The 144,179-nt window shown below is 43.7% G+C and overlaps 4 protein-coding genes, 4 long non-coding RNA genes and 2 pseudogenes across 8 annotated transcripts; 3 read left to right on the top strand and 7 right to left on the bottom strand.

Moving 5' to 3' along the window:
- Positions 1–3,295: 3,295 nt before the first annotated feature.
- Positions 3,296–5,801, top strand: LOC139422038 (frizzled-9-like). Its single transcript, XM_071173175.1, has one exon. The coding sequence runs from the start codon at positions 3,497–3,499 to the stop codon at positions 5,249–5,251; it is 1,755 nt and encodes a 584-aa protein (XP_071029276.1). The 5' UTR covers positions 3,296–3,496; the 3' UTR covers positions 5,252–5,801.
- Positions 5,802–32,949: 27,148 nt separating this feature from the next.
- On the bottom strand, positions 32,950–39,661 carry LOC139423192 (MKS transition zone complex subunit 1). The gene is made up of 18 exons (XM_071174922.1): positions 39,312–39,661; positions 38,987–39,108; positions 38,802–38,857; positions 38,551–38,706; positions 38,282–38,379; positions 37,984–38,112; positions 37,751–37,855; positions 37,513–37,621; positions 37,223–37,279; positions 36,984–37,026; positions 36,817–36,879; positions 36,548–36,618; positions 36,389–36,458; positions 34,723–34,830; positions 34,483–34,616; positions 34,301–34,383; positions 33,980–34,077; positions 32,950–33,848 (listed from the first exon to the last, which is right to left on the bottom strand). Exons 1-18 carry the CDS (start codon positions 39,386–39,388, stop codon positions 33,745–33,747), a joined length of 1,683 nt encoding a protein of 560 aa, XP_071031023.1. The 5' UTR covers positions 39,389–39,661; the 3' UTR covers positions 32,950–33,744.
- Positions 39,662–39,858: 197 nt separating this feature from the next.
- LOC139423193 (uncharacterized) lies at positions 39,859–43,585 on the bottom strand. The gene is made up of 4 exons (XM_071174923.1): positions 43,321–43,585; positions 43,096–43,230; positions 42,607–42,894; positions 39,859–40,649 (listed from the first exon to the last, which is right to left on the bottom strand). The coding sequence occupies exons 1-4, from the start codon at positions 43,477–43,479 to the stop codon at positions 40,563–40,565; spliced, it is 669 nt and encodes a 222-aa protein (XP_071031024.1). The 5' UTR covers positions 43,480–43,585; the 3' UTR covers positions 39,859–40,562.
- Positions 43,586–45,226: 1,641 nt separating this feature from the next.
- On the top strand, positions 45,227–47,096 carry LOC139422383 (uncharacterized; annotated as a pseudogene).
- A 9,060-nt stretch (positions 47,097–56,156) lies between these two features.
- LOC139423195 (uncharacterized) lies at positions 56,157–69,361 on the bottom strand. The gene is made up of 3 exons (XR_011635813.1): positions 69,233–69,361; positions 56,766–56,889; positions 56,157–56,616 (listed from the first exon to the last, which is right to left on the bottom strand). It is a non-coding gene; the product is annotated as an uncharacterized lncRNA (long non-coding RNA).
- Positions 69,362–71,365: 2,004 nt separating this feature from the next.
- On the bottom strand, positions 71,366–75,475 carry LOC139422466 (uncharacterized). The gene is made up of 6 exons (XM_071173635.1): positions 75,449–75,475; positions 74,609–74,683; positions 73,866–73,970; positions 73,641–73,775; positions 73,170–73,457; positions 71,366–72,156 (listed from the first exon to the last, which is right to left on the bottom strand). Exons 1-6 carry the CDS (start codon positions 75,473–75,475, stop codon positions 72,061–72,063), a joined length of 726 nt encoding a protein of 241 aa, XP_071029736.1. The 3' UTR covers positions 71,366–72,060.
- A 276-nt stretch (positions 75,476–75,751) lies between these two features.
- On the top strand, positions 75,752–122,445 carry LOC139422465 (rhomboid domain-containing protein 2-like; annotated as a pseudogene).
- Positions 87,937–115,932, bottom strand: LOC139423194 (uncharacterized). Its single transcript, XR_011635812.1, has 10 exons — positions 115,700–115,932; positions 114,138–115,490; positions 113,857–114,009; positions 113,699–113,775; positions 113,409–113,463; positions 103,376–103,439; positions 103,054–103,246; positions 95,686–95,753; positions 95,047–95,170; positions 87,937–94,897 (listed from the first exon to the last, which is right to left on the bottom strand). It is a non-coding gene; the product is annotated as an uncharacterized lncRNA (long non-coding RNA).
- On the bottom strand, positions 116,613–118,519 carry LOC139422036 (uncharacterized). The gene is made up of 3 exons (XR_011635700.1): positions 118,429–118,519; positions 117,958–118,245; positions 116,613–116,939 (listed from the first exon to the last, which is right to left on the bottom strand). It is a non-coding gene; the product is annotated as an uncharacterized lncRNA (long non-coding RNA).
- A 1,952-nt stretch (positions 122,446–124,397) lies between the features above and the next one.
- On the bottom strand, positions 124,398–131,413 carry LOC139422035 (uncharacterized). Its single transcript, XR_011635699.1, has 3 exons — positions 131,230–131,413; positions 129,900–130,237; positions 124,398–124,693 (listed from the first exon to the last, which is right to left on the bottom strand). It is a non-coding gene; the product is annotated as an uncharacterized lncRNA (long non-coding RNA).
- Between the last annotated feature and the right edge of the window lie 12,766 nt (positions 131,414–144,179).

Here is a 144,179-nt window from a genome sequence, read left to right as displayed (position 1 = left end):
AACTATAGTTTTGGCAAGTGGGTTAGGACATCTACTTTGTGCATGACACAACCAATTTCTCCAACAATTGTTTACAGACAGATTATTTCTCTCATCATTCACTGTATCACAATTCCAGTGGGTCAGAAGTTTACATACACTACATTGACTGTGCCTTTAAACAGCTTGGAAAATTCCAGAAAATGATGTCATGGCTTTAGAAGCTTCTGATAGGCAAATTGACATAATTTGAGTCAATTGGAGGTGTACCTGTGGATGTAGTTCAAGGCCGACCTTCAAACTCAGTGCTTAACATCATGGGAAAATCAAAAGAAATCAGCCAAGACCTCAGACAAATAGTTGTAGACCTCCACAAGTCTGGTTCATCCTTGGGAGAAATTTCCTGACGGTACCACGTTCATCTGTACAAACAATTGTACGCAAGTATAAACACCATGGGACCATGCAGCCGTCATACCGCTCTCGCAGTATGTGCTGTCTCCTAGAGATGAACGTACTTTGGTGCGAAAAGTGCAAATTAACCTTGTGAAGATGCTGGAGGGAACGGTTACAAAAGTATCTATATCCACAGTAAAACGAGTCCTATATCGACAACCTGAAAGGCCGCTCAGCAGGATGAAGCCACTGCTCTAAAACCGCCATAAAAAATCCAGACTTCGGTTTGCAAGTCGAAAGCCTTGGCCAGGTCAATGAAGACGGCTGCACAGTACTGTCTTTTATCGATGGCGGTTATGATATCGTTTAGTACCTTGAGCGTGGCTGAGGTGCACCCGTGACCGGCTCGGAAACCGGATTGCACAGCGGAGAAGGTACGGTGGGATTCGAGATGGTCAGTGATCTGTTTGTTGACTTGGCTTTCGAAGACCTTAGATAGGCAGGGCAGGATGGATATAGGTCTGTAACAGTTTGGGTCCAGGGTGTCTCCCCCTTTGAAGAGGGGGATAACCGCGGCAGCTTTCCAATCCTTGGGGATCTCACATGGGGACAAAGATTGTACTTTTTGGAGAAATGTCCTCTGGTCTGATGAAACAAAAATAGAACTGTTTGGCCATAATGACCATTGTTATGTTTGGAGAAAGGGGAGGCTTGCAAGCTGAAGAACACCATCCCAACCGTGAAGCACGGGGGTGGCAGCATCATGTTGTGGGGGTGCTTTGCTGCAGGAGGGACTGGTGCACTTCACAAAATAAACGGAATCATGAGGAAGGACAATTATGTGGATATACTGAAGCTCTGTCAGGAGGAATGGCCCAAAATTCACCAAGCTTATTGTTGGAAGCTTGTGGAAAGCTACCCGAAACGTTTGACCCAAGTTAAACAATGTAAAGGCAATGCTACCAAATACTAATTGAGTGCATGTAAACTTCTGACCCACTGGGAATGTGATGAAAGAAATAAAAGCTGAAATAAATCATTCTCTCTACTATTAAAATAAAGTGGTGATCCTAACTGACCTAAGACAGGGAATTTTTACCAAGATTAAATGTCAGAAATTGTGAAAAACTGAGTTTAAATGTATTTGGCTAAGGTGTATGTAAACTTTCGACTTCAACTGTATGTATAAGCCAATGGTCATCTATAAGGCATTTATTCAGTGATTTTCTTCTTTGTCTAATATATATATATATATATATATATATATATATATATATATATATATATATATATATATATGTGTGTTCTTTCATTCACCACTAGGATGGGTAACAGCGCATGCGTGAGGTGATGTGGGCTGGTGTGGCTAAAATGCCAGGGACTCATTTTTATCCCAGTCCGCCCCTGCTGTAAGCCTCAGGGAGGAAAAGACATGAGGGAGTTCTGACTGACAACAACATTTGATTATATTTCAAGAAACAAAAAAAGCCATGGATTGTTCTCCATCCACCCTGATTCAGAATATACCATTTTCATTGTCATGGCATGCTTGGTACAATAGCTATTGAGCCGAAAGGAACTAATATCCGTCCGAATATCTAGTATAATACTAATTTTACATGGTGTGTAACTCAATTACTGAGCAGTGACAGTATTATGGAAGGCCTGATAGGCTATTGTTCCCATCTAGTGGCCACTATCCACACAGCATCTATCCATGGTGCATTGCAGACAGGCTGTATCACATCCGGCCGTGTTTGGGAGTCACATAGGGCAGCGCGCAATTTTCCCCAGCATCATCCGTGTTTGGCCGGGGTAGGCCGTCATTGTAAAAATAATTTGTTCTTAAATGACTTGCCTAGTTAAATAAAGGTTAAATAAATAAAAATAAGTAAAAGACCGAGAAGAGTCTGGCTTCCACTAGTCATTCCTTAATGGCTTTAGTTAACCTAACTGTAGCATAAGTGCTCTTTTGTATGAATATGTAAACATTTTGTGCTTTATTGCCATCTCATCTCTTACTTTCTCAAATGAAATGTGCAGCGGTCTAAGGCACTGCATCTTAGTGCAAGAGGCATCACTACAGTCCCTAGTTCGATTCCAGGCTGTATCACATCCGTCCGTGATTGTAAGTCCCATAGGGCGGCGCACAATTGGGCAAGTGTCGTCCGGGTTTGGCCCGAGTTAGGCCGTCATTGTAAATAATAATTTGTTCTTAAGTTAACTGACTTGCTTAGTTAAATAAAGGTTCAATTTTAAAAAAATCTAATACTATGTGACTTGACAAACAAAAGTGTGAATTGTTCTCCATCCTCCCCTGATTCAAAATATATCATCTTCACAGTCATGGTTGGCATGCTTGGTTTAATAGCTATTGACTAGAGAACAGAATATCCAATATAAATACATTTTACCTCTGTAAGAAAAATACATTTGAGAATGAGTTAAAGGCGGGGCGAAGCAAGTTCGTCATCCAACTCCCGCCCCTTTATTGAAGAGGCAGAGAGCAGAGCACAGAGAATGTTAATGCACTCAAGCGATGGAGGGAGAAGAAGACAGACAGAGCTGGACGGCTTGAGTATTTTTAAACGACCCAGTATCCCCGCGTGTGGTGCACTGGTGTGGTTACAAACAGGAGCCTACTAAAATGTGATTTTGAACAGCATATCAACTTCAAATAATTTCGGAAAATATGGACTTTATTACGGTTCAACGCAACTGCCTGGCTTGAGATTTTAATATGCGTGATATCGATGATATAGAGACTAATTGTTCACCATTCGAACGTTCACAGCATGTTTCCGTCACTTTGCTAAACATGTGAAGCGTATCGTGCTTTAACATATCCGACTGGATTTGGAACTAATTCAGATACTGTTTTCAGGGAAAACAAGACGTTTTGCGAAGGTGTGCAATTTTGACCATAGGAGAGCCATATGGTCGGGTATTAAATGAACTCACCTTGGAACTAACATATGCTTCATCAGAATTGACAGTGGGGAAATGGACACATTTTGGGCACCATCTCATGGAATTGTTACAATCACTGTTCCTTTCTATTTTACTTTTCTATTCTAAAACAATAAGTAGTTTGTGATATATTAACTTTCCTGATATCAACATGTATATTTTTCATTTGAGGATTGCCATTTTACTCTGGTGCCAACTTGTTATTGCTGCATCCAGTTTGGATATCGGAGCATATGATATAGAGAGGGGCAGACCTGCAAAATGTGAACCCATCACCATTCCCATGTGCCAGGGCATTGGCTACAATATGACAAGAATGCCCAACTTAATGAAATACGAAAGCCAAGCAGAGGCCAGCATCAAACTAAATGAGTTTGCCCCTCTAGTGGAATACGGCTGTGACGTGCACCTGCGCTTTTTCCTCTGCTCCCTCTACGTCCCCATGTGCACTGACAAAGTGTCCACCACCATCCCTGCCTGCCGACCAATGTGTGAGCAGGCCAGGCAGAAGTGCTCTCCCATCATGGAGAAATTCAGCTTCGGCTGGCCTGACTCACTGGACTGCTCCAAGCTGCCCACTAAAAACAACCCCAACTCGCTGTGCATGGAGGCACCTGAGAATGACACCAAGCAGGAGACCAAGAAGGGGGAGGGCATGCTACCGGTGCCCCCCAGACCCAGGCAGCCCGGCCCGGGTACCAGCGGGCGCTCAGGCAACAGCCTGGGCTCCTGCGAGAACCCAGAGAAGTTCCAGTATGTGGAGAAGAGCCAGTCGTGTGCCCCGCGCTGCTCCTCGGTGGTGGACGTGTTCTGGTCGCGGCAGGACAAGGACTTTGCCTTCATCTGGATGGCGGTGTGGTCCACACTCTGCTTCATCTCCACCGCCTTCACTGTCCTCACCTTCCTGCTGGACCCGCAGCGCTTTCAGTACCCGGAGCGGCCCATCATCTTCCTCTCCATGTGTTACAACGTCTACTCGGTGGCCTTCGTCATCCGCTCGGTGGCCGGGGCCGAGAACATAGCCTGCGACCGGGAGAATGGCGAGCTCTACATCATCCAGGAGGGGCTGGAGTCTACGGGCTGCACCATCGTCTTCCTCATCCTCTACTACTTTGGTATGGCTTCATCTATCTGGTGGGTCATCCTCACACTCACCTGGTTCCTGGCCGCTGGCAAGAAGTGGGGCCACGAGGCCATCGAGGCCCACAGCAGCTATTTCCACATGGCCGCCTGGGGCATCCCAGCCATGAAGACCATCGTCATCCTAACTATGAGGAAGGTGGCAGGGGACGAGCTGACGGGGCTGTGTTATGTGGGCAGCATGGACGTTAATGCACTGACCGGCTTCGTGCTTATCCCTCTGTCCTGCTACCTGGTCATTGGCACCTCTTTCATCCTCACGGGCTTCGTGGCGCTCTTCCACATCCGGAAGATAATGAAGACGGGCGGCACCAACACAGAGAAGCTGGAGAAACTAATGGTGAAGATCGGTGTGTTCTCCATCCTGTACACGGTGCCCGCCACCTGCGTCATCATCTGCTACTTCTACGAGAGGCTCAACATGGGTTACTGGAAGTTCCAGGCGCTGGAGAACAAGTGTGTGTCGTTCCCTGGGCGCCGGCATGAGGACTGCTCCCTGGAGGAGTCGGTGCCCACCGTGGCAGTGTTCATGCTGAAGATCTTCATGTCTCTGGTGGTGGGCATCACCAGCGGTGTGTGGGTTTGGAGTTCCAAGACCCTGCAGACCTGGCAGGGCCTGTGCAACAGGAAGCTGTCGGTGCGGACTAGCAGGAAGCCTTGTAGCAGCGTCAGCTGCAGCACCTCCCATTGTCACTACAAGTCCCCAGCCGTGGTGCTCCACATGGCCAAAACAGACTCTTACCTAGAGAGCCCCACACACGTCTAACATTTCAAGTGACACTTCTCACAGTGTCTTGTATTGACAATGCCAAAGGATGCTATTTTGTTATATGATCATTTGAAAAGCTCAGGTTGGTTTGCATCTAATGCTCGATTAGTAGCAATACCTGAACGTAACAGTGGTTGTGCTTTCGTTTTGGTAACAGATGATCCACATTGCTTTCAGTTAAACCACACAGTTCGATGCACATGCAGAATCAGATATGCTTCTAAAGGAAACAGTTCTTGTATTGTATGCCATAGAGTTAGTTGGCTGTTTCTGGTTAACCAACTGAACATGAATGCAAAATAGAACTTGCATGGATGTATCAACATTTGGTTTAGTGTTCTCTCCCTGTAAATGTATTTATTGTGTTGTGTATTTAATTGCAAGTTCTTCATGGTGTTTCCTAAGGTTTTGTATATTGTATATAAAAGCACATGTACTAAAGAGTTATGAGTTATGAATATAGGGCCTGTTGAGATGTATAAGTGCCTTTGCAAATGCATATTTTTCAAAACAATGGACATTAATAAAACATATTTATATATTTTCACTGATGACTTTACTCTATTGATTACTTTACAATGCATGTCAAATTAAGTGTAGTGGTTTTTAACATAAGCAAAGCAAAGACATCTTACTATTTTTTTGGTTTAAGAAAATATTCATTTGTATCTGAAACATTTTGCTACAGCGCCTCTTCAAATTGACAGTTGTCATTAACTTGATGCAAGAATATATTGTATAAATTAAATGGACATCATTAGTATCGGCGACATTTTTAAAAGTATTCATTTTAGTTTATTTTTCATTAGACTGATGACCTTGTGGACCCACCTACAGTATGAAGCTCTCACTGGCAAATCTAGTCATATTTTCCCAAGTGACATCAGCTGTTTGTGTATGCTCTTTCATGTATAACTCTGTCCTCGCATTGCATCAGGGTTCTGTCACATTTCAGGAATTCAAACTGCTTGAGTAAACTGTAAACAAAAAGCTGCTTGTTCCACGCAGTTGAGCCTCGCGCCAACTTTCTGGTTGGTTGACAAAAGTGTTAATATTTTTCTAAACTGCAGCCTCAGTTGAGGTGGAAAACGGTCAGGGCCTCCAGGCCTCTCTGACTGCCCATGTTTGTGAAGCTATGCTGAACTTTCTGTTTTCCATTGAAACATCAGCTCCAGCAATAATAACTTACATGGGGCGACAGCATTCCATGGTGAGAGAAAGAGACAGAGTTTTAATAATAAGTCATGACACTGCCTTTAAGAAAAAAATGGATCTGTGTTTCCCAAATATAACACAGGCAATCAAAATGTCAGGCTTTTCATAAGTTCAGTCTCTCCAAAGCTAAAGCCTACATGACTTTATCCCATTTGAATAGGTCTATCATATTTCTGCTACTGTGTTGTAGACCTATGTTATACCATTTCATATTAGACCTTTGACAATGCTGAGATTTTGGGCTGGTCCTGCCCACCAGCCTATCCTTCACTTTTTATATCCTCTCTTCCAAGTTGCTGGTGCCTGCATCCTGCCTGTGCAGACATTGTCCATAGCTTGGCAGCACATCTCCCCCTGGAGCTGAAACCACTGTTACATTTCTCCATAAAAAGCTGTGTTTGTCTTGGAGCTGCGCTCTGGGACCCCACTGTGGTGCGTAAACCACATGTACCAGTCACAATAAAGCACAATTAATGCGCGCCAGCTTTCAAGTTTATACATGGGCGACATGCATAAACACTTGGTTCTCATAACAATAACAGTCTGCTCTGCATCAGCCATTGCAACTGATAAATCCCCTTGCTAAAGCCCCCTGGTCCTGGTAAGATGGTCAACTGATAAATCCCCTTGCTAAAGCCCCCTGGTCCTGGTAAGATGGTCAACTGATAAATCCCCTTGCTAAAGCCCCCTGGTCCTGGTAAGATGGTCAACTGATAAATCCCCTTGCTAAAGCCCCCTGGTCCTGGTAAGATGGTCAACTGATAAATCCCCTTGCTAAAGCCCCCTGGTCCTGGTAAGATGGTCAACTGGTTTTTAAGTCTTTATTTGAATTGAAATGAAAGGGGAAAGCAAAAGATCTGAATTATGTAAGAATTCATGTGATTCAAATTCACTGCAAATTGACAACACGAAGTGACAATGACATTGTAATTCACATACTCTATGTGGAGTCTTTCAAATGTTCAATAAGACATTTGAGAAATAGCATTTGGTAATGTTTAAACTACCTCCCCTGACATGAAGTCAAATTCTCAGACCATGAATGTGGAATTGCTCTTTCCGAGGATTTGTCAAGTCAAATGTGGGTGGTTCTTAACAGCAGTCTTTATTCAACCAATCAAAAATACTGAAATGTGCCACATTCACTATGTTTTAGGCATATCTTAGCCAAATCATTCTCAAAGCCAGAAACCCTTTGGGAGACACCACTGTAATAGAGATTCCTAATGGCATTGTAGGAGAGCGGACAATATAGAGTATCTGTGTAATTGTGTGCACTCTGAAAGGAAAAGGCTATGTTAGCTCATACATTTGATTAAAGGAGATAATTAAAGCATCAGGGCTTCTCCCCCCTCTTAAAAAAAACACCAGAAGAATAGAGAAAGGGAGGTAAAAAGAGCTCTTCATTACCCCCCACCCCCAAGCAGTATCCCTTTCCTATGCTGGTTTTGATGTGGAAATGAGTCTATTGAAAAGCAGCAGCCCCTCCGAAAGGGTGTCCCCCCAAAATGTGTCCCCCTGAGCCTTCTGTGCCACTGGCTCGGCCATGTCCCACCTGCTGAGCTGAGCACCCCTTGTGTTACTTGTATATGCCAACACACAATGCACCAAGACTCAGGTTTTTGAATGCTGTAACATTGAACATCTCTTTAAACTTAGATTAGGTGAGTGGTGTAGTGAAGCATAGACTATAGTTCCTCTACGGAGTGATTAACCCACCTTTCAAACAAAACAGTTACCACCATCATTCATTTTGTTAGTGTATTAAGATCGTTGCTGTGGCTTCGACATTCTGATTTCCTATGCCACCCCTTATTGTTACTAGATATCACATTTGGGTTAGTCTCACGTTGCCATACGTCCAAAATCACATCATTGTCACGCCTTAGGGAAGCTTGATTCTCGTCGAGGCTCCATTCAGGCCAACAACTGTCTGTCTTTTATACTCTAATGCCACAGAGTATTTGATGTCAGACTTCTGCGTTAATTTCACTGGGGTATCTAATCCTCATTTACACTGACCAACAAAATAAACGCAACATGTAAAGTGTTGGTCCCATATTTCATGAGCTGAAATGAAAGATCCCAGAAATTATCCATACGCACAAAAAGCTTATTTCTCTCAAATGATGTGCACAAATTTGTTTAGATCCCTGATAGTAAGCATTTTTCCTTTGCCAAGATAATCCATCCACCTGACAGGTGTGGCTGATTATCCAGCATGATACTTTGTTTGGACGTTGTAAAGGACCATTGGCCGAAACTGATGAGCTATAGCTAGCTAACGCCCTCCTTTTTCATGTGAAAAAAAACGGTGGACAGAGACTTGCTAGCTACGTTAGCTAGCTGGGATTTTCTACAAGGAATCTGCCTCCCAAAAAAAGCTTCTCCCAAGTGGTTGTTCAACCTACTCCTGTGCCTGCTGCACTGCTGCTTGGATTCCACCTGGCGATCTGTTCACCGGCTGCCCTGGCCTGTCTCCCCTTGTCTGGTACAGGTACCCCCACCACACTCCCCCCTCTGTCCCGAGCTTTCGCTCGCCCCAGGACACATGCACTGTTGGGGCAGGTGACTCTGAACTTACAATGGCTAGCCCCAAGTCATTATATATTTTTCTTGTGCATTATGCTATTTGCCTCATAACTACCTCATGCTTTGTTGACTATGAACATGCTTGTTTACCCGACCGTGGGACAGACTGTTTGTTCCCACACCAGACTATGTTTGTTCCCACACTCTGGACTCTGACTCTCTAATGGTTACACAGACTTTCCCATCCTATTCTAACCACCTCTAGCCGGCTTTGTATTCATGTTACCTGATGAAATTGCTGCACAATATGATGTTGTTGCCATTTGATGCACATTCAAATGTCATAAAAAAATCAACACTGCAGAGCTCTCCCTGTCCTCTGCCCTGCCCTGATTGTATTACTGCTGATGATATCTGGACATGTGCCTGTACACCCTGGCCCATCTACTGTTGCTAGCCCCAATTCTGACTTGTACTCTGATATCTGCTTCACTGATTCCTGCTCTTGTAAAAGCCTGGGTTTTCTGCACGTTAACACTAAAGCTTATTTAATTGAAAGTGTGGGTTCACAGCTCCAATCCATATGTGTTGGTCATTACTGAGACGTGGTTAAGAAAGTGTTTTGAACACTGATGTTAACTTTACTGGTTATAACTTTTTTCGGCAAGACAGATCTTTCAAAGGTGGTGGAGTGGCAATCTTTACCAAGGAACACCTTCAGTGCTCGGTTACCTCCACCAAGTCTCTCCACCATCAGCACCAGCCTGTACCCTAACTACCCTAAGCTCTTCTCCTGGCCCCTTACACTAAGTCTGAATGTGTCCTGCTAGGTGACCTAAACTGGGACATGCTTAAACCACCTGAGCAAGTCCTAAAGCAATGGGACTCCCTAAATCTTTCTCAGATTATTACCAGTCCCACAAGGTATGACTCCAAACACCCAGAAAAGGCTACTTTGCTTGATGTTATCCTAACAAATAATCCTGATATGTATCAGTCTGGTGTTTTCTGTAATGGCCTTAATAATCACTGTGTTTGCAATGGCTGCTCAGTGAAGCGACCTGTACTGATTTGTCATAGACACTTGCTAAAAAGCTTTAATGAGCAATCCTTCCTTCATGACCTGGCCTCTGTAAATTGGTATAGAATCAGCTTGATCCCCTCTGTCAAAGACTCTTGGACCTCAATATTTTCAGTGGTATTGTTAACAAACACGCCCCATAAAGAAAATGAGAATTAAAAACAGGTTCAGCCCCTGGTTCGACTGTGATCTGGCAGAGTTACTCCACCTCAAGAATTCCATTTGGCGAAAGGCTTGGCACGTGCATACTCAGGCTGACTGGCTCTCGTTCATGCAAATTAGAAATAAGTGCACTCAGGCTATCTTGAAGGCCAAAGTTAGTTACTTTAAGGAGCAGTTCTCTCTCTGTAGGTCTAACCCCAAGAAGTTCTGGAATATGGTTAAAGACCTGGAGAATAAACCCTCCTCCTCACAGCTACCATTGTCCCTTAATGTTGATGTGGTTGTTACTGACAAGGAGCACATGGCTGAGTTCTTTAATCACCACTTCATTAAGTCAGGATTCCTATTTGACTCCGCCATGCCTCCTTGCCCATCCAACATTTCCTCATCTCCCACCCCTTCTAATGCGACTAGCCCCGATGCTCCTCCCTCTTTTTCCCCCTGACCCGCTACAAAGTTTCTCCCTGCGGGCAGTCAGTAAGTCCTAGGTGCTAAAGGAGCTCCTTAAACCTGACCCCCCAAAAACTATCTGGGTCAGATGGTTTAGACCCTTGCAGCCCCTATCATTGCCAAGCCTATCTCTGACTTTTTTAACCTGTCTCTCCTCTCTGGGGAGGTTCCCATTGCTTGGAAGGCAGCCACGGTGCGTCCTTCATTTAAAGGGGGAGATCAAGCTGATCCTAACTGTTATAGGACAATTTATAATTTGTCCTATTAATCAAAAGTGTTGGAAAAACCTGTCAATATTCAACTGCCTGGTTTTCTTGATGTCTATAGTATTCTCTCTGGTATGCAATCTGGTTTCCGCTCAGGTTATGTATGTGTCACTGCAACCTTAAAGGTCTGAAATTATGCCACCATTGCCCTTGATTCTAACCAATGTTGTGCTGCTATTTTTATTGACTTGGCCAAAGCGTTTGATACGGTAGACCATTCCAATCTTGTGGGCCGGCTAAGGAGTATAGGTGTCTCTGAGGGGTCTTTGGCCTGGTTTGCTTTCTACCTCTCTCAAAGAGTACAGTGTATAGTCAGAACATCTGCTGTCTCAGCCACTGCCTGTCACTAAGGGAGACCCCAAGGCTTGATCCTAGGCACCACACTCTTCTCAATTTACACCAACAACATAGCTCAGGCAATAGGAAGCGCTGTCATCCATTTATATGCAGATGATACGGTCTTATACTCAGCTTGCCCCTCCCCAGATTTTGTGTTAAACGCTCTACAACAAAGCTTTCTTATTGTCCAACAAGCTTTCTCTGCCCTTAGCCTTGTTCTGAACACGTCCAAAACAAAGGTCATGTGGTTTGGTAAGAAGAATGCCTTTTTCCCCACCAGTGTGATTACTACATCTGAGGGTTTAGAGCTTGAGGTAGTCACCTCATACAAGTACTTGGGAGTATAGCTAGATGGTACACTGTCCTTCTCTCAGCACATATCAAAGCTGCAGGCTAAGGTTAAATCTAGACTACCCTGATTCAGATAACCATCCTACCCATGCTAGATCACGGAGATGTAATTTATAGATCGGCAGGTAATGGTGTTCTTAAGCGGCTAGATGTTCTTTACCATTTGGCCATCAGATTTGCCACCAATGCTCCTTATAGGACACATCACTGCACTCTATACTCCTCTGTAAACTGGTCATCTCTGTATACCTGTCACAAGACCCACTGGTTGATGCTTATTTATAAAATCCTCTTAGGGCTCACTCCCCCTTATCTGAGATACCTACTGCAGCCCTCATCCTGGACAACAAACACAATTGCATTTTATCAATGGTAATTTGAATGCACAAAGATACCGTGATGAGATCCTGAGGTCCATTGTCCTGCCATTCATCCGCCAACATCGCCTCATGTTTCAGCATGATAATGCACGGCCTCAAGTCGCAAGGATCTGTAAATAATTCCTGGAAGCTGAAAATGTCCCAGTTTTCCCATGGCCTGCATATTCACCAGACATATCACCAATTGAGCATGTTTGGGATGCTCTGGATCGACGTGTACAACAGCATGTTCCTGTTCCTGCCAATATCCAGCAACTTCGCATAGACATTGAAGAGGAGTGGGACAACATTCCACAGGCCACATTAAACAGCCTGATCAACTCCATGCGAAGGTGTGTCGCGCTGCATGAGGCAAATGGTGGTCACACCAGACACAGACTGGTTTTCTGATCCACGCCCAACCTTTTTTTTAAGGTATCTGTGACCAACAGATGCATATCTGTATTCCCAGTCATGTGAAATCCATAGATTAGGGTCTAATGAATGTATTTCAATTGACTGATTTTCTTATATGAACTGTCATTGTTGCATGTTGCCTTCATATTTTTGTTCAGTGTACATTTTGCCTTTGTTTTATTTTTACCTGCTGTTTGAAGTGTTTTGTCTCCAGCAGAAGGTGGATCAGATTGACATTGATTGTATCACATACACCCACACACTCACACACACTACAGGTGGAGTCATTGGACCTGTACATGTACAGTTGAAGTCGGAAGTTTACATACACCTTAGCCAAATACATTTAAACTCAGTTCTTAAAATAAAGTGGTGATTCTAACTGACCTAAAACAGGGAATTTTTTACTTGGATTAAATGTCAGGAATTGTGAGAAACTTAGTTTAAATGTATTTGGCTAAGGTGTTTGTAAACTACCGACTTCAACTGTAATGGTAGATTTATTAAAAACATTGAACATCCCTTTGAGCACGGTAAAGTTATTAATTACAATTGGAGGTATATCAAAACACCCAGTCACTACAAAGATACAGACATCCTTTCTAACTCAGTTGCTGGAAAGGAAGGAAACCGCTCAAGGATTTCACCATGACGCCAATGGTGACTTTAAAACAGTTACAGAGTTTAATGGCTGTGAGGGGAGAAAACAGAGGATGATCAGCAACATTGAAGTTACTCCAAGATACTCATCTAATTAACTGAGTTAAAATAAGGAAGACTGTACAGAATCAAAATATTCCAAAACATGCATCCAGTTTGCAACAAGGCACTAAAGTAATACTGCAAAAAATGTGGCTAAGCATTTTACTTTTTGCCCTGAATACACAGTGTTATGTTTGGGGCAAATCTGTATATATCCTCATTATTGTTATGTACATTTCTTGTGTTAATTTTAGATTATAATTTGTATTTATTTGTTAAATGTAGTTTATTTAGTAAATATTTTCTTCACTCTATTTCTTGAACTGCCTTGTTGGTAAAGGGCTTGTAAGTAAGCATTTCACAGTAAGGCCTACACCTGTTGTGTTCGTCGCATGTGTCAAATACAATTGGATTTGATATCAATGTCTGCTTTTATGTATGGAGTTTTCTCTTCATGTAGTGTATCATTATCACTTTCTATGTTTAGCCTTTGAAATAGGCGACCCTGTGAGCAAACACTGTTGTCCTTCAACAGCCCTAGATAACACCCTCGTATCCATTTTTCTGTTTGTCCTCCCTGAAGTCGGACCAAATAAAACAAACAGAATTTATTCAGGCTAACCAAGGAGCACACATACAGTATTTAAGGAATCAACCAACTGAAACTTATTTGGGATAAAGACTGAATTCTCACTGAGTTTGTTTTGGGTCGGCCCCAAACAGTCTTTTTTGACTCACTTGCATTGCTGAGTTGGCCTAAGTATTAATAGACAGTTATTGTATTCGTGCCCCTCTTGGCATTCTCCCCTCTTGGTGTGCAAAATGACATTCTCATTGTAAGATATGTTTTAGATTTAGGGAGAGTTGGATTTCACCAACGAGCTGTGCAATGTATAGTACAGGAATACTGTACTATAGTACAGTGCTATGTACAATGGACACTGTGTAGGCATAGACCTAATGAGTGGACTGATCACTGACATGAAGTGATCAGTTGAGAGTCTGTTAGACAAGAAAGCCTGCTGCCACTGGCCCTCCAAGTCTAGGAATGATGGCTGTAGATCCATTAGATACCATACAAGTTAGGTCTGCACCTGTTGAGTGACGTAGGAGGATGTCATATATAATTGCCATAGAGTTCAGATATATCCAAGGTTGTGTCCAGTGGGCTTGCTCCTCTTAGAAAGGTACTTTGTGCTTGTGGCAGCTGCCACTGGGATGTTGTTTGTGCAAATTAAGACCAATTTCAGATCATGTAGGGGCCGAGACAAACATTGGGCTGCGCTGATAAGTTGACAGTGGTTGAGAGGCATGTATAATTTAGGCAACCCTCAAAACCCAGAGACATCGGCTGCCCTTAACAAAGGGCCATTGCTCTTGCCTGGCCTGAGATGGGTAGCACAGAGTGGGCTTTGTACTGAGAGGGAGAAAGAGGGAGAGTGAGAAAGAGGTCCACCCGGGGAGTGAAAACCTTGAAGCTGCCAGGTCCTGGCCCCTGCCCCCACTTCACTCTTTAATTACTGGGCACGTCAATGCAGGGGTGACATGTTCTAAAGGCCAGACAACAGGCCACTGATTATTACACGTACCAATCTGGCTCTGGTACACACAACACACCACACCCACAAATACATACACAACCTTTGTAAAAAAAAATAGGGTTACAATTTACAGGAGCTGTTGTCCATTTGGAGCTGAAGTATCAGAATACAGAAGAAGTTATCAGAAACCTATCAGCAGTTGATAACCTAACCGCGAGCCTCAGATGGGTCTTTCCCATCCACTTTAGACAGGAGCCAAATAAGGTCCTCTGTCAATATATTATTAGACCCTAACAACAGCATGGAAATCTCCAACCTCATTAGAGACCATATTATTGTGTGTGTTATGTCTGGGCCTGTGTACACAAAAACACAGAACCTCGTAAACACGACTTCCCATGGGGGGGTTGTGTCAGTGTTACTCTTATTAGTGAGTCCAGACCCACCGGTGTTGTAGTAAAAAAAAAAAACTCTGCTAGGCCATATGTAGCCCATTGTCCATATGTAGCCCATTAGCCCTGCTCAGGCAAAAGTGGGACCGGTTCCGTTGGCACCCAGCGTGGCATCCCCTCGAGCGCCAGGCCAGATGATGAGTCTGAGGTATGATTGTTTAAAGTGCTAACAATGTCCCGCGTGGTTTTAACTGCCCACCGCTTGGCCAGACAACTGGTTGGCTGGCATCGGTTCCAGGAAGAGGCACGTAAGGGAAATTATGGTGTCTGAACGTTAGAGCGGAAGCCATTTTGCGAGAGTTCGCCGCGGTGAGATTTTCCACAGTTAGAGAGTAATGGGGCAGGTGATTAAATTGTGGATGATGTTGAGGTGTAGTCATTATCTATATTTTGTAATGTAACAGTTTCAGGGTGCTGGCTGAAAAAATAGGTCCTTGAGTGTGAAAGTGGTCATAGTCAGTATAATGTTGAGTGAGGGTAAATTCCAGTGAGATGCCAGCTAACCTTTCTATAACTAGCGAGCTGATTGGTTTGTGGGAAAAATATCCCATTTTCCTTACAAAATTAAGCGAAACTATCAAGTACTATTTCTAAAACAGTTAATAATGTGCATTTAAGCTGGAATTGGTACTTGGTAAAACTGCCACGTCTGTTTGGGATATTACAACAACTTAGACTACAACTTACTACAATCAACTGCCAGACGCTCCTTTCATCCATTTCATCAACAAAACAAAAAACAATAACAAAGGCGCTGGGGCGAGCAGTGGTGCTGTTTCACAAAATCCTGTTACTACTGCCTATTTAAGTTCCCTGTACTTTATAGGGACCACAGTCAAAACTAAAGTAGTAGTATTTTCTCAGTCAATCATTTGTTGTACAAAGTTTAGAACACATTTTATGGCTGTTTAATTAGATCCAGACCTGTGTTTCTTGCTTCCTGCCCTTGTGATACTGTGGGAAAGGAGGGAGGTTACAGGGGGAATACATTGAATAGAGCCCTTAATAGAGTGTTCTATTAAACATTTCCAAATGCATAAAAAATTGGAACAGAATCAAGATGTCTGACGAACAGGCTTTTGCACATTCCAGTCAAGTATTTTACTTTAGTGCATAATCCGAAGTTAAACGTGCGTTTGTGTATTGTAACATACACCTCCGTTTTCTCTACAAACACGGTGTCAATATAAAACCAATAATGCTCAGGCAGAGAAAACACGGGATGAAAATGACGCCGCCTGGCTGAGACTGGGAGTGAGAAAGAGGTTTTTGTTTCCCCGCAGCGGAGGGTAGAGTCGTGGGCAGAAAACGAGAGCCCCGGGGCCTTAATATAAGGGGCCACACCAGAGATGCTGATGGTGTGAAAAACTCTCCCTTGTTTTTGTTTGCGTTTCTTTTCCTTCTAGCACTCGCTTCTCTCCATCTGGAGCACCTTGGGTGATAGAATGTGGCTATTGTTTTCCTTGCCCAACCCCTTGGCTCACCGCGGTCCACTCGTCACTATTACAACGCAGCTTGTGGAGACAGCAGCTCCGACACTGGCCAAACCCACATGACATCTGTGGTCTGTCATTCTGCTTCTCCAAGCCATTGAGAAACGTTCTATGGACAAGCTCAGCATCTTAACTTTGTGTGGATCTGAAACCCCTAAAATCAGTCTTTATGGTGCTGTGTTATCGACCTGGATTTGCTCAACCAGACCGTGTGACAGCGTACTGTAAATTAAAGACTTAACAATCAAAACAAAACTAAGTGACTTTTCTTTATTCAAATGTCGTTTTCAGTTCACATGAATCAGTATGGTCACAGACAGGTGTGCTATAATCAGCATCTGACTTTGGACAACTTCATGCCGTCTCACTTTTGTACTTATTTGTATAAAAAGTCTCATGGATTCGCACATTAAAGTATTAATATACTGTGTGCAAAGGAAACCAGTCCTCACAGGCACCAAAATGGCCCATCAGGAAGCATAAAGTTTAACTGGAAGAATTCAGTGCTGCTCTCATTCTCCCAGACCCAATATCAGTTCCCATAAATAGACGACCACCTCACCATGTCTGCACATCACGTACATCCATACCTGTCTGACATACAGCCTGTACAGCAGAAACAAACCGCAACCAGACCATATCAGACACGAGAGCCAATCACATTGTCTGGAACCCAAACAATCCCAAACCTGGGGTGTGCGCCAACATTTGTGGCTTCTCCTGCTCACTCTGGCTGGCCTGTGAAGGCCGTTCGCTCACCCCAGGAGCTAATCTTACAATGCCTCTCTCCCATCTGTGCTGCATTACCAGGCCTGACGCTCTGCCCGCCACTCAAAGGAGCCTATATGGATCTGTTTGACTGGGAGCTGCTCCCTCTCAGACTGTTTCCCATTAAGATTTCCATCGCCATCGAGGTTCTCTGTTGCATAGTTACAGACTCACACCTCCCCGAAAAACCTGCCTTCCATTTACCTCCACTGACATAGCATGTTTTCTTTTCTATAAACTGCAACAGTGAGTTGATTGAAGGCGGTGTTATGATGTGACTTTGGCGAGGGAACTTTTCCCCCTTCGTTTCCTGCTATCGAATCGTACTGAAAGCCCAACAGTCACCTCAATGTTATGAGAGAGACGTTGTTGGTTGGGATTAGTAGTTTGTCAGAGAAATCAATAGTCTCATTCTCTCTTTTGGCCTGAGGCACATTTGGTGTCCTGCCCTCTGAGGCTTGTTTTGTCTCAAATGAGAGGGTACGGTATGATGCGGCTTTTCCAATCCCATTACAACGGCAAACCCACTTCTAGTCTAGTTAATCATACATACTGTAAACGTGCACGTGTGTAAATTGACACAAGCTTTTGTATGAGTGTGCTCTAATCATTGAGTAAGTATGTCTGACTAAGACAGTGAATGTGTTCATGTGCCTACAAGGGTATGTGTGACCGTGTTTATGTGTGCATACTGTACAATATGTTTTACAGTAAATTAATACATTTACTGTTCTTTTGTATTTGCACAAATAGCAGAAGGGAAAAGTATGTAACCAGTCTAGTCCAAGCCTTGCTGGCAGCCGTGCGGGCCGGTGGAGGGACAAAGGGGGAGACTCCCTCCCAGGTGTTGGCTCCAGGAAGAGACCAGCCAAGAGGATGTGGTTTCCCCTCCAGTCCAGCCTGGCTCAACAAGAATGCTGAGTTATTGGGAAAAGTGAGACAAAGAAAAGATACAGCACGTTCCCGACTAGGGCAGCAATATTTAGTGTTTAACCAGCTTAATTAGGCATACATGGTCTCAGCATATTCTGCAAAGCTTCTTTCAGGCGCTTTATACTGTTCTGCAATCAGTTTATAACTAGTGTTTATCAGGACTTACCGGCTGTTAGTTATGGCTGACAATCCTGAATCATTTAAGCCTAAGCATTAGGAAAACTGAGGTGGTTAAATGTCAGCAAGAATCTTTGATAATGATAAACACCAGGGTTTAATATGAGCTGAGCTTGAATCTAAACTTGCCTGACGACTCAAACTGAATTCTCAAGGCTGCTCAATGTTCGCTACATACTTCAGTCTGAGACTGCCGTCGTTGAAGTTATTTGTGGCGACGTCAAGATGAGGGGTGTTGGGGCCTCCCGGGTGGCGCAGTGGTTAAGGGCCATCAGAGTCCTGGGTTCGCGCCCAGGCTCTGTCGTAACCGGCCGCGACCGGGAGGTCCGTGGGGCGACGCACAATTGGCCTAGCGTCGCCCGGGTTAGGGAGGGCTTGGTCGGTAGGGGTGTCCTTGTCTCATCGCGCACCAGCGACTCCTGTGGCGGGCTGGGCGCAGTGTACGCTAGCCAAGGTGGCCAGGTGCACGGTGTTTCCTCCGGCGCATTGGTGCGGCTGGCTTCCGGGTTGGATGTGCGCTGTGTTAAAGAAGCAGCGGCTTGGTTGGTTGTGTATCGGAGGACGCATGACTTTCAACCTTCGTCTCTCCCGAGCCCGTACGGGAGTTGTAGCGATGAGACAAGATACTACAACAATTGGATACTACGAAATTGGGGAGAAAAAGGGGTAAAATTAAAAAAATAAAAAAAATAAAAAAATAAAAAAGATGAGGGGTGTTGTACAAAATAAGCTATCGTACACAACGGATCCAATCTTTACTTTTCGTACTCTAAAATGAGTTCTTTGGCCAAACTGCTTGTAACTTTGCAGTCAATGTAGCGTTCCCTGCTCACAAGTTTTACAATTGACCGGATGACCTCATTAAGTCAGGTATCAGTTTGTTGATGCCGTCGGTGACCATAGACCAGACTCAGTTAATACGAGATGTCCCTCTCCGCTGCGATTTGACCTTCAACCTGCATGCTTGCACTCTTTCCAGCCTAGGATCCAACTGCAGTAGGCCCCCTAGACCCCTAAGCATCCCCGCTTGCATTTCTACACAAAACAACCATCTCAATGTCAATACACACACCACCTCTCCACCCTCACCCTCTGCCCCCCACCCTGTATCAGTTCCACACAACAACTTCAGCTTTACAATGTGGGAGAGAGTACAATGTTTCCACTTGAGCCCCCTCTGCTTTATTGCATTACCCATAATCCCGCTCGCACGCTACTGTGGCGAGGGCTACTAAGAGTTGAGTTTCCCCAGAGTTGGCACACAAGGCGGGCCCTCGCAGAGGTCCCCTCTGTCCTACAGTGAGGATGGGAGCAAATGGCACGTCTCTTGGCAGCGGAACACAGAGCCTTGGAGGGCAGCAGTCTCGCCTCTGGCATTCTGCTCATTTAGCACCACTGCGGATGGTGGCGGCTGAGGGAAGAGGGGGACATTGCTCTAGGCTGGGAGGTGGACATCTCACATCTCTTGTCTGATTTTGGTTTCTGTGCTAATGAAGTTGGCTCAAGAAGAAAATATGTCTAGAACGGGAATTTTGCGAAAGACTTGCACCAGAAACTATCACATCCCCTTCTCATTGGAAGTGCCATGCAGTGTAAGTTTAGAACATATGCTAATGCTAATGCGAGTTCCTCACTGTTTATTACGTGTGAGCATGTGTTGGGCCCCAGCAGGCGCGGCCCTGGGGCCTTTGGGGAGCAGTCAAGAGGTTTGTGGTGGTAGCCCGACCCCCGGCCGCTTGCCTCAACACACACTCCCCGCCACCGACCCCAAGGAGATTACAAGCACACCCAGCGGGCAATAAAACGGGTTGGCGCCAGAGCCGGGGCCTGCAGTTTCACGTTATCGCATCTGTCAGCGGGAAACAGAGCTGGATTAAGGGGACGGGGCTGGGGGGGTTAAGGCGGCCATGTCTTTTTTGTTTCTCTGTCATGAACCCCCCCGTCAGCTGTCACTGTTAAAGCAACTATTAATCCCCAAGTCGAGGCAGAGGAGGCCCTGAGGTCTTAATATCACCTCTTTATGAAGCCTTGATTGATATGTTAGGTTGATACTCTGAGGTGCTGTTGGCCCACAGTTGTGTGAGCCATATACATTTTAGTGGCAACTTATAGCTTGGAGGAAACTGTTTTAATACCCCCTCTAAAACTTGGCCATCCCAAATTTGTTATGTGGTCCTCGAAGTTGATAACATGGAACTCAGGTTTTGGGTACTGCACTTTCGGCATGGTTTAAAATCATGTTAACCTGCTACATCATCACATATCATCAATATGACAACAGAACAGAATTCATGTTTGCTTAGAGAGCAGTCATTCAAGCTGCACTCCCTTTCTCAGTGGACGTTCTTTTGCCTCCTACAGTCACTGTGGGAGCTTTTTCGCTCTTCATCCGCCTCAATGGATGGCGTGTATGTGTGTGAGAGAGAGAGAGCAGAGGCCTGCTTTGCGTGGGGTGTTCAGTGAACTCTGCACACACATAATGGGACCAGCCTCCTGTTTGACCTTTGAAGTACATGTCAAAAAACATTTGAGATGCACTGCCTCTTTACTATCCCATTTATAACACTTATGCATGATGTTAGATAAGATAAGAGCAACTATCATTGTTGTAACCTTCAAGATTTTCAGCAAAACACACACACAAACAGACCTACAAATCTGTCCATGGTGGGGGGGCCCCAATATCAGTGTGCATGCATGGAAGTAGTGCCAGTAGTAGACTGTGACGATTGCCAGTCCCATGGTGATAAAGCAATCTGGAATCAGGAGGCTGATGCTGTTCTCTCCAGAGTCAGGAAGCAACTAGTGCACGAAGTGGCGGTGGTGAGATAGGCCACAACACTGTCCCAGCCAGCTGAGGGGTGCTGAGTAAGAAGCCCCAGCAGCCCATGGCTCTACCTCAGCAACAGATTCTAGGCATCCCCGGGGAATAGCCGGGAATGCTCGGACCAGCTGTTTGGGACTAGAGCGTGGGGAGCTAAGGGGGTTGGAATGGGTTCAGCACATCCCAGGGGACCCCAAAACCAGTTTAACATTTAATCAGCTGGCCATATCGTAGTAGGTAGACTGTTCCCTGCCAGTCGCTGTAGGACATTGCCTGGAGGGGGGTTGGGGGCCAGGGTGGGTGGGTGGCATTTCTGGCAGTGCCATCTCTCACAGAGCAGCCTTGTTCAGCAGACAGGCCCAGTTGTCACCAGGAAGGGAAAGCTCTGTCTGTCTCACTCTGCCTTCTTCCTCACCACATGGCCCCTCACTCAGACAGCTGCTCTACTATCTGCTATTACCGAGACCCCAAGAGGGCGTAGTTAGTCCGGATGTCTTAATGCCTTTAGGTGTCGACGCAGTCAGCCCAGCCGGTAATACACTCCCGTCTCCCATGGTCGTCTCGTACATAAAACATCTTCCATTCAGGCTGTGTTGACGACAACGGGACACAAGTGTATTGTCGACTGGCCACATTAAATCCGGACGTAAGATGGCGAACAACGTCAAATTAATAATAGCGTCACCTTGTGGCCGTTTGGCCATTCCCCAGCCCACAGGACAGGAGAAACGGCTTTTGAAGTCAAGTAAATCAGAACAGGAGACAAATAGAGGGTATGTGATCCACCCCCCACATTTTTTTTTAACCAGCACTTACACTTGATCCCCCCCCCCCCCCCCTTCTAGCTCTGACTCTACTAATAGCTACGTTATTGAGGAAAATGTTACTTTCTATGCCTGTGATATGTGGTTGACCCACCTAGCTATCTAAGATGAATGTACTAACTGTAAGTTGTTCTGGATAAGAGCATCTGCTAAATGACTAAAATGTTAAATGTGATGTGGGCTGCCATATTGCCAGTACTGTTTATATGATATGTTATGTCATATCAAGTTCACTTATGAACAGTTCATCTTGTATGACAAACTCTTATGTATGAAACTGTGAAACATTAAATCAAAGTTCGTATGGTTACCTATAGCAAATGTAACAACAGTTATGCACAAATAAAGACAATGGTCATTTTTTGTCCATTTGATTTGAATATCTTATTTTGCAGCAGGGGAGAAACAGATGTTTCCGTTTATAGACATCAGTTTCTACCTTTAGCGACATGCATCCTTTTTGGCTTGCTGATTTGTTTTGATTTGATCTGCAGATTAGGTTTGTTATACGGGCTACATCGTTAGAATATCAAACTCCTTTCCACACAGTTGCCCACATACAGCACACACACACACACACACACACACACACACACACACACACACACACACACACACACACACACACACACACACACACACACACACACACACACACACACACACACACACACACACACACACACACACACACACACACACACACACACACACACACACACACACACAAAATGTGATTGACTGACAACTCCTCTATCTCTATTTTCATGTGACAAGTTGACCTGGGAGATGTCTGGAGTGGGCTGTTGGCATGTGGACAACATAGGTGACCTAAGAGACAAATAGCGAAGATACACACTGGGGAGGAAGGGATGATGTTTCAGGCATGGCAACCAGTTAGCGCCCTCTCAGACAGAGCCATAGAGCGGGATGTGTCGGGGGGGGGGGGGGGGGGGGGGGGGGGGTCGATGTCAGGCAATGGGATGAGGGCATTACCTGGCAGTGGGCCACCACTAATCTAATCCCCCCATGTTGGCAGACATACAGCCCCGCTCACACCATCACACACATTAGTAGGCTTGTAGGCCTCTGGGACTCAATAGTGTGTGTGTGTGTTGTCAAAAATAGCATTAAGTCCCTCTCAGGGTCGCATGGAGTGAGCCACTGTTTTACAAAGCATGGATCAAGGCTGGCCTTGGGGCCCCAGATAAAGGCAGGGGCCCTGAGGTGTCACTGAGAGAGAGGAGGTAGGCACCAGCCCTAACACTAATGTAACACACATGCACAGATACCTGATGGACACACACAGAATGTGAGAGGAGTGAGGCACCAGCACTGACACTAATGTAACACACACACACACTTACATGCCTGACGCCAAGCCCCCGAAACACTCTCAGCCCCCAAGAACTCTTGCCAGAAAAAGCTGTCGTTATCTCTCCCAACATAGCCCCACTATCACCCCCACATCAATAATAAAGCCATACATATTTACACACTCGTCATTCCCAGTAAGAAAATATTGCAACAGAACGTTATACATACTGAACACATAACACATGCATAACCGCTCTGTCTTTGTCAGCCTGTGCCTGTCTATTCGTGTGAATGTTCCAGGGCCAGCTCCACTGTTATTTAGCTATAGCACCGGCTCTCTGGGGGTGATGAGGCCTGGTTGAAGTCATTCGATGACCGCAAGTTCCACTGATAAGCAGAGGGGGATGTTTGGGATGCCGACACTTCTAACGGCTGGGGGAGAAGGGGCACTAGAACTGTGGAAGTAGACATACAGACAGGAAGACTGGGGCTACTGATAGGGAGGGTGGCAAAACAGGGGACTAATGCACTACCTGATTGTATGTGATATAGATACTGTAGGTGCGTTTTGGCATGGAGAGGTACAATTGTAACTTTCATATGATAAGAATGTGGTCACCATGATCAATAAAAAAATACTGAAGTGTTCTTTATTGAACCCAAATAATTGCATGCCATTTTTGCTAATTGAGTTGAATTTCAATAAATCTCCGGATGTGACTATAAGCAGCCTTTCTCAGTGTCAGATTGAAAGTTTTGTGCTTTTGAAAGAGACTTCTTTGGATGTTTTCAAGTGGCTGTGTTAACAATACCTCTTCTACTGTAAAGCCATAATCAGAATGATCCAAAAATTAGAAAATTGTGAAAATGTGTTATCCATGAAGATAACCATAGAATACTTTCTGCAGTGGATCGGGGGAGGGGGCCCCACATGGCAGCTGGCGAGAGAGGACTGTGTGTGTGCGTGTCTATGTGTGTGTGTGTGTGTGTGTGTGTGTGTGCGTGCATGGAAGTGGTGCCAGCTGGCTCTTTGCAGAGAGGGGACTAATTAAGTGGAGGTTGTGTTCTAGCTGACCTTGACCTCTGGGTCGTTAAACACTGGGCAGGTGTCCAGGACGTAGACGGGGTGATTACACACACACCTCTGCTTACACTGCTCATTGAGGCCCATTTACGTAGAAAGTCACATTTGACTGAGAAGTTTCACTTTCACCAAACATTAATTGCAAACACAGGGCTTATCTTTCTATGATTGTGAGTTGGTGACATACTTTTTGACTATTGTTTTGGCCATTTGATTATCTAAATAGTCCGAAAATATCCTTTGTAGTCATAATTACATTTTTGGGTTGATTTTTGAAATGAATTGTTTTTTCTAATAAACCATGCAATAATGATTTTTAATCAATGGATAATTCGCTTGGATATAGATTATTTTAAAAGGCAGTCTATGCCCATAAATCCATACACAACCTACGTTCTACAGTATAAATTCCTCCAAACCAAGAGTGACATCTACTGGTAGGCGAGAATTGATCAGCATATCTACAGAGAGGAGATTAATCATTGACCATCTTCATGCATGTATTACACCTGGCTGTAAAGAGCAGCACAGCTGAATTGTAGAGACATTAAAAGCTGATCATTAATGGCTTGTTGAAAAAGTTTGTTGAGTTAGAATAATGCTCTGGCAATTGTATTCTCATGGTTTTCCATGCTCTTGATCTGCAGTTCCACAAATGATTAATGAAATCTACTTCTATTCATTTTCCCTGGTTAGTGTTTTCCGTCATGAATCTTGTTCTGGAGGAAGCTCTGCAGTTGTCATTTGATCTCATTTGAAACCTAACCTGCTACCCATAACCTTCAATTAAGACCAAAAAGAACATTTATGTTCTCATTAATTTTTACAATTTTGAAATGTTTGACTTTGCAGCTGGCCCGTCTAGCGGAAATCGCACAGTTCTGCCTCCAGGGCAAAATACATGACAAACGTCAACGTGCTTCATTTTCATGCCACTCAAATTAAGAACAAGAGAGGATTGACGTATGCGTCAGTCTTGTCACATTCTCGAAAGACAGCAGTAGCCACAGCTCGGTTGACTGGGCAGAGCTCCAGTGAGTTGCTGTAAAATAAAGTCTTCCCACAATCCCATCTGTCATTGCTGGGAAATGTCTCCTCTGGGGACTCCCTGAACACCACTTCGATACAAGTTGACGGTAGGTGCACCCGATTGGGGCTCCCGAGTGGCGCAGCGGTTTAAGGCACTGCATCTCAGTGCTAGAGGCGTCACTACAGACCCTGGTTCGATTCCAGGCTGTATCACAACCGGTCGTGATTGGGAGTCCCATAGGGTGGCGCACAATTGGCCCAGCGTCGTCCAGGTTAGGATTTGGCCTGGGTAGGCCGTCATTGTAAATAAGAATTTGTTCTTACCTGATTTGCCTAGTTAAATAAATGCTAAATAAATAAAAAAATAAAACACATCAGTGGCTCCTAAGGCACTGCATCTCAATGACAGAGGTGTCACTACAGACTATGGTTCAATTCCAGGCTGTATCCCAACCGGCTGTGATTGCGAGTCCCACAGGGTTTGGCCGAGCTAGGCCAACATTGTGAATACGAATTTGTTCTCAACTGATCTAAATAATGGTTAAATCGAATACAAATTCAGCGGTAGGTGAACTATTGCCATTTTGAACCATTTTATGTTTCTGAAGGTAAAAAGTCTGTCTTCCCGGCGGGCCCATAGAGCAAATCAATTAAATTCTTGAATATGGAAATGACAATCTGAATATTGAGTAGGCATGATTTATTGCTTATGACCAAGTTTCCACCTCTCTTCCTGGTAGGTGTTACTTTTGTGCCTACCAGCTATATAGTGTTTTGCAGAACATATAAAAACATGATATTGATTTCTGTGTTCAGTCAGTGACCCTCAGCCAGAGGAGCCAGGGCTGGGTCGTCTTTTCCCCGTGGGCCCACGGGTCAGCCAGTAATCAGGAGACAAAGTTCAGCAGAGACTCTAATGAAGATGCCTGGCACATCTGACAGGCTGACCCCAGAGATGGAGTGTGTTTGTGTGTGCATGCGTGTTGAGAGGTGGTGGGGGGGGGGGGGGGGGGGATCTGTCAACGAGAGGGTCTGCGTGAGAGTCCATGGACTGATAAAAGCGCCTCCACACCTGTTGAAAAAGAGGGAGACAGGCAGGCACTGTCTGGCTTCTTTTGCTTTTGGACTACATACCTCCAATAGGGTAAGTTTTTATTTAGCACTCTCCAAGCCACAACCATTAAATCCATGCCAAATATCATGACACAAGCACTACATTGTCTCTGATGGGATGGTAAATAGTTTTTGTGCCACTTTTAGTACCCTCGGATATTAATTTGTCCCGGGAACTACGATCGGTTTACACCTGGCTCCCGCTGTGGCTTTAGGAGAACAACAAAGCGACACCAATTTACAGAATGTAGCTGCTGTAGCAAACTGTTCTCAGTGTTACAACTGATGCAAGCATATGGCAAGTACCAGGCATTTCAGAGGCAGAGTGGGCACCAGTACACCATTCAATGCTGTTAAATGATATATGAAAGAAAAAAAACGACAGAACATGACATCATGATACTGTTCATCTTCTGATAGCATGCTTGTCTGAGAATGAAGTGTGACATTCATCTCAAGTCCTTGAGTACACTATATATATATACACAAAAGTATGTGGACACCCCTGCACATTTGTGGATTCGGCTATTTCAGCCATACCCATTGCTGACAGGTGTGTAAAATCAAGCACACCGCCATGCAATCTCCATAGACAAACATTGGCAGTAGAATGGCATTACTTAAGAGCTCAATGACTTTCAACATGGCACCGTCATAGGATGCCACGTTTCCAACAAGTCAGTTCGTCAAATTTCTGCCCTGCTAGAGGTTCCCCGGTCAACTGTAAGTGCTGTTATTGTGATGTGGAAATGTCTAGGAGCAACAACGGCTCAGCCGTGAAGTGGTAGGGCACAAAAGCTCACATAACAGGACCACTGAGTGAAGAAGTGTCCTTGGTTGCAACACTCACTGCTGAATTCCAAACTGCCTCTAGAAGCAACGTCAGGACAATAACTATTCTTTGGGATCTCTCAAGTGGTGCAGCGGTCTAAGGCACTATATCGCAGTGCTTGAGGTGTCACTAGAGACCTGGGTTTGATCCCTGGCTATGTCGAAGCTAACAGCAAGACCCATGCACAATTGGCCCAGCATCGTCCGGGTTAGGGGAGGGTTTGGCCGGCCAGGATGTCCTTGTCCCATTGCACTCTAGCGACTCTTGGCGGGCCAGGCACATGCACGCTGACTTTGGTTGCCAGTTGTACGGTATTTTCTCTGACACATTGGTGCGGCTGGCTTCCGGGTTAAGCGTGCAGTGTGTCAAGAAGCAGTGCGGCTTGGCAGGGTCATTTTTCGGGGGGATGCATGGCTCTCGACCTTTGCCTCTCCCAAGTCCGTATGGGAGTTGCAGCGATGGGAGAAGACTAACTACCAATTAGATATCATGAAATTGGGGAGAAAAAGGGGTAAAAAGTAAAACACGTTCTCTGGAGTGATGAATCACGCCTCACCATCTGGCAGTCCGACAGGCAAATCTGGGTCTGGCGGATGCCAGGAAACGCTACCTGCACGAATGCATAGTGCCAACTGTAAAGTTTGGTGGAATAGGAATAATGGTTTGGGGGTGTTCTTAAAATGGTTCGGACTAGGCCCCTTATTCCAGTGAAGGGAAATCTTAACGCTACAGCATGCAATGACATTCTAGACGATTCTGTGCTTCCAACTTTGTGGCAACAGTTTGGGGAAGGCGCTTTCCTGTTTCAGCATGACACTGCCCCCGTGAATAAAGTGAGGTCCATACAGAATTTATTTGAAATTAATAGTTCCAATGGTTTAGCAAAGCGGAGTTTTATTGCAAAAGATATTCTCCAAAACCCAGACTTTTCACATGACTGGTCAGGAAATAAAATAATACTGCTGGAGGTAGCAGTGAACTTAGTGAGCAGCAGTGTTGTAAAAACTACCCAATTGTCATACTTGAGTAAAAGTAAAGATACCTTAATAGAAAATGACTCAAGTAAAAGTGAAAGTCATCCAGTAAAATACTAGAGTGAAAGTCTAAAAGTATTTGGTTTTAAATATACTTAAGTATCAAAAGTAAAAGTATGAAACTTTTGAAAGTCCTTATATTAAGCAAACCAGACGGCACAATGTTATTTTTTTATTTACGGATAGCCAGGGGCACACACAAACACAATTTACAAATGAACATTTGTGTTTAGTGAGTCTGCCAGATCAGAGGCAGTAGGGATGACCAGGGATGTTCTTTAAAAAGTGTGAATTGGACCATTTTCTGTCCTGTTAAAAAAATGTAACGAGCACTTTTGAGTGTCAGGGAAAATGTATGGAGTAAAAATAATATTTTTTGTTTAGGAATGTAGTGAAGTAAAAAATAGAAATAGTAAAATACAGGATACCCAACAAAACTACTTAAGTAAAAATACTTTAAAGTACTTTACACCACTGGTGAGCAGTAAATCTATTGTTAGTCTGAACATACACTGAGTGAACAAAACATTAAGAACACATGCTCTTTCCATGACATAGACTGACCAGGTGAATCCAGGTGAAAGCTATGATCCCTTATTGAAGTCACTTGTTAAATCCACTTCAAATCAGTGTTGATGAAGGGGAGGAGACAGGTTAAAAAAGGATGTTTAATCCTGGAGACAATTGAGACATGGATTGTGAATGTGTGCCATTCAGAAGGTGAATTGGCAAGACAAAATATTTAACGTAACAGGGTATGGTAGTAGGTGCCAGGTGCACCGGTTTGTGTCAAGAACTGCAACGCAGCTGGGTTAACACTCAACAGTTTTCTGTGTGTATCAAGAATGGTCCACCACCCAAAGGACATCCAGCCATCTAGACACACCTTTGGTAGCATTGGAGTCAACCTCGGCCCAGACGGATTGAGGTTGTTCTTTGGGAAAAGGGGGGGGGGGGGGGATTTAGATTATTCTAAATAATCACCCCACCCCTCAATGTTTTTGAGAGCCAATCCAAGCTTTACATGACTAAGAGGCCAATACTGTTACATGAACTGGACTATTGTGAGGGAGCGTTGGTGCAGTAGTAGGACTTGTGTGAAAAGGGTCAGATTGGTGTCAGTAAGTAGCCTAGCAGTACACCTGGATAGCGGACAAAGTGGATTGGTCTACATCAGTCTGCCTGTCAGCTCTCTAGAGTCCCCACCGACCCCCACACACCCTCTTGTTACATTAGCGCCGTAGAAAACAAACACACATATACACATCGCTTAGCTGAGAACATAGGTGCAGGAAAGTAATACTCCCCTCACCCCCGTTGGTAGTCACTTTATCATCTCTGCTCATTGGTTACATCAGTCACACAAGACACCCCAGAGGCCTCAACAGAATATTGTTATGGAGAAGTCTAGCAGGGAAAGAGAGAGGTTCAACTTCATAACTATAGTAGTTGCCATTCAATATTTACACTGAACAAAACCAAAAACCATAAGCACAGACTATTATCAAAGCCATTATCAAAGCCAGATATACTCACAAATAAACCTTGATGAAGCCCAAGTTCACCATACAACAGATACAGAAGATCGAACAACCAGAGTGACATAGGCTATTAACAAACAATTTTCACCAAATGTAGATACCAATGTAGCCAAGAAACACGAGCAATAGCCTCTGATGGCGGGATATTTCACATCATCCGACAAAATGACACACTGCTCAGCTCAGCCATAGAACGATGTCGCATCCACAGTTACAACTGATAGGTGGCACTGATTTTGACCTCTGGGTCGTTAAACACTGGGCAGGTGTCCAGGGCATAACCGGGGTGATTACTCACTCACACACACACATTATTATGTGAAATATTATTGCACACATATAATAAATAAGGTTCTTACGAAATTTGCCTGATAACGCAGTTCAAAACGTAAAAAGTGGCCCATCAAAAATGAATTATATCTTGATAAGTCAAATGCATTCAAAGGGATGTTGTCTATCCTCCTCATGATTCAACAAAAGCTTAACCTGCAGATTGTAAAGAAAAATGCATTTAGGCCTACCTTGTAAATTAAGTCCATTCGTCTGCTGAACCTCTGTGTGAGTGTTGTAGAAGACAGGGCAGGACCCCCATGTCCATTATTTTATTCTGCATGCACACAGCAGGGCAGCCACGCACATACAATGGTTATAGTGTACTGTAGTTAGTTGCAACTATCTTGTTGAAGCCAAGGTTCAGGCCCGCACTGAGTGGCAGGAGAAGCTCCATTCTCCATAGGCCACAAAGCAAAGGTAAAATTACCAAGATGTGTAAAAGTCAGGGTAAGTATTAATTGTTAATGATGGTTTCAGACAAGTGGACAGTCCAGTACTCACTGTTCGCATGCCCTACAGCTAGCAGTGAGGGAGATGTTGGTTGCCTTGCCTGTCATGAATAAAGTCACATCTTGTATGCTGCCTCAGTCTCGTCATAAATGTAATTACATTTGAGGAGCCACTCTTCAAACCCTCCAAATGGCACGTTCGTTTCATTATTACAACTTGGAAAATTTTAGAGGTGCAGTATAGTAGTGTCTATTTGTCAGGTTATTTTTACTAGCTAGCTTTGTTCAGTTGAAGGGATGCGAGTGACAAATTATGTAGACTCGCCCAAATGTGCCCAGACATTTAGGCAATACGCATACGCATAATATGAAATCGGCTCAATGCATCAAAAGCTTAGCAAAGCAGCGACACCTATGCTGACCCTGTTCATTAACAGTGACTGGATTCAGAAAAGGCCATGCGTCAATGAGTTTAGATTTTTTTTAATGGATTTGAATCGATGGAAAGAAATGCATGAATACCCTGTCGCCTTTCCTGAGGTTTTGATGCAGTTTTAAGCAAATTCTGAGCATTAAAAAAACCAGAATGAGAAAAAAGCTCCCCCACACAATCACACCTCCTCCTCCATGCTTCACGGTGGGAACTACACATGCGGAGAGCCTGCGTTCACCTACTCTGCGTCTCACAAAGACACAGCGGTTAGAACCAAAAATCTCTTTGGACTCATCAGACCAAGGACAGATTTCTACCGGTCGAATGTCCATTGTTCATGTTTCTTGGCCCAAGCAAGTCTTCTTATTGGTGTCCTTTAGTATCGGTTTATTTGTAGCAATTCAACCATGAAGGTCTTAATCATGCAATCTCCTCTGAACAGTTGATGTTGAGATGCGTCTGTTACTTGAACTCAGTGAAGCATTTATTTGGGCTGCAATTTCTGAGGCTGGTAACTCTAATGAACTTATCCTCAGCAGCAGAAGTAACTATGGTTCTTCCTTTCCTGTGGTGGTCCTCATGAGACAGTTTCCTCACAGTGATTGATCGTTTTTGCGACTGCACTTGTGAAGAAACTTTAAAAGTTCTTAACATTTTCTGGATTGACTGACCTTCATGTCTTAAAGTAATGATGGTCTGTCGTTTGTCTTTGGTTATTTGAGCTGTTCTTGCCATAATATGGACTTGGTCTTTTACCAAATAGGGCTATCTTCTGTATACCACTCCTACCTTGTCACAACAACTGATTGGCTTAAACGCCAACACCTGTTAATTGAAATGCATTCCAGGTGACTACCTCATGTAGCTGGTTGGGAGAATGCCAAGAGTGTGCAAAGCTGTCATCAAGGCAAAGGGTGGCTACTTTGAAGAATCTCACATCTCAAATACATTTTGATTTGTTTAACACTGTTTTGGTTACTACATGATTCCATATGTGTTATTTCATAGTTTTGATGTCTTCACTATTATTCTACAATGTAGAAAATAGTAAAAAAAAATAAGAAAAACCCTTAAATAAGTAGGTGAGTCCAAACTTTTGACTGGTAATATATACATATATACACTTCACTGCCTGCATTATATTGCTAGCAAGTATCCATCAGGACAACCAACTATAGATGTTTGTAATGTATAAAGTTTACTTAGGAGAGGGAGACAGACCATGTTCACACCATGGCCAGCGCCAGGCCACTCTGTGGCGGTGCCAGCAGGGCTAGTGACTGAGACAGGTGCAGCAGATGTCCAGACGGGCAGAGGGGAGCGCCAGCACTGACAGTTTCCTGGCACCCTCACTCCTCTCGGACACTTTGCTACACATGGGATTGAGGCACGCTCAGCAGTGAGCTGCACACACCATAGGGTGAAAAGAGGAGAGAGGAGAAGAGTGACGAGTCTCATCTTATGCCAGTACAGGCTTGATACAACCTGGACTTTACTAGGTAGACCTGTGCTCATCTCATTTCTCCCAAAGGTAAACATGTATTTGACTAAATGATAGCAGAGTAATGTTTCATATAAAACATGGGAAAAGAAGGTATAGAAAGCCTCAAAGACATTTTACTTTTTAAAGATGTGAATCTAAAATAGGTATATCTCAGTTTTATTATAAAATCAATTGACAAACTATGATAACAAGACATGGAAAATACTTTATCATCTGACACCGCGCTATAAAGTCGCTCTTAAAATACTGTATCAGAAGCACATAGAAAATTAGTATACAAAACATTAAGAACACCTACTCTTTCCATGACATAGACTGACCAGGTGAATGAAGGTGAACGCTAGGATCCCTTATTGATGTTACTTTTAAATCCACTTCAAATCTGTGTAGATGAAGGGGAGGGGACAGGTTAAAGAAGAAGTTTTAAGCCTGGAGATAATTGAGACATGGATCGTATTTGTGTACCGTTCAGATTGTGAATGGGCAAGACAAAAACATTTAAGTGCCTTTGAACGGTGTATGGTAGTGTCAGGTGCACTGGTTTGTGTCAAGAACTGCAACGCTGCTGGGTTTTTCACGCTTAACAGTTTCCAGTGTGTATCAAGAATGGTCCACCACCCAAATGAAATCCAGCCATCTTGACACAACTGTGGAAAGCATTGGAGTCAACATGGGCCAGCATCCCTGTGAAATGCTTTCAACACCTTATAGAGTCCATGCCCCGACGAATTTAGACTGTCTCGGTAAAAAAGGGGGGTGGTCCAAGGTGTTCCTAATGTTTGATATATTCAGTCTATACAAGTGTACATGCATAGTAATAATTACAAAATTACAGAACAAAAACAGACGGCTGTTGAACAGGGAGATGGAATTTCCTCAGCATTTTCTTACAGGTGAATACTGTGCTGCCTACTGTATGTAAACCATGTACGTGTCTATGCAGTGGACTCAGAGTTTTGTTGGGCTGTAGTGTTTATGAGGTCTCTGGGAAGACTCTCTCTGGCCTCCTGCATCCGTCTCCTGGCCCTCTGGAATGCCTCTGCCAATTAGAGCACAAATCGATTGTTTACCAGACTACTTATTTTCTTTCACTCAGCATATTGTGTACCAGCATCTTGACATTTTGTTATTCTTTCTCAATGATTTGTATTTGGACATTACATTCCTTACCCAGGACATTATAGACAGAACCTTGCTGACTGAAGCCTCCCAGCTGGTCTAGAACACTCTGCCTCCTCTTCTTCAGGGTGCTGGCATCAACAAATGCCCTTCACAAAAGACAAGCAGAGTGATGTCAAACAAACAACAGAAAATATGGCCCAAATGGAAAGAATCCAGATCTCTAGAAGTCTGAACCTTTTTCATTCTGCTGCTTTACCCCATACCAAAAGAACATAATACTGTAGACCCCTCATAAATAATCTGTAAATATTCAATGTGGTATTTTCATCTGTGCAACCAACAGAAAGTCTTGACTTAAACCAGACTCACCTGGCGTGCTGGATACAATGGAGGTTGAAGGTGACGCTGCCTGTGGTCTGTGTGCGGAAGCCAAAGCGACTCAGCCGCTCTCCCTACACAGACAGTGTTAGCTAGACTTGTATTTAAATACTTATCTTCGAAGTCGGTGTTTTCAGGACTTTATTCAGAGAATTGCAGTATTTTCATTGTACCTTGAAGGTTCCTGGGACTCTGACGTAACTGTAGTCCTCCAGCTCAGGGGATCCACCAATGAAGAAGCGTCTCAGTTCTGACACTGTTCCCGTCTGGAGCGGTCTCCACGTATGACATGTTATTGTATGCTTGCCTATGGGATACAGACACACACAGCCAGAGTAGATCATCATTTAAGCTACTTTCAGAAAACAATTCCGACTGTCATTGAACAGCACCATGCTCTATACACATCTTACCAGGGGTGGAAGGAATGACCAGGTAGCCATAGCCTTCATTTCTGTAGCGCTGCCAGAAGTCCAGGGAGAGGACTTTGAAGTACAGAACTGGCCATTGGGGGAGGGATTCTATGACAAAATAATTAGCAGGAAAATGAAAGAAATGCCATATGAAGAAATGTTGTGATAAAATGCATGGAGCCCTGAAAACGCCTGGCACAAATACAATAATTATGTTTAGGAATACAATATAAACAAAATATTTATTTTGATACAAATACAATATAATAGTGCATTTGTAAAGTATTCAGACCCCTTCACCTTTTCCACATTTTGTTATGTTACAGCCTTATTCTAAAATGGATAAAATCGTTTTCCCCCCTCATCAATCTACACATAATACCCCATAATGAAAAAGTAAAAACAGGGCTTTAGAAATGTTTCTAAATAAAAAAAATAAAAAAATAAATATCACATTTACATAACTATTTACTCAGTACTTTGTTTAAACACCTTTGGCAGCAATTACAGCCAAGTCTTTTTGGGTATGACGCCACAAGCTTGGCATACCTGCATTTGGGGAATTTCTCTCATTCTTCTCTGCAGATCCTCTCAAGCTCTGTCAGGTTGGATGGAGAGCGTTGCTGCACAGCTAATTTCAGGTCTCTCCAGAGATGTTCAATCAGGTTCAAGTCCGGGCTTTGGCTAAGCCACTCCTGCGTTGTCTTGGCTGTGTGCTTAGGGTCGTTGTCCTGTTGGAAGGTTAACCTTTGCCCAGTCTGAGCCACGCTTGGCCAGGTGATGAGCGGTGCCTGGTGTTCTCCAGGCGTGACGCTTGGCATTCAGGCCAAAGAGTTGAATCTTGGTTTCAACGCTTGGCATTCAGGCCAAAGAGTTGAATCTTGGTTTCATCAGACCAGAGGATCTTGTCTCTCATGCTCTTAGAGTCCTTTAGGTGCAAACTCCAAGCGGGCTGTCATGTGCCTTTTATTGATGAGTGGCTTCCATCTGGCCTCTCTACCATAAAGGCCCGATTGGGGGAGTGCTGCAGAGATGGTTGTCTTTCTGGAAGTTTCTCCCATCTCTACAGAGGAACTCTGGAGCTCTGTCAGAGTGACCATAGGGTTCTTGGTCACCTCCCTGACCAAGGCTCTTCGTCCCCGATTGCTCAGTTTGGCCAGGCGGCCGGCTCTTGGAAGAGTTTTGGGGGTTACAAACTTTTTCCATTTAACAATGATGGATGCCACTGTGTTTTTGGGGACCTTCAATGCTGCAGAAATGTTTTGGTACCCTCCCCAGATCTGTGCCTCGACACAATCCTGTCTCGGCGCTCTACGGACAATTCCTTCCACCTTATGGCTTGGTTTTTGCTCTGACATGCACTGTCAACTGTGGGACCTTATATAGACAGGTGTGTGTCTTTCCAAATCAAGTCCAATCAATTCAATATACGACAGGAGGACTCAAATCAAGTTGTAGAAGCATCTCAAGGACGATCAATGGAAACAGGATGCAACTGAGCTCAATTTCGAGTCTCATAGCAAAGGATATGCATAGGATCGGTTTTCACTTTGTCATTATGGGGTATTGTGTGTAGATCGATTAGGGGAAAAAATATTTCATCCATTTTAGATTAAGGCTGAAACGTAACAAAATGTGGAAAGAGGGAATTACAATGCAAATTCACCCTCTGTCTCATCCTCTCTCCTGAAGAATGCCTCAAAGCTGAATGGGTAGCTGAAGAAAGCCACGTCGTCCTGCAAGCATAATAAAAGCATGTTCAGATATTTGCCTATGTCTCTAATAAGAACATAGATTAATGTGAAGACCTGAAGTATGTCCCCACCTTTCCTATGGTCTTTGTGCGACATGTCTGAGTCACGCCAGAGAGAGAGTGGAATGGCAGAGTGGACCAATCTAGGCAGAACAGGGAAGGTAGGGTTAGTTGAAAACAACTTATTAAAAACAACCAGCTATATTCTCTAAAGAGACAGGAATTTAGTTGTATATAGAGCTTACAAAGTTAAATGATGTAAAAGAAATACAGTATATTGACAATATGTGTAAGAAGTGGGATATTTTTCTCTATAAAGTTGAACGTTTATTTTGACTCACTGTGGGGCAGCTCCAGGAAAAAGTGGACGTATAAGTTGTCATATTCAAAGCCTTTGGCTGAGTCTGGAGAGCAGAGAAATTGTCACTACAGGAGACCTAAGGAAGTGCCTATTTTAAAATACAGTATATTGAAAAGTCATATTATAACTGTCTCTCCCATTACTGACCTATTTCTCCATTCACCAACAGACGCAGAATTCCAGGGGGTGGCTGAAGGACACAAACACAGACTTAATCCATCACATAATTTCATACATTGACTTGGCGTTTCACCAAAACACCTGAAATGTATGGGTTTCTGAGCATTAGTGCGTATTTGAATGACCAAATACTGAGCTAATACCGCAGGTGACCTTTGCTGATTAAACAACTTATGTTAAGGATCTGTCACAGACTACATACATACCATTTCAAAGTCCTGGCCAACCAAGCTGTTGAGGTAGTCTTTATGACGTACATAAAGCTGAAAGGAGAAAAAGAGAGGAGGTCATCGTCATAGAAAAGACTCTAACCTGCCTGAAAGGCTATAATAATATTTCATCAGTGTACTGTATGTACATGCATAAGGACAAATCTGACATGAGGCCACTTTGGGATACAAAAACATCTTCCAAGTTTTGATTTTGGGATGAACTATAATACAAGTATTGTTACAGTGCACCAACAGTGAATAACACTACACACTCAGTCACTCACATCTTTATACATGCGCTGTTCCCGTTCCTTCTCCTCTGGTCTGATGCCTTCTGACACGTTCTCCAGGGTTAGACGCCACACCTCCCTCTTCTCCCCCTCCGTCTCAACTCTGGGCACAAACACACAGCATCATAACACAGTCCATGACTTGTACTGTATGTATTCTGCTACCAAGTCAGTGACCCTTACTTGAGCTAGGGGTAAAACATTTTGACTTCAGCGGGTGCGGGTCACTTGCCTGTAGGGCTCCTTGGCTTGGTTGAAGTCTGGTTTGATGGTAACCACTCCATTTCCATCTGCTCTTATTGTGCACAACAAGCATTCCTTCTCCTTTTGGCCAAGTCTGAGAAATACAAGAATAAAATGCCACTTTTCAATGCCTGAATTGGAATCTACTTCAAAGTTATTACATATAAAGCAGTGTAATAAGTGTATAGGCTACATAGTGGTTTTTCCCCTTGTTCTACTCACTTCCCCGGTGGTCCCAGGTCCCCCATGATGTGCATGGTCTGTACAGGTGTGTTGACCATGTGGCTGGTCTTCACAAAGTCCTCCGAGGGCTCCCAGGTAATCAGCCTGGACTTGGGGATGGTGCTGTCACTGCAGACCAACAGAATACCACAAACACATTTTGCATACAAGGGTATGGTGTAATGTGAACATACCGGTACACTGTTTGTCTTCAAAACAGCACATCATGCTTCAATGTTGGTTCAATTTCATTCACTTTAATAATAATAATTCACTTTGGTGAGTAACAGGGACCTACACTGGGCGTCTGTCCTGTCGTCTGTGTCTGACATTGGCCATCCTTTCTGCCAGGAAAGTAGGGTTGGACTTGAACTGCGTCACCATACTCTGGGAATGCTGTAGTGAGTACATCAAAAACAGCTTTAAAACAATTACGTTTCTTTGGGACAGAAATTAAGTAAATGCTACTACAATACTGGACAACCCACTCCTCTTGAGGAATTACATCTGTCCAGGATGGATTGTTTTGAAAAACATTAATGAAATGGAGAATCAGTAGAAACTCACCCCTTCCCAATTGGTGAAGCGGTCAAAATCGGTGTAGGTAAAAATCCTGCGGTTCCGTCTGCCCCTGGTCCGCTCCTGAGCCATGATCTCTGTGTGGTATTGTCTCTCCAGTGGAGTCTGGCATACTGACTCACTCTGGAACAAATCCACTTCATACTGCACACACACACACACGCACCTTACCATGCAACATCAAACTATCCTAAACAGTAAAGTCTTATCTGTTATAAGGACACTGGTAGAGGACCTACCTGACTGAACAGCTTCTCCTGCCAGCCTACCACTAACTCCTCATCATCATCTCCAGCTGAAAACAAAACCAAGATGTTGTGGTCCATATCTAGCCACCACGAAAATAACATCTACTCAACTAAGAAGCATCTAACATCATCTTTATTTTTCACATCATCTTTCTGTTTCAAAACAGTGTTAATACCTGATTGAGACTGTGAGTTGAGGGTGTCCAGCTCAATGCCTCCCCTCTCCTGTTGAGTCCAAACCTGCTGCTGAAGGTGTTGGGAGAGGGCTGCTGTGGAGGTGACTCTCTGAATACGGATCCTGTAAACACCATTGTAAATATAAACAAAGTAAACAGGATTCTAGCTAGCTAAATGCCATGTTTTCATGGCAAACTCAGGGATCAGGTCAAGCAATATACTGGGTGTTTATCATCATCTGCTTTGAGAGCTAACGTTAGCTAACGACAGTGTCTTGCTTGTATGGCAATGCAAGGACTAAAAGCCAAACAAACGCCAACTTACTTTATTTTAAGGTTTTTGACAGCATCCCGGGAACGATAGACAGCTTCTCCCGTGTCAGTGCTCCAGCCGTCTGCCATGTTGTTACGTTGGGAACTTATGTATTGATGCTTGCTAGCTAGGTTAGCTAGCTATGCTGCAGTTGGTGGCTTAATAAATATTATTCTTAGCTAAATAGGAAGCTAACGTTAGCTTAACTAGCAACATACACACGCGCGCTATGTATCTAGAAGAAAGATGGTTTGCAGCAGGCAATTTACTAGCTAGCCAATTTTGTAGCTAGTACTTTTCACAAGCGTCTGCTCGTTGCATGGTAACAACTGTCTGCCAGCCTGGTTGGGTTTCTGGCGAGCAATACAACTATTTATTGGTTCACTACCGCCACCTACCGTGGGATACAGTCCAGAGCAGCAGAATAAACCCCCCCCCCCCCCCCCCCCCCAGTGATAACAGGTAAGATAATATCAGTACAATAATATTCCCTTGATGTAAAAAGTTTAACAACCCCTGATGTAATTAATTTAGACAAAAATCTGTCTGACACAAATAATTGGAATTTAAAAAGCTTTATTGGAAATTAACGTTTCAAACAGCACAATTCAAGTACAGATGAGTGTAGCTACATCAGATACATGCTAATTTAGTTTAAATGTGATGTATTCCTCCAGTCCCAGTTCATTTCTACTCTTTTGACATGCTTCAGACCAGATGCATGCTTCATTCAGTGTACAATGGTCCTGAATTTGCATATCAATGTGTTTGAACCTTTTACGTTCTGCATCTCTGCTGTCTTTCATCTGAAGCCATATCCTCCAGGGTCTAAACAGGTGTAGATTTCCATTTCTGTGTGGGAGACCAGATATTTCAAGGAGACCAGTAAAGGGCCTCTTCTCTTCCCTTTGTCCAAATGAGACCTAAGACCCCAATACCAGTGACACTGCCCTAAGGTTGGTGCTGTCCTTTGGATGAGACTGTGGAGACAGAGGTCTTATCTCTCTCTCTGTGGTTACTAAAGATGTCATGGCACTTATGACATGAGTAGAGGTGTTGACCCTGCTTCTCCTGGCTATATTTTCAGGCCTAAGCATGTCAATCCAACTCATTATCATAGGCTGTATGGGGATCAATATTTTTTAAATAATGCTGCATGTCTCAAAATATAAGAATGAAACCAATATATGTATTTTGCTAATCATAGTTCCTGTCTCTGAAATTACGTTTGTGTGTGTTGTAGGAATAACCAATACTCAAATTCTATGTGTGTGTGTGTGTGTGGTAGAAGTAATAGTTGGCCATTATTTCTTTGAACATCTCAGTTTGGGCAGCAGCCACTGAAGAAACCTGTCAATCAAAAACCACAGGAAAATAAATAGTATTATAAACTGGGTGGTTCGATCCCTGAAAGCTGATTGGCTGAAAGACGTGGTATATTTAAGCAAAAAGGCACGAGGGGGTGTGGTATATGGCCAATATACCACAGCTAAGGACTGTTCTTACTCACAACACAACACGGAGTGCCTGGATACAGCCCTTAGCCGTGGTATATTGACCATATACCACAAACCCCCAAGGTTTCTTATTGCTATTATGAACTGGTTTACAACGTAATTAGAGCAGTAAAATTAAATACTTTGTCATACCTGTGGTATACGGTCTGATATTTTTTATTTTTTTTATTTCACCTTTATTTAACCAGGTAGGCTAGTTGAGAACAAGTTCTCATTTGCAACTGCGACCTGGCCAAGATAAAGCATAGCAGTATGAGCAGACAACACAGAGTTACACATGGAGTAAACAATTAACAAGTCAATAACACAGTAGAAAACAAAGGGGGAGTCTATATACAATGTGTGCAAAAGGCATGAGGAGGTAGGCGAATAATTACAATTTTGCAGATTAACACTGGAGTGATAAATGATCAGATGGTCATGTACAGGTAGAGATATTGGTGTGCAAAAGAGCAGAAAAGTAAATAAATAAAAACAGTATGGGGATGAGGTAGGTGAAAATGGGTGGGCTATTTACCAATAGACTATGTACAGCTGCAGCGATCGGTTAGCTGCTCAGATAGCTGATGTTTGAAGTTGGTGAGGGAGATAAAAGTCTCCAACTTCAGCGATTTTTGCAATTCGTTCCAGTCACAGGCAGCAGAGTACTGGAACGAAAGGCGGCCAAATGAGGTGTTGGCTTTAGGGATGATCAGTGAGATACACCTGCTGGAGCGCGTGCTACGGATGGGTGTTGCCATCGTGACCAGTGAGCTGAGATAAGGCGGAGCTTTACCTAGCATGGACTTGTAGATGACCTGGAGCCAGTGGGTCTGGCGACGAATATGTAGCGAGGGCCAGCCGACTAGAGCATACAAGTCGCAGTGGTGGGTGGTATAAGGTGCTTTAGTGACAAAACGGATGGCACTGTGATAGACTGCATCCAGTTTGCTGAGTAGAGTGTTGGAAGCCATTTTGTAGATGACATCGCCGAAGTCGAGGATCGGTAGGATAGTCAGTTTTACTAGGGTAAGCTTGGCGGCGTGAGTGAAGGAGGCTTTGTTGCGGAATAGAAAGCCGACTCTTGATTTGATTTTCGATTGGAGATGTTTGATATGAGTCTGGAAGGAGAGTTTGCAGTCAGCCAATCAGCATTCAGGGCTCGAACCACCCAGTTTATAACAGACCGTATACCACGGGTATGACAAAACATGTATTTTTACTGCTCTAATTAAGTTGGTAACCAGTTAATAATAGCAATAAGGCACCTCGGGGGTTTGTGGTATATGGCCAATATACCATGGCTAAGGGCTGTATCCAGGCACTCCGTGTTGCGTCGTGCTTAAGAACAGCCCTTAGCCGTGATATATTGGCCATATATCACACCTCCTCGTGCCTTATTGCTTAAGTTTGCACTTACACATCAGATAGCTGCTCTTTCTCTGCTACCTCATTCTATTGCTATAATTCTCTAGTCTAGTATTCCCTGGTTATGTTCCACTTCTCCCTCCTCTATTTCCTCACCTCTTCCTCAGACTCTTCTTTTCCTCTTTCTTGTCCTCCTCCTTACTTCCTCCAACATTTCCCATCTGTTGCATCTTACTGGCCTTCTCTTGCTTCAATTCCTTTTTGGCCTTGCCCTTCTTTTTCTTATTGACCTTCCCTTCCTGAATATTTTGGACAAGGAGATAAAGTAATGTAAGTTTATGGGTTTTCTCTTCTCTTGAGCTACTATACCTAGAGCTATACTATACTATACTATACTATAGAAGGACTTACGGCCAATATTCCCTTCTTGTATTTCCTCTCACCTGTGGGGCCACTCCAGCCATTTCCTGGAGCAGCTTCCTGCCGGTCTCACTCAGGTTGGTGATGGGAGCCAGGCGAGGGCTGTGGCGGTATGGGAAGTTCTCTGTTCGGGGCAGAGCGATAATGACAGGGTTGAGAGGAGTCCGAGGCCTTGGAACATTTACTGGGTAGGGAGAGCCTACAGCAGAGGGCAGGGCCCGTAGGGCTTCAGCCAGTGTCCGGTGTGCTGAGGTCATAAGAGGAGAGAGGCCATTCTTGACAGATACAGGACCTGAGACCTTCCCTGGGCTCTGTAGGACCAGAAAGTAAAGTAACATATCAGGAAGTAACATATCAGAAAGTAACATATCATATCAAGTGCTATGTTCAACACAATCTGTAGAAATACTTTATAACTACTCTATACACATTGCAGATACATGACTACACTCAATAAGTAATTGTCTGCATCATTTCCAATCCCCCAAAAATATTTAATATGCAGAACTTACCAGGAAGTCTGACTCATCGAAGGAGTGGAGAGACAGATCATCATCCTGGTCCATATCCCTCACATCAAGCTTTGTCACCTTTCCATTCTCAACTTTCAGCTTTGGTGTCCTCCTTTCATGATCCTCATCATCACACTGTGTATCAGAGTCAACTAGTCAGAGACCATCCTCCTCCCAGTGATGTCACTCAACAAAGACATGGACCGTAGGGTACAACTCTTTTACCTCAGATTCACAGTCAGTGAAGGAGTAGATGGAAAAGTCATCAGAACTGGAGGATGAGATCACGTCATCACATTTTCTCTCTATCAGCCGAGTCACCCTTCCAGACTGAGGAGACAGAGAAAGGCATGTACTCATGGCAGCCATAGAATACACTGGCATTGACCCTCAAGGAAATGTAGAATATGTAGGCAATCCAACATGGTTGTGCAAGTAGTGAGTAATACATGGGTAACTGAAAATGCAATAAATGCAACTCCCATAACATTAGGGGTGGGGCTAAAGATCTCGAATGGATAATTGTCAATTCAACCAAGCCAACCAAAATGGCCATATGAATCAACAGATTGATCTAACTGTTGTGTCTCTATGGGAACAGCAGAGATGACCTGGCTGAGAGGCTCTGGATTGATGCTCCATCCATCCCCAGATGTCTGGTCCTGCCCATAGCTCACAATGATTGGCTGTTAACAGTAAAGAATGAATTCAACACTGCTTTGCTCATTTTGGCCTTGAATTGTGTATCAATAAATAATATAAGGACTGTTATGTGGTTGAATTTGAATGTGACTTACAGGCCTTTTGTGGATCTGAGGGGTCTGCACTGAAGTAGACTGTCAAGACAGCATTCAATGAGGTTAGATAGGGATATCTGCATTTGCTTTAATTCTGAGAACTGCAGTTTGTACATGCAGAATGCATAACTAATGTGTATGTGTTTTTGTTTCAGGTCAGATATGACTTACAGGCTGTGGCCTTCTGTGCACCTTGCCGGTTGGCCACAACAAGGAATCAGGGGTGTTCACCCTCACTGGTTTCAACTGTCAACACAACACTCAATTTAAAATGTGATAATATAACAAAAACAGGACAAAACAAAGAAATATTTGATATTTACCACATAAGGACGGCGTCTTAAAGCTCTTTTGATTCTCTCATCATTACGATCCATCTTTCTCTCTGGGGGAAAAATTTCCATCAATTATTTGACTCAAAACACATCCTAACACACAGACACACACACAAAGTTGGCATCCCAAATGGCACCCTATTCCCTATATATGTATATATAATATATATATGTTGGGAAGGAGGTGCACCAAAAGGCCAAAGATTACCTGCAACAACCTGAGTGAAGAAAACTATTGTACAGATTAAATCAAATCTGAACACCGTTTATGTAGTGAATTAATGCATGGTTACGTCATTTTGGGTCACAGCTTTATGACTGCGCTTAATACGTCACAAGAAAAACGCTTGTTTGGAGCCGGACTGGTGGGATCATCTTTTAACTGGTTCTAGCTCAATAACGAACGTGATGTGCTTATTATATCTTACTAACTGAGTAATGGTTGTATCGATGGTTGGTTGGACGTTTTACATAGATAGGCCAACATGATATCAATAGGAAGAAACCATTCCTTGCCAAATATTTTGTTGTATTATTGTTTTACTTTGAGTAACATTAAGGGACCATAATGGAAGCCGTTTACTTTATTGTGTTGTCCCTGGCCTGACACGTTTTATTTAATTAAACGGGTTTTATTATTTTATTAAACTGTCCAATCAAATATATATATCTCACTTTCTATCTAACTCACATGAGCTGTTGAGGACTCCTTGGTCATCACATTTTAGGCACAAGCCAGCAGGTGGAAGGAAGTGTCTTTAAATGCAGCACTGCCTTTAACGCACTTCATGATCTGCGCAACAGTATCTTTGTAGTTGTGAAAGTGATTAATCCAAATGCGGAAGTTCAGTACATTTGTTTTGGTTTAGCAAGCTAGCTTCTCAAGTCTTGGCTAAAGTGTTGTGCAATATTGGAGGAAAGGTGTCGTTACTGACATTTTGTATTGTGCTTGATTATCCTCTAGTAGTTTGACAAGTATGCACTGTACTGAGCATCAACATGATCACCCGAATAGTTTAGAAAGATGTGGTTCAGAGGTTCAAGAGTTTTACTCCTGAGTTCAGGCTACCAAGTGACATTGTTGCTGTCGTTATAGTATCATCAGTTTTGTTTGCAGTCACTACATATTTCGGTTTATCAGAGGATGTCTAAAGTCTTGGAACTACAGTTTTTGCCAATGGTGCATGGTACGTTAGCAAGGAGGGGTTGAGTAACTCAAGAATCATGCTCGGTAGCTAGCTACTTTGAATGGGACTGTTGTAACGTTATCTAGCTTTCTACAACGTGTAGCTAACGTTAATGACGTAACAGATGGTGCCAGTAGGCTACAGCAGCAAGCTAGAGCACAACACATCAATGCCGCTGATGTCTGTCAACCCGATAATTTCCGTTTAATCTACTTCTCTTCCTTTGCTTTACACAAGCTCATCACATACTCCTTCCACCACCAGACAGAGACCCATATACTCCTCAGCATTGGGGTTCTGGTGCTCCTCTGTGGTGGGATTGAGAAGAGTGTGGGCACTGTTTGGTTCCTCCTCGTGTTTCAGCTGCTCTCTATCAACACAGGGGTGTTGCACACAATCGTGTGGCTGGTACTGTTTGGTGCATCTGCCCAGAATCAAGTGGAGGGGTTAGTTCCTGTATCCCCCTCCCTTATGGGTATGGCCACAGTGTACTCACTTATGGTTAAGGGCTTTCTCATAATCACCCATGTTAGCCCTGGCCTGGCTGTTTCTGGTTATAGTAACACTTTTGGTCCCACACTCTCTTCCTCTGCAACCCCATCATAGCAGGGGGGATCTCTATCCTTACTCCAACCTTATTGTGGTTGAAAATAACTGTGATACACTGCAGTATGTCACAGCTTTAAGTGGGCTTTATAGTGTAGTTAAGTGGTAATATGTTTATGTGTGGCGCTGTGGTCTAAGGCACTGCATCTCAGTCTACAGTCCCTGGTTCGAATCCAGGCTGTATCACATCTGGCCGTTATTGGGAATCCCATAGGGCCGTGCACAATTGGCCCAGCTCTGTCCGGGTTTGGCCAGAGTAGGCCGTCATTGTAAATAAGAATTTGTTCTTAACTGACTTGCCTAGTTAAATAAAGGTCAAATAAAAATAAATAATATTGTAACGGCCGTCGTCGGTGGAAGAAGGTGAGGACCAAGGTGCAGCGTGGTAAGTGTTCATGATATTTAATATAATCAAAACTGAACACTAAACAAAATAACAACTAGGAAGAACGAACAAACGAAACAGTCTTGTCTAGTGATGACACACAAAACAGAAAATAAACACCCACGAAACACAGGTGGAAAAAGGCTACCTAAGTATGATTCTCAATCAGAGACAACTAACTGCCTCTGATTGAGAACTATACCAGTCCAAACTCAAAAACCAACATAGAAAAACAAACATAGTCTACCCACCCCAACTCATGCCCTGACCATACTAAAACGAAGACAAAAACAAAGGAACTAAGGTCAGAACGTGACAAATATGCTTTAAATGTGTGTTGAGTCCTCATGCTGAACATAACGGGATGTTTGGTTAGGAAAATCTACCATCACTGTGTCACACATTCTCCTTATCTTGCTCGGGTGAAACATACGGAAGGGGCTGGCACCCACTTCTAGACATGTCTGATGCTAGAGCATCAGTCCTGGATAAGAACAAGGGACAACTTTGGTTTTAGAAGTGGGTTTTTCCCCATCCGGTCAGATAAATAGTCCAAACAGCCAACCCAACTGCGTCCTCATGGCCCTCATGGGGGTATGTCTCCCTGTCCCAATGAAAGTTGTGCCCCTGAACATTGATGTCCTGTATGACCCTACATCAATAGAGAAGGAAGACGGTCCACCCACCCTGAGTACTGAGAAAGCACTAGACGCATCATTTATCCTCCAAGACGAGAGGTCATTAAAATTAACATGATTGCTGGGTGCAAGCCAGAGTACATGATGGACGAGTTCACCTCATCATATTCTCTTTATCAGCCGAGTCACCCTTCCAGACTGAGGAGACAGAAATACACTGGCATTTACTCTCAAGGACCTTCCATAGTATATGATTCTTTAGCATCTTGAATGGATGATTGTCAATTCAACCAAGCCAACCAAAATGGTCATATGAATCAACAGATTGATCTATCTGTTGTGTCTCTATGGGAATAGCAGAGATGACCTGGCTGAGAGGCTCTGGATTGATGCTCCATCCCCAGATGTTTGGTCCTGCCCACAGCTCACAATGATTGGCTGTAAACAGTAAAGAACGAATTAAACACTGCTTTTCTCATTGCAGAATGCATAACTAATGTTTATGATTATTGTTTTTAGATCAGATACAGTGGGGCAAAAAGGTATTTAGTCAGCCACCAATTGTGCAAGTTCTCCCACTTAAAAAGATGAGAGGCCATTACTGATAATGAATAACGTGTTCCATCATGACCTGTTACATTACTTTTACCACTTGATCAAGTTGTTTATGCAAAATAGCTATTTGTAAATAAACAGTATAACTTGAAGACATGCAATTGTAAATAAATCATAATAATTGATTTGCTATACTTAGACTATGTAGTAATTTATGGCTTCTCTTTACTGTGCACAATGACCAATTAATTATACAAATGTTTTGGTGCTTTTAAATTTTTTTTTGTGACATCCAATTGGTAGTTACAGTTTGTCCCATCGCTGCAACTCCTCTACGGACTTGGGAAAGGCAAAGGTCGAGAGCCATGCGTCCTCCGAAACACGACCCTGCCAAGCCACACTGCTTCTTCACACAGAAGCCAGCCGTAGCAATGTGTTGGGAGGAAACTGGCGACTGCAGAGTGCATCAGTTATTTGGAGTAAGGATACAGATCCTGCCCTGTGATGATGACGTTACAGAGTAAGACAGTGTGTGGGACCAAAAATGTTATGAGCAGAAACAGCCAGGGCAGGGCTAACATGGGTACGCTGACCCCAAAAAGAAAGCTCTTAACCATAAGTGAGTACACTGTGGCCATACCCATAAGGGAGGGGGATACAGGAACTAACCCCTCCACTTGATTCTGGGCAGATGCACCAAACACTACCAGCCCCAGAATTGTGTACAACACCCCTGTGCTGATAGAGAGCAGCTGAAACATGAGGAGGAACCAAACAGTGCCCACACTCTTCTCAATCCCCCCACAGAGGAGCACCAGAAGCCCGATGCTGAGGAGTATCTGGGTCACTGTCTTGTGGTGGAAGGGGTATGTGATGAGCTTGTGTCACTCAGCCCCTCCTTGCTAACTTACCATGCCCATCGCCAAAAACTGTAGTTCCAAGACTGAAGGCATCCTTTGATAACCTGAGACATGTATTGACAATAAACAAAACAAATTACATGATAATAACAGGATCAATGCCACTCGTTAGCCTCAACTCAGGAGTAAAACTCTTGAACCTCTGAACCACAGTTGTGGAAAATTCTATTCAAAGATTAAGGCAGGGTTTACTTACTGACTTTATTGTCCCCATGGGGAAATTTTGATGCAGTGTCCTGTACACGTTTAAAGTGGCATTTAAATACAAAACAAAATTTACAATACAACTTTCATAAGTTACATACCAATAAAACATTTAAAAAATGACTAGCCTGCTGGCCTTACTGATTCGATAGGAACATCAGCCCGAGCTATTTAGGAGGGATATCACACCTGGCACAAATGTTTGTCTAGTTCTGTTTTTCTTGCTGAGGGGTGCCCTATACCTGTGCCCAGTGGGGAGTAGTTCAAAGTCCGGGTACAAGGGGTGGCTTGGGTCTAAAATGATTTTGTGAGACTTGCGGAGGGCCCTGACCTTTAAGTACTTTGCTTGCTGTGGTGATAATCCTATATTTAACAATGTAATAAACATATTTAATACAAGCAGCTGCAGAGGAGAGCCACCTCTAATTTCACAGCAAGGATGAAATGGTTACATGTCCCTTATATAGTGGGAGGTGATAATACAAATCATATTGTATTCACACAACAGTGTTTTCTATAAATCAATAGTTCCGGAACACAATGGCCTTGTGTTAGGACGCAGACATACCAGTAGTCTATGAAACGCATAACATCACAGTCCAACACAGAACATATCCCTTGAGAAGTTACAACAGCTCACCCTAAATTCTTCCACCACATCTTTCAAAACTGATTTTTGATGCTCAGTACATATGTCAAACTAATACCAGTGGATAATCAAGCACAATACAAAAATGTCAGTTACGACACCTGTCCTCCAATATTGCACAACACTTTAACTAAGACAGGGTAGATAGATTGGTAAACCAAAGCAAATGTAATGGACTTTTTATTAATCACGTTCACAACCAAAGTTATTTGATGTGCAGATCATGAAGTGCACTAAGGCAGTGCTGCATTTAAAGACACTGCCACCTGCTGGCTTGTGCCTGAAATGTGATGATCAGAGTTCTCAACAGCCCATTTGAGTTAGATAGAAAGTGAGATAGATATATTTGACAGTTTAGTAAAAAAATAAAACAGTTTAATAAAATAAAACGTGTCAGGGACAACGCAATAAAATCAACGAATTCCATTGTGGTCCCTTAGTGCTTGTTACTCAAAGTGCAAAATTATTTTGGGGGGGGCAAGGAATGGTTCCTTTCTATTGATATCCTGTTAGCCTATCTATGTAAAAAAAAAAAATCCAACCAACCATCGATACAACCATTACTCAGTCAGTAGGAAATATGCACATCACTTTCATTAATCAGCTAGCTACAACCAGTGAAGAAGACAATACCACTAGTTAGGCTCCAAACAAGCCTTTCTCTTGCGATGTATTATGACGTAACCAAGCATTAATTCCCTACATACACTGTGTTCAGATTTGATTTAATCTGTATAATCTTTCTTCACTCAGGTTGTTGCAGGTAACCTTTGGCCTTTTGGTGCACAGCCTTCCCAACCTGTATACAGGGTACCACATACACTCATAGAGCTCTGGAAAGAATTAACAAATGTTTCTGTAATCAGCATCTCTACATGTATGGCAGAAATTCCATTCCAGTGTCTGTTGATTTCCAACACAGGCACACCTCATTCTACTGAATGGGGTACTGATTAGGTGATCACCTGAACCAAATCTTATTTAACGAGGAAAAGTATAAAAACCACTGCTGTGGTCATCACTATCCTCTTGCAATAGGACCAGCTGGATGTTTAAATCAGTGCTAGTTGTACCTCAAAAGTAATTGGAATCAAAAAATAACTATTAACCATGCCAGAAGAGTTGAAAAGGAACATTTTGAGTGAGGAAAATAAGGGCTTTACTGGCAGAGGGATACAGGATGCTTCCATCCTTAACATTTCAAAGACAGCGGTTCATTGGGGTGGCAGGTAGCCTAGTGGTTAGAGCGTTGGACTAGTAACCAAAAGGTTTCAAGATCGAATCCCAGAGTTGACAAGGTAAAAATCTGTCGTTCTGCCCCTGAACAAAGCAGTTAACCTACAAAAAGAATGGCAAATGCAGCTGAGGTGAAGTGCACGGTGAGGATGGTTTGAAACAGGCTCCTAGGGGCAGGGCTGAAGTTGTGCAAAGCTAGAAAAAAGCCCTTCATCAATGAGAAGCAAAGAAGTGCCTGGCTGAGGTTTTCAAAAGACCATAGTAGAGGACTGGAGTAAGGTCATCTTCTCCGATGAGTACAATTTTCAGCTTTGCCCAACACCTGGTCGTCTAATGGTTAGACGGAGACCTGGAAAGGCCTACAAGCCAGTGTCTCGCACCCACTGTGAAATTTGGTGGAGGATGGAATCGGGCAGATTTATCTTTGTGAAGGACTCATGAATCAAGCCACGTACAGGGTTGTCCTGGACGAAAACTTGCTTCCTTCTACTCTGACAATGTTCACCAACTCTGAGGATTGGTTTTTCCAGTAGGACAATGCTCCATGCCACACAGTCAAGTCAATCAAGGTGTGGATGGAGGACCACCAGATCAAGACCCTGTCATGTCCAGCCCAGTCTCCAGACCTGAACCCCATTAAACTTCTGAAATGTGATCAAGAGGAAGATGGATGGTCACAAGCCATCAAATAAAGCCAAGCTGCTTGAATTTGAGCCAGGATGGCATAAAGTCACCCAACACCAACGTAAAAGACTGGTGGCCAAGACGCATGAAAGCTGTGATTGAAAATCAGGGTTATTCCACCAAATAATGATTTCAGAACTCTTCCTAAGTTAAAATATTAGTATTATTCGAGGTCTGACAACACCGCATCTGTTTTTGTTATTTTGATCAGTTGTAATTTTCTGCAAATAAATGCTCTAAATGACAATATTTGAATTTGGAATTTGGGAGAAATGTCAGTAGTTTATAGAATAAAACAAAAATGTACATTTTACCCAAACACATACCTATAAATAGTAAACCCAGAGAAACTGATCATTTTGCAGTGGTCTCTTAATGTTATCCAAATCTGTGTATATACACACTCACACACATATATATATATTATATATATACATACAATATTGATGGAAATGTTTCCCCCAGAAAGCAATGGATCGTAATAATGATAGAATCAAAAGAGCTTTAAGACGCAGCCCTTATGTGGTAAATATACAATACATGTCTGTTTTGTCCTGTTTTTGTTATATTATCACCTTTTAAATTGAGTGATGTGTTGACGGATGAATCCAATGAGGGTAAACACCCCTGATTCTGTGATGTGGTCAACCGGCAAGGTGCATAGAAGAATAAAGCCTATAAGTCATTTTGAACTGAAATCAGTAACATATGCACATTAGTTATACATTCTGCAATGAGCAAAGCAGTGTATAATTAATTCTTTACTGTTTATAGCCAATCATTGTGAGCTGTGGGCAGGACCAGACATCTAGGGACGGATAGAACATCAATCCAGAGCCTCTCAGCCAGGTCATCTCTGCTGTTCCATTAGACACAACAGATTGATCTATGGCCATTTTGGTTGGCTTGGTTGAATTGACAATTATCCATTCGAGATGCTAAAGAATCCTATACTATGGAAGGTCTTTAGCCCCACCTCTAATGTTATGCGAGTTTTCAGTTACCCATGTAACTGCATTTTCAGTTACACTTGTATTACTCACTACTTGTACAACCATGTTGGATTGCCTACATATTCTACATTTCCTTGAGGGTCAATGCCAGTGTATTCTATGGCTGCCATGAGCACATGCCTTTCTCTGTCTCCTCAGTCTGGAAGGGTGACTCGGCTGATAGAGAGAAAATATAATGACGTGATCTCATCCTCCAGTTCTGATGACTTTTCCATCTACTCCTTCACTGACTGTGAATCTGAGGTAAAAGAGTTGTACCCTACCGTCCATGTCTTTGTTGAGTGACATCACTGTTAGGAGGATGGTCTCTGTCTGACATGTTGACTCTGATACACAGTGTGATGATGAGGATCATGAAAAGAGGACACCACCGCTGAAAGTTGAGGATGGAAAAGTGACAAGTTTGAAGTGGGGGAAATGGAAGAGGATGATGACCTGTCTATCTCCTCTTCTCTACTTACACACGCACACACACACACACATTTTTGAGTAACTCTTTCACTGAATGTGGAGAATGGACTATGACCAGCTAGCTCTCTGACACACAGCTTGATGATGGCAATGACGCCTCTACTGAGGACAGCCCAGAGCCTCCAAAGGAACCACAAGGACCACTGAAAGACCATCGACTGGTATGCATCTTTTAAATTTGTGTGTGTGCGTGTCACATCTCAGTGGTTTGACCCTATATCTGTTGAGATTATTGTGGCCAAGCCCAACATCCTCCTCCCTGTCTCTGTGAGTGCCCTGAAGAAGGTGTCACACCAGATGGAGGTGGTCCCCACTGTCCGGCCCTGCAGGCAGCAGCTGGACAAGAAGACACAGTGGACCAACACCAACGAGGAGAGTCTGAGGAGGATCAAAGAGAACCTGACCTCAATAGAACTCAACCTGGAGGAAGGTCTGAAGACGCACAATGACGGTCAGCACATCAACCAAGAGGCAGAAGAAGAATGAGGGATGCTGTAGAGGATGGATTGCGAAGTAAATGGGGAGGAGGAAGGAGAGACTGAGGGATGAAGACGTGGCTAGGGAGGTCAAGAGGATGGGCGAGCAGGTGAGGGCACTGATCCAAGTGATGAAGAGAAACTGCAGTGAAGGTGATCTTAAGGCAGTAGACCTGGACAGTTGGCTGAATGACTTGGAGGTTGAAAGTGGCATTCAAGAAATGCACTGGAGAGATGGCTGAAATTATAGACAGCATGGCAGAAATGCAGACCAGTATAGCCGAGAACAGGCTCCTCAAGTCATAAAAAAAGAACAATGTCCAGAGCTTTGGAAGTTACTCCAACTTATTGAGTGTAGTCATGTATCTGCAATGTGTAGAGTAGTTATAAAGTATATCTACAGATTGTTTTTAACATAGCCTTTTCCTGATATTTTCCTTTACTTTCTGGTCCTACAAAGCCCAGGGAAGGTCTCTGGTCCTGTGTCTGGCAAGACTAGCCTCTCTGCTCTTGTGACCTCAGCACCCTGGACCCTGGCTGAAGCCCTACAGGCCCTGCCCTCTGCTATGGCCCCTCCCTCCCCAGAGAATGTCCCAAGGCCTCGGACTCCTCTCAGCTCTGTCATTATCACTCCGTCCGCTACAGAGAACTTCCAATAACGCCTCACCTGGCCCCCATCACCAACCTGAGCCAGACCGGCAGGAAGCGGCTCCAGGAAATGGCAGTAGTGGCCCCACAGGTGGGAGGAAATACAAGAAGGGTATATTGGCCACATGTCCTTCTACAGTATCACATAGCTCTAGATTTTGCAGATCAAGAGAAGAGAACCCATAAACTTACATTACTTTATCTCCTTGTCCAAAGAATTCAGGAAGGGAAGGTCAAAAAGACAAAGGGAAAAGCCAAAAAAGTAGTGAAGCAAGAGAAGGCCAGTAAGATACAACAGATGGAAAATGTTGGAGAAAGTAAGGAGGAGGAAAAGAAAGAGGAAAAGAAGTCTGAGGAAGATGTGAGGAAATAGAGGAGGGAGAATTTAAACATAACCAGGGAATACTAGACCAGAGAATTAGAATGAGGTAGCAGAGAAAGAGCATCTATCTGATGTGTACATGGATATATTGTACTTTTCATAATAAAAAGTATGTTAATTGTCAAAACTATTTAGTTATCGATTTTACATTCCCTCTCCCAGTCGCAGCTTGACGTCAAGATATGGCAGATGCAAAGCAAAAATTGGCTATATTGTAAATATTTGTGGAAAATAATTGTGTTTTATGGACTTAATTTAAGGTAAGGATTAGCAGTGTGGTTAGGGTTAAGGTTAGGTTTAAAATCATATATTACTTTATGCCTGTGCCAGCTTGTGACCACTTTGCAGAACTGTCGCCAGGGCAAGATTCATGACAATAAATGCCAAACTGCATCCCAGTCATCCTCTCCCTATCTTTAAAAGGCTGCAGAACATGCAAGCTAGTGATGCGGGGATTGTCTCATAACCCACAGTCCCCAGGCGGGTGGGTTGCAGGCAGGTTCATTAAAGTGACAACAATAGGCTACATAACAAAATCCATAAATGTATAATTATTTTGCAATTTACACTAAGTGTACAAAACATTAAGGACACCTGCTATTTCCATGACAGACTGACCAGGTGAATCCAAGTGAAAGCTATGATCCCTTATTAATGTCACTTGTAGATGAAGGGGACAGGACAGGTTAAAGAATGATTTTTAATCCTGGAGACAATTGAGACATGGATAGTGTATGTGTGCCATTCAGAGGGTGAACAGGCAAGACAAAAGATTTAAGTGTCTTTGAACGGAGTATGGTAGTAGGTGCCAGGCACACCGGTTTGTGTCAAGAACTGCAACACTGATGGGTTTTTCACGCTCATGTTCCGTTCCACCAACCAAAGGACATCCAGCCAACTTGGCAACTGTGGGAAGCATTGGCTTCAACATGGGCCTGCATCCCTGTGGAACGCATTCAACACCGTGTAGAATCCATACCCCGATAAATTGAGGCTGTTCTGAGGACAAAAGGGGGTGGGGGGATAACTAGATATTAGGAAGGTGTCCTTATTATTTTGTACACTCAGTGTATAACATATAGGCTACACTGCGCAGTTAGTACCTTTACAGACGGTCCCTATCTTTACCAGCATCATAAAAGCTGATATTATTTAATGGGCCTATTGCAACGAAGATTGGCCACTACAATATTGGCAGTTTATATTCATAACTAAAAGTTCACCTAATTGTATCTTCTAAAGACCATATTCAAATGAATAAAAACGAAAATAGGGTTTTCCCATAACAAGAGATTAAATGAAAAAATGACTACAATAAGTGCCTATTAAGTAAAGGCTGACATAACATATTATATTTTTTTGTTAATTTTTTTCTTTTAACCCCTTTATCTCCCCAATTTTCGTGGTATTCAATTGGTAGTTACAGTCTTGTCTCATTGCTGCAACTCCCTACGGACTCGGGAGAGGCGAAGGTAGAGAGCCATGCGTCCTCCACGAAACACCCTGACAAGCTGCACTGCTTCCTGACACAATGCCCGCTTAACCCGGTAGCCAGCCACACCAATGTGTCGGAGGAAACACCATACACCTGGCGACCGTGTCAGCATGCATGCGCCCGGCCTGCCACAGGAGTTGCTAGAGCGCAATGGGACATCCCTGCCAGACAAACCCTCCCCTAACCAGGACAACGCTGGGACAACTGTGCGCCAACCGATGGGTCTCCGGGTCGCAGCCGGCTGTGACAGAGCCTGGACTTGAACCAGGATCTATAGCGGCACAGCTAGCAACTGCGATGCAGTGCCTAAGACCACTGCGCCACTCTGGAGGCAGGGTTTTGTATTAAATCATGCAGAAATCCCTTGTGACAAGGGGAATGGAAGCTTTTGAATTGGACGTTTCAGACAAAAAATGAAATTGCAAAAAAAATTCTAGCCCCTTTATCTATTGGTAACAGGGTTGACATATTATGCTCGACACACTAAGTTTTCCACCACAAAACAGAACTAGCTCACGAGCTCAACTAGCACCTGCATTTTGGAGCTATGTCTAAAAAGCTTTTTGTCTTTTACAACTCTCCCATTCACCTGTGTGAACTTCATCTTCGTGGCATGCTAGCCTTTTACCAGCTGCGGAGAGCCTTTTCTGTTTGCATTTTGTTGTGCACCAGGTTTTCATGTCTTTCCATGTTCTGTTTGTGAGAGCTGGCTCTGACCCATAACAGTCAATCCTCTTTGCCAGGAACCTTCTTTAGCACTTTACATTTTCCCAAATGCTTCCAAACTGATGCTTTCTCACAGCTGCTCTTAGTCTTGGGTTGAGAAGTCATTCTCCAAACCTAATCGCAAACAAAGAAAAGATTAAAACACATGACGGTCCAACACAATAGGGGAGGGGGGCATAGGGAAGGTAAGGGAGAGGAGATAAAAAGAAAAGACTTCCTCCGTGTCAGGTAAGCAGTCTCGAAGTGTACCCTCACCAACTTACCGGACTGAGTGAGTTCTGAACATCCCTCGCTGTCCTCTGTTCCTGCGTCCAAGTATTCTTGGGCCTCTTTCTGGTGTCTGTCTTGACTTTTTAGTACGTTTTCTCAGTTCTTTCCCAGGCTTGCCTGAAAAACACAAAAGGATGGAACATACATAAGAGTAACAACAAATCAACATATTAGCAAGCAACGACATTACATTTTTGTTCAGAACTCACTCAGCCTGGTAAGTTTGACGGTAGACTGCGGATGTTCCCTTGCTTACGAAAGCAGCCGGTGTCTACCGTCACAGAATTACCAGGCTGTGTGAGTTCTGAACACCTGTCACTCGAGCTTTCGCTGTCAGGTTCATACTCACTGATGCAGCCGGTGTCACTCAGCTGGTGTTTTGTATCATATTTGTACAACAGCTGATGAAACTATGAATAAATGTTATCAGTGTAACTTCCTGATAGTTGCTGATTGAAAATACAATCTACATAAGACATTCTAAATCAGCAGGTTTTGCATTGGTGGAGTTTTGGCTTGCTTGGTGACATCACCAGGTGGTCTAAGTTAATAGACCAATAACAAAGAGTTCGAAATCTCTCTGCCAATAACAGCTCATTTTGAGGCTACATTTCCCTCCCATTAGTGGATTGATCCATGTTTAACCATGTTTTGAGGCTATAGAGTGTTTGTTTACATTTACTTTGTTTACCCACATTGAAGTAAAACAAGCTTATATGATGAGTTCTGATGGGGTACAACTGTTGAACTAAGCTCATGAGGCATTTATAAGTTATATTCTTCAAGAATCAATGGGTATATATCATTCAATTGCAGGTTCAAAAATGGATTTAGCAAATTTAAAATGCAGGAAATGAGGGGGTGGTTGACGGTTGGCTACATACCTTGGCACGAGAGATTCCTGCTTTTAGATTACAATTTTAAAATAATTAATTAATAAACGTATAGTATGACAGATTACCTATGACAGTGTTAGTGTTCAAATACTGGAGAGTTGAGACCAAATCACGGACGCTGGACAGAGTGGATTTCAGTTGTAACAAAAGACAGTTTTAATGAGTCAGAGATATCTTGTCCCGCAGTTTTACGTGCACGGACCTAGTTCACATAACTCGGCAAGGAGCCAGGTGAAAAAAAGGCCTATACAATGGTTACACACATTTTTATACATAGAATAAAGTAGGTGGAGTCTTGTCGTTTCGGTCTTCTTGACTGGTCGGAGGGTTGGAGGCGGGCCTTGCTCTAGCCAGAGCGGGCCCCATTGGTGCACAGCAAAAGTTCTTTGCTCTTGGGACCGGCCAGTTAGAGGGAGATGAGATGTGTGTTTATATAAGGAAGAGGGGGTCAGTCTTCTGGCTGGGTGTAAGTGTTCTTACGACGGAATGTCTTTGTTTATATGAGCTATGTGTATGAATATTTATATAACAAATCCCCCTCTTCACGTCTATTAGACGTGAAAACTATAGCAGAAAGGTGGCGGTTGCAATCGTGGGTATACATAAGGTGGTGCTCCTAACCTTGTCTGATTTGCATGGTGGGTCTGTAGGTGTAGTGCTACGTTTGGGACGGGAGTGATTGGAGGGAGTGATATCAGGAAAGGAGTTAGGGACATGTGTAGGGGTTGGTGTATGTGATGTGGCAGGGTGAAATAGTTGTTCAATTAACCATGTGAAAGTCCTAGGGTTACTCCAAATATCAGTATGAATATCACAAATAAGGGACCAGATATCCCCAGCCTCACCCAGAGAGGGAGAAATTTCCCTCTAACTGGGCGAGGTTCCCTTCTCAGGGGAGGCGGAGTTTGATGCCGCATCACCTGAGGAAGGAGTGTCTTCATTTGGAATCGAATTTAGGCCGCTCAAATCAGCTCTGACTTCAGTCAGTGTTCTAGAAGGAATTGGGGCTGGGGTGCAATGTGTAAGGCGGTGTCAAGGTGTGCCTGATTTACCTTTGACCTGGACTGAGTGTGAAGTAACCTCCTTCCTTCCGAGAAACGGCCACAGGGGGAGCCGTGGGCAAGTTCTCAGGCGGAGCTTTAACATCCCCCGACGCCACAATAGCCACGCCCATCATGTCTGGTGTGTTTTTGGGCAGCACCCTCCTACTCTCCTGTATGGCCCATGTACCTATCTTGAGCTCCCCCTCTGCTCTCTCTCTCTCTCTTGTACCTACTTTTTTGAACCTGTGTATGTTGTTTCTCTCCGCCTCACTCGCTTTTGCATGCTCTACTGCGTCCTCTAATTCTGTCTGCATATCTTGGAGTTTCCCCCCTGTAGGTGGTCCTCCGCTAAAATAACCTGCTTGTGTCCATCTTATCCGTAATCCTTTCCACACTTTCTCCACTTTCCCATACTGTTTTTTACCTCCCGCTCTATCAATCATACTCTGATCTAAATAATCATTGAATTTTAGTTTGGGCGTGGTAGCTGCAGACATTTTATCTAGTTCGTCTGATAATGTGTATAATGCGTTATTTAGGTATATTCAATTCTTACTATGTGGTGTTTATTTCTATCGTTGTATGCTTAGCCTGTCCCTGGTCGAGACAAAGGGGGTTATCAGTATGTGACGCCCGCCACGTGTGTATTTCACCGGTATTTTATTTGAATTTGTTCAGCGATTCGTTTAGGTATTTTCTATAAATGATTCTGCGATTTCCTTTTGGAACAATATATCAGTGAATATATGCGGTTCTATAACAATTTTCAGAGTAATTCTAGCTCTTTAGGAAATATAGATAGAATTTCTAGACAACTAAAAGTTGTTCAGTGAATTATTTAAATACTTTCTGTAAACAATTCAGTAAATTCCTTTATGAACTTATATCAGTAAATTCGAGCGATTCTATAGCAATTGTCAGAATAATTCTATATATTTAGGAAATATGGATAGAATAGAAAAACCCCAAAATCAGTGTGTAGCTTTTAGCGTCTGTAAAACAAAGTCTGTACTAAGCTCGGCGGCTTATTTAAATACTTTCTAGAAACAATTCAGTAAGTTCCTTTATGAACTTATATCAGTAAATTCCAGCGATTCTATAGCAATTGTCAGAATAATTTTAAACTTTAGGCAATATCAACAGGAATGAAAAAAAAAACGAAAATCAGTATTCCAGCCCGGCTGCTGTCAAAGTTGCACGGCCATTCGATACTAAGGTGGCTTTGTCTTTCAGCACGTGTGCCTAATAGCCCAGTTACGTATCCCAACCTACTCCGCGACAAACGTTTCTTTCAATTTAATTTCCCCCATCTCCAAATCATGGAATGTCAACTCTGGTTCATCTTATGTTTATTGTTTGATGTGCAATAGCCACATCATTCCCGATCTCTGTCTAGTGGAAGGCCAAACTTACATATCCTGTATCTACTCGACTACACCTCTTACAAAACCTATTAAATAATACACAGCTTTTTTAATAGGGCATTTTTCATGCAGATTCATTCAATCCAACCACACCTCCACAAGACCTATTCGATGTTATATGTATCAACAGGAGATTTTACTTGCAGATCCGGTTCATCTATCATTCAACTATAACCACACCTCCACAAGACCTTATTCGATAGTACAGAACGTATCAAAATAGGAAATTTTTACTTGCAGATTCGGTTCATCTATCATTAAACTATAACCACACCTCCACAAGACCTTACTTGCAGATTCGGTTCATCTATAACCACACCTCCACAAGACCTTACTTGCAGATTCGGTTCATCTATAACCACACCTCCACAAGACCTTACTTGCAGATTCGGTTCATCTATAACCACACCTCCACAAGACCTAACTTGCAGATTCGGTTCATCTATAATTCATTCATTCGTATGAAATTCTCATTGAATTTCCAACATCCATAATTGTGTCCATTACGTGTTAAAACACAGCCACTATTTAACGTCACCTCTATACACAACCCAATACATATATAATTAGGACAGTTTTCTATGCAGATTTCAGAACAAATAGGGTCCCTGGAGGAATTTAACACATTGGTCAATCACAATTCACACATTCCTATTAAAATAACTGAGTATATGCCCATTAATAAGAATATATATATATATTTTTTTTTTACAAAACAAGATATCTTTAATCAATGTCTTAGGTTCTTATGTAAAAAATTTGGGCACCGATTCATACTCACGCCCAGTACTTTCTGATCAAAATTTGGTTTAGACTATAATACAATATGCAGATTTCGATATAACGGGCTCTGCTCACCTTTATATAGAGCGCTCCGATCAGATTTCCTGAGGCAAGATGAATGGCTGGGGAAGTCACTCTTCCGTCTGATTTTTTAGCCGTGATCAGTCTCGTCCTCTCACACTAACTTATAATAGATCGAATTCAAGAACAACCAAACTCTGCTACCAATTCTGTTAGTGTTCAAATACTGGAGAGTTGAGACCAAATCACGGACGCTGGACAGAGTGGATTTCAGTTGTAACAAAAGACAGTTTTAATGAGTCAGAGATATCTTGTCCCGCAGTTTTACGTGCACGGACCTAGTTCACATAACTCGGCAAGGAGCCAGGTGAAAAAAAGGCCTATACAATGGTTACACACATTTTTATACATAGAATAAAGTAGGTGGAGTCTTGTCGTTTCGGTCTTCTTGACTGGTCGGAGGGTTGGAGGCGGGCCTTGCTCTAGCCAGAGCGGGCCCCATTGGTGCACAGCAAAAGTTCTTTGCTCTTGGGACCGGCCAGTTAGAGGGAGATGAGATGTGTGTTTATATAAGGAAGAGGGGGTCAGTCTTCTGGCTGGGTGTAAGTGTTCTTACGACGGAATGTCTTTGTTTATATGAGCTATGTGTATGAATATTTATATAACAACAGCAACAACTGTCACTCCCAATCAAACCTTCCCTTCTAGCACCGCACTGTCTCTGCCAGTCCTGCAGCAAATAAAACATGTTTTCACAAAAAAAAGAAATGTAATTGGACCATCCGGATATCCATATTTGAATAGTGAAATATTCCAAATGCCTTTCCTTAGCTGCCATTTCAAAATACAATCACCTCTAAACAAAATGTCTCACATTGTGAGTTGTGCAAATAACTCGGCATGCCACAGGAAAGCAACCGAGCTAGGACCACATTTGCATTACAATGTAGCTAGCTACCAGTAGCTAGTTTAACATTACTCCTATGGAGTTATTTAACATTATGCACAACACAACATTCTTCCATATGAGAACATCTAAGACATCATAGCAAAGATAAGCAATGCAATAATAATCCATTCCGAAATGTCTACTCCAGCTACCTTTAGCAGCTAGCTGGCTAATTAACCTATCAGTATAGCCAGGAAAAATGGCTCGCTAGCTAACAAAATGCTACAACAGAGCTAATACTTTTCCATGCATCGACGAAATGTAGCCCGCTACAGCTACATTGGCCGAGTTATTGTTGAATAATAACGAAGCTATGTAAATTCATTTAAAATAATGTCGCTAGTAACTTCAAAGTACTTACAGCTGAAATACACTGCTGTTTTTTTTATGAGCATGGTGAACTGAGGAAGCCGCATCCACCTGTCGTGTTGTGCGGGAGGGGACAAGTTCCCCAAATAGACCCTGGCTTTGGATCAGGGTTGAATTCCCCCCGCGAATGGTCCTTGTTAGGTTTGGGGAAGCTGATCCTAGATCTGTATCTAGGGGAAACTTCGCCCCAACACATGCAAAGAAAGAGAGTTGGGGAGAAGGGGAGGAGAGAGAGCGTCGATCTCAGGATTGACAGATCATGTTCAAAATATACCAGTAAGAAATTGGTTTCAGAATATAATATATTACCTTTAGCAGTTCTAATGTCTTCATTTGCCCCATTTCATTAGTCTTGTTGATTGATTGCTGATATCTAGTTTCACAGAAAATATGGTGTTGATGAAGAGCATCCATCCATGTATACACATATAGTTCATACTGGTAGTCCTACCCATTACCCACTTCACTCCATTAACCCTAAACTTGCTGCTCACATGGTGGTTTGTCTAAATGTATTTGACTTTAGGTTAGTTAAGGTTAAGAAGGTAAAGATTGTGTTTTGCTGTGTTGGGAGCACCAGTGGCAATGCTGCCTCACCCAGATCACACATTACCCTATATACGTATATATTGTAGCCAGCTTAACTGAACACTTACCACCTTCTGATCTCTTGGTGTAATGAATAAGGTGTTGGCTTGCTAGTCGCTGGACCGGGGTTCGAGTCCCAGTTGGAGCTACCCCCACGTTTGTTACATTGGTATCAGAAGTGGGATAGTGCCTGTGAAGCCATCAAAGATGTGTGTACACATGAGAGACTTGCTATAAAGAAGTGTGGCGGCATGCTCTCCCCAAGGAAGGAGGTCTCAGCTGACTCACGTTCTGTAGCAACTTTAATCCAACACCGAGTGAACACATCGAGAGGTTTGGATATATTGGAGTAGCACTTAAGGTGTTGGCTTGACAGTTGATGGACCCAGGTCCAAAACCTGTTTTGGGGCGACCGCCTGAATTTACAAAAATATATTTGTTTGCCTACGGCAGTCCTTCTCAAATAGTGGGGCGCGCCCCCCTGGGGGGGCTCGGAGAGATGCCAGGGGGGGGCGCGTGTGATCCCGGGGAACATGCTTTTTTTTGCCGCAGGGAGTAGGTTTTATTTGCACCGAACAAGAGCACACAGTACAGAGCAGGAGATATGAAGTGCAGATAACAAACCCTTAAGAGACACCATGGAAAAATATTTAACAGGGATGAAAAGAAAGGCGGAGAGAGACGGAGATAATGAGACAAACGTAAGTCTCCCGAAAGCTTGTAGAACTTGGCTTCACTGTGACTACGGTGGGAGACGAGGAAAGACCGGTATGTTTACTGTGTATAAAAATGTTGGCAGCGGACAGCATGAAGCCAAATAAATGAAGGCGTCACTTAAACACATTACACCCCAATCAAACCGCTTGAGATATTTCAGCGAAAACGTGCCGAATATTGCCAAAAATCGTCCCGCTTTGTGAATGCTACTTCAGTAAACCAGCGAGCACTGTTGGCATAATATAAGGAGGCATACCAAATTGCTCAGTGCAACAACCTCCATAGCAGAGGAGCTGATACTGCCTGCAGCATTAGTTAGACATGGTCTCTGTCATGCTGAATGACGCAAGTACTGCAAAAATAAAAACTATCCCTCTGTCCAATGACACTGTCGCCAGACGTATAAATGACATTGCTAACGATCTTAAAGAACAGCTGGTAGATAAACTCAAAGACAAACGTTTTGCCTTACAGTTCGATGAAGCAACTGACAGCAACAAAGACTGTTTGTTTATCGCTTATGTACGTTTTGACATGACAAACTCCCTGTGAGAGGATCTACTTTTTTGTAAATATGTCAGAGACAGAGCCACAGCTGAAGAGCTATTCAAAATGCTGAACTGCTTCCTGACTGAGAATGGGCTAAAGTGGGAGAACTGCATTGGTGTTTGCAGTGATGGTGCACAGACCATGGCAGGGATGAGAAAAGGACTTTGGGCACTCATCAAGAAGGCCTCACCTAATGCTGAGTGGACACACTGTGTTATACACAGAGAAGCACTGGCATCAAGGCACCTTTCCTCTGAATTAAGTGAGGTTATGACTGACATTGTAGGTGTAGTCAATTTTATAAAGACCAGACCACTAAAAACAAGAGTCTGCTATCTGTGAGGAGATGGGAGCTGAATATCAAGCTGTGCTGTTTCACAGTGAAGCAAGGTGGCTGTCACGAGGAAAAGTCTTGTCCCGAGTTTTTGAGCTCAGAGAGCAGATAAGAATGTTTTCGGAGCAGGAGCACAAGTATGACCTCGCAGAAAAATTTTGTGATGAGAACTTCCTGGAAAAACTGGCCTACCTGAGTGACATATTTGGAAAGCTAAATGAACTAAATCTACAGCTTCAAGGGAAAGATACACACCTCCCTCAGGTCACAGACAAGATCAGCTCTTTCACTCGAAAGCTTGCAATGTGGGGCAGGCGACTTGATGAAGGAAATGCTGATTCATTCGAGAACCTGCATGAATTTGTTGACACTACTGACTACTATGCCACTATGATGCTGCACTGAAGACCAAGTACAGGTCCCAGCTAAACATTGAGCAGGAGCTGAGAGTTGCAGTATCATGCTTCAAACCCCGCTTCGAAAAGCTGTGCTCTGCAAAACGTGCTCATTGTAGCCATTAATCCTGACTTCCTCATTTTGATAAAACAAAATCTGCACAAATTGTTTTATTCATTTTTGTTTTATAGGCCAAAGTGTGCAGGACTACCTCATTACCAGATCATGAGACAGACTCATGTTTGCTACGCACATGGGATAGTGTAAAGGGAACTTTGCCTAGGAAGCCCATGCTAGAAGTGTTAGAAGGCGGAAGATAGAGAATTAGTCCAGTAACTGAAAGGTCACTGTTTTGAGTCCTGAGTCAGGCAACAAAACGTGTGATTTGATCTGAACTGGCAGATCTGTGACCAACCCCTTCAGAAAAACAAATTCCCTTTCTTCCCCGTAACATGGACTAATAAAGTTGTACTGGCGCCAGAGAGGATGGCTGCCGTTTTATTGGCTCTTAACTAACCATGCTATTTTGTTAGATTTTTCGCTTTGATTGAAACTTATTTTGTACATAATGTTGCTGCTACCGTCTCTTATGACCGAAAAGAGCTTCTGGACATCAGAACAGCGATTACCCACCTTGAATTGGACAAAGAATTTTTGTTTAATGAGTCAGACGAGAGGGATTTACTCCAGACACCTGAACAGGCCCTCATCCCCGTCATTTGTAGGAAAAAATATGTAGATTTCGAAGAAGGAGATCGGGGTGGCATGTGAGGATTTATCGACAAGTGGCTAATCTGCCTTGCCATCCGTACTGTTGGCCAACGTACAATAGCTGGAAAAAAAATGGGACAAACTAAAAGCATGTATATCCTACCAACGGGACATTAAGAACTGTAATATCTTATGTTTCACAGAGTCGTGGCTGAACGACATCATAACATACAGCTGGCGGGTTTTACACTATCGTCAGGGTAGAAAAGCATCCTCTGGTAAGACAAGGGGTGGCGGTCTATGTATATTTGTAAACAACAGCTGGTGCCCGATATCTAAGGAAGTCTCAAGGTTTTGCTCGCCTGAGCTAGAGTATCTCATGATAAGCTGCAGACCACACTATCTACCTAGAGAGTTTTCATCTGTATTTTAGGTAGCTGTCTACACATCACCACAGACCGATGCTGGCACTAAGATCGCACTCAATGAGCTGTATACCGCCATAAGCAAACAGGAAAACGCTCATCCAGAGGCGGCACTCCTAGTGGCCGGGGACATTAATGGAAGGAAACTTAAATCAGTTTGACCTCATTTCTACCAGCATGTTAAATGTCCATCCAGAGGGGGAAAAAACTTTAGAACAACTTTACTCCACACACAGAGATGCGTACAAAGCTCTCCCTCGCCCTCCATTTGGCAAATCTGACCATAATTTTAACCTCCTGATTCCTGCTTACAAGCAAAAATTAAAGCAGGAAGCATTGGTGACTCGGTCAATAAAAAAGTGCTCAGATGAAGCAGATGCTAAACTACAGGACTGTTTTGCTTGCACAGACTGGAATATGTTCCTGGGATTCTTCCGATGGCACCACATTAGTCACCGGCCTCATCAATAAGTGCATCGATGACGTCGTCCCCACAATGACTGTACGTACATACCCCAACCAGAAGCCATGAATTACAGGCAATATCTGCACTGAGCTAAAGGGTAGAGCTGCCTCTTTCAAGGAGCGGGACTCTAACCCGGAAGTGTTGTGTATTGATATTCTAGTCTTGTCCCTTTAGGGCACCTGTAAACCCCCCTTGCTTACCTACGTTGAAATGCTTGGAATGTTCTCCCTGTGAAATGCATTAAACAATGCCCACGTTAATTTCTACTCCCGTCTCATGTCCTGTCCTTATATTAGTTGTATAAGTAATACAGTGTGCTATACAACAGGAAGCTTATAAGAAATCCCACTATGCCCTCCGACGAACCATCAAACAGGCAAAATGTCAATACATGACTAAGATCGAATCGTACTACACCGGCTCTGACGCTCGTCAGATGTGGCAGGGCTTGTAAACTATTACAGACTACAAAGGGAAGCACAGCTGAGAGCTGCCCAGTGACACGAGCCTACCAGACGAGCTAAATAACTAATATGCTCGCTTTGAGGCAAGTAACAATGAAACATGCATGAGAGCATCAGCTGTTCCAGACGACTGTGTGATCACGCTCTCCGCAGCCGATGTGAAACCTTTAAACAGGTCAACATTCACAAGGCCGCAGGGCCAGAAGGATTACCAGGCCGTATACTCCGAGCATGCGCTGACCAACTGGCAAGTGTCTTCACTGACATTTTCAACCTTTCCCTGTCTGAGTCTGTACTACCAACATCTTTCAAGCAGACAACCATAGTCCCTGTGCCCAAGAACACTAAGGTAACCTGCCTAAATGACTACCAACCCGTAGCACTCACGTCTGTAGCCATGAAGTGCTTTGAAAGGCTGGTCATGGCTCACATCAACACCATTATCCCAGAAACCCTAGATCCAATCCAACAGATCCACAGATGATGCAATCTCTATTGCACTCCACACTGCCATTCACACATGGACAAAAGGAGCACCTATGTGAGAATGCTATTCATTGACTACATCTCAGCGTTTAACACCATAGTGCCCTCAAAGCTCATCACTAAGCTAAGGACCCTGGGACTAAACCCCTCCCTCTACAACTGGATCCTGGACTTCTTGACGGGCCGCCCCCAGGTGGTAAGGGTAGGTAACAACACATCCGCCACGCTGATCCTCAACACGGGGGCACCTCTAGGGTGCATGCTCAGTTCCGTCCTGTACTCCCTGTTCAATCATGACTGCATGGCCAGGCACGACTCCAACACCATCATTAAGTTTGCCGGTGACAACAGTGGTAGGCCTGATCACCGACAACGACGAGAAAGACTATAAGGAGGTCAGAGACATGACAATGTGGTGCAAGGACAACAACCTCTTCCTCAATGTGATCAAGACAAAGGAGATGATTGTGGAATACAGGAAAAGGAGGACTAACCACGCCCCTGTTCTCATCGACGGGGCTGTAGTGGAGCAGGTTGAGAGCTTCAAGTTCCTTGGTGTCCACATCACCAAACTATCTTGGTCCAAACACACCAAGAGTCGTGAAGAGGGCACAACAAAGCCTATTTCCCCACAAGAGACTGAAAAGATTTGTCATGGGTCCTCAGATCCTAAAAAAAATCTACAGCTGCACCATCGAGAGCATTCTGACTGGTTGAATCACTGCCTGGTATGGCAACTGGTCGGACTTTGACCGCAAGGCACTACAGAGGGTAGTGCGTACAGCCCAGTACATCACTGGAGCCAAGCTTTCTGCCATCCAGGACCTCTATACCAGGCGGTGTCAGAAGAAGGCCCTAAAAACTATCAAAGACTCCAGCCACCCTAGTCATAAAATGTTCTCTCTGCTACCATATGGCAAGCGGTACCGGAACGCCAAGTCTAGGTCCAAAAGACTTCTTAACAGCTTCTACCCCCAAGCCATAAGACTCCTGAACAGCTAATCAAATGGCTACCCAGACGTTTTGCACCCCCCCCCACTGTTTTAAGCTGCTGCTACTCTCTGCATAGTGACTTTACCTCTACCTACATGTACATATTACCTCGACTAACTGGTGCCCCCGCACATTGACTCTGTACCGGTACACCCTGTATATAGCCTCGCAATTTTAATTTTACTGCTGCTCTCTAATTATTTGTTACTTTTATTTAAATGATCTATTTTTTACTTAACACTTATTTTTCTTAAACTGCATTGTTGGTTAAGGGCTTGTAAATAAGCATTTCACTGTAAGGTTGTATTCGGCGCATGTGACAAATAAAATTGGATTTGAGATGACCTTTGCTGACGAAACAACTTGTGTTAAAGATCTGTCACAAACTAGATGCATACCATTTCAGTCCTGGCCAACCAAGCTGTTGAGGTAGTCTTTATGACGTACATAACGCTGAAAGGAGGAAAAGAGAGGAGAGGTCATCATCATAGGAAATACTCTAACCTGCCTGAAAGGCTATAATAATATTTCATCAGTGTACTGTATGTACATGCATAAGGACAAATCTGACATGAGGCCACTTTGGGATACAAAAACATCTTCCAAGTTTTGATTTTGGGATGAACTATAATACAAGTATTATTACAGTGCACCAACAGTGAATAACACTACACACTCAGTCACTCACGTCTATATATGCACTGTTGCTGTTCCGTCTCCTCTGGTCTGACGCCACACCTCCCTCTTCTCCCCCTCCGTCTCAACCTTGGGTGCAAACACACAGCATCATAACACAGTAAATGGCTGAGGATGTATGAATTCTGCTACCAAGTAAGTGACCCTTACTTGAGCTAGGGGTAAAACATTTTGACTTCAGCGGGTGCGGGTCACTGGCCTGTAGGGCTCCTTGCCTTTGTTGAAGTCTGGTTTGATGGTAACCACTCCATTTCCATCTGCTCTTATCGTGCAGACAAGCATTCCTTCTCCTTTTAGCCAAGTCTGAGAAATACAATAATAAAATGCCACTTTTCAATGCCTGAATTGGAATCTACTTCAAAGTTATTACATACAAAGTAGTGTAATAAGTGTATAGGCTACATAGTGGTTTTTCCCTTGTGCTACTCACTTGCCCGCTGGTCCCAGGTTCCCCATGATGTGCATGGTCTGTACAGGTGTGTTGACCATGTGGCTGGTCTTTAAAGTCCTCCGAGGGGTCTCGGACTTGGGGATGGTGCGGTCACTGCAGACCAACAGAATACCACAAACACATTTTGCATACAAGGGTATGGTGTAATGTGAACATACTGGTACACTGTTTGTCTTCAAAACAGCACGACGCATCAATGCTGCTTCAATTACATTCACTTTAATAATAATTCACTTTGGTGAGTAACAGGGACCTACACTGGGCGTCTGTCCTGTCGTCTGTGTCTGACATTGGCCATCCTATGTGCCAGTAAGGTAGGATTGGACTTGACCTGCGTCACCATACTCTGGGAATGCTGTAGTGAGTATATCAAAAACAGCTTTAAAAACACTAACGTTTCTTTTGGACAGAAAATAGGTAAATGCTTTGTTTTGAATAATGAAATTGTCACGTCTGCTCCAGCTCCCTCTCTCTGGCGCTCGAGGTCGCCAGGCTGCTCATCATTACTCACACCTGTCACCATTTTTACACGCACCAGCGCTTCATCGGACTCACCTGGACTCCATCACGTCATTGATTACCTCCCCTATATCTGTCACTTCCTCAGTTTCATTCCCATGTCTGCATCGATGTTGTTTTGTTTCTCTTGTCCAGACTCTGTTCGTCTTTAGTTTCATGTCTATTTATTAATAAATCCTCCCCCTATACTTGCTTCCCGTCTCCCAGAGTCTTTGGTTACAGAACCGTTACAGAAATGGAGATTCTGTTGAAAACCACCCCTTCCCAATTGGTGTAGCAGTCAGAATCGGTGTAGGTGAAAGTCCTGCAGTTCCATCTGCCCCTGGTCCGCTCCTGAGCCATGATCTCTGTGTGGTATTGTCTCTCCAGCGGAGTCTGGCATACTGACTCACTCTGGAACAAAACCACTTCATATTGTGCACAAACACACACACACACACACACACACACCTTACTATGCAACATCAAACTATCCTAAACAGTAAATGCTTATTTGTTATAAGGACACTGACTGAACAGCTTCTCCTGCCAGCCTACCACTAACTCCTCATATTAATTTCTGGCTGAAAACAAAACCAAGATGTTGTGGTCCATATCTAGTCACCACGAAAATGACATCTACTCAACTAAGAAGCATCTGACATCTTTGTTTCAAAACATCTAACATCATCTTGCTGTTTCAAAACAGTGTTAACACCTGATTGAAGTAAACAGGATTCTAGCTCGCTAAATGCCATGTTTTCATGGCAAACTAAGGGATCAGGTCAAGCAATATACTGGGTGTTTATCATCATCTGTTTTGAGAGCTAACGTTAGCCAACGACAGTGTCTTGCTTGTATGGCAATGCAAGGACTAAAAGCCACACAAACGCCAACTGCAACTTACTTAATTGTAAGGTTTTTGACAGCATCCCGGGAACGATAGGCAGCCTCTCCGGTGTCGGTGCACCAGCCGTCTGCCATGTTGTAACATTAGGAACTTTATTGATGGCTAGCTAACTAGCTAGGTTAGCAGCATACACACACACGCGCTATGTATACAGTAGCAGGCAATTTTGCCAATTTTGTAGCTAGTACTTTTCACAAGCGTCTGCAAGCCTGGTTGGGTTTCTGGCGAGCAATACAACTATTTATTGGTTCACTACCGCCACCTACCGTGGCATACAGTCCATAGCAGCCGAATAAACCCCCCACCACCACCACCACTGATAACAGGTAAGATAATATCAGTATAATAATATTCCCTTGATGTAAAAAGTTTAAGAACCCCTGATGTAATTAATTAAGACAAAAATCTGTCTGACACAAATAACTGCAATTTAAAAAGCTTTATTGGAAATGCACTTTTCAAACAGCACAATTCAAGTACAGATGAGTGTAGATAAATCAGATACATGCTAATTTAGTTTAAATGTGATGTATTCCTCCAGTCCCAGTTCATTTCTACTCTTTTGACATGCTTCAGACCAGATGCATGCTTCATTCAGTGTACAATGGTCCTAAATTCGCATATCACAGTGTTTGAAGCTTTTACGTTCTGCATCTCTCTGCTGTCTTTCATCTGAAGCCATATCCTCCAAGGTCTAAACAGGTGTAGATTTCCATCTCTGTGTGGGAGACCAGATATTGCAAGGAGACCAGTAAGGGGCCCTCAATTCTTCTCTTTGGCCAAATGAAACCTAAGACCCCAATACCAGTGACACTGCCCTAAGGTTGGTGCTGTCCTTTGGATGAGACTGTGGAGACAGAGGTCTTATCTCTCTGTGGTTACTAAAGATGTCATGGCACTTATGACATGAGTAGAGGTGTTGACCCTGCTTCTCCTGGCTATATTTCTAAGCCTAAGCATGTCAATCCAACTCATTATCATAGGCTGTATGGGGATCAATATTTTTTAAATAATGCTGCATGTCTCAAAATATAAGAATGAAACCAATATATGTATTTTGCTAATCATAGTTCCTGTCTCTGAAATTACGTTTGTGTGTGTTGTAGGAATAACCAATACTCAAAATCTATGTGTGTGTGTGTGTGTGTGGTAGAAGTAATAGTTGGCCATTATTTCTTTGAACATCTCAGTTTGGGCAGCAGCCACTGAAGAAACCTGTCAATCAAAAACCACAGGAGAATAAATAGTATTATAAACTGGGTGGTTCGATCCCTGAATGCTGATTGGCTGAAAGACGTGGTATATTTAAGCAATAAGGCACGAGAGGGTGTGGTATATGGCCAATATACCACAGCTAAGGACTGTTCTTACGCACAACACAACACGGAGTGCCTGGATACAGCCCTTAGCCGTGGTATATTGACCATATACCACAAACCCCCAAGGTTTCTTATTGCTATTATGAATTGGTTAACAACGTAATTAGAGCAGTAAAATTAAATAATTTGTCATACCTGTGGTATACGGTCTGATATACCACGGCTGTCAGCCAAACAGCATTCGGGGCTCGAACCACCCAGTTTATAACAGACCGTATACCACGGGTATGACAAAATATTTATTTTTACTGCTCTAATTAAGTTGGTAACCAGTTAATAATAGCAATAAGGCACCTTGGGGGTATGTGGTATATGGCCAATATACCACGGCTAAGGGCTGTATCCAGGCACTCCGTGTTGCGTCGTGCTTAAGAACAGCCCTTAGCCGTGATATATTGGCCATATATCACACCACCTCGTGCCTTATTGCTTAAGTTTGCACTTACACATCAGATAGCTGCTCTTTCTCTGCTACCTCATTCTATTTCTATAATTCTCTAGTCTAGTATTCCCTGGTTATGTTCCACTTCTCCCTCCTCTATTTCCTCACCTCTTCCTCAGACTCTTCTTTTCCTCTTTCTTGTCCTCCTCCTTACTTTCTCCAACATTTCCCATCTGTTGCGTCTTACTGGCCTTCTCTTGCTTCAATTCTTTTTTGGCCTTGCCCTTCTTTTTCTTATTGACCTTCCCTTCCTGAATATTTTGGACAAGCAGATAAATTAATGTAAGTTTATGGGTTTTCTCTTCTCTTGAGCTACTATACCTAGAGCTATACTATACTAGAGAAGGACTTATGCTATACTATAGAAGGACTTACGGCCAATATTCCCTTCTTGTATTTCCTCTCACCTGTGGGGCCACTCCAGCCATTTCCTGGAGCAGCTTCCTGCCGGTCTCACTCAGGTTGGTGATGGGAGCCAGGCGAGGGCTGTGGCGGTATGGGAAGTTCTCTGTTCGGGGCAGAGCGATAATGACAGGGTTGAGAGGAGTCCGAGGCCTTGGAACATTTACTGGGTAGGGAGAGCCTACAGCAGAGGGCAGGGCCCGTAGGGCTTCAGCCAGTGTCCGGTGTGCTGAGGTCATAAGAGGAGAGAGGCCATTCTTGACAGATACAGGACCTGAGACCTTCCCTGGGCTCTGTAGGACCAGAAAGTAAAGTAACATATCAGGAAAGTGCTATGTTCAACACAATCTGTAGAAATACTTTATAACTATTCTATACACATTGCAGATACATGACTACACTCAATAAGTAATTGTCTGCATCATTTCCAATCCCCCATGTATATATATAAAAAATATTTAATATGCAGAACTTACCAGGAAGTCTGACTCATCGAAGGAGTGGAGAGACAGATCATCATCCTGGTCCATATCCCTCACATCAAGCTTTGTCACCTTTCCATTCTCAACTTTCAGCTTTGGTGTCCTCCTTTCATGATCCTCATCATCACACTGTGTATCAGAGTCAACTAGTCAGAGACCATCCTCCTCCCAGTGATGTCACTCAACAAAGACATGGACCGTAGGGTACAACTCTTTTACCTCAGATTCACAGTCAGTGAAGGAGTAGATGGAAAAGTCATCAGAACTGGAGGATGAGATCTCGTCATCACATTTTCTCTCTATCAGCCGAGTCACCCTTCCAGACTGAGGAGACAGAGAAAGGCATGTACTCATGGCAGCCACAGAATACACTGGCATTGACCCTCAAGGAAATGTAGAATATGTAGGCAATCCAACATGGTTGTGCAAGTAGTGAGTAATACATGGGAAACTGAAAATGCAATAAATGCAACTCCCATAACATTAGGGGTGGGGCTAAAGATCTCGAATGGATAATTGTCAATTCAACCAAGCCAACCAAAATGGCCATATGAATCAACAGATTGATCTAACTGTTGTGTCTCTATGGGAACAGCAGAGATGACCTGGCTGAGAGGCTCTGGATTGATGCTCCATCCATCCCCAGATGTCTGGTCCTGCCCATAGCTCACAATGATTGGCTGTTAACAGTAAAGAATTAATTCAACACTGCTTTGCTCATTTTGGCCTTGAATTATGCATCAATAAATAATATAAGGACTGTTATGTGGTTGAATTTGAATGTGACTTACAGGCCTTTTGTGGATCTGAGGGGTCTGCACTGAAGTAGACTGTCAAGACAGCATTCAATGAGGTTAGATAGGGATATCTGCATTTGCTTTAATTCTGAGAACTGCAGTTTGCACATGCAGATCGCATAACTAATGTGTATGTGTTTTTGTTTCAGGTCAGATATGACTTACAGGCTTTGGCCTTCTGTGCACCTTGCCGGTTGGCCACAACACGGATTCAGGGGTGTTCACCCTCACTGGTTTCAACTGTCAACACAACACTCAATTTAAAATGTGATAATATAACAAAAACAGGACAAAACAAAGAAATATTTGATATTTACCACATAAGGACGGCGTCTTAAAGCTCTTTTGATTCTCTCATCATTACGATCCATCTTTCTCTCTGGGGGAAAAATTTCCATCAATTATTTGACTATTAAAACATCCTAACACACAGACACACACAAAGATGGCATCCCAAATGGCACCCTATTCCCTATATATGTATATATATGTTGGAAAGGAGGTGCACCAAAAGGCCAAAGATTACCTGCAACAACCTGAGTGAAGAAAACTATTGTACAGATTAAATCAAATCTGAACACCGTTTATGTAGTGAATTAATGCATGGTTACGTCATTTTGGGTCACAGCTTTATGACTGCGCTTAATACGTCACAAGAAAAACGCTTGTTTGGAGCCGGACTGTTGGAATCATCTTTTAACTGGTTGTAGCTCAATAACGAACGTGATGTGCTTATTATATCTTACTAACTGAGTAATGGTTGTATCGATGGTTGGTTGGACGTTTTACATAGATAGGCCAACATGATATCAATAGGAAGAAACCATTCCTTGTCAAATATTTTGTTGTATTATTGTTTTACTTTGAGTCACATTAAGGGACCACAATGGAAGCCGTTTACTTTATTGTGTTGTCCCTGGCCTGACACGTTTTATTTAATTAAACGGGTTTTATTATTTTATTAAACTGTCCAATCAAATATATCTAACTTTCTATCTAACTCACATGAGCTGTTGAGGACGCCTTGGTCATCACATTTCAGGCACAAGCCAGCAGGTGGAAGGAAGTGTCTTTAAATGCAGCACTGCCTTTAACGCACTTCATGATCTGCGCAACAGTATCTTTGTAGTTGTGAAAGTGATTAATCCAAATGCAGAAGTTCAGTACATTTGTTTTGGTTTAGCAAGCTAGCTTCTCAAGTCTTGGCTAAAGTGTTGTGCAATATTGGAGGAAAGGTGTCGTTACTGACATTTTGTATTGTGCTTGATTATCCTCTAGTAGTTTGACAAGTATGCACTGAGCATCAACATGATCACCCGAATAGTTTAGAAAGATGTGGTTCAGAGGTTCAAGAGTTTTACTCCTGAGTTCAGGCTAACAAGTGGCATTGTTGCTGTCATTATAGTATTGTAATGAAACAGACAGGGAGCAGGTCTCGAACCCTCGGATCTTCTAGCCCGAGGTCCGGCGCGCTATCGACTGTGCAGCAAAAGCATGTTCGTGCGGCAGAGTCAATTTCCGTGCTTATAAACCCAGGGTCGTTACAGTATCATAAGTTTTGTTTACAGTCACTACATATTTCGGTTTATCAGAAGATGTCTAAAGTCTTGGAACTACAGTTTTTGCCAATGGGCATGGTACCTTAGCAAGGAGGGGTTGAGTGACTCAAGAATCATGCTCGGTAGCTAGCTAGCCACTTTGAATGGGTCTGTTGTAACGTTATCTAGTTTGCTACAACGTGTAGCTAACGTTAATGACGTAACAGATTGTGCCATTAGGTTTCAGCAGCAAGCTAGAGCACAACACATCAATGCCGCTGATGTCTGTCAACCCGATAATATCCGTTTAATCCTCTCCTCTTCCTTTGCGGTACACAAGCTCATCACATACTCCTTCCACCACCAGACAGAGATCCAGATACTCCTCAGCATTGGGGTTCTGGTGCTCCTCTGTGGTGGGATTGAGAAGAGTGTGGGCACTGTTTGGTTCCTCCTCATGTTTCAGCTGCTCTCTATCAACACAGGGGTGTTGTACACAATCGTGGGGCTGGTACTGTTTGGTGCATCTGCCCAGAATCAAGTGGAGGGGTTAGTTCCTGTATCCCCCTCCCTTATGGGTATGGCCACAGTGTACTCACTTATGGTTAAGGGCTTTCTTTTTGGGGTCAGTGTACCCATGTTAGCCCTGGCCTGGCTGTTTCTGGTCATAGTAACACTTTTGGTCCCACACTCTCTTCCTCTGCAACCCCATTAAAGCAGGGGGATCTCTATCCTTACTCCAACCTTATTGTGGTTGAAAATAACTGTGATACACTGCAGTATGTCACAGCTTTAAGTGGGCTTAATAGTGTAGTTAAGTGGTAATATGTTTATGTGCGGCGCTGTGGTCTAAGGCACTGCTTCTCAGTCTACAGTCCCTGGTTCGACTCCAGGCTGTATCACATCTGGCCGTTATTGGGAATCCCATAGGGCGGTGCACAATTGGCCCAGCTCTGTCCTGGTTTGGCCAGGGTAGGCCGTCATTGTAAATAAGAATTTGTTCTTAACTGACTTGCCTAGTCAAATAAAGGTTAAATAAAAATAAATAATATGCTTGAAATGTGTGTTGAGTTCTCATGCTGAACATAACGGGATGTTTGGTTAGGAAAATCTACCATCACTGTGTCACACATTCTCCTTATCTTGCCAGGGGCACCGGTGTCTTCATTGACAGATTGATAACATAGAAAATTCATTGAATGACAGAGCTCTCTCATTTGTTATACGTTGAAATGTAATATACTTGGACATGGGGTTTGAGGTAGTACTTAAAAGGTACACGGTTTCTTCACTGATGATTTTGGTTTGAAGAGTCAATCAAACTCTGAATGTTCAGGGTCAAATCAATGCAAGAAGTTTTTGATTGTCAGTTGAATGTAAGACAACTCCTTTTGGCTTGTACTTTGTGTTGTTCTACACATACGGTAGACAAATCTCTTGGCACTCTTGATTTATACAATCTTTATAAATCAGGCAATTTATATTACACTGATGTATTCCGTTTTTCAGCAATGAAATGAAATAGCATCCACTCACCAGTAAATTAGATCCATTACATGCAGTTTGTTGGGCAATGCATCAGTCAACATTATTGTAAATTCTGGAGCAGGGAGCAGTGGTTGAGGTTATCAAGAGTGTGGGCTACAAGGGCAGATTATGATGTCATCTTTAGAAAATAAGGTAGTTGGGCCTCCCAAGTGGCGCAGCGGTGTAAGGCACTGCACCGCAGTGCTTGAGGTGTCACTACAGACCTGGGTTCGATCTCAGGCTGTGTTACAGCCGGCCGTGACCGGGAGTCCCATGAGGCGACGTACAAATGGCCCCGCTGGACGGTGTTTCCTCCAACACGTTGGTGCGGCTTCTGGGTTAAGCCGGCAGTGTGTCAAGAAGCAGTGCAGCTTAGCAGGGTCCTGTTTCGGAGGATGCATGGCTCTTGACCTTCGCTTCTCCCGAGTCCATAGCGGAGTTGCAGCAATGGGACAAGACTGCAACTACCAATTGGGAGATAAAAAAAATATATATAATAATTGGTCGTTGTGCACAGTAAAGAGAAGCCATACATTACAACCAAGACTAAGTATAGAAAATCAATGATTATTATTTCTTTACAAATGCATTGTCACGATCCGGCAGGGAATGGATGTCAGGTCAGAGCTTTTGAAGGGGAGAGGTGATGATCAGGACAGGTGTGCAGATTACTGATGGGATACAGGTGCGGGTGAACATCGATCTCTCAACAAGCTAATTCGCCCGGCAACCAGACAGGGTGCGTTCCAGGACACCGGAAACACACTCCAGGACAGAAACACAGGCAAACACAGACTCAGGAAGCGGGATTCGTGACAGTACCCCCCCTCCGACGAACGCCACCGGGCGGACTACCTGGAGCGCCAGGGTGCAGGCGGTAGAAGTCACGAAGCAGGTCGTCATCAAGGATCTGACGCCGAGGAATCCAACTCCTCTCCTCTGGACCATATCCTTCCCAATCCACGAGATATTGGAACCCTCGACCCCGCCGTCTGGAGTCCATGATGCGGCGCACCGTGTAGACAGGACCACCTCCGATCATCCGAGGAGGAGGTGGCAACAGAGGACTGAGGTGAACCGGCTTGAGGCAGGAGACATGAAAGGTGGGGTGTACCCGAAGCGTTGCCGGCAATTTGAGTCGGACCACAGCAGGGTTATGATTCTCTCCACCACGAACGGAAAGATCCCTCTCCTGAGAAGGAAACAAGGGGAGGTTGGTAACCGTACAGGCATTGGAAGGGAGACATCCCAGTGGCAGATGAAGGAAGGGTATTATGGGCATACTCGACCCAGGGTAATTGAGATGACCAAGAGGTGGGATCAGAGGAGACAAGACAATGCAGCGTGGACTCCATCTTCTGGTTGGCTCTCTCCGCCTGACCATTAGATTGGGGGTGAAATCCAGATGTGAGACTGACTGTAGCTCCAATGGCCAAACAGAAGGATTTCCAGACAGCAGAGGTAAACTGAGGACCACGGTCAGAAACAATGTCACAGGGCAACCCGTGGAACTAACCAGGATCTCGGACATCTCAGTGGCAGAAGGCAGCTTGGAGAGGGGAACAAAGTGGGCAAACTTGCTGAATCTATCCACAATGGTCAGAATAACCGTGTTACCAACAGAAGAGGGCAACCCCGTGACAAAATCCAGGGCCAGATGCGACCAAGGTCGTCGGGGAATAGGTAGGGGGTGAAGAAGCCCAGAGCTGGCCCGATTGGTACTCTTATTCTGCGCACAAACAGGACAAGCGGCAACAAACCTCCGGGTATCTTCTCCCATGGCAGGCCACCAAAATCGTCTGCGCAGTAGCGCCATAGTCCGAGCAACACCAGGGTGACAAGCTATCTTGCTGGCGTGGGACCACTGAAGGACCGCAGAACGAACCGACTCAGGCACGAACAACCGACCGGGTGGACCGTTACCGGGCCCGGGCTGTGTCCGAAGAGCCGCCATCACCTCCTCCTCAATCCTCCATGTAACGGCTCCCACGACAACGTTCTGGGGAAGAATCGTCTCAGTCTTGGCCTCACTCTCCTCCGTCTTGGAGAACATCCGGGACAGGGCGTCCGCCTTCCCGTTCTTCGACCCAGGTCGGAACGTCAGGGAAAAAATTGAAGCGTCCAAAAAACAAAGCCCACCGGGCCTGACGAGAGTTGAGACGTTTAGCCGATTGCACGTAAGCCAGATTCTTGTGGTCAGTCCAGACCACAAACGGTTGCTCCGCTCCCTCCAACCAGTGACGCCACTCCTCCAAGGCAAGCTTCACAGCGAGAAGCTCCCGGTTACCCACATCGTAGTTTCTTTCAGCTGGAGAAAGACGACAAGAGTAGAAGGCGCAGGGATGGAGTTTACCGTCAGTGGAGCTACGCTGGGACAGGATGGCGCCCACCCCCACATCAGACGCATCCACCTCCACAACGAACTGACGGGAAGTGTCAGGTTGAGAGAGAATCGGGGCGTTGGTGAATCGGCTCTTCAAATCTAGAAATGCTCGGTCTGCCTCAGGAGACCAACAGAACTTTCTGGTGCAAGACGTCAGTACAGTTAAAGGGGCGGCCACCCGGCTGTAATCACGGATAAACCTCCGATAAAAATGTGCAAACCCCAGGAATCTCTGGAGCTGCAATCCCGAACCGCCCGAACCTTCTCTTGGTCCATCTTGATCTCTCCCCTGGAGATGATGTAACCGAGGAAGGACGTCGTGTGGGCGTGAAAATCACACTTCTCAGCCTTCACGAACAGACGGTTCTCCAATAACCGCTGCAGGACCTGCTTGACATGTTGAACGTGGCTAGAAAGCTCCTTCGAGAAGATGAGGATATCATCCAGGTAAACGAACACAAAAATACCAATCATATCTCTCAGAACGTCATTCACCATACTTTGGAACACAGCAGGAGCGTTGGTCAGTCCAAACGGCATCACCTGGTACTCGAAATGTCCCATCGGAGTATTGAACCCAGTCAACCACTCGTCCCCCTCTTTGATCCGAACCAAATGATAAGCATTACGTAAATCAAGCTTCGTAAAAACCGTAGCACCCTGTAAAGAATCGAAAGCCGAGCTCATCAAGGGCAGGGGATACTTGTTCTTGACCGTAATATCATTCAAACCCCGATAATCAATACACGGTCGAAGAGTGCCATCCTTCTTGCTCACAAAAAAAAATCCTGCTCCCAGAGGTGATGACGAGGGCTGAATGAGACTTGCAGCTAGAGACTCCTTGATGTAGGTCTCCAAGGCCTCACGTTCAGGTCGAGAGATACTGTATAACCATCCTTTGGGAAAGGCGGCTCCAGGAAACAGATTAATCGCACAGTCATAAGGTCGGTGGGGAGGAAGGGACTGAGCCTTCTGTTTACTGAATACTTCACCCAACTCGTGATATGTTTCTGGAACCAGGGACAAATCAGGAGGAGCAGAGTCACTGACCTGACTGGAAATGGCAGGAGAACAGGCAGTCCTAAGACAGTTAGCATGACAATCAATGCTCCAACTAGTTACCTTACCCGTCACCCAATCAAACGAGGGATTGTGTTCCTTCAGCCAGGGGTAACCAAGAACCAGAGGAACATGGGGCGAGGACAGAATGAAGAAGGAGATAAACTCTGAATGATTACCCGACAACAACATCTTAACCGGTTCAGTCCTCATAGTGATCCGTGCCAGACTACTGCCATTCAGAGTGGTTGCTTCAATGGCTTCCGGCAATTCCTCCTTGGAAAGCCCCAGCTGTTCCACCAAGTCAGCATCAATAAAGCTGCCATCGGCACCTGAATCGATAAAAGCGTTCATCTCTAAGCTCTGATCCTTATTCATAAGGGTCGCAGGAAAACGGGGTCTGACAGGATTCTTGAGAGGTTGAATCTGGCTCGCTAAAATTCCTCCCAAAACTAGCGAGCCGGGCAGTTTAACGAGCGCTGTGGACAAGAGGAGATGTAATGTCCTGAGCTACCACAGTAGAGACAGCTGTTGGTCTCACGTCTACGTTGGCGCTCCTCCTTAGTTAGCGCATGTCGCCCCACTTGCATTGATTCAGGCTCTGGTGGCAAGACCCCTCCACTAATCCCATGTGGGGAATAACGATCAATACGTTCTGGTTCACTTCCTGAACCGAATGGTAACCGAGTTGCTGATTGATTGGATGGGCCCCACTGCTTCTCCCTCCTTCTCTCTCGGACTCTATTATCTACCCGAATAGATAAAGTGACCAAGCTGTCTAGGTCACTAGGCTCTGGATAGGATATCAGCTCGTCCTTGAGTTGCTCCGACAACCCCTGGTAAAAAGCCGCTTGTAGTGACTCCTCATTCCAACCACTCTCCACAGACAATGTCCTGAACTCGATCATAAAGTCTGCCACACTGCGAGCTCCTTGGCGAAGAGTGAACAAACGTTTAGCTGCGTCCTTACCTCGGACTGGATGGTCAAAAAGCCTTCTCATCTCTCCCGTGAATTCCTGGTATGAAGCCATGCAGGTCCCCTGTCGTTCCCAAACGGCTGAAGCCCAATCCAGAGCTCTTCCACGCAGCAGTTCAATAACAAAGGCTATCCTAGCCTTGTCAGTGGCGTAAGAATGGGGCTGCAGATCAAACACTAACCCACACTGCATAAGAAACGAACGGCATCTTCCCAAATCCCCTTCATATTTATCAGGCGTCGGTACCTTGGGTTCACGGAAGGAAACCGCATCAGGCACGGCAGGTGAGATGGAAAGCAAACTGAGCTGATCCTGGATCTGTGTCAAACTAGCAGATAATTTCTGGATTGTAACCGCTATCTCCTGTAGCGCCGTCTTGTGTTGTCCCACTGTCTTCCCCTGCTGGGTAATGGCATGGCAAACGGAATCCAGGTCCGCTGGGTTCATTCTTGGCCGGATCGTTCTGTCACGATTCTTCAAAATCGAACCCAGAAGCAGACCAGGACAAGGAGAGTAGGAAGAAGGTGAGTATTTATTTACAAGTGAATGTGAATGGGTAGATATATCCAGGTGGTGTAGCGGGTAGCGGTGGTGAGTTGATGGGAGTAAATAGGTGGATCCAATGGGGAAGCGGAATCCTCTGACGACCAGGCGGGGATGGGGTAAATGATCCGGGTGAGTAACTGAAGACAGAACAAACAGAGGTAAGTTCAAGGCAAGCCATACGTAACAAACAACAAAACAAATTCTATCCAACTTGAGGCTGATACTCTGGCACAACATACTGTTCGTGGCTAACGATCCGGCAGGGAATGGATGTCAGGTCAGAGCTTTTGAAGGGGAGAGGTGATGATCAGGACAGGTGTGCAGATTACTGATGGGATACAGGTGCGGGTGAACATCGATCTCTCAACAAGCTAATTCGCCCGGCAACCAGACAGGGTGCGTTCCAGGACACCGGAAACACACTCCAGGACAGAAACACAGGCAAACACAGACTCAGGAAGCGGGATTCGTGACATGCATGTTTACAAGTTATACTGTTTATATACAAATAGCTATTTTGCATAAACAACTGGATCAAGTGGTAAGTGTCATGTAACAGGTCATGATGGAACACGTTATTCAATATCAGTAATGCAAGAGAAAAAGTTCAAAGGAACACAATTTTTACACTTTATCACGACTTAATCAAAGACCTATTCTTTAATGAACCGATGAAAAACAAAGCACAATGACTGAATAGTTACTGCAATTTAAATGTACGAATTGAACAATACATGGTACAATATGAATGTGCTACAAGTATGGATATTTTACTCTAATTTAACTCTTCTCTCTGTATTTACACAACCTTCCTAGAGCATCTGAATAGGCAGCCATGTTGAATTTTGTAAATACATTTACAGACAGTAAAAATAGAATGCTTTCAATACCTTACATTTGAAATGAGTTCATATACAAGAAGGATCTTCACAGCATGATAGATGTCCTGACGCAATATTTCATATCATAATCACCTCGGTCACACCCTGACCATAGTTTGCTTTGTATGTTTCCATGTTTTGTTTGGTCAGGGTGTGATCTGAGTGGGCATTCTATGTTATATGTCTAGTTTGTCTATTTCTATGTTTGGCCTGATATGGTTCTCAATCAGAGGCAGGTGTTAGTCATTGTCTCTGATTGGGAACCATATTTAGGTAGCCTGGTTTGTGTTGGGTTTTGTGGGTGGTTGTCTCCTGTGTCAGTGTTTGTACCACACGGGACTGGTTCGGGTTTTCACGTTTCTTGTTTTTGTAGTTTATTCATGTATGGTTTCATTATTAAAGTTATAACCACGCTGCATTTTGGTCCGCCTCTCCTTCACCAGAAGAAAACCGTTACAACTACCCTCTGTAGTGCCTTGCGGTTTGAGGCCGAGCAGTTGACGTACCAGGCAGTGATGCAACGCTCTCGATGTTGCAGCTGTAGAACCTTTTGAGGATCTGAGGACCCATGCCAAATCTTTTTAGTTTCCTGAGGGGGAATAGGCTTTGTCATGCCCTCTTCACGACTGTCTTGGTGTGTTTGGACTATTCTAGTTTGTTGGTGATGTGGATACCAAGGAAGTTGAAGCTCTCAACCTGCTCCACTACAGCCACATTGATGAGAATGGGAGCGTGCTCGATCCTCCTTCTCCTGTAGTCCACAATCATCTCCTTAGTCTTGGTTACGTTGAGGGATAGGTTGATATTCTTGCACCACCCGTCCAGGTCTGACCTCCTCCCTATGGCCTGTCTCGTCGTTGTCGGTGATTTGGCCTACCACTGTTGCATCGTCTGCAATCTTAATGATGGTGTTGGAGTCGTGCATGGCCAAGCAGTCGTGGGTGAACAGGGAGTACAGGAGGGGACTGAGCACACACCCCTGAGGGGCTCCAGTGTTGAGGATCAGCGTGTTGTGCAGGTGGGAGAGGGCAGTGTGGAGTGCAATAGAGATTGCATCACCTGTGGATCTGTTTGGGCGGTGTGCAAATTGGAGTGGGTCTACAAAAACAATGTGTAACATTTAATCTATATTATCTCCAACTTTTCTAATCTGATGGGAAACAACAAAGGTCTGGCTGCACTCTTAATTTTATTTAAAAAATCTATTGGTTTATTCCAAAATAGAGAATCATTTTTTCCCCATAACCTTAAAGGAGAAGGTGGACCAAATCTCACCCTCCTCCACCCCTCACCCAAATGAAATAGGTTAACATCTAGGGCAGTGGTTCCCAAACTTTTTATAGTCCCGTACCCCTTTAAATATTCAACCTCCAGCTACGTACCCCCTCTAGCATAAGGGACAGCGCACTCTCAAATGTTGTTTTTTGCCATCACTGTGAGCCTGCCAGACACACACTATACAATACATGTATTGAACATAAGAACAAGTGTGAGTTTTTGTCACAACTCGGCTCGTGGAACGTGACAATGAGCTCTAATAGGACCAGGGCACAAGTAAGAATATATTAATTATCAATAATGTTGCTCTTTATTTAGCTATCTTACATATAAAACTTTATTTGTTCATCGAAAATTGTGAATAACTCACCACAGGTTAATGAGAAGGGTGTGCTAGAAAGGATGCACATATCTCTGCAATGTTGGGTTGTATTGGAGAGAGTCTCAGTCTTAAGTCATTTTCCACACACAGTCTGTGCCTGTATTTAGTTTTCATGCTAGTGAGGGACGAGAATCCACTCTCACATAGGTACGTGGTTGCAAAGTGCATCAGTCTTAACAGGCAATTTGCCAAGGCAGGATACTCTGAGCACAGCCCTCTGATTAAATTACATTTTCACAGAACCGGTTGTTGCAATTTCTCTTGTTCAGATATCAGTAAGTGGACTGGAGGCAGGGCATGAAAGGGATAATTAATCCAGTTGTTTGTGTCATTCGTTTCAGGGAAGTACCTGCTTAATTGCTCACCCAACTCACTCAGTTGCTTCGCTATATCACATTTGACATTGTCCGTAAGCTTGAGTTCATTTGCACACAAAAAAATCATACAATGATGGCAAGAGCTCCAACTTCTTAATCATAGCCTAAATTTTGTCCTGCACCCTGAAAATAGTTACAGAGTCCCTGTAATCTTAGATTCAGATCATTCAGGAGAGAAAAAAAATCACCCAGATAAGCCAGTCGTGTGAGAAACTCATCATCATGCAAGCGGTCAGACAAGTGAAAATGGTCAGTAAAGAAAACTTTAAGCTCGTCTCTCAATTCTAAAAAATGTGTCAATACTTTGCCCCTTGATAACCAGCGCACTTCTGTTTGTTGTACAAACGTTACATGGTCGCTGCCCATATCATTGCATAGTGCAGAATATACACGAGAGCTTTAACAAAGTAAACCATTTGCCCTGTAGTGTCCAAAATGTCTTTCAAGCTGTCAGGCATTCCTTTGGCAGCAAGAGCCTCTCGGTGGATGCTGCAGTGTACCGAAGTGGCATCGGGAGCAACTGCTTGCATGCGCATTACCACTCCACTAGGTCTCCATGTCATGGCTTTTGCGCCATCAGTACAGTAGATACCAACACAGTACAGATACCAGCAACATACACACACGCACGCTATGTATACAGCAGCCAATTCTGGAACTAGTACTTTTCACAAGTATCTCCTCGTTGCATGGTAACAAAAGTCTCTACCTGCCTTCTTGGGTTTCTGGTGAAAAATCCAACTATTTATTGGTGCTCTACCGCACTCAATAAGTAGGAGTAACTTACAAAGCTCTGGATATTGTTTTTTTTTTCAGATTTGAGGAGCCTGTTCTCGAGTATACTGGTCTGCATTTCTGCCATGCTGTCTATAATTTCAGCCATCTCTCCAGTGCATTTCTTGAATGCCACTTTCAACCTCCAAGTCATTCAGCCAACTGTCCAGGCCTACTGCCTTAAGATCACCTTCACTGCAGTTTCTCTTCATCACTTGGATCAGTGCCCTCACCTGCTCGCCCATCCTTTTGACCTCCCTAGCCAGGTCTTTGTCCCTCAGTCTCTCCTTCCTCCTCCCCATTCACTTCGCAATCCATCCTCTACAGCATCCCTCATTCTTCTTCTGCCTTTTGATTAATGTCCTGACCGTCATTGTGCATCTTCAGACCTTCCTCCAGGTTGAGTTCTATTGAGGTCAGGTTCTCTTTGATCCTCCTCAGACTCTCCTCGTTGGTGTTGGTCCACTGTGTCTTCTTGTCCAGCTGCTGCCTGCAGAGCCGGACAGTGGGGACCACCTCCATCTGGTGTGACACCTTCTTCAGGGCACTCACAGAGGCAGGGAGGAGGATGTTGGGCTTGGCCACAATAATCTCAACAGATATAGGGTCAAACCACTGAGATGTGACACGCACACACACAAATTTAAAAGATGCCTACCAGTCGATGGTCCTTCAGTGGTCCTTGTGGTTCCTTTGGAGGCTCTGGACTGTCCTCAGTAGAGGCGTCATTACCATCATCAAGCTGTGTGTCAGAGAGCTAGCTGGTCATAGTCCATTCTCCACATTCAGCAAGAGTTATTCAAAAACGTGTGTGTGGGGGAGAGGGGGGTAGATCTGCTTTAATATTGCAGATACATTTTGAGATCTATCAATATAATTGTCTCTATCATTTCCAATCCCCCATGCAACATGCAGAACTAACCAGGAAGTCTGACTTGTCGTAGGAGTGGAGAGACAGATCGTCGTCTTCTACCATATAACTCACTTCAAGCTTTGTAACCTTTTATATCCTCCTCATCCTTAACTTTCAGCGGTGGTGTCCTCCTTACATGATCCTCATCATCACACTGTGTATCAGTCAACTTGTCAGAGACCATCCTCCTCACAGTGATGTCACTCAACAAAGACATGGACGGTAGGGTACAACTCTTTTACCTCTGCGACTGCAGAGTGCATCAGTTATTTGGAGTAAGGATACAGATCCTGCCCTGTGATGATGACGTTGCAGAGTAAGACAGTGTGTGGGACCAAACATTTTATGAGCAGAAACAGCCAGGGCAGGGTACGCTGACCCCAAAAAGGAAGCTCTTAACCATAAGTGAGTACACTGTGGCCATACCCACTTGATTCTGGGCAGATGCACCAAACGCTACCAGCCCCAGAATTGTGTACAACACCCCTGTGTTGATAGAGAGCAGCTGAAACATGAGGAGGAACCAAACAGTGCCCACACTCTTCTCAATCCCACCACAGAGGAGCACCAGAAGCCCAATGCTGAGGAGTATCTGGGTCACTGTCTTGTGGTGGAAGGGGTATGTGATGAGCTTGTGTCACTCAGCCCCTCCTTGCTAACTTACCATGCCCATCGCCAAAAACTGTAGTTCCAAGACTGAAGGCATCCTTTGATAACCTGAGACATGTATTGACAATAAACAAAACAAATTACATGATAATAACAGGATCAATGCCACTCGTTAGCCTCAACTCAGGAGTAAAACTCTTGAACCTCAACCACAGTTGTGGAAAATTCTATTCAAAAATTAAGGCAGGGTTTACTTACTGACTTTATTGTCCCCATGGGGAAATTTTGTTGCAGTGTCATGTACATGTTTAAAGTGGCGTTTAAATACAAAACAACATTTACAATACAACTTTCACAAGTTACATACCAATAAAACATTTAAAAAATGACTAGCCTGCTGGCCTTACTGATTCGATAGGAACATCAGCCCGAGCTATTTAGGAGGGATATCACACCTGGCACAAATGATTGTCTAGTTCTGTTTTTCTTGCTGAGGGGTGCCCAATACCTGTGCCCAGTGGGGAGTAGTTCAAAGTCTGGGTACAAGGGGTGGCTTGGGTCTAAAATGATTTTGTGAGACTTGCGGAGGGCCCTGACCTAAAAGATCTCATCCAGGCCTGTGTTTGACTCCAAGTACTTTGCTTGCTGTGGTGATAATCCTATATTTAACAATGTAATAAACATATTTAATACAAGCAGCTGCAGAGGAGAGCCACCTCTATTTTCACAGCAAGGATGAAATGGTTACATGTCCCTTATATAGTGGGAGGTGATAATACAATCATATTGTATTCACACAAGTGTTTTCTATTAATCAATAGTTCCGGAACACAATGGCCTTGTGTTAGGACGCAGACATACCAGTAGTCTAAGAATCGCATAACATCACAGTCCAACACGGAATATATCCCTTGAGAAGTTACAACAGCTCACCCCAAATTCTTCCACCACATCTTTCAAAACTGATTTTTGATGCTCAGTACATATGTCAAACTAATACCAGTGGATAATCAAGCACAATACAAAAATGTCAGTTACGACACCTGTCCTCCAATATTGCACAACACTTTAACTAAGACAGGGTAGATAGATTGCTAAACCAAAGCAAATGTAATGGACTTTTTATTAATCACGTTCACAACCAAAGTTATTTGATGTGCAGATCATGAAGTGCACTAAGGCAGTGCTGCATTTAAAGACACTGCCACCTGCTGGCTTGTGCCTGAAATGTGATGATCAGAGTTCTCAACAGCCCATTTGAGTTAGATAGAAAGTGAGATAGATATATTTGACAGTTTAGTAAAAAAAAATAAAAACGTAGAAAAAACGTTTAATAAAATAAAACGTGTCAGGGACAACGCAATAAAACAAATTCCATTGTGGTCCCTTAGTGCTTGTTACTCAAAGTGCAAAATTATTTTCGGGGGGGCAAGGAATGGTTTCTTTCTATTGATATCCTGTTAGCCTATCTATGTAAAAAAAAAAAAACATCCAACCAACCATCGATACAACCATTACTCAGTCAGTAGGAAATATGCACATCACTTTCATTAATTAGCTAGCTACAACCAGTGAGAAGACAATACCACTAGTTAGGCTCCAAACAAGCCTTTCTCTTGCAATGCATTATGACGTAACCAAGCATTAATTCCCTACATACACTGTGTTCAGATTTGATTTCATCTGTATAATCTCTTTCTTCACTCAGGTTGTTGCAGGTAACCTTTGGCCTTTTGGTGCACAGCCTTCCCAACCTGTATACAGGGTACCACATACACTCATAGAGCTCTGGAAAGAATTAACAAATGTTTCTGTAATCAGCATCTCTACATGTATGGCAGAAATTCCATTCCAGTGTCTGTTGATTTCCAACACAGGCACACCTCATTCTACTGAATGGGGTACTGATTAGGTGATCACCTGAACCAAATCTTATTTAACGAGGAAAAGTATAAAAACCACTGCTGTGGTCATCACTATCCTCTTGCAATAGGACCAGCTGGATGTTTAAATCAGTGCTAGTTGTACCTCAAAAGTAATTGGAATCAAAAAATAACTATTAACCATGCCAGAAGAGTTGAAAAGGAACATTTTGAGTGAGGAAAAGAAGGGCTTTACTGGCAGAGGGATACAGGATGCTTCCATCCTTAAAATTTCAAAGACAGCGGTTCATTGGGGTGGCAGGTAGCCTAGTGGTTAGAGCGTAGGACTAGTAACCAAAAGGTTTCAAGATCGAATCCCAGAGTTGACAAGGTAAAAATCTGTCGTTCTGCCCCTGAACAAAGCAGTTAACCTACAAAAAGAATGGCAAATGCAGCTGAGGTGAAGTGCACGGTGAGGATGGTTTGAAACAGGCTCCTAGGGGCAGGGCTGAAGTTGTGCAAAGCTAGAAAAAAGCCCTTCATCAATGAGAAGCAAAGAAGTGCCTGGCTGAGGTTTTCAAAAGACCATAGTAGAGGACTGGAGTAAGGTCATCTTCTCCGATGAGTCCAATTTTCAGCTTTGCCCAACACCTGGCCGTCTAATGGTTAGACGGAGACCTGGAAAGGCCTACAAGTGTCTCGCACCCACTGTGAAATTTGGTGGAGGATGGAATCGGGTCATGAATCAAGCCACGTACAGGGTTGTCCTGGACGAAAACTTGCTTCCTTTTACTCTGACAATGTTCACCAACTCTGAGGATTGGTTTTTCCAGTAGGACAATGCTCCATGCCACACAGTCAAGTCAATCAAGGTGTGGATGGAGGACCACCAGATCAAGACCCTGTCATGTCCAGCCCAGTCTCCAGACCTGAACCCCATTGAAAACTTCTGAAATGTGATCAAGAGGAAGATGGATGGTCACAAGCCATCAAACAAAGCCAAGCTGCTTGAATTTGAGCCAGGATGGCATAAAGTCACCCAACACCAACGTAAAAGACTGGTGGCCAAGACGCATGAAAGCTGTGATTGAAAATCAGGGTTATTCCACCAAATAATGATTTCAGAACTCTTCCTAAGTTAAAACAGTATTATTCGAGGTCTGACAACACCGCATCTGTTTTTGTTATTTTGATCAGTTGTAATTTTCTGCAAATAAATGCTCTAAATGACAATATTTGAATTTGGGAGAAATGTCAGTAGTTTATAGAATAAAACAAAAATGTACATTTTACCCAAACACATACCTATAAATAGTAAACCCAGAGAAACTGATCATTTTGCAGTGGTCTCTTAATGTTATCCAAATATGTGTATATACACACTCACACATATATATATATATATATTATATATATTCATACAATATTGATGGAAATGTTTCCCCCAGAAAGCAATGGATCGTAATAATGAGAGAATCAAAAGAGCTTTAAGACGCAGCCCTTATGTGGTAAATATACAATACATGTCTGTTTTGTCCTGTTTTTGTTATATTATCACCTTTTAAATTGAGTGATGTGTTGACAGATGAATCCAATGAGGGTAAACACCCCTGATTCTGTGATGTGGTCAACCGGCAAGGTGTACAGAAGAATAAAGCCTATAAGTCATTTTGAACTGAAATCAGTAACATATGCACATTAGTTATACATTCTGCAATGAGCAAAGCAGTGTATAATTAATTATTTACTGTTTATAGCCAATCATTGTGATCTGTGGGCAGGACCAGACATCCAGGGATGGATGGAACATCAATCCAGAGCCTCTCAGCCAGGTCATCTCTGCTGTTCCCATAGAGACACAACAGTTAGATCAATCTGTTGATTCATATGGCCATTTTGGTTGGCTTGGTTGAATTGACAATTATCCATTCGAGATGCTAGAGAATCCTATACTATGGAAGGTCTTTAGCCCCACCCCTAATGTTATGCAAGTTTTCAGTTACCCATGTCACTACTTGTACAACCATGTTGAATTGCCTACATATTCTACATTTCCTTGAGGGTCAATGCCAGTTTATTCTATGGCTGCCATGAGTACATGCCTTTCTCTGTCTCCTCAGTCTGGAAGGGTGACTCGGCTGATAGAGAGAAAATATCATGACGTGATCTCATCCTCCATTTCTGATGACTTTTCCATCTACTCCTTCACTGACTGTGAATCAGAGGTAGAAGAGTTATACCCTACCGTACATGTCTGTTGAGTGACATCACTGTGAGGAGGATGGTCTCTGACCTGTTGACTCTGATACACAGTGTGATGATGAGGATCATGAAAAGAGGACACCACCGCTGAAAGTTCAGGATGGAAAAGTGACAAGTTTGAAGTGAGGGAAATGGACGAGGATGATGACCAGTCTATCTCCTCTTCCCCACTTACACACGCACACACATTTTTGAGTAACTATTTCACTGAATGTGGAGAATGGACTATAACACACAGCTTGATGATGGCAATGACGCCTCTACTGAGGACAGTCCAGAGCCTCCAAAGGAACCACAAGGACCACTGAAGGACCACCGACTGGTAGGCATCTTTTAAATTTGTGTGTGTGCGTGTCACATCTCAGTGGTTTGACCCTATATCTGTTGAGATTATTGTGGCCAAGCCCAACATCCTCCTCCCTGCCTCTGTGAGTGCCCTGAAGAAGGTGTCACACCAGATGGAGGTGGTCCCCACTGTCCGGCCCTGCAGGCAGCAGCTGGACAAGAAGACACAGTGGACCAACACCAACGAGGAGAGTCTGAGGAGGATCAAAGAGAACCTGACCTCAATAGAACTCAACCTGGAGGAAGGTCTGAAGACGCACAATGACGGTCAGCACATCAACCAAGAGGCAGAAGAAGAATGAGGGATGCTGTAGAGGATGGATTGCGAAGTGAATGGGGAGGAGGAAGGAGAGACTGAGGGATGAAGACGTGGCTAGGGAGGTCAAGAGGATGGGCGAGCAGGTGAGGGCACTGATCCAAGTGATGAAGAGAAACTGCAGTGAAGGTGATCTTAAGGCAGTAGACCTGGACAGTTGGCTGAATGACTTGGAGGTTGAAAGTGGCATTCAAAAAATGCACTGGAGAGATGGCTGAAATTATAGACAGCATGGCAGAAATGCAGACCAGTATAGCTGAGAACAGGCTCCTCAAGTCATAAAAAAATAACAATGTCCAGAGCTTTGTAAGTTACTCCAACTTATTGAGTGTAGTCATGTATCTGCAATGTGTATAGAGTAGTTATAAAGTATATCTACAGATTGTTTTTAACATAGCCTTTTCCTGATATTTTCCTTTACTTTCTGGTCCTTCCTACAAAGCCCAGGGAAGGTCTCTGGTCCTGTGTCTGGCAAGACTAGCCTCTCTGCTCTTGTGACCTCAGCACCCTGGACCCTGGCTGAAGCCCTACAGGCCCTGCCCTCTGCTGTGGCCCCTCCCTCCCCAGAGAATGTCCCAAGGCCTCGGACTCCACTCAGCTCTGTCATTATCACTCCGTCCGCTACAGAGAACTTCCAATACCGCCACATGCCTCACCTGGCCCCCATCACCAACCTGAGCCAGACCGGCAGGAAGCGGCTCCAGGAAATGGCAGTAGTGGCCCCACAGGTGGGAGGAAATACAAGAAGGGTATATTGGCCACATGTCCTTCTACAGTATCGCATAGCTCTAGATTTAGCAGATCAAGAGAAGAGAACCCATGAACTTACATTACTTTATCTCCTTGTCCAAAGAATTCAGGAAGGGAAGGTCAAAAAGACAAAGGGCAAAGCCAAAAAAGTAGTGAAGCAAGAGAAGGCCAGTAAGATACAACAGATGGAAAATGTTGGAGAAAGTAAGGAGGAGGAAAAGAAAGAGGAAAAGAAGTCTGAGGAAGATGTGAGGAAATAGAGGAGGGAGAATTGAAACATAACCAGGGAATACTAGACCAGAGAATTAGAGAAATAGAATGAGGTAGCAGAGAAAGAGCATCTATCTGATGTGTACATGGATATATTGTACGTTTCATAATAAAACGTATGTTAATTGTCAAAACTATTTCGTTATCGATTTTACATTCCCTCTCCCAGTCGCAGCTTGACGTTTGTCATGAATATTGCCCTGGAGGCAGACATTTCTCAAGATATGGCAGATGCAAAGCCAAAATTGGCAATATTGTAAATATTTGTGGAAAATAATTGTGTTTTATGGACTTAATTTAAGGTAAGGATTAGCAGTGTGGTTAGGTTTAAGGTTAGGTTTAAAATCATATATTACTTTATGCCTGTGCCAGCTTGTGACCACTTTGCAGAACTGCCGCCAGGGCAAGATTCATGACAATAAATGCTGATGGGTTTTTCACACTCATGTTCCGTTCCACCAACCAAAGGACATCCAGCCAACTTGGCAACTGTGGGAAGCATTGGCTTCAACATGGGCCTGCATCCCTGTGGAAAGCATTCAACACCTTGTAGAATCCATACCCCGATAAATTGAGGCTGTTCTGAGGACAAAAGGGGGTGAGGGATAACTAGATATTAGGAAGGTGTCCTTATTATTTTGTACACTCAGTGTATAACCTATAGGTACTGTCTTTACCAGCATCATAAAAGCTGATATTATTTCATGGGCCTATTGCAACGAAGATTGGCCACTAGAATATTGGCAGTTTATATTCATAACTAAAAGTTAACCTAATTGTATCTTCTGTTATAAAGACCATATTCAAATGAATAAAAACGAAAATAGAAAACTGTTTCCCATCTCAAGAGATTAAATTAAAATATGACTACAATAAGTGCCTATTAAGTAAAGGCTGACCATAATATTTTATTTTTTTGTTATTTTTTTTCTTTTAACCCCTTTATCTCCCCAATTGTCGTGGTATCCAATTGGTAGTTACAGTCTTGTCTCATTGCTGCAACTCCCTACGGACTCGGGAGAGGCGAAGGTAGAGAGCCATTCGTCATCCACGAAACACGACCCTGACAAGCTGCACTGCTTCCTGACACAATGCCCGCTTAACCCGGAAGCCAGCCACACCAATGTGTCGGAGGAAACAACTCTCCCATTCACCTGTGTGAACTTCATCTTCGTGGCATGCTAGCCTTTTACCGGCTGCGGAGAGCCTTTTCTGTTTGCATTTTGTTGTGCACCAGGTTTTCATGTCTTTCCATGTTCTGTTTGTGACAGCTGGCTCTGACCCATAACAGTCAATCCTCTTTGCCGGGAACCTTCTTTAGCACTTTACATTTTCCCAAATGCTTCCAAACTGATGCTTTCTCACAGCTGCTCTTAGTCTTGGGTTGAGAAGTCATTCTCCAAACCTAATCGCAAACAAAGAAAAGATTAAAACACATGACGGTCCAACACAATAGGGGAGGGGGGCATAGGGAAGGTAAGGGAGAGGAGATAAAAAGAAAAGACTTCCTCCGTGTCAGGTAAGCAGTCTCGAAGTGTACCCTCACCAACTTACCGGACTGAGTGAGTTCTGAACATCCCTCGCTGTCCTCTGTTCCTGCGTCCAAGTCTTCTTGGGCCTCTTTCTGGTGTCTGTCTTGACTTTTTAGTACGTTTTCTCAGTTCTTTCCCAGGCTTGCCTGAAAAACACAAAAGGATGGAACATACATAAGAGTAACAACAAATCCACATATTAGCAAGCAACGACATTACATTTTTGTTCAGAACTCACTCAGCCTGGTAAGTTTGACGGTAGACTGCGGATGTTCCCTTGCTTACGAAAGCAGCCGGTGTCTACCTTCACAGAATTACCAGGCTGTGTGAGTTCTGAACACCTGTCACTCGAGCTTTCGCTGTCAGGTTCATACTCACCGAAACAGCCGGTGTCACTCAGCTGGTGTTTTGTATCATATTTGTACAACAGCTGATGAAACTATGAATAAATGTTATCAGTGTAACTTCCTGATAGTTGCTGATTGAAAATACAATCTACATAAGACATTCTAAATCAGCAGGTTTTGCATTGGTGGAGTTATGGCTTGCTAGGTGACATCACCAGGTGGTCTAAGTTAAGTTACCTTGGCACGAGAGATTCCTGCTTTTAGATTACAATTTTAAAAGAATGAATTAATAAATGTATAGTATGACAGATTACCTATGACAGCAACAACTGTCTCTCCAAATCAAACCTTCCCTTCTAGCACCGCACTGTCTCTGCCAGTCCTGCAGCAAATAAAACATGTTTTCACAAAAAATATATATATAATTGGACCATCCGGATATCCATATTTGAATAGTGAAATATTCCAAATGCCTATCCCTAGCTGCCATTTCAAAATACAATCACCTCTAAACAAAATGTCTCACATTGTGACTTGCGCAAATAACTCGGCATGCCACAGGAAAGCAACCGAGCTAGGACCACATTTGCATTACAATGTAGCTAGTGTTGATAATGGGATATGTAGGAGGGTGAGCCGGTCAAGGATCGATTCAGACAAGGTGGTAAATTGTATGACAAGCGACAGTTTAATTATGAGTAAAGATATCTGGTACAACGTATACGGGCCCATTTCATTCAGCTCATAAGGAACCAGCAGAAAAGAAGCCCCGCTAACAGTTTGCACATGTGTCATATACAGAACAGAAAGTAGGTTGATTCTAGAAGATCGGGTCTTCGGGTTGGTTCAGGCTGAGGTGTAGTCTTCTTGGATTGGCCCTGTTGGGCCGTCCGTCATCCCTCTGAGTCCCGTTCTTTGTCACACAATGTTCAGCTAAAAAAGGAGATTAGGTGTGTGCGCTGTCCTCAGTCACACAATGTTCGGCTAGAAAGGAGATTAGGTGTGTGCGCTGGTTTCTGCAAGTCAAGGCTGTCTCTTCCTCCCAATGTGTGGGTGTATGTCTTATCTGTGTGTCCTCGGCAGTTAGTGTGTGTAATGTGTGTGTGCTGTGTGTGTGGGTGTGGGAGCTATCCTGTATGGGACCTAACATGTTTTACTGTGAAAATACGTTGTCTCAGTTATAGCAATGTAATAGCAGTAGGCTGGTCACCTGCATAAGAAATAGCACTTCCTTACACTAGCTACCAGTAGCTAGTTTAACATTACTCCTATGGAGTTATTTAACATTATGCACAACACAACATTCTTCCATATGAGAACATCTAAGACATAGCAAAGATAAGCAATGCAATAATAATCCATTCCGAAATGTCTACTCCAGCAACCTTTAGCAGCTAGCTGGCTAATTAACCCATCAGTATAGCCAGGAAAAATGGCTCGCTAGCAAAATGCTACAACAGAGTTAATACTTTTCCATGCATCGACGAAATGTAGCCCGCTACAGCAATCCCAGCAGAAACCTGGTTAGCAAGTTTATACTCATCCGGGACCCCTCTGGGAACTCCTATGGCGTCTATGTACGTAGGGTCACCACCATCAGATCCAGCCATCCTCTTTTTCTTGGACGGGAAGGCATCCTTTTCAATTTGGGCCACCAACTCAGTCACACCTATTGGGTATACTGAAATGGGAAGAAGCAGAGAGACAAGAGCACAAAGACCAGTAGAATTCTTTGCGAAACGCCCAAACAGTTGCTTACCACCGCACCACCACCAGACATCAGCTCTGGTGACAACTGTAAGGGGAGAATTAGGGAAGTAAGTAGAGTTACACCAGTGGGGTGGGACAGTACCTAAATCTGGAGGTCCTAGGGTCATGTTCACACATGTGAAATTCCCTTCAGCAACATCTGAGGAGAAAATCGGTGCCTGTCTGCCCTTGACTAGTGGATAAACCTTATCCCAGGAAGAACAATTTTTGGTTAGGTTATTAAATTTCATAACAGGGAAAACACAATTGACAGGTAAGGCTGCAGGCACAATGCGAAGGAGAGGCCTAGCTCCCATACATACCACACAGTCAGTACGGGCTGCCTTCCCAGTTTCTTCAGTTAATAGTAACCAATTATTGGAGAACCCCGAGATTCCAGAAGCCATCAGGATGGAATCATCCACAATTACTGGTTGGTTAAAGATGATGGGTCCCCACTGGCCTTTACCCACCTGTCGCACCGGTCGATCCTGGTTATTTTTCTTTGTGCTAGAGGAGGGGTTTAAGTCGGACACAAAGCATAAGGTTAAATGCCATTTAAAATAGTATATGTATAAGGGAGTATCTTTAGCCGGTACCCAAGGAGCCAAAATAAAAAGCTGGCACCCTTCCTTAGGGGCTGGCGGGATAACCAGCCTCAGACCTGTTGGTTGTCTGCTCAGTGTAAGCTTACTACGCCACAATAATACTTCCCTGCCCTTAGACCAACTTGACCAATCTGGGCCTGTCTCAGCCACTAGATTCTTCCATTTCCACCTGTCCAGGCCCCCAAGAGTCAAATACCACTGATACCCATTCTGCCATAACGACTTCCCTTGTGCAGAATCCCTGGAACTTTCTAACATACCCCAAGGTACAGTGACCGAAGTAGTAGCATTGACTGGTAAACATAGGGTGGTACTCCTAACCCGATCCGTGGTGCAATTGGGTTTCAATGGTTCGATGCTCCGTTTATGCAAACTGCTGACCCGACTATTGCCCAAACCAAGATCCGAAACATTCGTGGAATTATTAGGAATCGAATGAGTTCCCCTAGCCACATGCTGAATTGCCCACATCATTACGCTGACTACAAATCCAGTAGTTACTACAAATAGGATAAACATGGGACCGGAACACCCTAGTCTTTCCCATGGTGTCCTAGCCCTTCTAGCCCATGGTGCTACTCTAGTGTCCCTATCATCTGAGGATGGGAGTCTCCTCCACATGGTCAGACGGGAGGGATGTCAGAATTTGAATTCGAATTGGATGTGATTAAATCACTTCTTACTTCAGCCAGAGTTCTGGCAGGGGTTGAAGCTGGTGCACAGTGTGTCAGGTGGTGCCAAGGTGCGCCTGATTTACCTTTGACCTGGACTGAGTGTGAAGTAACCTCCTTCACTTCGTACGGTCCAGTCCACCTGGGATCAGCCCACTTTCTCTTATGGACCTTGATCCTTACCCAGTCTCCAACTTTTACCCTTGGTTGTTCCGGGACGTCAGTCACCTCCCCCTCTGCGACACGGTGTATCTGTTTGGAGAGAGCTGCAGACAATTCCGGCAATTTCTTCACATAGTCAGACATCCCTATCTGGTGCACATCAAGAGGGGGCATATGACCTCCCTCTCTTGGTGGCCCTGGCATTACTCTACCTGTCATTATTTCATGGGGTGAAAGATGTGTCCCTGCACCTGGTGAGGACCTCATGGCCATCAGTGCCAGGGGCAGGGCTTCCACCCAGGTCAATTTGGTCCCTGCACACACTTTAGCTATCTTAGCTTTCAGAGTCTGATTACAGCGTTCCACAAGGCCCTGCGATTGCGGCTTATACACAGAGCCAAACTTGTGTGTAATGCCAAACCTCTCCTCCACCTGTCTCAGGTGCTGATTTGAGAAGTGGGACCCATTGTCGGACCTGATTTGCCGAGGATCCCCATACCTAGGTATGAGTTCCGTCTGTAGCCACTTAATGACTGACTTCGCATCCTCCTTTGCTGTAGGAATGGCCTCTATCCATTTAGAGAATCTGTCTACCATTACTAGCAAATATCTCTTTCCTCCCTTGACCTGATCTGCTCCCATGTCTGTAAAATCTATGCTGATGTCTTGAAAACAGGCATTAGGTACCGGATAGTGACCCATGGGTGTTTGGTAAGGTTTCTTGGGATTGTGACTTCCACAGATAACACAACTGTCACAGAACAAATCTGTCATTTCTTTCATGTATGGATGCCACCACACATAGGATACTCTCTGTAGAGTCTTCAGTTTCCCTTCGTGTGTTAGTCCATGTGCTTCTCTGATTAGTTCAGGACAGAGGTTTGCAGGGGCCACCAACCTGCCATCATGGCATCGCCACAGTTCATCAGGACCCTTCGTCGCTCCCCTCTGTCCCCACACTGAGTGTTCATATGGTCCTGCAGATTGTTGTAGTTCCTTGATATGCTGGTTGGTCAGTTCAGTCCTGGGTGGACTGATTTGTAACACCATTTGTCTGGGAGTGTATCCTCCTGCTTTCTTTGCTGCCTGGTCTGCAGCATCATTTCCCTTGCTGATCCTGGAGTTCAATGTCTGATGGCCTTTGCATTTCATTATGGCCACTTTCTCAGGGAGTGATACTGCAGCAATCAGACGCTCCATCTGGGTCTTGTGCTTGATTGGTAGGTTTCCAGTAGTGGTAAAGTTTCTTCTGACCCATTGTGGTCCATCGATGTGTACTGCTCCATGGGCATACGCTGAGTCTGTGTATATGTTGACCTTTTTTCCTTTGGACAGTGTTAAAGCTTGTGAGCTCCATCCACAGTCTGTTGTACTACTGCGTATGCTGCTATGTTACCTTCTTCTCCTCTGTAACAACACCCGTCTGTGTATAGCCATAAGTCCGCGGACAATATGGGTTCATTCTCCAGGTCTGGTCTGAGTTTGAGTTCTTGGGCTGCTCTCTCCGCGCAGGCATGGGTCATTCCTTCTTCTGCGTTGAGAGCATCAGCCATGTTCTTGTCTGTGTTGACAAACGTGATGTGTGATTGTGTGCATTTGTTCTGAATCTTGTTTTTCCTTTCTGCACTAAAGGTGAATTCTTTCGCCATCAGATATGCTGCAACACCATGGTGAGTGTGAATCTCCATTTTGTGGCACATTACAAGGTGAGTGTCTGATGACTTGATGGCTGCGGCAGGCTGGTGTTCATTGAGGGTTCCCGGGAAAGTTCACGTGATTTGCATGAGTCACGGCCTCTTGCTCCCATAGGTGCCCATCCTCCTCCACAGGATGCAGACATCCCGGGCGGTGTCCTCGATCCGCCTTAGTAGAATGTGTGGATGAATGCGGAGGTGTGGATGAGTGATGTACCTCCTCACAGTCTACATAGCCTCCAGTCAAACGCATTGCCACCTGTCCCTGTAGCAGGCCATCATTGATGTGGAGAACTGGTGCTTGCATGGAGGGGGCTGAGGATGTGTGGGTTGCTAATGAATATGGTGGTGGTTGAGTGGCCTCCTCTGGTAGCTCCGGGTATATACGTGCCACAGGAGTGGGGGAGGCTGCTGCAGGGGCCAATTTGACTTCGTCACTCCCCTGTGTCGCCTCCATTGATGACTCCGCCTCCGCCCCAGCCACTACCCCCATCATTTCCGTTTTTTTGTTCAGTTGTGCTCTACGGGTCTCCTCGATAGCCCAAGTGCCTATTTTCAATTCAGCTTCTGCTTTCTCTCTCTGTTTAGTCCCTTCCTTCTTGAATACATGCAACTTGTTCTGTTCTATCTCCCTGTCTTTAGCTTCCTGTAATGCTTCACGCAACTCGCCTTCCATTGTGCTAAGCTGGACCCTATTTGGCGTTCCCCCTACTAAATAACCTGCCTGTGTCCACTTCAACTTCAACCCTTCCCAAACCTTCTTTATTGACTTCCACTGTTCCTTTCCTCCTGACCTATCTTGCATACGTTGGTCTAGAAAATCATTGAATTTTAATTTGGGAGGTTGCGGAGTCGCCATTTTGAGTTTTAGAAATATTTTGCACACTATCTGAATATACTTAGCTCGTCACTGGCTTGCACCAGTGATGTATTCTTAGGAGACACTATTACTCGTACTCTGCCTTAACTCAGAGCTTCTCCGTCATATATCCAGAATTTTCAACAATAATGGTTTAATGATTGGATAATACTTTTAGAATTTAGGAAATAATAACAGGGTCTTGTGAAACTCCGTTTACATTTATACTATAGTCGATACACGAACATTCTTACATACATATAGAATTAACACAACATATTTTGCGACGTCTCACAATTATACATTTATCACATCATTTCACTGTTCATATACTATTTCATCATTCTCATTTCAAGGACCTTACTGGGCGCTGCCAGACCGGACACACTAGCCGGACTATCGGTCCACTATATATTAAACTTTTGTAGACCACCTTACCGGTCGCTGCCGGACCGGACACAAGCCGGACTATCGGTTAAGTCTATGCCCAATTATAGATCACCTTACCGGACACAAGCCGGACCGGACCCTTGCCGGACTATCGGTTGCAACTCTATATTGACTATTACTTATCCCTGACCGGACACTACCGGACCGGACACAAGCCGGACTATCGGGATATTCTAATTACCACATATGTTTACTTCACTGTCAATTTCAAGTCAATTATTTATGTTAAATTTACACAAAAATTCTTACCCACACTCGGTACTACTGATCGTAATTTGGTATGACTATACGACAATATGCAAAGTTCGATTTAACAGGTTTTGCTTACCTTATTTAGTGGTCGACCAGAGATCAGTTTCCCGAGTTGAGCAGAATTGTTGTCCTCCCCCGAAAGTTTTCACCTGTCCTCCGGGAACCGTCCTTTCACCAACTCGCCCCCTCACACCCACATCAACCACTCTGGACTGGGTCGTTAGTAAACCATCCTCTGCTACCAAGATTCTGTTGATAATGGGATATGTAGGAGGGTGAGCCGGTCAAGGATCGATTCAGACAAGGTGGTAAATTGTATGACAAGCAACAGTTTAATTATGAGTAAAGATATCTGGTACAACGTATACGGGCCCATTTCATTCAGCTCATAAGGAACCAGCAGAAAAGAAGCCCCGCTAACAGTTTGCACATGTGTCATATACAGAACAGAAAGTAGGTTGATTCTAGAAGATCGGGTCTTCGGGTTGGTTCAGGCTGAGGTGTAGTCTTCTTGGATTGGCCCTGTTGGGCCGTCCGTCATCCCTCTGAGTCCCGTTCTTTGTCACACAATGTTCAGCTAAAAAAGGAGATTAGGTGTGTGCGCTGTCCTCAGTCACACAATGTTCGGCTAGAAAGGAGATTAGGTGTGTGCGCTGGTTTCTGCAAGTCAAGGCTGTCTCTTCCTCCCAATGTGTGGGTGTATGTCTTATCTGTGTGTCCTCGGCAGTTAGTGTGTGTAATGTGTGTGTGCTGTGTGTGTGGGTGTGGGAGCTATCCTGTATGGGACTTAACATGTTTTACTGTGAAAATACGTTGTCTCAGTTATAGCAATGTAATAGCAGTAGGCTGGTCACCTGCATAAGAAATAGCACTTCCTTACACTAGCTACCAGTAGCTAGTTTAACATTACTCCTATGGAGTTATTTAACATTATGCACAACACAACATTCTTCCATATGAGAACATCTAAGACATCATAGCAAAGATAAGCAATGCAATAATAATCCATTCCGAAATGTCTACTCCAGCAACCTTTAGCAGCTAGCTGGCTAATTAACCCATCAGTATAGCCAGGAAAAATGGCTCGCTAGCAAAATGCTACAACAGAGTTAATACTTTTCCATGCATCGACGAAATGTAGCCCGCTACAGCTACATTGGCCGAGTTATTGTTGAATAATAACGAAGCTATGTAAATTCATTTAAAATAATATCGCTAGTAACTTCAAAATACTTACAGCTGAAATACACTGCTGTTTTCTTTATGAGCATGGTGAACTGAGGAAGCCGCATCCACGTGTAGTGTTGTGGGGGAGGGGACAAGTTCCCCAAATAGACCCTGGCTTTGGATCAGGTTTGAATTCCCCCCGCTAATGGTCCTTGTTAGGTTTGGGGAGGGGAAGCTGATCCTAGATCTGTATCTAGGGGAAACTTCGCCCCAGCACATGCAAAGAAAGAGAGTTGGGGAGAAGGGGAGGAGAGAGAGCGTCGATCTCAGGATTGACAGATCATGTTCAAAATATACCAGTAAGAAATTGGTTTCAGAATATAATATATTACCTTTAGCAGTTCTAATGTCTTCATTTGCCCCATTTCATTAGTCTTGTTGATTGATTGCTGATATCTAGTTTCACAGAAAAGATGGTGTTGATGAAGAGCATCCATCCATGTATAGACATATAGTTCATACTGGTGGTCCTACCCATTACCCACTTCACTCCATTAACCCTAAACTTGCTGATCACATGGTGGTTTGTCTAAATGTATTTGACTTTAGGTTAGTTAAGGTTAAGAAGGTAAAGATTGTGTTTTGCTGTGTTGGGAGCACTAGTGGCAATGCTGCCTCACCCAGATCACACATTACCCTATATACACGTATATATTGTAGCCAGCTTAACTGAACACTTACCACCTTCTGATCTCTTGGTGTAATGAATAAGGTGTTGGCTTGCTAGTCCCAGTTGGAGCTACCCCCAAGTTTGTTACATTGGTATCAGAAGTGGGATAGTTCCTGTGAAGCCATCAAAGATGTGTGTACACATGAGAGACTTGCTATAAAGAAGTGTGGCGGCATGCTCTCCCCTCTCTCTGTAGCAACTTTAATCCAACACCGAGTGAACACATCGAGAGGTTTGGACATATTGGAGTAGCACTTAAGGTGTTGGCTTGACAGTTGATGGACCCAGGTCCAAAACCTGTTTTGGGGCGACCGCCTGAATTTACAAAAATATATTTGTTTGCCTACGGCAGTCCTTCTCAAATAGTGGGGCGCGCCCCCCTGGGGGGGCTCGGAGCGATGTGTAAGAATTATAAGAATTTCTAGCTTAAAGTATGCCTAGCAATGTAATAACCTTATTAATATAACAGTCTGAGAAGAGAACATGAGGGAGCTGTGGGGGGAGAGGAGCTGAGAAGGGAGTACATCTGCTCGATCAACCAACCTGAGGAGCAGGGAGAAGAAGATGGCGGACCGATTTGCTCCGCGGATGTCTGGGGACTATCCTGTCAACTCGAAATCCTGGCAGAAGCAGACGATGAAGACGGGAGTTCACTCTTGCTGGAAGGGGTGTTCAAGGGTAAATCAACCAACCTGAGGGAAGCCGAAAGGAGATCAAACCGACTCATTGCGATGCGTATCAGGGAAGAAGAGATGCGGGAAAGTGAGAGAAGGAGAAAGAAGGTGGACCGATATGCGCATGAAATGTACACAGCTGCTCAGATGCCTCTCAGACTGAGCCCTGGGAATTACAACCGTGAAGAGTATGTGCCATGGAAAATGCAGGACTTGACAGCTCTCATGGAGCAACTACCCAGCCTACACGGAGGGGCCTCAGCCTGGTTACTCCAATAGTAGATACTGGCGTCTGGTATCAGAATGGCTCCAGCTAACATGACGGTCCAACTAGCTGGGCGACAGACCACACCACCATGAACGTCCTGATCAAGGCTGCTGGCTTGGAATCCCACGGAGGAGCTACGCCTCCTGGAACCATGGGACGCACTGAGGAGGGCTTATCCTACCGACAGGAACTCATGGAGAACAGTCCACGCTGAACTGTGGACGGATATGTTTCTGAAAAGGAAGGTTTTACATCCACTGTCCTTTTTCAGAAACAAGAGGGGGAGGGAAGAGTGCTGATGACAACTTGATATCCGCACAGCTGGCTGAAATCATTGGACTAACCCTAGCCCTGGCCCCAGCAAATCTTTGTCCTGAACTGATAAGGGAGAACCCATGGGCCCACTCATGAAGGGAAACTTACAAAGGGTTTCCTACATATGGTGGCACCCCCACATGAAAGACATGACAGATTTATTCTGTGACGACTACAATGGGGTCCTACCCAATACCAAATGCGTACCTCCAAGTATAGACTACACTGTATAGACTACACTGGGACATGGGAACAAACAATGTACAGAATGGAAAGAGATATCTAGTAGTGATGGTAGATAGGTTCTCCAAATGGGTAGAGGCAAATACAACAGCTAAGGAGGATGGGAAGTCGGTCATTAAGAGGTTACAAACTGAGCTCATACCTAGGTATGGGGTCCATAGACAAATAAGATTGTTCAAACCAACACCTGAGACAGGTGGAGGAGAGATTCGAAATTGTACACAAGTTTGATTCAGTGTACAAGCCGCGATCCCTGGAACTTGTGGAATGCTGCAACCAAACTCTGAGAGCCAAGTTAGCTAAAGTATGTGCGGGTTCTAAATTGACATGGGTGGAAGCCCTGCCCCTTGCGTTGATGGCCATGAGGTCCTCGCCAGGAGCAGGGACTCATCTTTCACCCCATGAAATAATAACTGGGAGAGTTATGCCAGGTCCACCAAGAGAGGGAGGTCATATGCCCCCTCTTGATGTACACCAGATATGTATGACTGACTATGTGAGAAAATTGACGGAACTGTCTGCAGCTCTCTCCAAACAGATACACCGTGTCCAAGAGGGGGAGCTGACGGGAGATCCTGAGCCACCGAAGGTAAGTTGGTGACTGGGTGAGGGTTTAAGTCCACAAAAGAAAGTGGCTGGAACCCAGGTGGACTGGACCGTACGAAGTGAAGGAGGTTACTTCACACTCAGTCCAGGTCAAAGGTAAATCAGGCGCACCTTGGCACCACTTGACTCATTGTACACCAGCACCGACTCCTTCCAGAACTTTGACTGAAGTCAGGGTCGATGTGAGCGACCTAAATTCGATTCCAACCACAGAACCTTTAGTTGGTGAGGATATGGGAGCGACTCCCAAACCCACCAACTAACCGATCTTCCAGGGATAAGGGTTATCCCTGGACGAGACTGGGGATATCAGGCAGGTTTGTTATTTTTGTCATAACCACAGGAGTTTCCATGGGAATCCTCCTATGGCTATTAGAGCACCATACACCTCCATCAGGAAAACACGTAGGACGAACTAATGTGTCATCCAACTCCACCACATCCACAAGCATACACATAATTCATAGGCGCAACATTCAGGCCGAAGAGACAGAGTGCACCGCAAAGCAGATTAGAACCACCACCCTATGCATACCCATCAATACTGCCACCACTGTCACCCTACCATGGGGAATACTGGGAAGCCCTGGGGAGGGACACGGTACCCACGCCCTTAGTTGGTCTAGATCAGTGTGGTACATGACAGAAGGGGGGTATTATAAATGGACGTGGAAGAATTTAGTGCCAGAGACTGGTCCTGACTGGTCTAGCTGGACAGTGCATCAGATGGCACTCCTGTGGCGGAGAAGGTTGACGTTAACTAAAGTTGAAACTGGTTTGAAATTGGTAATCAAACACGGTGAAGGTGGTACTGGGTGTACCCCCTTCTTATTGTCACCATGGGAAGAGAGGAGAGTCTATTGGCATCTAAAGATATGCATTACTAACATAACCACCCCCCTTGCAGTGCTCTCAGAGCGAGAATCGGTAACCACAAATGACCCTAGGTGGGGCCCTGTTACCATGACCACTGCTCCTCCCAAAGTGGATGATGCCATCCTGATGGCCACAGGGATCTCAGGCTTCACTAATAATTGGCTGTTGTTGACCGAAGAAGCTGCAAATAGCACTAGACAGAGTTGTGTGGTGTGTATGGGAGCTCGTCCATTGCTTCGCATTGTCCCTGCGGTAGTGACTATAACATGCTTAATCCCATTAATGACTAAAGATAACCCCAGTTGTAATTGTACTGCCTGGGATGCTGTCTATCCCATAACTAAATCTACCGCTAGGAAACCATTGTTTTCCAACAAGGTTGCCAAGGCAAATTTCACCTGTGTCAATATGACGGGAGGAGGTACCAATGTGGGACAGGTTCCAGGGGATTGGTGTCTGGATACAATCAACATTGTTGGGAGTTTCAGGCCAATATCCAGAGCAGATGTGTGGTGGTGGTGTGGCAACACTGTCCTGTTTGATAAATTACCCTCCAATACTACTGGAAGCTGTGCACTTGTTACTCTCCTTTTGCCTGTTTCTATCTACCCTACAGGGGCTGGAGACCTCGTCCTTAGGGTCCAGAGGGTGAACCCTGAATATTGGAGGGGACGTTCCAGGCGTGCCACCACCCCATCTAGTGGTGATCCCACATACATAGACGCCATTGGAGTCCCAAGGGGAGTTCCTGACGAGTACAAGTTGGTGGATCAGGTGGCAGCTGGGTTTGAGTCCTCCATTTGTTGGTGGTGTACTGTTAATAAAAATGTGGATAGAATCAACTACATACATTTTAATGTACAGAAGCTGGGCAATTGGACCCAGCAGGGCTTTGAAGCCGTGCATGGTCAGTTAGCTGCAACTTCCCTTATGACATTCCAGAATCGCATTGCAGTGGATATGTTACTGGCGGAGAAAGGTGGAGCTTGTACTATGTTTGGTGAACAGTGTTGTACTTTCATCCCTAATAACACAGCCTCCGATGGTAGCTTGACCGTAGCCCTAGAAGGTTTGAGGACTCTCAATGGTAAAATGAAATCCCATTCTGGTATAGACTCCTCCATGTGGGATTCCTGGATGAACGCGTTTGGGAAATATAAAACTCTGGTATCCTCAATTTTGGTCTCTATCTCAGTTTTCGCAGCCATTTTAGTGTTGTGCGGCTGCTGCTGTATTCCATGCATTCGGTCACTCACTACTAGAGTTATATCTAAGGCCATCGACCCAGCAAGTCCTTCCCAGATGTTTCCCCTTTTAGGGGATGGGGAACTCGATTATGATGAGGGTTATCCAGTTGCTTTTATTGATTAGCTTCTCCATGGTATGTCGTGCCTCTTCTGAGATGGGAAGAGGGGGCATTGCGGCCTTTGTGGGCCATTCCGTATAGACTTACCTAGTTTAGGCTGTTTTCCTTTTTGGGTTATGTTTTTGTTTTTGCTTGGAGTAATGTATCTGGACTATATCACATCTCTTAGGAGATCTTTCCCACATCTTTCCCTCTGGGAAAAGTTCTCTCTCTTGTGGTTGAATCTAGTTCGGTTGTGTCACGTCTCTTGGGAGACGTGAAGAGAGGGATTTGTAAGAATTATAAGAATTTCTAGCTTAAAGTATGCCTAGCAATGTAATAACCTTATTAATATAATGAAGCTGCCATAACACATATAACTTCTCTGCTTTCGTGGGAGACTATTCACACGCACATACAAAGGAACAGAGCTGGCTTACTGCTGAGCACTGATAACAGTATCTCATGACAAACACCAGCTGCATGCACACACCCACCCTTGAGAAACAGGAACAGACAAGCACACACACATAATCTCCTTCTTAGCTGAACATTGTGTGACAAAGAACAGCACGACGAGACTCAGAGGGATGACGGACGGCCCAACAGGACCAACCAGAAGACCAGAACTTCTAGACTCAACCTACTTTCTGTACTGTATATAACATATATGCACTCTGTTATCGCTGCTTCTTTTCTGCTGGTTCCTTATGAGCTGAATGAAATGGGCCCGTATACGTTGTACCAGATATCTTTACTCATAATTAAACTGTCGCTTGTCATACAATTTACCACCTTGTCTGAATCGATCCTTGACCGGCTCACCCTCCTACATATCCCATTATCAACAGATGCCATGTTTTTTTTGCACCGAACAAGAGCACACAGTACAGAGCATGAGATATGAAGTGCAGATAACAAACCCTTAAGAGACACCATGGAAAAATATTTAACAGGGATGAAAAGAAAGGCGGAGAGAGACGGAGATAATGAGACAAATGTAAGTCTCCCGAAAGCTAAGACGAAGCGTATGTAGCGCTTGGCTTCACTGTGACTACGGTGGAAGACGAGGAAAGACCGGTATGTTTACTGTGTATAAAAATGTTGGCAGCGGACAGCATTAAGCCAAATAAATGAAGGCGTCACTTAAAGACATTACACCCCAATCAAGCCGCTTGAGTTTTTTCAGCGAAAACGTGCCGAATATTGCCAACAATCGTCCCGCTTTGTGAATGCTACTTCAGTAAACCAGTGAGCACTGTTAGCATAATATAAGGAGGCATACCAAATTGCTCAGTGCAACAACCCCCATAGCAGAGGAGCTGATACTGCCTGCAGCATTAGTTAGACATGGTCTCTGCCATGCTGAATGACGCAAGTGCTGCAAAAATTAAAACTATCCCTCTGTCCAATGACACTGTCGCCAGACGTATAAATGACATTGCTAACGATCTTAAAGAACAGCTGGTAGATAAACTCAAAGACAAACGTTTTGCCTTACAGTTCGATGAAGCAACTGACAGCAACAAAGACTGTTTGTTTATCGCTTATGTACGTTTTGACATGACAAACTCCCTGTGAGAGGATCTACTTTTTTGTAAATATGTCAGAGACAGAGCCACAGCTGAAGAGCTATTCAAAATGCTGAACTGCTTCCTGACTGAGAATGGGCTAAAGTGGGAGAACTGCATTGGTGTTTGCAGTGATGGTGCACAGACCATGGCAGGGATGAGAAAAGGACTTTGGGCACTCATCAAGAAGGCCTCACCTAATGCTGAGTGGACACACTGTGTTATACACAGAGAAGCACTGGCATCAAGGCACCTTTCCTCTGAATTAAGTGAGGTTATGACTGACATTGTAGGTGTAGTCAATTTTATAAAGACCAGACCACTAAAAACAAGAGTCTTCTCTGCTATCTGTGAGGAGATGGGAGCTTAACATCAAGCTGTGCTGCTTCACAGTGAAGCAAGGTGGCTGTCACGAGGAAAAGTCTTGTCCCGAGTTTTTGAGCTCAGAGAGCAGATAAGAATGTTTTCGGAGCAGGAGCACAAGTATGACCTCGCAGAAACCTTTTGTGATGAGAACTTCCTGGCAAAACTGGCCTACCTGAGTGACATATTTGGAAAGCTAAATGAACTAAATCTACAGCTTCAAGGGAAAGATACACACCTCCCTCAGGTCACAGACAAGATCAGCTCTGTCACTCGAAAGCTTGCAATGTGGGGCAGGCGACTTGATGAAGGAAATACTGATTCATTCGAGAACCTGCATGAATTTGTTGACACTACTGACTATGATGCCACCTCAGTGATGCCATATATTAAGGAGCATATTTCATCACTGATGGGATTCTTTAAAAAGTACTTCCCTGAAAACAGTTCCCAATATGTCTGGGTGAGAGATCCTTTCAATGCACCAGCTCCAACTGGTTTCAGCTCTGCAGAGGAGGACCAGTTCATTGATATGACGTCTGACTCCACATTGAGACTGAGGTTCACATCACAGACACTGAGTGAATTCTGGCTGAGTGTAGAGAGGCAGTATCCACTCTTAGGGCAGAGGGCAATGGGCATTCTTCTTCCTTTTGCAACATCTTATCTTTGTGAGACTGGCTTCTCTGCTGTTGCTGCACTGAAGACCAAGTACAGGTCCCAGCTAAACATTGAGCAGGAGCTGAGAGTTGCAGTATCATGCTTCAAACCCCGCTTCGAAAAGCTGTGCTCTGCAAAACGTGCTCATTGTAGCCATTAATCCTGACTTCCTCATTTTGATAAAACAAAATCTGCACAAATTGTTTTATTCATTTTTGTTTTATAGGCCAAAGTGTTTCATATATTGTGCTCCTGAGTTAATGTTGCTGATCAATTTTTAATAAATAATAATTATTATTTATTGATTATATTTTATTTTTCAGTATCAAATGGTGAAAAAATGTTTACAGTTTAAATAAGGATTTTTAAAAAATTTACAAATTCAGGCAAATTGATGCACTTTAAGTCTTTTCTGTTACAGACTAAAAACAATGTTAATAAAGTTGAATTGGACAAAGAATTTTTGTTTAATGAGTCAGACGAGAGGGATTTACTCCAGACACCTGAACAGGCCCTCATCCCCGTCATTTATAGGAAAAAATATGTAGATTTCGCAGAAGGAGATCGGGGTGGCATGTGAGGATTTATCGACAAGTCGCTAATCTGCCTTGCCATCCGTACTGTTGGCCAACGTACAATAGCTGGAAAATAAATGGGACAAACTAAAAGCATGTATATCCTACCAACGGGACATTAAGAACTGTAATATCTTATGTTTCACAGAGTCGTGGGTGAACGACATCATAACATACAGCTGGCGGGTTTTACACTATCGGCAGGGTGGAAAAGCATTGTCTGGTAAGACAAGGGGTGGCGGTCTATGTATATTTGTAAACAACAGCTGGAACCCGATATCTAAGGAAGTCTCAAGGTTTTGCTCGCCTGAGCTAGAGTATCTCATGATAAGCTGCAGACCACACTATCTACCTAGAGAGTTTTCATCTGTATTTTAGGTAGCTGTCTACACATCACCACCTACCGATGCTGGCACTAAGATCAGCTGTTCCAGACGACTGTGTGATCACGCTCTCCGCAGCCGATGTAAAACCTTTAAACAGGTCAACATTCACAAGACCGCAGGGCCAGAAGGATTACCAGGCCGTATACTCCGAGCATGCGCTGACCAACTGGCTAGTGTCTTCACTGACATTTTCAACCTCTCCCTGTCTGAGTCTGTACTACCAACATCTTTCAAGCAGACAACCATAGTCACTGTGCCCAAGAAAACTAAGGTAACCTGCCTAAATGACTACCAACCCGTAGCACTCACGTCTGTAGCCATGAAGTGCTTTGAAAGGCTGGTCATGGCTCACATCAACACCATTATCCCAGAAACCCTAGATCCAATCCAACAGATCCACAGATGATGCAATCTCTATTGCACGCCACACTGCCATTCACACATGGACAAAAGGAGCACCTATGTGAGAATGCTATTCATTGACTACATCTCAGCGTTTAACACCATAGTGCCCTCAAAGCTCATCACTAAGCTAAGGACCCTGGGACTAAACCCCTCCCTCTACAACTGGATCCTGGACTTCTTGACGGGCCGCCCCCAGGTGGTAAGGGTAGGTAACAACACATCCACCACGCTGATCCTCAACACGGGGGCACCTCTAGGGTGCATGCTCAGTCCCGTCCTGAACACCCTGTTTAGTCATGACTGCACGGCCAGGCACGACTCCAACACTATCTTTAAGTTTGCCGGTGACAACAGTGGTAGGCCTGATCACCGACAATGACGAGAAAGACCATAAGGAGGTCAGAGACATGACAATGTGGTGAAAGGACAACAACCTCTTCCTCAATGTGATCAAGACAAAGGAGATGATTGTGGAATACAGGAAAAGGAGGACTAACCACGCCCCTATTCTCATCGACGGGGCTGTAGTGGCGCAGGTTGAGAGCTTCAAGTTCCTTGGTGTCCACATCACCAAACTATCTTGGTCCAAACACACCAAGAGTCGTGAAGAGGGCACAACAAAGCCTATTTCCCCACAAGAGACTGAAAAGATTTGTCATGGGTCCTCAGATCCTCAAAAAAATTCTACAGCTGCACCATCGAGAGCATTCTGACTGGTTGAATCACTGCCTGGTATGGCAACTGGTCGGACTTTGACCGCAAGGCACTACAGAGGGTAGTGCGTACAGCCCAGTACATCACTGGAGCCAAGCTTTCTGCCATCCAGGACCTCTATACCAGGCGGTGTCAGAAGAAGGCCCTAAAAACTATCAAAGACTCCAGCCACCCTAGTCATAAAATGTTCTCTCTGCTACCATATGGCAAGCGGTACCGGAACGCCAAGTCTAGGTCCAAAAGACTTCTTAACAGCTTCTACCCCCAAGCCATAAGACTCCTGAACAGCTAATCAAATGGCTACCCAGACTTTTTGCACCCCCCCCCCCCCACTGTTTTAAGCTGCTGCTACTCTCTGCATAGTCACTTTACCTCTACCTACATGTACATATTACCTCTATTACCTCGACTAACTGGTGCCCCCGCACATTGACTCTGTACCGGTACACCCTGTATATAGCCTCACAATTGTTATTTTACTGCTGCTCTCTAATTATTTGTTACTTTTATTTAAATGATCTATTTTTTACTTAACACTTATTTTTCTTAAACTGCATTGTTGGTTAAGGGCTTGTAAATAAGCATTTCACTGTACGGTTGTATTCGGCGCATGTGACAAATAAAATTGGATTTGAGATGACCTTTGCTGACGAAACAACTTGTGTTAAAGATCTGTCACAAACTAGATACATACCATTTCAGTCCTGGCCAACCAAGCTGTTGAGGTAGTCTTTATGACGTACATAACGCTGAAAGGAGGAAAAGAGAGGAGAGGTCATCATCATAGGAAATACTCTAACCTGCCTGAAAGGCTATAATAATATTTCATCAGTGTACTGTATGTACATGCATAAGGACAAATCTGACATGAGGCCACTTTGGGATACAAAAACATCTTCCAAGTTTTGATTTTGGGATGAACTATAATACAAGTATTATTACAGTGCACCAACAGTGAATAACACTACACACTCAGTCACTCACGTCAATATATGCACTGTTGCTGTTCCGTCTCCTCTGGTCTGACGCCACACCTCCCTCTTCTCCCCCTCAGTCTCAACCTTGGGTGCAAACAGGCAGCATCATAACACAGTAAATGGCTGGGAATGTATGAATTCTGCTACCAAGTAAGTGACCCTTACTTGAGCTAGGGGTAAAACATTTTGACATCTGCAGGTGCTGGTCACTGGCCTGTAGGGCTCCTTGCCTTTGTTGAAGTCTGGTTTGATGGTAACCACTCCATTTCCATCTGCTCTTATCGTGCAGACAAGCATTCCTTCTCCTTTTAGCCAAGTCTGAGAAATACAATAATAAAATGCCACTTTTCAATGCCTGAATTGGAATCTACTTCAAAGTTATTACATACAAAGTAGTGTAATAAGTGTATAGGCTACATAGTGGTTTTTCCCCTTGTGCTACTCACTTGCCCGCTGGTCCCAGGTTCCCCATGATGTGCATGGTCTGTACAGGTGTGTTGACCATGTGGCTGGTCTTCACAAAGTCCTCCGAGGGGTCCCAAGTAATCAGCCTGGACTTGGGGATGGTGCGGTCACTGCAGACCAACAGAATACCACAAACACATTTTGCATACAAGGGTATGGTGTAATGTGAACATACCGGTACACTGTTTGTCTTCAAAACAGCACGACGCATCAATGCTGCTTCAATTACATTCACTTTAATAATAATTCACTTTGGTGAGTAACAGGGACCTACACTGGGCGTCTGTCCTGTCGTCTGTGTCTGACATTGGCCATCCTATGTGCCAGTAAGGTAGGATTGGACTTGACCTGCGTCACCATACTCTGGGAATGCTGTAGTGAGTATTTCAAAAACAGCTTTAACACACTAACGTTTCTTTTGGACAGAAAATAGGTAAATGCTTTGTTTTGAATAATGAAATTGTCACGTCTGCTCCAGCTCCCTCTCTCTGACGCTCGAGGTCGCCAGGCTGCTCATCATTACGCACACCTGTTACCATTTTTACACGCACCAGCGCTTCATCGGACTCACCTGGACTCCATCACGTCATTGATTACCTCCCCTATATCTGTCACTTCCTCAGTTTCATTCCCATGTCTGCATCGATGTTGTTTTGTTTCTCTTGTCCAGACTCTGTTCGTCTTTAGTTTCATGTCTATTTATTAATAAATCCTCCCCCTATACTTGCTTCCCGTCTCCCAGAGTCTTTGGTTACAGAACCGTTACAGAAATGGAGATTCTGTTGAAAACCGCCCCTTCCCAATTGGTGTAGCAGTCAGAATCGGTGTAGGTGAAAATCCTGCAGTTCCATCTGCCCCTGGTCCGCTCCTGAGCCATGATCTCTGTGTGGTATTGTCTCTCCAGCGGAGTCTGGCATACTAACTCACTCTGGAACAAAACCACTTCATATTGTGCACACACACACCTTACTATGCAACATCAAACTATCCTAAACAGTAAATGCTTATTTGTTATAAGGACACTGACTGAACAGCTTCTCCTGCCAGCCTACCACTAACTCCTTATCATCATTTCTGGCTGAAAACAAAACCAAGATGTTGTGGTCCATATCTAGTCACCACGAAAATTACATCTACTCAACTAAGAAGCATCTGACATCTTTCTGTTTCAAAACATCTAACATCATCTTGCTGTTTCAAAACAGTGTTAACACCTGATTGAGCCTGAGTTGAGGGTGTCCTGCTCAATGCCTCCCCTCTCCTGTTGAGTCCAAACCTGCTGCTGAAGGTGTTGGGAGAGGGCTGCTGTGGAGGTGACTCTCTGAATACGGATCCTGTAAACACCATTGTAAATATAAACAAAGTAAACAGGATTCTAGCTAGCTAAATGCCATGTTTTCATGGCAAACTCAGGGATCAGGTCAAGCAATATACTGGGTGTTTATCATCATCTGCTTTGAGAGCTAACGTTAGCTAACGACAGTGTCTTGCTTGTATGGCAATGCAAGGACTAAAAGCCACACAAACGCCAACTGCAACTTACTTAATTGTAAGGTTTTTGACAGCATCCCGGGAACGATAGGCAGCCTCTCCGGTGTCGGTGCTCCAGCCGTCTGCCATGTTGTAACATTAGGAACTTTATTGATGGCTAGCTAACTAGCTAGGTTAGCAACATACACACACACGCGCTATGTATACAGTAGCAGGCAATTTTTCCAATTTTGTAGCTAGTACTTTTCACAAGCGTCTGCTCGTTGCATGGTAACAACTGTCTGCAAGCCTGGTTGGGTTTCTGGCGAGCAATACAACTATTTATTGGTTCACTACCGCCACCTACCGTGGGATACAGACCAGAGCAGCAGAATAAATCCCCCCCCCCACCACCACCACTGATAACAGGTAAAATAATATCAGTATAATAATATTCTCTTGATGTAAAAAGTTTAAGAACCCCTGATGTAATTAATTAAGACAAAAATCTGTCTGACACAAATAACTGCAATTTAAAAAGCTTTATTGGAAATGCACTTTTCAAACAGCACCATTCAAGTACAGATGAGTGTAGCTAAATCAGATACATGCTAATTTAGTTTAAATGTGATGTATTCCTCCAGTCCCAGTTCATTTCTACTCTTTTGACATGCTTCAGACCAGATGCATGCTCCACTTCAGTGTACAATGGTCCTGAATTTGCATATCAATGTGTTTGAAGCTTTTACGTTCTGCATCTCTCTGCTGTCTTTCATCTGAAGCCATATCCTCCAGGGTCTAAACAGGTGTAGATTTCCATCTCTGGGTGGGAGACCAGATATTGCAAGGAGACCAGTAAGGGGCCCTCAATTCTTCACTTTGGCCAAATGAAACCTAAGACCCCAATACCAGTGACACTGCCCTAAGGTTGGTGCTGTCCTTTGGATGAGACTGTCTAAAGATGTCATGGCACTTATGACATGAGTAGAGGTGTTGACCCTGCTTCTCCTGGCTATATTTCTAAGCCTAAGCATGTAAATCCAACTCATTATCATAGGCTGTATGGGGATCAATATTTTTTAAATAATGCTGCATGTCTCAAAATATAAGAATGAGACCAATATATGTATTTTGCTAATCATAGTTCCTGTCTCTGAAATTACGTTTGTGTGTGTTGTAGGAATAACCAATACTCAAAATCTATGTGTGTGTGTGTGTGTGTGTGTGTGTGTGTGTGTGTGTGTGTGGTAGAAGTAATAGTTGGCCATTATTTCTTTGAACATCTCAGTTTGGGCAGCAGCCACTGAAGAAACCTGTCAATCAAAAACCACAGGAGAATAAATAGTATTATAAACTGGGTGGTTCGATCCCTGTATGCTGATTGGCTGAAAGCCGTGGTATATTTAAGCAATAAGGCACGAGAGGGTGTGGTATATGGCCAATATACCACAGCTAAGGACTGTTCTTACGCACAACACAACACGGAGTGCCTGGATACAGCCCTTAGCCGTGGTATATTGACCATATACCACAAACCCCCAAGGTTTCTTATTGCTATTATGAATTGGTTAACAACGTAATTAGAGCAGTAAAATTAAATAATTTGTCATACCTGTGGTATACGGTCTGATATACCACGGCTGTCAGCCAAACAGCATTCAGGGCTCGAACCACCCAGTTTATAACAGACCGTATACCACGGGTATGACAAAATATTTATTTTTACTGCTCTAATTAAGTTGGTAACCAGTTAATAATAGCAATAAGGCACCTCGGGGGTTTGTGGTATAAGGCCAATATACCACGGCTAAGGGCTGTATCCAGGCACTCCGTGTTGTGTCGTGCTTAAGAACAGCCCTTAGCCGTGATATATTGGCCATATACCACACCTCCTCGTGCCTTATTGCTTAAGTTTGCACTTACACATCAGAGAGCTGCTCTTTCTCTGCTACCTCATTCTATTTCTATAATTCTCTAGTCTAGTATTCCCTGGTTATGTTCCACTTCTCCCTCCTCTATTTCCTCACCTCTTCCTCAGACTCTTCTTTTCCTCTTTCTTGTCCTCCTCCTTACTTTCTCCAACATTTCCCATCTGTTGCGTCTTACTGGCCTTCTCTTGCTTCAATTCTATTTTGGCCTTGCCCTTCTTTTTCTTATTGACCTTCCCTTCCTGAATATTTTGGACAAGCAGATAAAGTAATGTAAGCTTATGGGTTTTCTCTTCTCTTGAGCTGCTATAGCTAGAGCTATACTATACTATACTAGAGAAGGACTTATGCTATACTATAGAAGGACTTATGGCCAATATTCCCTTCTTGTATTTCCTCTCACCTGTGGGGCCACTCCAGCCATTTCCTCGAGCAGCTTCCTGCCGGTCTCGCTCAGGTTGGTGATGGGTGCCAGGCGAGGGCTGTGGCGGTATGGGAAATTCTCTGTTCGGGGCGGAATGATAATGACAGGGTTGAGAGGAGTCCGAGGCCTTGGAACATTTACTGGGTAGGGAGAGCCTACAGCAGAGGGCAGGGCCCGTAGGGCTTCAGCCAGGGTCCGGTGTGTTGACGTCACAAGAGGAGAGAGGCCATTGTTGACAGATACAGGACCTGAGACCTTCCCTGGGCTCTGTAGGACCAGAAAGTAAAGTAACATATCAGGAAAGTGCTATGTTCAACACAATCTGTAGAAATACTTTATAACTACTCTATACACATTGCAGATACATGACTACACTCAATAAGTAATTGCCTGCATCATTTCCAATCCCCCATGTATATATATAAAAAATATTTAATATGCAGAACTTACCAGGAAGTCTGACTCATCGAAGGAGTGGAGAGACAGATCATCATCCTTGTCCATATCCCTCACATCAAGCTTTGTCACCTTTCCATTCTCAACTTTCAGCTTTGGTTTCCTCCTTTCATGATCCTCATCATCACACTGTGTATCAGAGTCAACTAGTCAGAGACCATCCTCCTTCCAGTGATGTCACTCAACAAAGACATGTACGGTAGGGTACAACTCTTTTACCTCAGATTCACAGTCAGTGAAGGAGTAGATGGAAAAGTCATCAGAACTGGAGGATGAGATCGCGTCATCACATTTTCTCTCTATCAGCCGAGTCACCCTTCCAGACTGAGGAGACAGAGAAAGGCATGTACTCATGGCAGCCATAGAATACACTGGCATTGACCCTCAAGGAAATGTAGAATATGTAGGCAATCCAACATGGTTGTACAAGTAGTGAGTAATACATGGGTAAATGAACATGCAATAAATGCAACTCCCATAACCTTAGGGGTGGGGCAAAAGATCTTCCATAGTACAGGATTCTTTAGCATATCGAATGGATAATTGTCAATTCAACCAAGCCAACCAAAATGGCCATATGAATCAACAGATTGATCTAACTGTTGTGTCTCTATGGGAACAGCAGAGATGACCTGGCTGAGAGGCTCTGGATTGATGCTCCATCCATCCCCAGATGTCTGGTCCTGCCCACAGCTCACAATGATTGGCTGTTAACAGTAAAGAATGAATTCAACACTGCTTTGCTCATTTTGGCCTTGAATTGTGTATCAATAAATAATATAAGGACTGTTATGTGGTTGAATTTGAATGTGACTTACAGGCCTTTTGTGGATCTGAGGGGTCTGCACTGAAGTAGACTGTCAATACAGCATTCAATGAGGTTAGATAGGGATATCTGCATTTGCTTTAATTCTGAGAACTGCAGTTTGTACATGCAGAATGCATAACTAATGTGTATGTGTTTTTGTTACAGGTCAGATATGACTTACAGGCTTTGGCCTTCTGTGCACCTTGCCGGTTGGCCACAACACGGAATCAGGGGTGTTCACCCTCACTGGTTTCAACTGTCAACACATCACTCAATTTAAAATGTGATAATATAACAAAAACAGGACAAAACAAACAAATATTTGATATTTACCACATAAGGGCGGCGTCTTAAAGCTCTTTTGATTCTCTCATCATTACGATCCATCTTTCTTTCTGAGGGAAACATTTCCATCAATTAATTGACACAAAACACATCCTGACTCACACACAGAGACACACTCAAAGATGGCATCCCAAATGGCACCCTATTCCCTATATATGTATATATAATATATATGTTGGGAAGGAGGTGCCCCAAAAGGCCAAAGATTACCTGCAACAACCTGAGTGAAGAAAACTATTGTACAGATTAAATCAAATCTGAACACCGTTTATGTAGTGAATTAATGCATGGTTACGTCATTTTGGGTCACAGCTTTATGACTGCGCTTAATACGTCACAAGAAAAACGCTTGTTTGGAGCCGGACTGGTGGTATCATCTTTTCACTGGTTGTAGCTCAATAACGAACGTGATGTGCTTATTATATCTTACTGACTGAGTAATGGTTGTATCGATGGTTGGTTGGATGTTTTACATAGATAGGCCAACATGATATCAATAGGAAGAAACCATTCCTTGCCAAATATTTTGTTGTATTATTGTTTTACTTTGAGTCACATTAAGGGACCACAATGGAAGCCGTTTACTTTATTGTGTTGTCCCTGGCCTGACACGTTTTATTTAATTAAACGGGTTTTCTTATTTTATGAAACTGTCCAATCAAATATATCTAACTTTCTATCTAACTCACATGGGCTGTTGAGGACTCCTTGCTCATTACATTTCAGGCACAAGCCAGCAGGTGGAAGGAAGTGTCTAATTGCAGCACTGCCTTTAACGCACTTCATGGTCTGCGCAACAATATCTTTGTGGTTGTGAAAGTGATTAATCCAAATGCGGAAGTTCAGTACATTTGTTTTGTTTTAGCAAGCTAGCTTCTCAAGTCTTGGCAAATGAAACAGACAGGGAGCAGGTCTCGAACCCTCGGACCTTCTAGCCCGAGGTCCGGCGCGCTATCGACTGTGCCGCAAAAGCATGTTCGTGCGGCAGAGTCAATTTCCTTGCTTATAAACCCAGGGTCGTTACAGTATCATCCGTTTTGGTTACAGTCACTACATATTTCGGGTTATCAGAAGATGTCTAAAGTCTTGGAACTACAGTTTTTGCCAATGGGCATGGTACCTTAGCAAGGAGGGGTTGAGTGACTCAAGAATCATGCTCAGTAGCTAGCTAGCCACTTTGAATGGGTCTGTTGTAACGTTATCTAGCGTGCTACAACGTGTAGCTAACGTTAATGACGTAACAGATTGTGCCATTAGGCTACAGCAGCAAGCTAGAGCACAACACATCAATGCCGCTGATGTCTGTCAACCCGATAATATCCGTTTAATCCTCTCCTCTTCCTTTGCGGTACACAAGCTCATCACATACTCCTTCCACCACCAGACAGAGATCCAGATACTCCTCAGCATTGGGGTTCTGGTGCTCCTCTGTGGTGGGATTGAGAAGAGTGTGGGCACTGTTTGGTTCCTCCTCATGTTTCAGCTGCTCTCTATCAACACAGGGATGTTGTACACAACCGTGGGGCTGGTACTGTTTGGTGCATCTGCCCAGAATCAAGTGGAGGGGTTAGTTCCTGTATCTCCCTCCCTTATGGGTATGGCCACAGTGTACTCACTTATGGTTAAGGGCTTTCTTTTTGGGGTCAGTGTACCCATGTTAGCCCTGGCCTGGCTGTTTCTGGTCATAGTAACACTTTTGGTCCCACACTCTCGTCCTCTGCAAACCCATCATAGCAGGGGGGGGATCTCTATCCTTACTCCAACCTTATTGTGGTTGAAAATAACTGTGATACACTGCAATATGTCACAGCTTTAAGTGGGCTTAATAGTGTAGTTAAGTGGTAATATGTTTATGTGCGGCGCTGTGGTCTAAGGCACTGCATCTCAGTCTACAGTCCCTGGTTCGAATCCAGGTTGTATCACATCTGGCCGTTATTGGAAATCCCATAGGGCGGTGCACAATTGGCCCAGCTCTGTCCGGGTTTGGCCAGGGTAGGCCATCATTGTAAATAAGAATTTGTTCTTAACCGACTTGCCTAGTTAAAAGGTTCAATTAAAATAAATAATATGCTTGAAATGTGTGTTGAGTCCTCATGCTGAACATAACGGGATGTTTGGTTAGGAAAATCTACCATCACTGTGTCACACATTCTCCTTATCTTGCTCTGGTGAAACATACGGAAGGGGCTGGCACCCACTTCTAGACATGTCTGATGCTAGAGCATCAGTCCTGGATAAGAAGATGCCTTTCAGGCTGCTGAGGGACAACTCTGGTTTTAGAAGTGTTTTTTTTCCCATCCGGTCAGATAAATAGTCCAAACAGCCAACCCAACCGCATCCTCATGGCCCTAAAGCACACTTTTGCCTCGTTTTGTATCACCTTTCAATGATACATCTGGGGGGGACAAAAATGCAATTTCAGAATGGGGGGGGGGGGGGGTGTCTCCCTGTCCCCAGTGAAAGTTGTTCCCCTGAACATTGATGTCCTGTATGACCCTACATCAATAGAGAAGGAAGACGGTCCACCCACCCTGAGTACTGAGAAAGCACTAGACGCATAATTTATCCTACAAGACGAGATGTCATTCAAATTAACATGATTGCTGGGTGCAAGCCAGAGTACATGATGTACTACAGTATAATGAGCAGATTCAATAGATGATCCTCAGCTGTAATTGAATACTGTATAATAGGCACCTAGTGGTCCCCCATGATTAGATAGAGAATCCCTGTTTAGTTAGATAAGCTCTGTGTAATCTCTCCACATTCTCATTGGTTGCAGAGTCATACCCAGTCCAAGCCTACTCTCCAGTTTCCTCCAACCTACAGGTTACCGAGACCACACCAAAGACATTTGAAGGCTGGGCCCACTCCTACTATACACAGGGGAGCCCTGTTATCAGGTTATTATGTTCACAACCATGGATATGCCCTCAAGCATAGCTTTGAGTAATGTCACAAACATGAACACAGCTGCAGCCACAGTCAAGGCCATGGACATAGTCACGGACACAGTCATTGGCAGACATCTGCCTCTCAAACCAGCAGTCACTGGGCTCCAGTGGCTCAACATCTACATTCTCAACATTTTCTCCAGTCTGTCTGTCAGTGCCCCCCAGAGTTTCACAGCAAACATGCCCGAGTCTGTGATGGTTCACCCAGGGGCACCGGTGTCTTCATTGACAGATTGATAACACAGAAAACTCATTGAATGACAGAGCTCTCTCATTTGTTATAAGTTGAAATGTAATATACTTGGACATGGGGTTTGAGGTAGTGCTTAAAAGGTACACGGTTTCTTCACTGATGATTTTGGTTTGAAGAGTCAATCAAACTCTGAAAGTTCAGGGTCAAATCAATGCAAGAAGGTTTAGCTTGTCAGTTGAATGTAAGACCACTCCTTTTGGCTTGTACTTTGTGTTGTTCTACACATACGGTAGACAAATCTCTTGGCACTCTTGATTTATACAACCTTTATGAATCAGGCAATTTATATTACACTGATGTATTCCGTTTTTCTTTCCGTATCTCCTTACAGCAATGAAATGAAATAGCATCCACTCACCAGTAAATTAGATCCATTACATGCAGTTTGTTGGGCAATGCATCATTCAACATTATTGTATATTCTGGAGCAGGGAGCAGTGGTTTAGATTATCAAGAGTGTGGGCTACAAGGGCAGATTATGATGTCATCTTTAGAAACTACATGCATACCATTTCAGTCCTGGCCAACCAAGCTGTTGAGGTAGTCTTTATGACGTACATAACGCTAAAAGGAGGAAAAGAGAGGAGAGGTCATCGTCATAGAAAAGACTCTAACCTGCCTGAAAGGCTATACTAATATTTCATCAGTGTACTGTATGCACATGCATAAGGACAAATCTGACATTAGGCCACTTTGGGTTACAAAAACATCTTCAAGTTTTGATTTTGGGATGAACTATAATACAAGTATTGTTACAGTGCACCAACAGTGAATAACACTACACACTCAGTCACTCACGTCTATATATGCACTGTTGCTGTTCCGTCTCCTCTGGTCTGACGCCACACCTCCCTCTTCTCCCCCTCAGTCTCAACCTTGGGTGCAAACAGGCAGCATCATAACACAGTAAATGGCTGGGAATGTATGCATTCTGCTACCAAGTAAGTTACCCTTACTTGAGCTAGGGGTAAAACATTTTGACTTCAGCGGGTGCGGGTCACTGGCCTGTAGTGCTCCTTGCTTTGAGAGCTAACGTTAGCTAACAGTGTCTTGCTTGTATGGCAATGCAAGGACTAAAAGCCACACAACGGCCAACTGCAACTTACTTAATTGTAAGGTTTTTGACAGCATCCCGGGAACGATAGGCAGCCTCTCCGGTGTCGGTGCTCCAGCTATCTGCCATGTTGTAACATTAGGAACTTTATTGATGGCTAGCTAACTAGCTAGGTTAGCAACATACACACGCGCTGTGTATACAGCAGCAGGCAATTTTGCCAATTTTGTAGCTAGTACTTTTCACAAGCGTCTGCTCGTTGCGTGGTAACAACTGTCTGCCAGCCTGGTTGGGTTTCTGGCGAGCAATACAACTATTTATTGGTTCACTACCGCCACTTACCGTGGGATACAGTCCAGAGCAGAATAATACATCCCCCCACTGATAACAGGTAAGATAATATCAGTACAATAATATTCCCTAAGAATTCCTGATGTAATTAATTAAGACAAATCTGTCTGACACAAATAACTGCAATTTAAAAAGCTTTATTATTGGAAATGCACTTTTCAAACAGCACCATTCAAGTACAGATGAGTGTAGCTAAATCAGATACATGCTAATTTAGTTTAAATGTGATGTATTCCTCCAGTCCCAGTTCATTTCTACTCTTTTGACATGCTTCAGACCAGATGCATGCTCCACTTCAGTGTACAATGGTCCTGAATTTGCATATCAATGTGTTTGAAGCTTTTACGTTCTGCATCTCTCTGCTGTCTTTCATCTGAAGCCATATCCTCCAAGGTCTAAACAGGTGTAGATTTCCATCTCTGTGTGGGAGACCAGATATTGCAAGGAGACCAGTAAGGGGCCCTCAACTCAACTTCACTTTGGCCAAAGGAGACCTTTTTTTCCGGTCACGACTTGCAGACTTGTTTTCGAGTTGCTGTGCGTTTTGTTGCCAACCTGTTTTGCTACCTGACAAATTTACGGTTTTTACTTTTTAATTACCGTTTATATTTGTGTTTTTTCCTACTCAACTTTTTCACTCCGGACGCTTTATCTGGACACGGTTCGTCAGGATCTCCAACAGCCGAAGCTAAGTAGTAACATTAACATGATGCCTTCTAATTGCAGTCGCTGTACTCGCCTTACGGCGAGGATAGCTGTGCTACAAGCCCAGCTTCAGACGCAATCGCTAGGCAAGGGTAATTTCAGTGTAGGAAAGGATGAAACCGCGTCTGTGCCACCAGTAAGTACAGATAGTAGTATAAATCCCCTGGCACAGTCCCCGCAGCCGGACAACTTTCTCACGGTTTCTGGAAGGAAATGCTGTAGGAACGCTCAACTGTCGCTCATTCAGCCGACAGAAACTTTCAACCGGTTTTCCCCATTAAGCAGCGGGTCGGAGTCAGAGGCCGAGTCTTCTCTGGTCTCTACTCCTCCCGTTACGGGGTCTGAGACGCCGAAGCTTCCCACCATTAGCTCTGACAAATTGAAAACTCTAGTCATTGGCGACTCCATTACCCGCAGTATTAGACTTAAAACGAATCATCCAGCGATCATACACTGTTTACCGGGGGGCAGGGCTACCGACGTTAAGGCTAATCTGAAGATGGTGCTGGCTGAAGCTAAAACTGGCGAGTGTAGAGAGTATAGAGATATTGTTATCCACGTCGGCACCAACGATGTTAGGATGAAACAGTCAGAGATCACCAAGCGCAACATAGCTTCTGCGTGTAAATCAGCTAGAAAGATGTGTCGGCATCGAGTAATTGTCTCTGGCCCCCTACCAGTTAGGGGGAGTGATGAGCTCTACAGCAGAGTCTCACAACTCAATCGCTGGTTGAAAACTGTTTTCTGCCCCTCCCAAAAGATAGAATTTGTAGATAATTGGCCCTCTTTCTGGGACTCACCCACAAACAGGACCAAGCCTGACCTGCTGAGGAGTGACGGACTCCATCCTAGCTGGAGGGGTGCTCTCATTTTATCTACCAACATAGACAGGGCTCTAACTCCTCTAGCTCCACAATGAAATAGGGTGCAGGCCAGGCAGCAGGCTGTTAGCCAGCCTGCCAGCATAGTGGAGTCTGCCACTAGCACAGTCAGTGTAGTCAGCTCAGCTATCACCATTGAGATTGGTCTGTGCCTCGACCTAGGTTGGGCAAAACTAAACATGGCGGTGTTCGCCTTAGCAATCTCACTAGGATAAAGACCACCTCCATTCCTGTCATTATTGAAAGAGATCATGATACCTCACATCTCAAAATAGGGCTACTTAATGTTAGATCCCTTACTTCAAAGGCAATTATAGTCAATGAACTAATCACTGATCATAATCTTGATGTGATTGGCCTGACTGAAACATGGCTTAAGCCTGATGAATTTACTGTGTTAAATGAGGCCTCACCTCCTGGCTACACTAGTGACCATATCCCCCGTGCATCCCGCAAAGGCGGAGGTGTTGCTAACATTTACGATAGCAAATTTCAATTTACAAAAAAAAAAAATGACGTTTTCGTCTTTTGAGCATCTAGTCATGAAATCTATGCAGCCTACTCAATCACTTTTTATAGCTACTGTTTACAGGCCTCCTGGGCCATATACAGCGTTCCTCACTGAGTTCCCTGAATTCCTATCGGACCTTGTAGTCATAGCGGATAATATTCTAATCTTTGGTGACTTTAATATTCACATGGAAAAGTCCACAGACCCACTCCAAAAGGCTTTCGGAGCCATCATCGACTCAGTGGGTTTTGTCCAACATGTCTCTGGACCCACTCACTGTCACAGTCATACGCTGGACATTGTTTTGTCCCATGGAATAAATGTTGTGGATCTTAATGTTTTTCCTCATAATCCTGGACTATCGGACCACCATTTTATTACGTTTGCAATTACAACAAATAATCTGCTCAGACCCCAACCAAGGATCATCAAAAGTCGTGCTATAAATTCACAGACAACACAAAGATTCCTTGATGTCCTTCCAGATTCCCTCTGTCTACCCAAGGACGCCAGAGGACAAAAATCAGTTAACCACCTAACTGAGGAACTCAACTTAACCTTGCGCAATACCCTAGATGCAGTTGCACCCCTAAAAACTAAAAACATTTCTCATAAGAAACTAGCTCCCTGGTACACAGAAAATACCCGAGCTCTGAAGCAAGCTTCCAGAAAATTGGAACGGAAATGGCGCCACACCAAACTGGAAGTCTTCCGACTAGCTTGGAAAGACAGTACTGTGCAGTACCAAAGAGCCCTTACTGCTGCTCGATCATCCTATTTTTCTAACTTAATTGAGGAAAATAAGAACAATCCGAAATTCCTTTTTGATACTGTCGCAAAGCTAACTAAAAAGCAGCATTCCCCAAGAGAGGATGACTTTCACTTTAGCAGTGATAAATTCATGAACTTCTTTGAGGAAAAGATTATGATTATTAGAAAGCAAATTACGGACTCCTCCTTAAATCTGCGTATTCCTTCAAAGCTCAGTTGTCCTGAGTCTGCACAACTCTGCCAGGACCTAGGATCAAGAGAGACGCTCAAGTGTTTTAGTACTATATCTCTTGACACAATGATGAAAATAATCATGGCCTCTAAACCTTCAAGCTGCATACTGGACCCTATTCCAACTAAACTACTGAAAGAGCTGCTTCCTGTGCTTGGCCCTCCTATGTTGAACATAATAAACGGCTCTCTATCCACCGGATGTGTACCAAACTCACTAAAAGTGGCAGTAATAAAGCCTCTCTTGAAAAAGCCAAACCTTGACCCAGAAAATATAAAAAACTATCGGCCTATATCGAATCTTCCATTCCTCTCAAACATTTTAGAAAAGGCTGTTGCGCAACAACTCACTGCCTTCCTGAAGACAAACAATGTATACGAAATGCTTCAGTTTGGTTTTAGACCCCATCATAGCACTGAGACGGCACTTGTGAAGGTGGTAAATTACATTTTAATGGCATCGGACCGAGGCTCTGCATCTGTCCTCGTGCTCCTAGACCTTAGTGCTGCTTTTGATACCATCGATCACCACATTCTTTTGGAGAGATTGGAAACCCAAATTGGTCTACATGGACAAGTTCTGGCCTGGTTTAGATCTTATCTGTCGGAAAGATATCAGTTTGTCTCTGTGAATGGTTTGTCCTCTGACAAATCAACTGTAAATGTCGGTGTTCCTCAAGGTTCCGTTTTAGGACCACTATTGTTTTCACTATATATTTTACCTCTTGGGGATGTTATTCGAAAACATAATGTTAACTTTCACTGCTATGCGGATGACACACAGCTGTACATCTCAATTAAACATGGTGAAGCCCCAAAATTGCCCTTGCTAGAAGAATGTGTTTCAGACATAAGGAAGTGGATGGCTGCAAACTTTCTACTTTTAAACTCGGACAAAACAGAGATGCTTGTTCTAGGTCCCAAGAAACAAAGAGATCTTCTGTTGAATCTGACAATTAATCTTAATGGTTGTACAGTCGTCTCAAATAAAACTGTGAAGGACCTCGGCGTTACTCTGGACCCTGATCTCTCTTTTGAAGAACATATCAAGACCATTTCAAGGACAGTTTTTTTCCATCTACGTAACATTGCAAAAATCAGAAACTTTCTGTCCAAAAATGATGCAGAAAAATTAATCCATGCTTTTGTCACTTCTAGGTTAGACTACTGCAATGCTCTACTTTCCGGCTACCCGGATAAAGCACTAAATAAACTTCAGTTAGTGCTAAATACGGCTGCTAGAATCCTGACTAGAACCAAAAAATTTGATCATATTACTCCAGTGCTAGCCTCTCTACACTGGCTTCATGTCAAAGCAAGGGCTGATTTCAAGGTTTTACTGCTAACCTACAAAGCATTACATGGGCTTGCTCCTACCTATCTCTCTGATTTGGTCCTGCCGTACATACCTACACGTACGCTACGGTCACAAGACGCAGGCCTCCTAATTGTCCCTAGAATTTTTAAGCAAACAGCTGGAGGCAGGGCTTTCTCCTATAGAGCTCAATTTTTATGGAACGGTCTGCCTACCCATGTCAGAGACGCAAACTCGGTCTCAACCTTTAAGTCTCTACTGAAGACTCATCTCTTCAGTGGGTCATATGATTGAGTGTAGTCTGGCCCAGGAGTGGGAGGGTGAACGGAAAGGCTCTGGAGCAACGAACCGCCCTTGCTGTCTTTGCCTGGCCGGTTCCCCTCTTTCCACTGGGATTCTCTGCCTCTAACCCTATTACAGGGGCTGAGTCACTGGCTTTACTGGGGCACTCTCATGCCGTCCCTGGAGGGGGTGCGTCACCTGAGTGGGTTGAGTCACTGATGTGGTCATCCTGTCTGGGTTGGCGCGCCCCCCCCCCCACCTTGGGTTGTGCCGTGGCGGAGGTCTTTGTGGGCTATACTCAGCCTTGTCTCAGGATGGTAAGTTGGTGGTTGAAGACATCCCTCTAGTGGTGTGGGGGCTGTGCTTTGGCAAAGTGGGTGGGGTTATATCCTTCCTGTTTGGCCCTGTCCGGGGGTGTCCTCGGAGTGGGCCACAGTGTCTCCTGACCCCTCCTGTCTCAGCCTCCAGTATTTATGCTGCAGTAGTTTATGTGTCGGGGGGCTAGGGTCAGTTTGTTATATCTGGAGTACTTCTCCTGTCCTATTTGGTGTCCTGTGTGAATCTAAGTGTGTGTTCTCTAATTCTCTCCTTCTCTCTCTCGGAGGACCTGAGCCCTAGGACCATGCCCCAGGAATACCTGACATGATGACTCCTTGCTGTCCCCAGTCCACCTGACTGTGCTGCTGCTCCAGTTTCAACTATTCTGCCTTATTATTATTCGACCATGTTGGTCATTTATGAACATTTGAACATCTTGACCATGTTTTGTTATAATCTCCACCCGGCACAGCCAGAAGAGGACTGGCCACCCCACATAGCCTGGTTCCTCTCTAGGTTTCTTCCTAGGTTTTGGCCTTTCTAGGGAGTTTTTCCTAGCCACCGTGCTTCTAAACCTGCATTGCTTGCTGTTTGGGGTTTTAGGCTGGGTTTCTGTACAGCACTTTGAGATATCAGCTGATGTACGAAGGGCTATATAAATAAATTTGATTTGATTTGATTTTGACCTAAGACCCCAATACCAGTGACAATGCCCTAAGGTTGGTGCTGTCCTTTGCTTCTCCTGGCTATATTTCCAAGCCTAAGCATGTAAATCCAATTCATTATCATAGGCTGTATGGGGATCAATATATATTTGTTATTTAAATAATGCTGCATGTCTCAAAATATAAGAATGAGACCAATATATGTATTTTGTTAATCATAGTTCCGGTCTCTGAAATGACATTTGTGTGTGTTGTAGGAATAACCAATACTCAAATCTGTGTGTGTGTGTGTGGTAGAAGTAATAGTTGGCCATTATTTATTTGAACATCTCAGTTTGGACAGCAGCCACTGAAGAAACCTGTCAATCAAAAACCACAGGAGAATAAATAGTATTATAAACTGGGTGGTTCGATCCCTGAATGCTGATTGGCTGAAAGCCGTAGTATATTTAAGCAAAAAGGCACGAGGGGGTGTGGTATATGGCAAATATATCACAACTAAGGGCTGTTCTTTCGCACAACACAACACGGAGTGCCTGGATACAGCCCTTAGCCGTGGTATATTGGCCATATACCACAAACCCCCAAGGTTTCTTATTGCTATTATGTACTGGTTAACAACGTAATTAGAGCAGTAAAATTAAATACTTTGTCATGCCTGTGGTATATGGTCTGATATACCACGGCTGTCAGCCAATCAGCATTCAGGGCTCGAACCACCCAGTTTATAACAGACCGTATACCACACGTATGACAAAACATGTATTTTTACTGCTCTAATGAAGTTGGTAACCAGTTAATAATAGCAATAAGGCACCTCAGGGGTTTGTGGTATATGGCCAATATACCATGGCTAAGGGCTGTATCCAGGCACTCCGTGTTGCGTCGTGCTTAAGAACAGCCCTTAGCCGTGATATATTGGCCATATATCACACATCCTCGTGCCTTATTGCTTAAGTTTGCACTTACACATCAGAATCTGCTCTTTCTCTGCTACCTCATTCTATTTCTATAATTCTCTAGTCTAGTATTCCCTGGTTATGTTCCACTTCTCCCTCCTCTATTTCCTCACCTCTTCCTCAGACTCTTCTTTTCCTCTTTCTTGTCCTCCTCCTTACTTTCTCCAACATTTCCCATCTGTTGCGTCTTACTGGCCTTCTCTTGCTTCAATTCTGTTTTGGCCTTGCCCTTCTTTTTCTTATTGACCTTCCCTTCCTGAATATTTTGGACAAGGAGATAAAGTAATGTAAGCTTATGGGTTCTCTCTTCTCTTGAGCTATACTAGAAAAGGATTTATGCTATACTATATAAGGACTTACGGCCAATATTCCCTTCTTGTATTTCCTCTCACCTGTGGGGCCACTCCAGCCATTTCCTGGAGCAGCTTCTTGCCGGTCTCGCTCAGGTTGGTGATGGGAGCCAGGCGAGGGCTGTGGTGGTATGGGAAGTTCTCTGTTCGGGGCGGAGCGATAATGACAGGGTTGAGAGGAGTCCGAGGCCTTGGGACATTTACTGGGTAGGGAGAGCCTACAGCAGAGGGCAGGGCCCGTAGGGCTTCAGCCAGGGTCCGGTGTGCTGAGGTCACAAGGGGAGAGAGGCCATTCTTGACAGATACAGGACCTGAGACCTTCCCTGGGCTCTGTAGGACCAGAAAGTAAAGTAACATATCAGGAAAGTGCTATGTTCAACACAATCTGTAGAAATACTTTATAACTACTCTATACACATTGCAGATACATTACTACACTCAATAAGTCATTGTCTGCATCATTTCCAATCCCCCATGTGTATATATATACAAATATTTAACATGCAGAACTTACCAGGAAGTCTGACTCATTGAAGAAGTGGAGAGAGAACATCATCCTCATCCCTCACATCAAGCTTTGTCACATTTCCATTCTCAACTTTCAGCGGTGGTGTCCTCCTTTCATGATCCTCATCACACTGTGTATCAGAGTCAACTAGTCAGAGACCATCCTCCTCCAAGTGATGTCACTCAACAAAGACATGGACGGTAGGGTACAACTCTTTTACCTCAGATTCACAGTCAGTGAAGGAGTAGATGGAAAAGTCATCAGAACTGGAGGATGAGATCACGTCATGATATTTTCTCTCTATCAGCCGAGTCACCCTTCCAGACTGAGGAGACAGAGAAAGGCATGTACTCATGGCAGCCATAGAATACACTGGCATTTACTCTCAAGGACCTTCCATAGTATACGATTCTTTAGCATCTTGAATGGATGATTGTCAATTCAACCAAGCCAACCAAAATGGCCATATGAATCAGATTGATCTATCTGTTGTGTCTCTATGGGAATAGCAGAGGTGACCTGGCTGAGAGGCTCTGGATTGATGCTCCATCCCCAGATGTTTGGTCCTGCCCACAGCTCACAATGATTGGCTGTAAACAGTAAAGAACGAATTAAACACTGCTTTTCTCATTGCAGAATGCATAACTAATGTTTATGTGTTTTTAGGTCAGATATGACTTACAGGCTTTGACCTTCTGTGCAACTTGCCGGTTAGCCACATCACAGAATCAGGGGTGTTAACCCTCATTGGATTCAACTGTCAACACATCACTCAATTTAAAAGGTGATAATATAACAAAAACAGGACAAAACAAATACATATTTTATATTTACCACATAAGGGCGGCGTCTTAAAGCTCTTTTGATTCTCTCATCAATACAATCCATCTTGCTTTCTGAGGGAAACATTTCCATCAATTTGATTGACACAAAACATATCCTGACACACACACACACACACACACACTATACCCTGTATATACACTACCGGTCAAGTTTTAGAACAGCTACTCATTCAAGGGTGTTTATTTTTACTGTTTTCTACATTGTAGAATAATAGTGAAGACATCAAAACTATGAAATAACACATCGAATAATGTAGTAACTCCAAAAAGTGTTAAATGTAAATATATTTTATATTTGAGATTCTTCAAATAGCCACCCGTTGCTTTGATGACAGCTTTGTACAAAGTAGTCCAAGAAACATTCCTGAATAAAGCCCTGATCATCCACATACCTGACAATAACTGACAACTGCAAGCTGACTGGTGGCACAATAGGTCCCAGAGAGGTGAGGAAATTTTTACCCCCTGAGGACTGGAGTTTTTCCTTATATGTTAATCTAACTAGGAAGACTCTGGACCCTATAAGGTAACACATTGATTAATCACTTGTAAAAACGTTTTATATGGGCTCTGATGGGACCAGTTTTTCCTAATCAGGTCAAATGTTGTTTTTTAACTCCTGGGGGGGATGCAGACCTGTCAAACTGCAGCTACCTTATATTTGTTCATATCAATTGTATTTAGACTAGATTAAGAGGGGGATTTCCTCAACCCAGACAAGAACTGATAGACAATATAACTGCGACGTTCGTCGTTGGGAGAAAGAGAGGACCAAGGTGCAGCGTGGTAAGTGTCCATAATTAATAGAACAAACTGAACACGACAAAATACAAAAACAACAAACAGAAACAGTTCCGTGTGGAACACACAGAACATAATCACCCACAACTCAAAAGTGAAACCAGGCTACCTAAGTATGGTTCTCAATCAGGGACAACGATTGACAGCTGCCTCTGATTGAGAACCATACCAGGCCAAATACAGAAATCCCAAAACATAGACAACCCATCCAACTCACGCCCTGACCATACTAAACAAAGACATAACAAAAGAACTAAGGTCAGAACGTGACAATAACTCACAGGGCTGAGCTTGCTTTATGCATGCTTGCATCATGCAGGCCTATGCAACTGTTGGCCTTACATTTTTTTTTACTCACATCTGTCTGCCATCACTATCATGTTGATTGATGAATTCCCGTTAATCATTTTGAATTAACGTATAGGCAGCCTAGCCAGCCCAATTGAATATATATACTAAATTTGATCACATTTTCTCCTGACACAAATACATGTTACCAATTAGTTTACCCTGATCGGATGGACAGGGCGTTTAGGCTGTATGCAGGCAGTACAGGCGACTTGATGAAAGGCTCCCTATTAACCAGTTCTACTTTTGATACCAGTTAGTATTGAACGCCCTCACCTTCTTCATGAAACCGATCTCAAGCAGAGGTCGACCCTCGCTTTTAATTCGCACCTTTTCCGTGTACCCCAGAGAATGAAAATGGTTTTTCAACCAAAAAAATCCACAACATTTTCGGCAGCGTTGGCCATTCTACCATTCTGGGGGAGATAACTGCACACTCACGCTAGCTAGCTACTGGAATTCGTGTCATTTATTTAAAATTGGCTTGCTAACTGCACACAAAAATAAAGTTATAAAACCAAGAAAACTATTTCTAATATACCTCCTCGCTCTCCTGTAATTTAAAAAAACGAATTTGAATTGAATAATATCAAAAAAATGCTCAACTATCACTCTTCACTTTTAATCTCTATCCAACGTCACTAAATTTCTCACCACGTAGAACCCCCCATAATGCTCTGTGGCACAATCCCAATACAACACAATAGGGCAGCATTCCAAACACTTAAAATGCACACCTTCTCCCCTCAGCCCTCAAATTAAGTGGACACTTCTAATTAAAAAAATTAAGTATTTAACCTTATTTTGACCAGGTAAGCTAGTTGAGAACAAGTTCTCATTTACAACTGCGACCTGGCCAAGATAAAGCAAAGCAGTGCGAAACAAACAACAACACAGAGTTACACATGGAATAAACAGGTGTACAGTCAAAAACACAATAGAAAAAAAAATAATTATATATACAGTGTGTGATAATGGCGTGAGGAGGTAAGGCAATAAATAGGCCATAGTAGCAAAGTAATTACAATTTAGCAAATTAACACTGGAGTGAGAGATGAGCAGATTGTGATGTGCAAGTAGAGATACTGGTGTGCAAAAGAGCAGAAAAGTGATGACGTCTGATGAGTTGACACTTGCAGGGCAAGGGAAGAATTATTTCATTTTAAATGGACCGCCCAGAAATGTGTCACTTGTTCATCCCACGGTTGTGTTCTGTCATCATGGAACTGTTGTGTGTGCCTTTTATGCACTACAGTCACTACTCACACAAATTATCAATGAACCTACCAGGTACCTCCCCAAAGCCTTAAACATGGGCACCCTCATAGATATCATCCTAACCAACTTCCCCTCTAAATACACCTCTGCTGTCTTCAACCAAGATCTCAGCGATCACTGCCTCATTGCCTGCATCCGTAATGGGTCAGCGGTCAAACGACCTCCTCTCATCACTGTAAAATTAGATTACTTGTTGGTTATTACTGCATTGTCGGAACTAGAAGCACAAGCATTTCGCTACACTCGCATTAACATCTGCTAACCATGTGTATGTGACAAATAAAATTTGATTTGATTTTATTTTATTTAAAACGCTCCCTGAAACACTTCAGCGAGCAGGCCTTTCTAATCGACCTGGCCGGGGTATCCTGGAAGGATATTGACCTCATCCCGTCAGTAGAGGATGCCTGGATATTTTTTTTAAATGCCTTCCTAACCATCTTAAATAAACATGCCCCATTCAAGAAATTTAGAACCAGGAACAGATATAGCCCTTGGTTCTCCCCAGACCTGACTGCCCTTAACCAACACAAAAACATCCTATGGCGTTCTGCATTAGCATCGAACAGCCCCCGTGATATGCAGCTGTTCAGGGAAGCTAGAAACCATTATACACAGGCAGTTAGAAAAGCCAAGGCTAGATTTTTCAAGCAGAAATTTGCTTCTTGCAACACTAACTCAAAAAAGTTCTGGGACACTGTAAAGTCCATGGAGAATAAAAACACCTCCTCCCAGCTGCCCACTGCACTGAAGATAGGAAACACTGTCACCACTGATAAATCCACCATAATTGAACATTTCAATAAGCATTTTTCTACTGCTGGCCATGCTTTCCACCTGGCTACTCCTACCCCTGTCAACAGCACTGCACCCCCAACAGCAACTCGCCCAAGCCTTCCCCATTTCTCCTTCTCCCAAATCCATTCAGCTGATGTTCTGAAAGAGCTGCAAAATCTGGACCCCTACAAATCAGCCGGGCTAGACAATCTGGACCCTTTCTTTCTAAAATTATCTGCCGAAATTGTTGCCACCCCTATTACTAGCCTGTTCAACCTCTCTTTTGTGTCGTCTGAGATTCCCAAAGATTGGAAAGCAGCTGCGGTCATCCCCCTCTTCAAAGGGGGGGACACTCTTGACCCAAACTGCTACAGACCTATATCTATCCTACCATGCCTTTCTAAGGTCTTCAAAAGCCAAGTCAACAAACAGATTACCGACCATTTCGAATCTCACCATACCTTCTCTGCTATGCAATCTGGTTTCAGAGCTGGTCATAGGTGCACCTCAGCCACGCTCAAGGTCTTAAACGGTATCTTAACCGCCATCGATAAGAAACATTACTGTGCAGCCGTATTCATTGATCTGGCCAAGGCTTTCGACTCTGTCAATCACCACATCCTCATCGGCAGACTCAACAGCCTTGGTTTCTCAAATGATTGCCTCGCCTGGTTCACCAACTACTTCTCTGATAGAGTTCAGTGTGTCAAATCGGAGGGTCTGTTGTCCGGACCTCTGGCAGTCTCTATGGGGGTGCCACAGGGTTCAATTCTTGGACCGACTCTCTTCTCTGTATACATCAATGAGGTCGCTCTTGCTGCTGGTGAGTCTCTGATCCACCTCTACGCAGACGACACCATTCTGTATACTTCCGGCCCTTCTTTGGACACTGTGTTAACAACCCTCCAGGCAAGCTTCAATGCCATACAACTCTCCTTCCGTGGCCTCCAATTGTTTTTAAATACAAGTAAAACTAAATGCATGCTCTTCAACCGATCGCTATCTGCACCTACCCGCCTGTCCAACATCACTACTCTGGACGGCTCTGACTTAGAATACGTGGACAACTACAAATACTTAGGTGTCTGGTTAGACTGTAAACTCTCCTTCCAGACCCATATCAAACATCTCCAATCCAAAGTTAAATCTAGAATTGGCTTCCTATTTCGCAACAAAGCATCCTTCACTCATGCTGCCAAACATACCCTTGTAAAACTGACCATCCTACCAATCCTCGACTTTGGCGATGTCATTTACAAAATAGCCTCCAATACCCTACTCAACAAATTGGATGCAGTCTATCACAGTGCAATCCGTTTTGTCACCAAAGCCCCATATACTACCCACCATTGCGACCTGTACGCTCTCGTTGGCTGGCCCTCGCTTCATACTCGTCGCCAAACCCACTGGCTCCATGTCATCTACAAGACCCTGCTAGGTAAAGTCCCCCCTTATCTCAGCTCGCTGGTCACCATAGCATCTCCCACCTGTAGCACACGCTCCAGCAGGTATATCTCTCTAGTCACCCCCAAAACCAATTCTTTCTTTGGCCGCCTCTCTTTCCAGTTCTCTGCTGCCAATGACTGGAACGAACTACAAAAATCTCTGAAACTGGAAACACTCATCTCCCTCACTAGCTTTAAGCAACAACTGTCAGAGCAGCTCACAGATTACTGCACCTGTACATAGCCCACCTATAATTTAGCCCAAACAACTACCTCTTTCCCAACTGTATTTTATTTATTTATTTATTTTGCTCCTTTGCACCCCATTATTTTTATTTCTACTTTGCACAACTGTGGTTCAGAGGTTCAAGAGTTTTACTCCTGAGTTGAGGCTAACGAGTGGCATTGATCCTGTTATTATCATGTAATTTGTTTTGTTTATTGTCAATACATGTCTCAGGTTATCAAAGGATGCCTTCAGTCTTGGAACTACAGTTTTTGGCGATGGGCATGGTAAGTTAGCAAGGAGGGGCTGAGTGACACAAGCTCATCACATACCCCTTCCACCACAAGACAGTGACCCAGATACTCCTCAGCATCGGGCTTCTGGTGCTCCTCTGTGGTGGGATTGAGAAGAGTGTGGGCACTGTTTGGTTCCTCCTCATGTTTCAGCTTCTCTCTATCAGCACAGGGGTGTTGTACACAATTCTGGGGCTGGTAGTGTTTGGTGCATCTGCCCAGAATCAAGTTGAGGGGTTAGTCCCTGTATCCCTCTCCCTTATGGGTATGGCCACAGTGTACTCACTTATGGTTAAGAGCTTCCTTTTTGGGGTCAGCGTACCCATGTTAGCCCCACACACTGTCTTACTCTGCAACGTCATCATCACAGGGCAGGATCTGTATCCTTACTCCAAATAACTGATGCACTCTGCAATCGCCAGTTTCCTCCCAACACATTGCTGCGGCTGGCTTCTGTGTGAAGAAGCAGTGTGGCTTGGCAGGGTTGTGTTTCGGAGGACGCATGGCTCTCGACCATTGCCTTTTCCAAGTCCGTACGGGAGTTGCAGCGATGGGACAAGACTAACTACCGATTGGATATCACGAAAAATGTATAAAAGTACCAACATTTTTTTAGAATAATTGGTCGTTGTGCACAGTAAAGAGAAGCCATTAATTACTACCTAGGCTAAGTATAGCGAATTAATTATTATTATTTATTTACTAATGCATGTTTTCCAGTTACACTGTTTATATACAAATAGCTATTTTGCATAAACAACTGGATCAAGTGGTAAGAGTCATGTAACAGGTCATGATGGAACACGTTATTCAATATCAGTAATGCAAGAGAAAAAGTTCAAAGTCACACATGAAAACATGAACCCTGCCGTATCACTACAATAGTTTAGGGGTTTCTCTATTAAAAGAAACTGCTGAACATCACCCTTATATCATCCATTTCATACGGTTAATGTTCAGCAGAACCTCAAGTTGAAGTAAATATTTTGTATCGGACCACCAACCATCAGCATAGAAAGACACCTAGATAAAATACTTACTGAGTGGCATAGTAGTAGGTGCCAGGTGCATCGGGTTCATTGTGTCAAGAACTGCAACGCTACTGGGTTTTTAACGCTCAACAGTTTCCCGTGTGTATCAAGAATGGTCCACCACCCAAAGGACATCCAGACAACTTGACTACTGTGGGAAGCATTGGAGACAACATGGGCCATCATCTCTGTGGAACGCTTTCAACACCTTGTAGAGACCATACCTGACGAATTGAGGCTGTTATTAATATTGGGGAGGTGTTCCTAATGTTTTGCATACTACACACCAGAGGTAGTGATTATCAGAACACATATAAATGACAGTTAATAGACGTATTCATGTTGTACTGAAAGTGGACATACAACCAACACATATTGCATTGCCTATATGCTGTGGTAGTGTCCATTTAAACGTAACTAGTTGGCACTAAGCCTTAAAGTCAGAGAGCGTGAGAAAAAAAACACCTGGACACTTTTACATTTGACCACCACTTAATCTAAGACCTATTATTTAATGAACTGATGAAGAACAAGGCTCAATTACTAAATAGTTACTGCAATTTAAATGTATGAATTTAACAATACATGGTACAATATGAATGTGCTACAAGTATGTATATTTTACTCTAATCTTACTCTTCTCTCTGTATTTACACAACCTTCCTAAGGTATCTGAATAGACAGCCATGTTGAATTTTGTAAATACATTTACAGACTGCCAATATAGAATGCTTTCAATGCCTTACATTTGAAATGAGTTCATTTACAAGATAAAACACATTGTGGGGATCTTCACAGCATGATACATGCTCTGACGAAATATTTAATTTCATAATCACCTCTGTTTTTGCCGAGTTTCACTTACAATTGTAAATTCGAGTTTGTGAATGTACAATTAGCCCCATAATTAAATTTGCGATGATGATCCGCTTAGCAAAGTCAGCCAAAACTTAAAACCAACATTAATATGGAGAAGTCAACATACAAGTGTAAGTAGAAGCAAATGTAAATAAAAAACTCCTGATCCCCAAAATGGGAGAATTAAACAATATTTATATTTTTGAGAGTGTGGGAATGGTCCGTGGACACTTAAGGGACAGTCATGACGAGTGTGTTTAATTTGGTGCTCATGAAGGACAGGAAACACACATAACTCTATCTCTTAAAGTGTACATTTCCCAGCTGTCAGCTTTACATCTGAATGTTGTATAAGATGAATGAATAAGTATAAGAATACTTTTCAAAAGCTAACAATGAGATTTAGTCTTCTAAATCAGAATTGGTTGTTTTATGGTAATTTATGCACAGTCAGTAGCCACGCCCAGGTGATCACAAACATGATGAGACGGCCCCTTTTCTACCCAAGTATAAAAGCCCCCGTGACGCAATTCAGACTAGACCACGGTGTAAGCTAAGGTTGTAAATGGTTGAATTTCTAAGACCATACAGCGTGTAGCGTTGGCTACACGACTAGAAATTGTTAAACTCTAAAACATTGCCACAGAAGGAGCAAATCTTATACGAGGCCTCTTCAGTCTGCAGCTGGAAATGTACTTAGCCGAGGACGAAGAATACCGACAACCTCCGAAACACCTATTGTATGCGACAACATCAGTATGCCTGATGTATCCACTAGGAACGCAACCAGAGACTTTTCTGTCGATTCCCTCCAGCAGATGGACCTGCCACAACAGAGAGAAACAGCAACATGTTAAGTAACCCATGTATGAACTAATTGTGAGTATGTTTTATGTAATTCTGTGATTCATTAAGTTAGTTAGTAAATAAATCATTAAGCCAATTTGTATATTGCTGATTCATGATTCTATGCTAGGGTTCGTGCAGATATCCAAGGGTTTGCGACATTCAGTAATGACACTGATGAGGTAATACAATTCATTATTAATAAGCGACTGTTTTGATAAGATATGAAAATAACTGAGGAGTTATATTTGGGAAATTGACACTATAAACACATTTTTTTTCTGTGGTGCCCCGACTTCCTCGTTAAAGTTACGTGATTAGTTTTATTGTGTAATTAAATTACACAGAGAATTGATTTGATAATATACAGTTTTCACATTTAATGATAGTCAACGACACGAAAGAGTATAACTTTCCCTGACATCACACTTATACATTGTAATTTTCGATTTACCTGACATAGTAGGATGGCTAACATTCGATGTCTGCGAAGGCATTGTCTTCTAGCCAAGATATGAAATGCAATCATTTATTTATTTATTTATTTTACCTTTATTTAACCAGGTAGGCAAGTTGAGAACAAGTTCTCATTTACAATTGCGACCTGGCCAAGATAAAGCAAAGCAGTTCGACAGATACAACGACACAGAGTTACACATGGAGTAAAACAAACATACAGTCAATAATACAGTATAAACAAGTCTATATACAATGTGAGCAAATGAGGTGAGAAGGGAGGTAAAGGCAAAAAAGGCCATGGTGGCAAAGTAAATACAACATAGCAAGTAAAACACTGGAATGGTAGTTTTTCAATGGAATATAATCCTATATTTAACAATGTAATAAACATATTTAATACAAGCAGCTGCAGAGGAGAGCCACCTCTAATTTCACAGCAAGGATGAAATGGTTACATGTCCCTTATATAGTGGGCGGTGATAATACAATCATATTGTATTCACACAACAGTTTTTTCTATAAATCAATAGTTCCGGAACACAATGGCCTTGTGTTAGGACGCAGACATACCAGTAGTCTATGAATCGCATAACATCACAGTCCAACACGGAATATATCCCTTGAGAAGTTACAACAGCTCACCCCAAATTCTTCCACCACATCTTTCAAAACTGATTTTTGATGCTCAGTACATATGTCAAACTAATACCAGTGGATAATCAAGCACAATACAAAAATGTCAGTTACGACACCTGTCCTCCAATATTGCACAACACTTGAACTAAGACAGGGTAGATAGATTGCTAAACCAAAGCAAATGTAATGGACTTTTTATTAATCACGTTCACAACCAAAGTTATTTGATGCTCAGATCATGAAGTGCACTAAGGCAGTGCTGCATTTAAAGACACTGCCACCTGCTGGCTTGTGCCTGAAATGTGATGATCAGAGTTCTCAACAGCCCATTTGAGTTAGATAGAAAGTGAGATAGATATATTTGACAGTTTAGTAAAAAAAATAAAACTGTTTAATAAAATAAAACGTGTCAGGGACAACGCAATAAAACAAATTTCATTGTGGTCCCTTAGTGCTTGTTACTCAAAGTGCAAAATTATTTTTTGGGGGGGCAAGGAATGTTTTTTTTCTATTGATATCCTGTTAGCCTATCTATGTAAAAAAAAACATCCAACCAACCATCGATACAACCATTACTCAGTCAGTAGGAAATATGCACATCACTTTCGTTATTCAGCTAGCTACAACCAGTGAGAAGACAATACCACTAGTTAGGCTCCAAACAAGCCTTTCTCTTGCTATGTATTATGTGCAGTCATAAAGCTGTGACGTATTATGACGTAACCAAGCATTAATTCCCTACATACACTGTTCAGATTTGATTTAATCTGTATAATCTCTTTCTTCACTCAGGTTGTTGCAGGTAACCTTTGGCCTTTTGGTGCACAGCCTTCCCAACCTGTATACAGGGTACCACATACACTAATAGAGCTCTGGAAAGAATTAACAAATGTTTCTGTAATCAGCATCTCTACATGTATGGCAGAAATTCCATTCCAGTGTCTGTTGATTTCCAACACAGGCACACCTCATTCTACTGAATGGGGTACTGATTAGGTGATCACCTGAACCAAATCTTATTTAACGAGGAAAAGTATAAAAACCACTGCTGTGGTCATCACTATCCTCTTGCAATAGGACCAGCTGGATGTTTAAATCAGTGCTAGTAGTACCTCAAAAGTAATTGGAATCAAAAAATAACTATTAACCATGCCAGAAGACTTGAAAAGGAACATTTTGAGTGAGGAAAAGAAGGGCTTTACTGGCAGAGGGATACAGGATGCTTCCATCCTTAAAATTTCAAAGACAGCGGTTCATTGGGGTGGCAGGTAGCCTAGTGGTTAGAGCATTGGACTAGTAACCAAAAGGTTTCAAGATCGAATCCCAGAGTTGACAAGGTAAAAATCTGTCGTTCTGCCCCTGAACAAAGCAGTTAACCTACAAAAAGAATGGCAAATGCAGCTGAGGTGAAGTGCACGGTGAGGATGGTTTGAAACAGGCTCCTAGGGGCAGGACTGAAGTTGTGCAAAGCTAGAAAAAAGCCCTTCATCAATGAGAAGCAAAGAAGTGCCTGGCTGAGGTTTTCAAAAGACCATAGTAGAGGACTGGAGTAAGGTCATCTTCTCCGATGAGTACAATTTTCAGCTTTGCCCAACACCTGGACGTCTAATGGTTAGACGGAGACCTGGAAAGGCCTACAAGCCAGTGTCTCGCACCCACTGTGAAATTTGGTGGAGGATGGAATTTATCTTTGTGAAGGACGCATGAATCAAGCCACGTACAGGGTTGTCCTGGAAGAAAACTTGCTTCCTTCTGCTCTGACAATGTTCACCAACTCTGAGGATTGGTTTTTCCAGTAGGACAATGCTCCATGCCACACAGTCAAGTCAATCAAGGTGTGGATGGAGGACCACCAGATCAAGACCCTGTCATGTCCAGCCCAGTCTCCAGACCTGAACCCCATTGAAAACTTCTGAAATGTGATCAAGAGGAAGATGGATGGTCACAAGCCATCAAACAAAGCCAAGCTGCTTGAATTTTTGCGCCAGAATGGCATAAAGTCACCCAACACTAACGTAAAAGACTGGTGGCCAAGACGCATGAAATCTGTGATTGAAAATCAGGGTTATTCCAACAAATAATGATTTCAGAACTCTTCCTAAGTTAAAATATTAGTATTATTCGAGGTCTGACAACACCGCATCTGTTTTTGTTATTTTGATCAGTTGTAATTTTCTGCAAATAAATGCTCTAAATGACAATATTTGAATTTGGGAGAAATGTCAGTAGTTTATAGAATAAAACAAAAATGTACATTTTACCCAAACACATACCTATAAATAGTAAACCCAGAGAAACTGATCATTTTGCAGTGGTCTCTTAATGTTATCCAAATATGTGTATATACACACTCACACATATATATATATATATATATATATATATATATATTATATATATTCATACAATATTGATGGAAATGTTTCCCCCAGAAAGCAATGGATCGCAATAATGAGAGAATCAAAAGAGCTTTAAGACGCAGCCCTTATGTGGTAAATATACAATACATGTCTGTTTTGTCCTGTTCATGTTATATTACCACCTTTTAAATTGAGTGATGTGTTGACAGATGAATCCAATGAGGGTAAACACCCCTGATTCTGTGATGTGGTCAACCGGCAAGGTGTACAGAAGAACAAAG

The sequence above is a fragment of the Oncorhynchus clarkii genome, chromosome 12 (assembly GCF_045791955.1).
Source record: "Oncorhynchus clarkii lewisi isolate Uvic-CL-2024 chromosome 12, UVic_Ocla_1.0, whole genome shotgun sequence".
Lineage (NCBI taxonomy): Eukaryota > Metazoa > Chordata > Actinopteri > Salmoniformes > Salmonidae > Oncorhynchus > Oncorhynchus clarkii.
The sequence above is the reverse complement of the archived record's forward strand: the minus strand, read 5'-3'. Positions and strand labels throughout refer to the sequence as shown.

What these genes read in the sequence shown, in the direction of transcription:
- LOC139422038 (XM_071173175.1), top strand. Translation starts at nt 3,497, where the DNA reads ATGTATATTTTTCATTTGAGGATTGCCATTTTACTCTGGTGCCAACTT.
- LOC139423192 (XM_071174922.1), bottom strand. Translation starts at nt 39,388, where the DNA reads ATGGCAGACGGCTGGAGCACTGACACGGGAGAAGCTGTCTATCGTTCC. An exon ending in GACCTGGGACCACCGGGGAA is followed by an intron (nt 37,856 to 37,983) that starts GTGAGTAGAACA and finishes TGTATTTCTCAG; the next exon opens with ACTTGGCCAAAAGGAGAAGG. An exon ending in CATTGTATCCAGCACGCCAG is followed by an intron (nt 34,078 to 34,300) that starts GTGAGTCTGGTT and finishes TCTTTTGTGAAG; the next exon opens with GGCATTTGTTGATGCCAGCA.
- LOC139423193 (XM_071174923.1), bottom strand. Translation starts at nt 43,479, where the DNA reads ATGCCAGTGTATTCTATGGCTGCCATGAGTACATGCCTTTCTCTGTCT. An exon ending in TCACTGACTGTGAATCTGAG is followed by an intron (nt 43,231 to 43,320) that starts GTAAAAGAGTTG and finishes TCTGATACACAG; the next exon opens with TGTGATGATGAGGATCATGA. An exon ending in TCGATGAGTCAGACTTCCTG is followed by an intron (nt 42,895 to 43,095) that starts GTAAGTTCTGCA and finishes CTGGTCCTACAG; the next exon opens with AGCCCAGGGAAGGTCTCAGG.
- LOC139422466 (XM_071173635.1), bottom strand. Translation starts at nt 75,475, where the DNA reads ATGACCAAGGCGTCCTCAACAGCTCAT. An exon ending in AGGCGTCCTCAACAGCTCAT is followed by an intron (nt 74,684 to 75,448) that starts GTGAGTTAGATA and finishes TTGTGTTGACAG; the next exon opens with TTGAAACCAGTGAGGGTGAA. An exon ending in TCGATGAGTCAGACTTCCTG is followed by an intron (nt 73,458 to 73,640) that starts GTAAGTTCTGCA and finishes CTGGTCCTACAG; the next exon opens with AGCCCAGGGAAGGTCTCAGG.